Source organism: Plecotus auritus (genome assembly GCF_963455305.1).
Source record: "Plecotus auritus genome assembly, chromosome: 3".
NCBI classification, from domain to species: Eukaryota; Metazoa; Chordata; class Mammalia; order Chiroptera; family Vespertilionidae; genus Plecotus; species Plecotus auritus.
The window spans coordinates 200,187,055-200,331,233 of record NC_137772.1 but is presented as its reverse complement, the minus strand read 5'-3'; the positions used below and the strand labels follow the sequence as shown (position 1 = coordinate 200,331,233).

Here is a 144,179-nt window from a genome sequence, read left to right as displayed (position 1 = left end):
TGAATAAAATGAGAGCTTTTACTTTTTCAGGCAAATTGGTTTTCACTATGGCCACAGAGAAATCAGTTATCATAATGGGCAAGCTTATTTGCCCATTCATTCACTTATTAAATTACTGTATAATAATACTCATTTCTACTTCCTGGCCCAGGAACACAATTTGACCTTTCATTATGAATTGCTAAATAAAATTGAAAATTCATGTATTCATTGTCCTATTTGAAAAGAATGGTTGTCAAAGTTAATTTTGGGGAAATTGATTGTAGTTAGTCTTGTTAAATGAGCTTTCAAGAGTGGATTCATAGGTTTGTTGGTATCACAAAGTCTCATAAAGATAACTGACGGCCTACAATGGAAACTGAAGTTTCTTTTCTATGAAAATTATAGGATGTTGATGAGTGTCTGAGGCTGGCCTTACTGCCACTCACACATAGGATTTTGTACATTGAAATGAATTCCATCAAGTCAGCTAGAAATAACCACATGCATTCTAAATTATTGCTAAAAGAAACCCTCACAAATTAAGTCTGAGATAGGGTTATATTAAATATTTATTTTTGCTCTGATGGTAAAAAGTCTTTTTATTAATAATCATGCTTTTAGAAATGAGACATGTGCAATATTTTCCACATTGTTTAGATTGCTTAAAACTTATACTATCCTTAAGACTCTATGGAGTCCTGTGAGATTCCTAAAGAAAGGTATTGGAAACTTTTGAGCTTCAGGGGAGGATGCAAAACAAATTCACTAAAATTAGATATACTATAATGTATTGTAATTCTAATAAACACTGAAAGAAAAATTGATTTAAATGATTAAAGCAGTCGATTTAGGTGATATTGGCACTGAAAGAAGGGAGGAACACTTGACCTGATTGCCTTCATCTATAAGACATTTCTGTGTATGTTAACCTCCTTTTTTGTAAGAAGGCTGTGTATGTCACTGGAACTTTCTGAACTGAAAATAAAAAGATGAATGAGTAAATGCAGTGCTAAATATCACTGCTAACCACCAGTGTTAGTCTAGTGTGTATCCGCTAGCTCAAAGATTAGGTTATGGAATGATTCCTAATCAGCATTCTAACTCAATGACTGGGACCTGAAGGAATGTCACATGTCCTTTCTGGTCTCAGTTTCCTTCCTTATAAACTAAGGTTGTTGAACTAGATATTCTGTGTTTCTTTCTGGTATTTAATCTTACATGTTGAATTTCACAGATTAAACTTTTATCTTTCTGGTACAACTGTGATCATTTGAATTTATATAGGTCTTCGTGACAATTGGCATCAGAAATTTCAATAACATTTGAAAAATACCAAGTGGGATTTTCTGTCAGGTGTAGTTAATTATATATATAAAGGTAACTAGCCAGCTCCTGGTTGTAGTTGGTGATTTTTGCAGTGGAACTTACAGAGAAAGGAAATAAAATATCTTAAACCCCAGCAGTGATGTCCAGCCCTTAACTAGAAGTGAAGTGCTTCATCATTTTAAAGTATAAAATGCCTCTCAGTGCTGCCCTTATCCAGTGCCCTTCTGCTATTTATCCATTTTGGCATGTTAACTTTTTTACTTGACTAATGAGTAAATTGAGATTGAAATAGGAATGGAAAGGGACTTGTGTTTAAGTCATTGTGAATAAAAATGGCTGGTAGGTTGTACTGCTTTTTACTATTTTGAGAAAGTAGTGTTTATCTTCTCCACACTGTTTAGCAATAAAACAACTTTCCATCAAATACAGATATACATGTGTAACCCTAAAATAAGGTGGTTTGGAACATGAGAAGAGTCTGTGGTTGGTGTGTAGCCTTCTGTTATTGGCCAAGCCCAAATGCGGCGATGTCTAGATCACTCAGGAAAACTACTCTGAAGAGGTACAATCCTAATGAAATAAGAGTGCTCTTCCTTTCTTCCATACACTTACAATCTTCAATATTTGTAACAGTCTACTATAATGAGTAGGAATCTCACATTCTCTTACTTTATGAAAAAGTATAGTTTACAATGTATAACTAGATGAAAGGAGTATTTAGCATAATTTGGGGACAAAAATCTTTTATCATAGGTTTTTAAAAGAAGATGGAGTACAGCAAATTTCCAAAGTATCCTGAAGGTATTCTGCTGTCATCATAGTATGCTAGAGTTACGGTTTTTGTTAACCGGTGTAGACATACATATTTATATCATTTCATGAATAACTATAGTAAGTCTTCACTTAGTGTTGTTGATAGGTTCTGTGACTTTAAGTGAAATGATGTATAATGAAACCAATTTTTCCATAGGCTAATTGATACAAGCAAGAGTTAAGCTCTGCTGGCATCTCATCAACGTTAAAATGAAATGATGTTATTCGAGGACCTGCTGCATTTATGTTTGACAATGACAAAATTCTATGCCAAAGCAGCTTTGCCTATATGTACCTATTATTTGCTCCCAACTTGTACAATATGATAGATGGCTTGCCATTCTCATTCTGCATGTTTTTTGTTTTTTGTTTTACATAATCCTTCTTAAAACATTTGCCCTCCTTTTATCTGCATCGCTCTCACACCCATCCTGCTGTGTGGGTCTGGTTCTCTATCAATAATGACCTCTATCCAAACACAACATTAAATCAATATCAATTAACTGTTAAAATTTGTCTTTCTCTGAGGGCAGACATTTGTCTCCTTTATCTTTGTACTGTGGAGAGCATTGTGGCCAACAGAACATATAGGAAGAGGTCTAGACTTGTGGTCCTAAACTTTTTCTTAGGGTCTTGCCTCAAAAAATCAGCTTCTTGGAAGCTATGGAATTATTGAAATAGCACTGAGCTGAGCATTTCTATTATTATTTTGTAGAAAATTGACAGCAATTTGCCCAACCTCTGTGGCATTTTCTCTCTTTCTCCCAACTTCTTCCCCCACGAGGATTTACTGGTTTATAAGGTCCATAAAGGCAAAGGCAGAGTCTTCTTCATCTGTGTGGACTTTGCAGTGCTCTGGACACAGCAGATAAATATTTTCTTGAGTAAATGCTCACCAATCATGTCTGATTGAGAGTCCTATTACTATCTCAAGTACAGTGTTTTGCTAGCCATCAACTAGATTATGAGGATGCCTTTTTTGTGGTTATAAGAGGTGAATATCTTATCTAATAAAGAGGGAATATGCTAATTGACCATCACTCCATCACAAAGATGGCTGCACCCACAGCTGAAGCCAAGTTCCCAAAAGGAGCCTTAACGAGCAATTAGCAGGAACCTGAAGCTACGCCCTCCCCTTGACAAGGGTGGGACTGGCCAGGTCTGGATCTAGCCGTAGGGCTTGACGGGGACCTCAGGCCATGCCCTCTGCCCTGGCATCAGGCTGGGGGACCTCAGGCCACGCCCCCCACCTGGCGCCAGGCCAGGGGACTGGAGGCCATGCCCCCCGCCAGGCGGGCCTTGACGGGGGACCTCAAGGTGCGCTTCCTGACCTGGTGCTGGGCTAAAGGACCTCAGGCTGCTCCCCCCGCCCCAGTGCCAGGTCGGGGGACCTCAGGCCACGCCCCCCCACCCCAGCACCAGGCCAGGGGACCTGAGGCTGTGCCCCCCTGCCTGGCGGGGCTTGACAGGGGACCTCAGGCTGTGCTCCCCACCCAGCGGGGCTTGACAGGGGACCTCAAGGTGCACTCCTAGTGCTGGGTCGGGGGAACTCAGGCCGCACCCCCGCCTAGTGGGGCTTGATGGGGGACCTGAGACGCACCCCCCCTGCTGGTGGGGCTTGACGGGGGACCTGAGGCTGTGCCCTCCTCCTGGTGCCGGGCCGGGGGTCCTGAGGCTGGGCCCCCCACCTGGCGAGGCTTGATGGGAAACCTCAGGCCATGCCCCCCATCCTGGCGCCGGGTCAGGGGACCTGAGGCTATGTCCCCTGCCCGGCAGGGCTTGACAAGGGTGGGACTGGCCAGGTCTGGATCTAGCCCAATGGGGGCGGGGACTGGCCAAATGGGTCTCACATGATTTTGAGGTGCATGTGGGTCGGCGAGGCTCTGGTGCGCCCCAGACTCTGATAAAAGGAAGGTTTTCATACACATTTTACTAATTTTCTTTCATTTCTGACACTTCTATTATAGAGAAAGGGCAAATAGCAATATTAAATTATTTCCTCTAATTAATCCCCTTTTGATGTGCTCGAATTTCGTGCACCGGGCCACTCGTGTTATTATAAACATCAGCACAAATGTGTCCCTTAGAGAAGATTTATTTGTTTACAGAAAAAAGAAAACCTTATTCAGGTTTAGAAACTGGAACTCCTGGGCATGGTGGCAAGCAGGAGGATGAGCAACAGTTGAGATAGTGGGCTCTGCAAAAGAAGGGATAAGAGTGAGGCGAGGGGAGTCAGGAGCCGAGAGGGCTGCGGGCTGTGAGGGATAAAGGCAGAGGGAAACCATAAAGACTTCTTAGGTACAGAAAATCCTTTCTATGACTGGAATCTTTTGCCTTGCTTCAGTATAGAACCCTTTTTTCATCACCTTCAAATCTCTAGTTGAGACCGACTGCATTCATGAATAATTTGGGTGAGTGTTTTGTATTTTGTTTTACTTTGATCTTTAGAATTTGAAAAAGATTGCTTCACATTGAGACTAAAAGATCAAGGACAAGAGAGATCAGGTATCAGGAGACAGATGTGGTCACAGGAACAATGCACAAGAATCTCGGGAAGAGCAATAGACTTCCACAGGCCATGGGAATTCTGAAATATCTTACCTGACTGCAATGGCAGGCAGGGTCTCAGTTAATCAATAGATAATCATAGCATTTACTAAGTACCACTTTAAAAATACGGTTCAGTATAGTTTCTTATTTTCTTGGCATATTTGAGCTTCTCAAGGATGGAATTATATGTTATACCTATTTTGTTTCTCCTTCTCCCATCTCTAAAACACCAACAAATGGCTTACAGAATAAAGTTTATAGTTGGTCAGTTTGAATGAAGAAAATGAACACATTAATGAATTGAGGCCATTTCCTCACCATCTAGAGCCAGTAAATGATCAGACACACACCAGTTTCAAAGTACTTTTATTAAAATTGTGAGCAGAGGAGAAATCTTCTAAATGTGTTGCCAATAATACAGATTCCAAGAAACAATGAGCTCAGTACCTCTCAGATTTTACTATGCTTCAGAATTAGCTGAAGGGGTTATGCAAACATATTTGGGGGGTTCTGTACAGAGTTTCTGATTCAGTAGATCTGGGGTGGGGCCCAAGACCTTTGCATTTCCAACAAGTTCCCAGGAGACACTGATGCTGCCAGCATAGAAACCACACTTTGTGAACCACTGATCAAGGTGATACATTAAAACACAGTGTTCTTCACAAGAAACACAGCAGGAACATTTTGTTCTTAAAATGCCTAAAATATCCTTCACTGCCCTGTAGCATAACAAAGCAGAAGGTACTCATATCATGCTTCCTTAACTCTGCCACCCACCTGGTGTGACCTTAAATTAACCATGAAATCTATTTGTACTTAGGCTTCTTCTTACAGGGGTGCATGGTAACATTCGTATTCTGCAGGCTCTTTCCATTTTCCTAGAATGAAAACCCTTTTACTACAGAATTGAAAGTACTCTTACGAAGAACCTTAACTAAGCTCTAGTGATTCAGCAGTATTCACCCGCAGAAGCTTTTGTTATAAGAGTTTCTCGTTAGCCAGACCCTGGAAAAGTAACAATCATAAAAACAAGCACACCAGAAATTGACCTTGATCAATCTTTTATGCTTTGTCTAGTACAAAGATATTGAATGTGCCTGATTCAGATTGGGGTCTAGCCTCTCCATTATCACACACAGGCTGCATAGGAAAATGGAGCAGTTACCCTCTCTGTCTGTACTCAAGGGGCACCTTAGCTCTCGGGGCGTGTGCTCATTAGTTTGGTTGGAATAGTCTTCCAAAAGGAAGGAAATAACTTTTCTCTTCCCCAAGGTCTCGAAGCAGAAGCATTTCAAACTCATTTTTTTTTTCTTTCCTGTGGTAAGACAAATTTTGTGTTTTAAATTCAGCCATATGAGATAAAAATATTATTTAAATTGTATTTCTTTCTCAAAAAAGATTCAAATTCTCTAGAATCAGAATGCCTTTTGAGGGTTCTGTCTATGCAGAGGTTGGTTTGTGAATTTAAACAGTCACCTAATTTGAAGGCAGAAGCAAAGCCTAAACATTAATTCTGAGCTTCTCCGTATGGTGATATGCATGCAATTTAGTTAATTGTGAGCATTTCAAGTTTATTTTCTCATTAGTCTTGATGTTTGTTCATGTTTTGACATTCATTGATGCTGTCTAGACAAAAATGATTCTACTTCTTTATTGTTTAGTGTGGGATAGAGCTTTGAAAGGGGATGAGCTCCGAGTTTGGTGCCCAGTGTCTGTGAACTACTGCATGCATTGCCAAAGGAACTGGTGCAGCATCAGGGAGTCACATCTGGTGTTGGACAGCTCTAATTTTGAATTTTCTGCTCAGCATCCCTGTAAGTTCTATGCATTGGACGGACATTTGGATTCTGGAAGGCAGGGGAAAATGATGCAGACAGCAACAGACTTCAAAATTTTAATAAAAGTCATGGTACTCTTAGAACAATGATAGACTTTTAAACACAAATTCCCTTTCCTTGATTCCATGACAGAAGTGTATTCATGAGTAGGAAGAGCACAGGTTCCATATTGGTTTATGCTAACTTTCTTGGCAAACATTAATAACACTGTCTTTTGCTCTGAAATGTTTCTGCTTGGGTAGTATACATAGTCACTTTATTTATTAGCAAGTGCCCACCATATTAAAAAAACTTTTTTGTATATATATTAAAGAAGTTGTAAACATTCTCTGATTTCTTGTATGCTTACAATTTCTAAAATGTCTGGGACAGCAACAGGTATTTACTTCAGCAAACAATTAGCCTCTGATTCAAAGAGGGTCCCCATAGACATATCCTATATAATAAAGAGCTAATATGCTAATGGTCGTCACGCCATAACGACTGATCCGCAGGAGGCTGCGTGCACGGCAGGTGGGCACAGGTGGGTGGGGCTGCGTGCTCAGCAAGGCACATACAGGTGGGTGGGGGCTTGATGCTGCGTCCTTCTGGACAAAGCCACAGCTCCTGCTTGAGGCTCAGGCAAGCCTCAGATGGCGGCGGCTGCTGCCCAGGGCCAGCACAACACTCAGGCAGCCGCGGATGGCGGCTGTCACTGCCCAGGGCCAGCCCAAGGCTCAGGCAACGATGGCCGGGCTGAGGCTCAGGCAAGCCACAGTGGCTGCAAGGGCCAAGGCTCAGGCAGCCATGTGGCTGGCAGTGGCAGCAGCAGAGGTGTGATGGGGGGCGTCACCTTCCCCTGATTGCCGGGTTGCCTCCTACAGAGGGAGGCCAGAGGCAGCAGCAGCGAGGCGGTGATAGGGGTGGTGCCTTCCCCTGATCGGCTGCGAGGAGTGGGCCTAAGCTGTCAGTAGGACATCCCCTAAGGGCTCCTGGACTGTGAGAGGGGACAGGCCTGGCTGAGGGACCCCCCCCACCCAGTGCACAAATTTTCATGCACCAGGCCTCTAGTTGAAGGTATAATGGCCATGAAATGCGAGATATGGCATCTAGGTGACACCAGTCCCATCAGTGATAATTGGAAATTTATGATCCATTGTTTATATATCTGGAAAAAATGACTTGACATCATACTTACTACATTTTAAATTATTAATAGAACTGTTGTGTTAAATTATTCAGGAAAAATGAAGGAATTGTAATGGGTGATGTTTACAGATAAAACAGTTTTTTATGTAAGAATGATCAGAAAGTTTAGCAGTGAAAGGGGTCTTCCCTCTGCTGTTCATTACTTATTAATGTTTATTGTTATCTAATTATGTTCATTATCTATTTAAGTCATAGATATTACATTATAGTATTAATAAACATCCTAAGTTTTTCATAATAATTATATTCTGACCAGCATTTTCTGGTTTCAGGTAAATAAAATATTGAGCAACAACTTTATTCTTAGTACTGTTGAAAGCCCTGGAGTATATAAAGAAATAACTTAAAGTCCAGTAAAGAAACACAAGACAATTATATAAATGCAAATTCACAATAAATAGGATGTCTGATTATGGTACAGAGTGGATGACATAAAATTTTAAAGACTTTAAGAGGTGGCAACTAGAATGTGCCTGCTATCTGGGCCTTCAGAGGATGTACACTGTGCTCCGTGCTGATGTGCCAAATGTCAACCCTTTGGAAGTGCTCATGCCAAGTGCCGAACAAACTGTAGCCAAGTTGGCAGCGCCATTAAACAAATGGCCAATAAAAAAACACCTCCTTTTAACTTATGAGTCTGTAATTCAAATGCAGGGGTCATTTCGCTCTGCATGGAATGAAGATGCTTTCTGGAAATTCTGGGCACAGGAACAGAGAGGGAAAAAGAGATTGAGGTCACTAATGCTCTGAGAACATGAGAAGAAATTGTGATTGATATGACTAACATTAAATAACATCATTTTGAAAAATCCAAATAGCTACCAATTTTATAATTGTCTTTCTGAAGGCTAAATATTTAATTAGAGAATGAATAAGTACATTTTGGGAGTGTTTAAAGCCCCTTTTCCCAGCAGGAAGATAGTTAAACATTGAAGAGCAAGGAACTATTGGAATCTTTGCCCTCTGTGTGCCAGGCAGGATGAAAGTAGGTAAACTTGACCAGGCAGAGAACTTGGCATCACAAGAACGGCAGCCTCTAGTTTCCTTGCCCTCTCTTCCTAAAAGCAGTAATTTTCTTTTTCCATTTATCCAGGCCAGAGGAGCAAGTACCACTTTTCGTGTGTGCAATTGTCATAAAAAGCTACTAAAATAATGTTTTCTTGAAGATTTCAGGATATACTCACTGAGAAAGGGATTTATATTTATAGAATTTTAAGCAAGAAGGGGAAGTAGAAAATTTTCATTTTCTCATTGAAGGAAGCAACTTTTCTCGTTGTAAAATTCAACACAGGAAAATTTGAGGTTGTATTTAATGTGTTTAGAATAGCCATAATATAGAAGTCTCTTATGAAAAGCTTTTTCTTTTTTTTCTTTTTTTTTTTTTGTCTGAACTCCTAAGAAAAGGTGAGGATGTAACACTGAAAGAAATGGAATGCCAGGAAAATTAGGTAGACTAAAGCTCACACAGATGAGAGCAGGGTCAGAACTCAGACGGGGCCCTCAGTGCAACCTAGCATACTTTCCTCTACATAAGTACCTGCCATAGTTCAGTCATAGACCCATTCCCAGTAGAAATATTTGCATGGAAACTAGATAAAGCTGGTTTCCAGTTATCTGATATGCTAACGTTATCTTGCATAACACTCAAAGGAACATTTTGTGAATACACCTGAATTATTGGAGATGATTCTTCCCCATCTGTTAAAATCCTATTAATCTATAAAGAACCAGTTCTGTATTCTCTGAAAACAGAATTCATCTACATTAAGACAAACAAACATAAACCTGGTACACAAAACCTGCCCAGACCAATTAAATCTATCTCTGGAAGATGTCGATGAGTTTGGTATAGGGCATGCATATTAGTTTTTTTTAGGGCTGGGGCTTTAATAATGTAAGTTTATTTTTGCACAGTTCTGGAGTCTAGAAGTCTGAGATTAAGGTGTTTTCAGGCTTGATTTCTCCTGTGGTTTCTCTCCTTGGCTTGCAGATGGCAGCCTTCTTGTTGTATTCTCACATGGTCATCCTTCTGTCTGTGTTGTCTGTCTCCTAATCCCCTCTTCTTATAAGGACACCAGTCATATTGGATTTGGGACCTCCTCCACCACCAACAAGCTCAGTTTACCTTAATTCCCCCTTTAAAGGTCTTACCTCCAAATAGAGTCACATTCTGAGGTATTGGGGTGAATATTTCAACACGTGAATTTGAGGGGAATACAATTTAGCTCCTAACAGCATGCATGGGTTAGAGGTCCTATTTCAGAGGATCTCTGGGCTGTTTAAAGGCACTGCACACCTGGGAATCTTTGGAACAAACTTCATGTAGTTCATAATTGTGCTAATAACAGGATGAGTCTTTTTTTATGGTGAGTGATTATTTTTTAATTTTGATTTTATTTTCCCCCAATTATAGTTGAAATTCAATATTATATTAGCTTCAGGTGTACAGCATAGTGATTAGACATTTATATAACTTATGAAGTGATCCCCCCCATAAGTCTAGTACTCACCTGACACCATACATAGATATTACAATATTATTGACTGTATTCCCTGTGCTGTACAAATGGCCAATAAAAATCGTCCCTGTGACGATTCTGTAACTGCCAATTTGTACTCCTCAAGCCCTTCACCTTTTTCACCCAGCACCCCCTCCCCCAACCACCCTCTCCTATGGCAACTATCAGCCTGTTCTCTGTATCTATGAGTCTGTTTCATGTGTGTGTTTTTTTGTTTTGTTGTTGTTTATTTATTTTGTTCTTTAGATTTCACATATAAGTGAGGTCATATTGTGTTTGTCTTTCTCTCTCTGACTTATTTCACTTAGCATAATACCCTCTAGGTCCATCCATGTTGTAACAGGCTGAGTCTTAAAGGCAGTCTCTATTAGAAGTCAAGAGCCCAGAGCCAGGAAGCAGTATGGGATGCTGGGAACATATAGGACTTGTCAATAGCAAAGGCAGCTCTTTTGACTGATAGTTACATGAACTTAGGCAAATAATTTAACCGTCTCAAGTCTTACCTTTTTTAATCTGAAAACTAGGGATAATATCTACCTCATAGGTTATTCTTATAGACTAACTATAACAATATGTGAATTGACTAACATAGTGAAAGACAAATTGCAAATATTAGTAAAAATATTAGTAACTATTAGTAAAAATAGGATTCTAGTCCTCCCTCTGCCGTTCATTAACTGCATACCTGTTTTTATTTTCTATGGCTGCTCAAACAAATTACCAGAAAGGTAGTGATGTAAAACAACACTAATTTATTGGTTCTGGAGATCAGGAGTTTGACATGGCTCTCGTTTGGTTAAAATCGGGGTGTCGGTGGGCTGTGTTCCTTTCTGGAGGCTCTAAGGGAGCATATATGTCTTGTCCTTTCCAGCCGCTAGAGGCTGCATCATGCGTTTCTTGGTTTATGGTTCCTTCCCTCCATCCTCAAAGCCAGGACTGGTGGGTCTAGCCAGCATCTCTCTACTCTGCTCGGATTGTTGTCACATGTCTTTCTCTGACTTGCCAGGGAAGAGTCTCTTCTTTTAAGGACCTATGTGATTAGATTGTACCCACCTGGACAATCCAGGATAACTTCCCCACCTCAAGGTCCTCTACTTAATTCCATCTGCCCGGTTCCTTTTGCCAAGTAAAGGGATTTTAAAAAGTATTATTATAAGTCATGTATTCATTTTAAAATATTAAGAAATGTAAGTAAAGCATGATTATTTTGAAATTAGGTTTTAGTTCTGAACCTATTCATTTGCTATACAGCAAATAGTAATAAGCCAGGGAGAAAGTGAGGAAAAGAAAGAGAGAGAGTGAACAAGACACTGAAAGAAAGAATAATTTGAACAGGGAAATGGAGATGTAAGACAAACTACTTATTTCAGATTTCTGACAGGTTGAACTCTACAATATGAGTTCGTTGTATTCATCCTCAACTACTCAGAGTTAGAATTTAAGGTTATATTTCAGGCAAGACAAGACCACAGGTCAATTTGCTAACCTCAGATTTAAAAATTCTTAACAACTGGGTTATTTTGGGTCCCATGGAAAACAAATAACTGGCTTTACTAACTGGACATTTTGAAGCTGGTGGTTTTGGCTCCATAGTTACAACTAGAATCGAGGATCAAAACCAAGCTTGATTATAACCGAGTGGATGCAGATGTGTCAAATAAAAAATGACATTTTTATCTTGGACAAAGATCACAGATTATATGCTCCCAAATTTAAAATTTTGGCTTTGTCATTGGGCTATAATTCTATTTCTGATACATTGTCCCCCCCGCTCCACTCCCTTTTCTGGAAACCATGGCAATTTTTCTTCAGAGATTGAATTTGTCCAGGTAGCTGAAGTCAGATTTCTCTTATTTATGGCTTAGTTGCTGGTTTGATTTTTTAAAAGTCCCTAGCTGCATCCTCAGAAACTCATTAATATAGAAGGTAGAAGTTGTAGTAGCTAAAAATCAAGAGAACTGCAATTCTTACGCTTTCAATTTAATATAATTACTGCAAATGATATCAAGGTTTTAGAAGACCATGTCTTCTGGGCTATTGAAACCAAAACCAAAAGAAGGCATGACACCTACAATCAAATGAAGGATGATCTGGTTCATGAGACTGACAAAAACATAAATCACCACAATGCAAGTTAACAAGTGATCTGGGGAGAGATTAAAGGGGAATTTATATGCACATATGCATAACCCATGGATAAAGACAATAGAGTGGTGAAAGCCTGGGGGGGTGTGTGAGGGGTGGAGAAGGCCAATGGGAAAAACAAATAGACAAAGAAAGGGGACATCTGTAATACTTTCAACAATAAAGATAAATTTAAAAAATATATTTGAATAAAATAAAGTGATCATTATAAACCAAGTAACCTGTGAAAACAAGGAAGGATAAAAAGAAGTCAGCAAAAATTTCATTGAAAAGGTGATATTTAAGCTGAATCTTTAAGACTAGGTAGTATTTATTTTTAATATTGGTTATAGTGTATTTTTCTTACCTTAAAAGTTACACATGTGCAGGTTATTTGCCAGACCTAAACTAGTCCTCCATAATCCAATGCTAGCATTTTGTCTTTTTTCTTTTTATGCACAGTTGTTACATATTTTATATATCTCATGGTTGAGATTTATTTGTATAATTTATATTACATTTATAATTTTTTAAAAAGGTCCTATGCACTTTCCCATCTTTTTAAAAAACTTTGTCAATAATATTGCAATGTGTTTGCCTATCCTCTAATTTTAAACAAATCCCTTATAATTGGATATGTAAGTGGCTTCCTTTTTTTCCTTTTTAAAAATTTGCTTGCTTTTTTATTTTTAGGATGATACTTAACAGTACAATTAATATCTTTAATATTTTCTTTGTTTTATTTTTCTTAAATTTCCTTAAAGTAGTTTTGTAGAATTGGACTTTTAAGTGTAAACACTTGAAGGTGTAAAGAAATAGAGAAATAGTGTTCCAAGCACAGGTAGCAACATAGTCACAGGCAGGCTGTTTCCCCAGTTGTAAAAATAACGGTGGAAAATAAGCACCTAGAAAGAAGACTGTGGATGTAGAGATGATTTTCCACATAGATCCTATGTAACATCTACTTTAATTCCCTGGATCCACCTGTGCCTGAAGCCCTGATCCCCGACCTTCCCACTCATGCTTAAGCCAGATTGCATAGTTTCTGTCAGCTATGAATGAAGATATACTGACTGACACAGGTCATGTAGTTCTTATGTGATACAGGAATGCGTTTGTTAAAGAAGAGGCAATGGAAGACTTACAGGGGTCCTCAAACTACCGCCCGTGGGCCACATGCGGCCCGCCGCGGACATTTATCCGGCCCGCCGGGTGCCGCTGCCTGTCCTGCTTGGCAGCTGACTTGTCCCGGGCCCACAGTGCGCATAGGAATTTGTTCATAGTTTTTTTTTTTTAATTATAGTCCAGCCCTCCAATGGTCTGAGGGACAGTGAACTGGCCCCCTGTTTAAAAAGTTTGAGGACCCCTACAAGGGAGAAGGTAAAATGCACCCTACTCCCCCTTGAGCCAGAGCTCCTGAGAATCCCCAGGATGGAAGAACTTGCTCTGGACAAGTTCAGGGACCTTGAGTAACAAAAACAAGGCTAGATGGTCAACTACACTGATGAGTATTAAGTTCACAAACATCGAGCAAATTAAACATTTGAGTAAACAAAATGTTATTGATTTTTAAAGTAAGCTTTAGTGAGTGTGATGAAGGGGCTCCAGGGAAGTGGGAGCAGCGGGAGAACCTGCAGGATTTTAAAGAGAACAGGGAGGAAGCCAGGCTCCAAGGCCACAGTATGAAGAGCAGTCATTGCGAGAGAAAAGATGGCGTGGATGACAATTTCATGGAGGGTGAAGAGGAAAATGGGCTGACCTTAAATGAGAAGAATCTCTTCCCAGAGTACAATTGTGACTGGTGGGAGTAAAAGACGTCTGAGGAGGAAGTGAATTGGAGATATGAGAAGAGAAGCCTGGTTTTCAGACTGCATCTAAAAAGTCAGCATGACCGGCTGGCTGAGCTGGATCAGCTCTTCCAGTGCAGGAAAAAGTCAGCCAAGTTTCCGACTTCTGTGACTGAGGAGCCAATGAGCCCATGCCATGCAGGAGAAAGGGGAGAACAGGGCTGGCCAGGGAGTTCTGACAGAGGAAGAGGGAAAGGATCTTGACAGCTTGGCTGCGATGGATTTGGAACCACAGAGAACCACTGAGGAGCTCAGTGGTAACTGAAGGGGCTGATAGTGGTTGGAGTGAAGGGCACTGTTAAAAAGCATCCCTCAGACCACATCACCGACAGACACCATTTATTTACCCAAAGGCAGAAAGAAAAATGAATTTACTGGTCATTAAATGTGTGACACCAGTGGAAATGTCTTAATTTTTGGAAGAATGCTATCGAAAATAAGAGTAACAGGATTTGTGGCATATTCTTTCCAGAAAAAATGGACATCATGCTTGTGACAATGACTGCGCTATTATCATCCTCGAAAAAAGGTGTTTGTCTCAGTTTAAAATAATAAAAGTTCCAACTGAGGGGAAAAGATAAAAGTAAGTTTTAGTATAGCAAATATCTCTTAATCAATTTCTATATACTATTCTTTGCTTGCTGGAAATATTTAGGCTTATCTCTCCTCTACACTTCCAATAAAGTGGTTGTAAATTTGTTTTGCTTTATTGCATACTGAGGAGTATTAAGTCTAAGCCTCCTTCCAAATGATCAACACTTTCTACATTTTAGGATTTTGAGCCATTGATGCCTACCTAGATCCATGATCCCTTTAATGATGAAGAATAATCAGATGCTTGAGATGGAAAAAACTTCAGATAATGTTGTAATCATTTCCCCATGGCTTTCCCAGCACTCGGGTTAAACAATTTTCTCTCATTCCTTTGAGAACTTTAGGCTATAGCCCAAATCACCATTCTCTCTATACAGGATTCAGTCTCCACACCTCCTCACAAGCTCTTTTTTCTCTCCACAGCACAAATTATCCTGGGTCTTACATCACTGAAGAGGTTTGGCAGTTTATCCACAGGCTATTTGGGATGCTGCCTTAAGACATCAAAAATTAACATATCTAACTCCTTTCCCCACATCTTAGATGCACTTCTGCTCAAATTAAGCAAGGGTGGTCCATTAAAGGAGCCTGATAAATTGATGCCAAGGCTTTTTCAAGACAGTGTCTTATCTATAATAATAAAAGCGCAATATGTTAATTAGACCTGATGTCCTTCCAGACATCCTTCCGGATGACCTTCAGGACAAAGCCAGGGCTATGAGGGAAGCCTGGGTCCCGGGTGCCAGAGGGAAGCCAGTGCCGGCAGCTGGGGGAAGGAAGGCCTACTGTTGCATGAATTTCATGCATCGGGCCTCTAGTCTGTATATAAAACAACAAGATGTTGGCCTGAGTTCTTTATACCATTTTAGTTAAACAAGTATTATTATAAAGTTGGAGGTGAAACACTTCATTAGAAGTCCAGTTTCTTCCCTTCTCCAGAAGCTATACGAATGAGCCAGGGGCTTCAGTCAAAGTTCTTATTAAACTCTTAGAACATCAGAGAACCCAGGCTCCTGCACAGTCATGTGAAGATCTGGCAGATCCATGTGTACGGTAGCAGAAACTAACAATTTAGAGATACTTCCCAGCCTACAAAAGATTCGTAGATTATTCAGAAAATGTATACTTGAGATATCTGATATAGTTTTCTTGTTCTGTCCTTTTGACCCAAGAAAAGAGGTTGTCATGCTTTGATATATTCAATCATCACTTAGGGAGCTTGTTAAAATGCAGATTTCTGGGCTCTATTCCCATATATTCTGGTTTCATAAGTCTGGAGCAGGTCCAGAATTTAAATTTTAAACAAGTATCCCAGATGACTCCATTAAGTGTTCCATGGGCCATATTTTGAGAAACATTTCCATAGGGAATAGAGTGCTCAGCTGTGTCAGGATAGCCTGGGGATTCCTATAGTCCCCAAAGCTGTGGAGAGATTTTGACCAAGATGTCCCAAGAGAAAGGGCTATTTATTATGGGTTCAGATCCGCCCCCCCTCCGCATGATTTGCCCTTGACTCTTTAGAAAGGACATGATTTGCAATATGGAAGTAACATCTGGGGGTTGACAGTCCAGAGTGTAGCTAGCTTTAGGCTCAGCAGAATTCAGGTACAGCAGTATAGTTTATGGGCTGGTGCCCAGTATTTACAGTTGGTGAGAAGAGTTTCAATCTGCTTTAATTGCTCATGATGTTTGATGGTCATGATCAGATCATTTATCAGCATCCTACATTTGTCCAGTATAATTTCTGTTCCCTTCTCTGAGTGGTGACTTTAATGGATTTTTTTTCTAGCCAAGATGGTGGCTGGAGACAGGATGTTGACTCACTGTTAATTTCAGGTGGGAAGGCAACCACAGCTGCATATCTCTTGCTTGTTTGTTTCTGTCATTGTCCCGGAGAAGCTTGGATGGATAGTGCTTTGCCTCCTTTGTGCACACCTATCTTTTTTTAAAAAAATCTTTATTGTTCAGAGTATTACAGTTGTTCCTATTTTTTTCCCCCATAGCTCCCCTCCACCCAGTTCCCCACCCCCACCCCACCCCATGCCTTTACCCCCCATCTCCCACTGTCCTCATCCATAGGTGTATGATTTTTGGTCCAGTCTCTTCCCGCACCCCCCACACCCCTTTCCCCCCAAGGATTGTCAGTCCACTCCCTTTCTATGCCCCTGATTCTATTATATTCACCAGATTATTCTGTTTATCAGATTTTTTATTCACTTGATTTTTAGATTCACTTGTTGATAGATATGTATTTGTTGTTCATAATTTTTATCTTTACCCTTTTCTTCTTCTTCCTCTTCTTTAAGAATACCTTTCAGCATTTCATATAATCCTGGTTTGGCGGTAATGAACTCCTTTAGCTTTTTCTTATCTGGGAAGCTCTTTATCTGACCTTCAATTCTGAATGATAGCTTTGCTGGGTAGAGTAATCTTGGTTGTAGGTTCTTGCTATTCATCACTTTGAATATTTCTTGCCACTCCCATCTGGCCTGCATAGTTTCTGTTGAGAAATCAGCTGACAGTCTTATGGGTGCTCCCTTGTAGGTAACGAACTGTTTTTCTCCTGCTGCTTTTAATATTCTCTCTTTGCCTTTTGCTCTTGGCATTTTAATTATGATGTGTCTTGGTGTGGTCCTCTTTGGATTCCTTTTGTTTGGGGTTCTGTGTGCTTCCTGGACTTGTAAGTCTATTTCTTTCACTAGGTGGGGGATGTTTTCGGTCATTATTTCTTCAAATAGGTTTTCAGTATCTTGCACTCTCTCTTCTTCTGGCACCCCCATAATTCTGATGTTGGTACACTTGAAGTTGTCCCAGAGGCTCCTTACACTATCTTCATATTTTTGGATTCTTTTTTCTTTTTGCTTTTCTGGTTGGGTGTTTTTTTGCTTCTTTGTATTTCAAATCTTTGACTTGATCCTTGCGATCCTCTAGTCTGCTGTTGGAACTTTGTATATTAGTTTTTATTTCAGTCAGTGTATGTTTAATTTCTAGTTGGTCCTTTTTCATATCCTCAAGGGTCTCACTAAATTTATCGGCCTTTTCTAGAAAATTCTTGAAAAACCTTATAACCATGGCTTTGAACTCTATATCCAGTTGTTTCCTTTCCTCCATTTCTTTCATTTGTGACCTGTTTCTTTGTGTCTGCATTTTGGCTGCTTCCCTGAGTTGATAGAGTGGCTTTGTGTGCTAGGTGTCCTATAGGGCCCAGTGGCTCAGCCTCCCCAGTTACCTGAGGTGGACACTCTTGGTGCACCCCTTTGTGGGTTGTGTGTACAGTCTTGTTATAGTTAAGCCTTGATTGTTGTTGGCATGACTGGGAGGAATTGACCTCCAGGCCAGTTGGCTGTGAGGATCAGCTGTGTCTACGATGGGAGAACTTCTGTGCTGAAGACACCCTTATGAGGCAAGACTTGCTTCAATGGGGCTTTGGTGCTCACTGAGTCTGCCCCTTGAGTGTGTCCCTTATGGTTTTGAGGAGTTGTAATCTGGATGATCCTACTCTGACCCCTGGTATACTGGCTCTTGGATCTCCAAGGAAGTGCTTATTTAGCCTCTGCCTGAAGCCACCCAGCAGGAGCTACAGAGAGATCTGCAGATTCCTCTTCTTTGTTTGGGTTTTGGAGGTGCCCAGATGAGGCCCAGCTGTGAAGCAATGCAAGCTTCTGTGGGGCCTTGGGCCTTCTTTTGGATGTTCTGGGTCTCTCTGACTCAGTTGCTGTTTGTTAGGTAAGTTTAGAATTCAAGGGACCAGGCCATTAATATGCAAAAGCCTATGCTCACAGCTTGGCTGGGGTGGAGTCTCAGGGCAGAGCAAACAGCAATGGCTTCCAGACAGCCCTGCCCTAAGAGGCCCCTGGGTCTCAATGTCCCGCGGTAATCGCTGCAAGCACCTCTGAGAGAAAGTTGCCCTCAAGTTTCGCCCGCTTCCAGACAGTCCAGTTTCTCCCCATATGAGTCTGGGTCCCCAGAATCTCGCCCGGAACTGGAGTTCAGAGCAGTCGGGAGCTTGTGTCTCCCTCTGGCTTGAAAAAGCCAGCCGTGTACTCAGTTGCCAGCCCTCTCCACGTGCTTGCCTCCATACCTCTACCTTCCGCACCTCCTCTGAGTCTCAGTGTGCTTTTCTCTTTCCTTTTACTTGTAGAATTTCCATTCAGACAGTCATCCTGTGGCTCTGGATGATGTCTGTTTTGTCTTTTAGTTGTAGTTTTGAAGTTGTTGTGTGAGGCGGCAAGTTCAGGTGTTTACCTATGCCGCCATCTTGGTTTCTCCCTGTGCTCACCTATCTTTTGATTGTATTGTATTCCTTTATTCCCAGAAAGTATTCATTTGGTGTTCTAGTTTACTTGTGCATAATATTTACTATTAACTAGGAATTAGAATAATAATTAGAGTAATTTTTTTTTACAATAAGTCAATATGGATGTGAAATGTATCAATTTTCCATAGAAAAATAGCTTGGAAAAGGTTGTGTAGATCATTAAATCTGTTTGCCTATTTCTATTTTTCCCTCCAAGTCCAATAGCTGGTGAGAAAAACTGGCAAAGTGAATTTTAAAATTCAGGTTGTAATTTATCTTGCTTAGGGACAAAAACTGAGCAGATAAATGGAATCTGGATGCCCCTTCTCCTGAGAGAATGGAGAAGGACTAGCACATCACTAATTTGGCTGTGGTAGCTGAGTTTATTATATGTTTACATTGCTGATTTAAGTACTTCATACAGAGAAAATGTAGCAACAGACAAGTGTTGCTCTTTAGCTTGGCACTAAAAGTGGGCAGGTGGCATCACTTTATGTAGTAGGTGCAGTCTGGAAAATGTATTTGCAAAATGAATTTTTATTAAAAAAAACTAAAGGCCTGGTGCACAAAATTTGTGTACGGGGGTGTGTGTCCCTCAGCCCAGCCTGCACCCTCTTCAATCTGGGACCCCTTGAGGGATGTCCGACTGCCCATGGGATCAGGCCTAAATGGGCAGTCGGATCTCCCTCTCACAACCCAGGACTGCTGGCTCGCAACTGCTTGCCTGCCTGCCAGCCTGATCACCCCTAACCACTCCCCTGCCAGCCTAATCGATACCTAACTGCTCCCCTGCTGGCCCAATTGCCCCTAACAGCCTCCCCTGCTGGCCTGGTCATCCTTGTCTGCCCTCCCCTGCAGGCCTGGTCCCTGCAACTGTCCTCCCTCTCAGACCTGGTCACCCCTAACTGCCCTCCCCTGATGGCCTGGTTGCCCCCAATTGCCCTCCCCTGCCAGCCTGGTTGCCCCCAACTGCCCTCCTCTGCCAGCCTGGTCACTTCTAACTGCCCTCCCCTGCAGGGCTGTTCCCCCGCAACTGCCCTCCCCTGCAGGCCTGGTTTCCCCCAACTGCCCTCCCCTGCAGGGCTGGTCCCCCCCAACTGCCCTTCCTTGCAGGCCTGGTCCCTGCAACTGTCCTCCCTTTCAGACCTGGTCCCTCCCAACTGCCCTCCCCTGCTGGCCATCTTGTGGTGGCCATCTTTGACCACATGGAGGTGACCATCTTGTGTATTGGAGTGATGGTCAATTTGCATATTACCTCTTTATTATATAAGATAACACACTAAATTTTCTGGAGGTGACAATTTAAAATAAATGTTCAATTATAGATTATTTTCAATATTATTTTGTTTTGGTTTCAGGTGTACAGCTCAGTGGTTAGACAATCATATACTTTGCATAGTGTTCCCCTCAATATTTACAGTGCGATCTGGCACCATACATAATTATCACAATATGATGATATCACAATATGATGAACTATACTCCTTATGCTTTACTTTACATCCCGTACTTATTTTGTAACTACCAATTTGTACTTCTCAATGCCTTCACCTCTTTAACCCAGTTCTGCAACTTCTCTCCCCTTTGGCAACCACCAGTTCACTCTGTCTGTGAGTCTGTTTCAATTTTATTTGTTCATTTATTTTGTTCTCTAGATCTCACATATAAGTGAAATCATATGGTATTTGTCTTTCTCTGACTGACTTATTTCATTTAGCATAGTACCCTCTAGGTCTATCCATATTGTTGCCAATGGCAAGATTTTATTCTTTTTTATGGCTAAGTAATATTCCATTGTATATATGTACCACAGCCTTTTTATTCACTTGTCTACTTATGGGAACTAGGTTGCTTTCATATCTTGGCAATTGTAAATAATGCTGTAATAAATGTAGGGGTTTATACGTTCTTTCAAATTAGTGTTTTGGGTTTCTTCGGATAAATAGGAGGTAGACAAATTTTAACAGGAATTCTATAATGATTGTTTTTAAAGGTAAAGCTAGCAATTCATTTTATAAATTCAATCCTAATGTTTAAATTTTAAAGCAGGGTAATATATCGGGGACCAGGAAAATATAACAGCCTGTATTCCAATCCCATCACTATTTCATTACTTGCCTACAAATTGAGAGGATTGTATTAGGTGATTTCTATGAGCACATTCACATCTAAAATTCAGGATTCTAATTTCAATGTTTTAGTGACTAGATTTGTTCAAAATAAAGGAGGATTTAGACTCAGATGTTAAAAGATTCTAAAGCTGCCTTTTAATAAAGAAATCACTAGTTGTCTGTGGTTATTGAGCTCTTGAAATATGTTTGCTCTGAATTGAGATGCACTGTAAATTGAAAATACTCATTAAATTTCAAAGATTTAGCAAAAAAAAGAAATACCTCATGAATTAATTATTTTTATATTGACTACATATTGCAATGATAATATCTTAGATATATTGGGCTAAATAAAACATATTGAAATGAACTCCATGTATTTTGTTTTTACTATAAATGTAAACTTTTTTAATTTCAATAATTTAAATTTGGGCAATCAATAGTCTAATAAATTTAAAATAGAACATTTTAACTTCCACATATGGCTCACATGATGTTTTTATTGGGCAGCTCTACTGTAAAAAGATAGCATGTCCTACAAAGGAACCCTCCTGAAAAGGAGAACTCTCCATCACTGGTGTTATTCAAGGCAAGCCCTGATGATGTAGAAGGAATTCTTCACAGATAAGATGAGCACATTATTTTCTAAAATATAGTTCACTGAACACTGGTCTTGCAAGGTGCATCACCAGGGCCCAGTGAGTTTTTAGGCAACACTGTGCTACTAAACCCTTCTTACTGACGCACAACCTTAATTGCATAATGAAACTTAAGGAAGTCAGTAATGAAACCTGCTTTTCTTGCATTAATCCACTGTTTCCTAAATTAATTTAAACAGAATCCTTTTTATTTCTTAAACTAGAGGCCCAATGCATGAAATTCCTGCAAAAGTAGGCCTTTGCAGCCCCGGTGGCTGCCTTGATCCCTTGCAACTGTGGTGGCTGCCTCAATACCATGGCTGCAGCCCTGGCTTCATCTGGAAGGTCATCCGGAAGGACGTCCAGACAGCTGTTCGGTCGATTTGCATATTACGCTTTTATTATTATAGATGGTAACTAGTAGCACTCTATGGACTCAAAAAAGTTACTCTGGGAAATGCTGGAGGATTAGATAATCACCAGCTCCCTTTTGTCTGTTGTATATTTATGGGAAGTTTATAGGAACTCATCTCCTGTAAACTGTACTTTTGTTGATGCATGTTTCTTTTGTAAAAAATCCTTTCTCCAGTCTACATAAAATATTTTATTTCACTTTCTAAGCTACTTGAAACATCACTAGTTACACCTGTGTGTGTTAGCAATCATCCTCTTTTAAAAATTCCTAATTTTCCCCACTCCCTAAAGAAGGTATAGAGTCAAGGGTTTAAGGAACAAGGGGAGGGGGCACCAGCATGTGTGGAGAGACACAGAAGGAGAGGTGAGAGGATGCTGAAAATAAATTTATTTTTTTAAATTTTATGTTTAATGTATTCCTCATGAAGAAAAGTGCTATGTTATGGGTTACACAGGTTTCTCTGAACCTGCTGGAGAAACAAAATATGATTTATAACTTTGTTTTCCAGTGAAATTTCATTCAGCACTCCCAAAAGCCAATTTACAAGAAACGTTAGGGACATAAATTATAGTTGGACACTACCAATATATAGATAGACTCAGAAGCTCAGGAAATAGAAGTAATCAATATCTTTATTTGTTTCAATGTACTACCTTCCTTTTTGCAATAAGCCCTTTGTTTCCCCAAGGAGTGAGAAGATGAAGAGGATGACAAAGTAAAAATTTTTTATGACAATGTTTATAGAATCTTATGAATCATAAAGGAACATCAAGAAGGCATTATCAACTACTTCACTCGGTTACTGAACAGTGAGGTTTTTATTCTTAAAGATATTCTCTCATAGAACAAACCAAATTTTCTCTCATAAAACATGTAAGGAGTACATTGACACACACACACACACACACACACACACACACACACACACACACTCAAAAAGCCCAAACACTTGTTTATAGTTCCTAAGGAAAAAATAAGATGGTTTGGATACAAGGGAACAGAATGACAATTTCACTTGCAATGGGTCTGCATTGACTGGAGGTACTTGAGCCAGGGAGCCTGAAATGGTTATAGGAGCATGGAGAATTTAAGTGGCACTAAAATATTATTATTTTATTAAAAATAGAAATGATGCAAATTAAAAACCTACTCAGAGATGTTGGACATTTGTTTTAAATAGATTTCAGGATGGCTTTCTTGCACTTGCCCTTCTGCTGAATTCCCAAATGACAGATGTTTCTTTTTCTAATCAGCATTTTTTGAGGTATAATTTACATACAATAAATAAACCAATTTTAATTTTACAAATGGATGAGTTTTAAAAAATGCATGTAGTCATATCACTACTATAACCATCATGATATAGGATATTTTCATTATCCTAGAAGGTTCCCTTGAGCCATCTGTGGTCTATTCTCATTTGTTATCTTCAGACTCTGGTGACCACTAATCTTTTACTATTGTTTTCCTTTTCTAGAATTTTGTGTGGATGGAAGATTATCACATACAGCATCTTGAGTCTGGCTTACTTTAATTAGCATAATGCTTTGAGAATTATCCAATAGTTTGCCCTTTTCTTGTTTAGCAGCATTACATGATGAAAATACACCATAATTTGTTTATTTATTCACCTCTTGATGGAGACTTGAGTTGTTGCCATTTTTTTTTTTTACAATTATGAATAAAGCTACTATAAATGTTAGTAGACAGGTCTTTATGTGAACGTAGATTTTCATTTATTTGTCTTGGGACATACTTAGGAACAAGATTGCTGAGTGTATGTTAAATATATGTTTAACTTCATAATTATCTCCCAGACTGTTTTACAAAATGACTGTACCATTTTGCATTCCCACTGGCAATGTATGAGAGTTCCAGAATGTAGACATCCTCACTGACCTCTATTGTCAGTCTTTTTGAGTTGTAGCCATTATATTGGTTGTGTACTGGTAATACATTGTGGTTTTAACTTGCATTTCTCTTTAATGCAAGCATCTTTTCATGTAATTATTTGTAAATTATATATCATTTCTGGTGAATTATCTACTCAAAACTTTAACCCAATACTTTAACCACATTATTTATCTTGTTGTTGAGTTCTAAGAGTTCTTTATGCATTCTGTATGTACATTCTTGGTGAGATCTGTATTTTCCACATAGTTTTCTCCCAGTCTGGCTTGCTGTTGTGTTTTCTTGGTTTTTTAAAATGACAAATTTTTAACTTTGCTTTTATTTGCAAATATATTTTATTGATTTTTTTTTACAGAGAGGAAGGGAGAGGGATAGAGAGTTAGAAACATGGATGAGAGAGAAACATTGATCAGCTGCCTCCTGCATACCTCCCACTGGGGATGTGCCCACAACCAGGGTACATGCCCTTGACTGGAATCGAACCTGGGACCTTTCAGTCTGCAGGCCGGTGCTCTATCCAGGGAGCCAAACCGGTTAGGGCTGTGCTTATAGTTTTTTAAGAGATCCTTGCCTAACTCAAGGTCACAAAGATTTTCTCCTGTTGTCTAGTTTGGAAGTTTTATAGTTTTGGCTCTGATGTGTAGGTCAATGATCCATTTAGAATTAATTTTGGTATATGTTGTAAATTAGGGGTTGCTATTTATTTTGCAGATGGATATGAAGTTGTTCCAGCATTATTTGTTGAAAATAATATTCTTTTCCCATTGAATTTCCTTGGTGCTTTTGTCAAAAATCAATCAACCATATAAATGTGGTTCTGCCTCTGGTCTTTCTATTCTCTTTCATGGATCTAAATGTCTACTCTTACACTAGTAACATGCTATCTTTTTAGTGTAACTTTATAATAAGCACTTAAAATCAGTAGTTTAATATAAAAATAGAGCCCTATATATGGGAATACAGAATTTGCTAAATGTAGCATTTTAAACCTATGGGGAAAAAGATTTGTGCCATTTTCCCCTCAGAATCTCCCAATTCATCTTGACCCTGATTAAATTTGACCCAGTGAACTGGCTACTTTTTCATTACAGTACTCTCAAGGTGGGCATAGGCTGTTTTAATAAGAAAGCTTGGTTGGTTTTATACTTAGAATCCAAAATGTTGTTTTTATTTACAAACTTGTAAGTATTACACTTCACTGAAAAGGAAGATGCTGAATTATGGTCTTGTTCCCTCAGCACTGTGAGGCATAATATTTATGAATAAAGCCTTTTGAATCTTAAAAGAAAAGGAAAGCAACTCCAAACAGCAAACATTGGGAGTGGTAATGTGGTGATAACAACCCATCATTATTATTCAAGAACACACAGGTTTCCATCATTAAAATACTATTTAAAAAACCACAACTGTTTATAACCTTCATTTGTGGAAAAGCCTGCGGCATGAGAGGAATAAGTAATTTATATTTGTGCAATCTCATGTTCTTGTGTAATTACCAGTTGGCACTGAAGCCAGCGGTTCTATGCCTTTTTAACAGGTCTGGATTTGTATGCATGTGTTGAGGGGAGCGGCTGGTGTTGGTGGCTATAAATTTCACCTCCTTAGTGTTTGGCCTAAGATGGCACCGGGAAACTTCATTATGTCTCCTTAGGAGCTTGCTCTTAATAGGAACTGGCTGAGCTTCATCCCCAAGTAGAGGTAGGAGAGAATGAAATAGGCTGTAATTCTAGAAGATGGCAACATTAAAAAGAGCAATTTTACTCTGCTTTCATTTTTCCTGCCCTGTCTAAATGGATATTACTGAGAACTAATCACAGCTAAGTCAGCTACTAGGTCCATTAATATATAGTTATGTAAACTTCCAGTTTTGTGAATTTTTGCCTTTTTTTTACTTCCAAAGCCCTTATTTTTTTCTTTCTTTTAATTCCTTCTCTCTGTTATCCTTCCCCCTTTATCCTGAAATATGATATATGTAGCTCTCACCAACTGCTTTCAATTACACTTACCATCACCTTTCATATCTCCATATTTTAGTTTCATGCTATTCCTTTTGCCTAGAATATTTTCACACCCCCTCCAGAATAACTTGTATATATTCTTTAAGGTTGAGCTCAGACACATCAAATGAATTAACTTGTGTCAAGCTACATGTCCAACTTATATATCAATATTTGTTTCATGAATGAAAGCATAACTGAAGCAAGTCTTTATCAATTTTTCTTCGTTCCATGTCTTCAACTTTATAGCTCAAGAACAAGAGTCATATATCAGTCTATTAATATTTTACAAATGTCAGCATGGGCTCCAGGGTCTGACGTTGCCTCTCTGGATCAAATCCTGCCTCTGCCCTCTAAATATGCAAACTTGTGGTTCAATAACTTCTTCTCTGCAATTGTAACCATAGTACCGTCTCTAGCATAAGATTATTGTGAGGATTTGATGAAATATGCACCTGAGCATTAAAAAAAATCATATCTATCATTGTGAACTGAAGCTTATTTTTTATATCACATTCATTGATTCATCAGCTCTACGATTTGAAAGTCCCCTCAAGTGTCTATTAAAATTTACAAACATTTCATGTTATCACAAGAAAGACTGTCCTAATGTGAGAGAATGTGAAAATTATGCTTTTTATTATATTCACACAAAATAGTTACACCAAGTTGTCCAAATGCATTTGGTGAATTAAAGCCTCCAATTCTTACACATTTTTATACATATATCTATGCATTTATAAATACACACATATGTAAAAGATACATATTTTCTTCTAAAATAAAGTGCCCAAGTCTTGATATATGGGGGCAAAATAAGGAAAAAAGAATCATAAGGTTTTATCAGTTATAGACTGTGCACTTTCACAATATAAGAACCTGTTTTATACACATTTATTTGGGTATAGTGAACTTTAATCAGCTGTTCTTTTCTGAATTCTCCTAAGTGAATTAATTTATCCAAAATACAGGGTGGGGCAAAAGTAGGTTTATAGTTGTGAGTACACAAAACACAGATTTTTCTTGTATTATTATTTATTAATTATTTTCCACATGAACAGCTATAAACCTACTTTTGTCCCAACCTGAATTAGAAGAAGTCGTGTAACCAACGTAATGAATCAGAGGCCAATTTTTCTTACTGTGTCTGGCACAGAGCTTGGCTCCCCAACGCAAAGGTAGTTCAGCTTCATTCTTAATTTTTCTGCTTTTAGACTGTTGTCTTTCTGCTAAGGTGATAAGCAGAGAGAGAAATGAATCAGACATCTCTAATTCTAAACCCTCTGTTAGCATTCAGTAAAGTTAAGGTTTGGTGAAAAGATTCCTAGTGTCTTTACTTCACCCCAGGCTTGGTGAGAAAGGGCGTAGCAGGATCTGAATGGATGGGTCCTACCACCTCTGTTATAATGAACTCTTGTTGGAGTTACAGAAGAATTAGGGTGTGATGATCAATAAATGGATCATTGAGAGAACCAATTGAAATGGAATTCTCTATTATACAATGGAAAACCTTGTGAGAACATGTTTGAATTTAAGAACAAAATAAGGGTTCAAGAAAAACAAGATAATATAACATAATTCAGAAAATCCTTCTTTCAAATAGGAACCAGGACACCATTCCATGCTCCAATATTTCAGCTACACTTCCTGCGTTTTTACTGTATTTCCTATTATCTTGAACTTCTAAGGTGATCATTTGTAGACTTTGACGAGAAAAGGAATTTAAAAATGCCTTTGAAAAGATTTCAGCCTACTGAAGCAAAGTGATGATGCCTAAAAATAGCTAAACACGAACCCAGCCATTTCAGAATCTCTGGTGATTACATGTTCAAATTGCAAGGAAGTGTACCTTATTCAAGCAGGGAAGGGAGTAATTGTCAGCACTGAAATTGCATAAAACACTCTATAACTTCTCAACATACAGGAGGCTGGGAACAAGGGGAAGCTCAGATAGTTCCCAGATTTAGAGTAAGGACTGGAGTATTTTATTTGGGGGGATAAAAAAGAGAAAAGGACAAGAAAGTATTTCCAATGACCCAACCCACCTCCGTAGGGCCTTCACAAGAACGGAGCTGCTTAGCTACTGATTTTGGTGAGCATCTTGTTAATGGCTTGCTTGACATGCGTGGTGGAGCTGCGTCTCCTTGTCTTGCCCTGCACCATCCTCCGGCGACGCACCTCTCGACACAGCTCGTAGAATATCTCCGTGATGTTCCCTTCTCCAGTGCAGGCAGAACACTCATAGAAAGCACATGCCAATTCCGTGGCCAGCTTCTCTCCTTCTTCAGTACTGACCTGCCTGGAGTGGTCCAAGTCAGCTTTGTTTCCAACCAAGATGAGAGTCACATTCTTGGGCTTTTTGATCTCATCCAGAATGTTCTTCAGGGGCAGCATTTCCTCAAAACTTCCTCGGTCAGTGATGTCATAGACCAGCACAAAGCCTTCCCCCCATCGCATGTGTCCTTCCCTCTGAATGGTGTCTTCCTGATGGCAAGAAAAACACAGCAGTCAGGAGACCTGGAAGTAATCCCAGTGTAGAGATGCTGCTGCTGTTAACAGTGATCCCTTAATTACTATTCTTTCTAGTCAGCGTCATTAAAAGTTCTTGACAAGCTTACCTTCTCAAATTGGTTGGGAATAGAAGCATTACTTATGCATAGCAAGGTATTTTAGGAAACTAGAACTTTTCTAGCTGCTTAGACCTTAACTTTCTGCTTCTAATTTTTCTTGCTACATCATTAAGTCTTTAATCACAAGAACTATAAAGAAAGTACCATCTTAGTTAAGCACACTGCCTCTGAGACTTTGCATCACAATTAAGGAATTAGCAAACAGGTAACAAAGTAGACCTTACCCCACCCCTTAGAGATCAGAATTAGAGGAGCAGCTTAGTGAAATAGTTTTGATTTTTTGTTTTTTGTTTATTTGTTTTATCTCTTCATCCTTCAGATTATGGACAATTAGCCACCAAGGGCAGAAAAACAGAATAATCGTATAGAAGAGTCAAAGTCAGAGTCTGGGGCTTTTGGCTTTTTTTCTCTCCTATTTCAATTCTCCCAAAAATGATGTAGTCCCAATAATGATAGAAACTCATTTGAAGTGATTTTCAAAGGGTGTGATCACTCCTTCCTAGGAAGGCAGCATGTGTGATTTGCAAACGCATTGCCTTCATGGGCTCAATGACTTCTGCAAGCATGTACTTCCCTGCTGCCTCTTTCTAGAATCAATTCTGGGTGGAAGGTGAGAACATGTGTAGGAAACAGATGGTGATGAGAAATTAAAAGTATATAGTTACTTGCAAGAACATTTCTTGGATTAAATACTTTAATGCCAGTCTTCTTGGGGTCATAGGTCACTGATAAGCACCATGAAATCCTTCAGCTTCCTAATTCTCATTCCTAGTGATCATTCCTATCTTTGGGAACTAAACCTATCTGTGAACCCGTTGGTAATCTCAGAACTGAATGACCGCAAAGCAAATTTATATTAAATAAATTGTTATTGTTTAATGATATGGCTCATATTTTCAATAGGATGTGGTGAGGTCTAGAAAGAATATTGAAGGAGAGATTCCTAAGATAAAAAATTCTGAAAAGAGATTCTGAGGTCAGATAAATTTAGAACATAATATATACTAAAGTCCTTAATGATTTACTTTACACATAAGCATAATAAATGCTCTGAGAACTTCTGTAAAGAAAGATTCCTGTTTAACTTTATCAGATCATTTCAAAACACTTTTAACCATGAAAATCTATTAATATCTTGCAATTCGCCCCTCGAAATATGGGTGAGCAATGTGAATGTTATGTTGTTTTCCAAACCCCTTGAAGTACTGAGTAATTTACATAAGGATGCATACACAGGCTGTTGCAAATACATTGATATAGAAATACTTAGATAATTAAATTAAAATGGCTTTATGAATCATTGGTTAATTATAGGAAAGTATCTTTTGTTCATATGCACATCTCATTTGAACCAAAAAATATTTTAGCTGAACTGTTTATTCACCTGACCAGCAGTATCTAGTATCTCCATGGTGACAACTTCATCATCGATGGTTGCTTGGTGTCGGTAGGTTGATTCTGAGGGAATGAGCAAAAAAAAAAAAAAAAAAAAAAAGACAATAAAAAAGTAAATAAGATCATGGTTTGATTTGATTCTTAAAATTACAAATTTGTCACAGGAGTATGCCTGTTTTATGGTGTAAGTGAATGTGCACAGCAGGAAGGAAAGAGTGTGCAAGAATGTGTCGTCTTTATACCCGCAGAGTTCTAGGAAGTAACAGGTAACAGTCTTTCAGGATATACACATGAGAGTCTCTTTGCCTCTTGCTCATTTTAATCTCCTATGAGGTCAGCTTCCTGATGCTCTCTGCCTTCTACAATGAGGCCTCCACATCCTAAAATGAGAAAGTTATTCCTACAGAATGCATTCTACCTTGATACTAAAAATCCAGTTTTTGGAAATCACTGTTTGTTACTGTTCCAGACAAGATGACATATAAGCAGGAGCTGCTAATTTCTTTCTAGATCTCAACCCTAGAGATGTAATAGGCCGTAGAAGAAGGTAATGGTTATCCATGTAAAAATGATCATGTAAAACTATGAAAAACACTTGTGGCAGTAGAAGGCGAATGGGCCCTGATGTTTGGGGAATTGGTGAGAAAAGTAGAGGAGGGCTAGGCAATATGGAGGGGAGATGGAACAAAGCAGAGTTCTCTTGCTCTTGTTGCCTCTTCAGGGTAGAAAAACAACGGCAGCTCAGCACCAGGCAGGGGTGGGGAATGTCCAGCCTGCGGGCCGTGTAAGGCCTGAAAAATCATTTGCACTGGCCCTGCCAAGGCATTAGAGGTAAGTTAATTAAATGTTTGACCACATATAGCAGGCTAATTTTTAAGTTGATAATTTTGTATGGCCCACAAATGATGTTATAAATATCCAAATGGCCCTTGGCAGAAAAAGGTTCCCCACCCCTGATAGAATGGTCCCCTAGGTCTATTGGGGTGAGAAGTTAGCAGGTGCAAGAGTTTTGGGTGGCTCTGAATGTGCCCCTTAGCACATGAAATGGAAACCAGAGGTTAACATAAATACCAACTAGTGCTGTTCTATATGAAAATCCAAGAAGATATGAGAAAAGAAGCAAGAGAGAAAACAGTAGGAATAAAGTTAGATAAAGATAGCAAAAACCAAAGCACGGTGCTTGAAAAAATTAAAAAAAAAAAAAAGAGGTAGGCGGGGAGGTAAAAATCTGGCAATGCTATCTAGTAAATTAAGGGAGAAGGTGCAATCATACGAAATTTAACACAAAAAGAGGAAATAGCTACATAGTTTGATGAAATAAAATAAAGTAATATTAGGAACTGTATAACAACTGATTTCAAACCCTAATAAATTCTGGGAGAAGACAATGTATAGATTGGAACAATAAGAAATAGAACACTTAGCTAGATTATAGCCAGCAACTACACTTAAATGCTAATTGTAGATTTCTCCTAATCATAAAAAGCAATTGCATACAATTGGCTTTACAGGAGATTTCCATTAAACATTAAACACGTTGTTCTAGAAAATATAAAAAGGTCAGCTACCCAATTCCTTTTATGGGGCATTATGTTGATTCTCATAAGAAGTATTACAAGAGAAATAAGAGAAAAAAAGAAATTGTAGGCTCATTGATTAAGAAATTCTAAATCAAATATTATTCAATTGAATCCAACAGTTGTAATAAGAAAAGTACGTCATGATCAGGTAGAGTTTACTTCAAGACTGCAAAGACTGTTTAAAATCTATCGATGCAATTTAACACATTAAGGGACTCAAGGGGGAAAAATCACATGATTACCTCTATAGGTAGATCTATAGAAAGATAAAATTTACATAAATTTAAAATGTATGCACATACAAAAATACATTTTTCAAAACTATGTATATATATTGGCTAGCACATACTGCTTACCATTTGACCAACAAGTGTTCTAAATGCTTTACTCATATTAACTCATTTAATTCTCACAAATATCTCATGAAGTATGTGTTACCCTTAGCTCCATTTTACATGAGGAAATTGAGGCACAACAGCACTAAATAACTTGTGACAGGTCACACAGTGGCAAGTGGTAAGTGGATTGGAACCCAGGAAGCTGGCTTTGGAAATTTCAGCTTTTAACCACTATACTAAGTTTCAACCATGTTGGATTATATACCTGTGGGAAAGAGGAGGGCAATGGTGTCAGAATACGGGATGTGGGAAAAGTTAAATAAAGGCTTCGCATATATCTGACATGGTACCAGGACCAGAAGGGAATGACTAACTTAAGTATTAATTTAATTAGCTCAATTATTTGCATCTAACCTACTCAAATCACTAACCAATCAGCAAACCAAATAAACCTAGAAGTTTCTTTCCCATCAGGGTAGCCGGTAAGCCAGTGCTTTTAGTTTTTCCCATTTACCTCATGTTCCTGACTCACTTCTTCATCTCATCAACTATTTTATAGTTCTTTTCTGACCACAGTTTTATGTTACTTTGCTGTAAATCTACTCAAAATACAAACTGCAAGAAGGAGACTTAACCCAGTAGCATAACTGCCACCAGCCCTGGACAATGATTACTGTCCCGGGCACGGCACATTGCTGACGTCGTTTCTGAGAATTAAAATTTAAAAATGAGATTATACTCAATATTTTTTTAAAAATATATTTTATTGATTTTTTACAGAGAGGAAGGGAGAGGGATAGAGAGCCAGAAACATCGATGAGAGAGAAACACCGATCAGCTGCCTCCTGCACACCTCCCAATGGGGATGTGCCCGCAACCAAGGTACATGCCCCCGACCGGAATCGAACCCGGGACCCTTCAGTCCGCAAGCCGACGCTCCATCCACTGAGCCAAACCGGTTTCGGCTATACTCAATATATTTTAATAAATATTGTTCTCATTCTCCTGGAATATGCAATCCATATGTGGTAAGTCTGATTCTCAATTGTAGACCATTCCACCCCCTTACTCTTTTTTTAAAATATATTTTTATTGATTTTTTACAGAGAGAAAGGGAGAGCTATAGACAGTTAGAAACATCGATCAGCTGGCTCCTGCACACCTCCTACTGGGGATGTGCCCGCAACCAAGGTACATGCCCTTGACCGGAATCGAACCTGGGACCTTTCAGTCCGCAGGCGACGCTCTATCCACTGAGCCAAACCGGTTAGGGCCACCCCCTTACTCTTTTAAGTTAAATGGGAGATTATTGTTTTGCGTGATTTAATGCTCTAAAATACCATTTCCAGCGACTCATCTCTAAGTGTTCTCTCATTCATTTCCTTCTTCACCCCCAGCTTGGGGCGGAGGGGCCCAGAGAGCAGCGCAGGCGCTGGAGCCACGCTGTGTCTCCTCCGAGGTTCTGGGTGACCTCGGTGCTGCCTTCCCTCTTTGAGGGGCTGGCATCAGCCCACCCCGGGAGCCTGGAAAACAGAGCCTGGGCTCTCTTCCATCCCTTTGCCCCAAAAGTCTGACAGTCAGGGACATTTTTCTCTGCTGCCTCCATGATAAGTAGGATATGAATTTCAACCACAGAAGACCGCAGTAGGGGGAAATAGAACATAATGGAAATTGTATGAAGTTGCGTGACTCTTTGGCTGTTAGTGAACGAAAAAATGCAGGAAATGAGGGAATGTCTGCCACCGACGTAGCCGCGGGTGGCAGCAGTCATTTCATCTAAGCCGAGTGCTGGTTTCATGCCATTGTGAGCATTTTTTTCGTTGAGTTTCTTCTCTCTTTCAGCACCCCTGACTAAAAGTAAAACAGTGCAAGTGTTGCCCAGAGAGGCCAAAGGCTGTGCCGTGTGCTAGTTTTTCTAAAGATAATTCTAAAAAAAAATGTATTAGGTACTTTTTGAAACTAATCTCTGCTACTTATTTTATTAAAATATTTTTATTGATTTTAGAGAGGAGAGTTAGAAGCATCAATGAGAGAGAAACATTGATCAGCTGCCTCCTGCACGCCCCCTCCTGGGGATTGAGCCCATAACCCAGGCATGTGCCCTGACAGGAATCCAACCGGACCTCCTGCTTCATGGATCAACGCTCACACAGAGACACACCAGCTGGGCTCCACTATTCATTTCAGAATATGAAAGAAAATGTGTATGTGTTTGAAGGGTAGAAACACTTTTCATTTTTCTCATACTGACAGAAAATGACATTTTGAGTCTTTTTTATGAAGTGTAGGGGGATGATTATTTAAGAGATATTTCTAAAGGAACCAAAATGTTGTATACTTATAAAACCAATATTAGTACAAATATGTAATTAGGCATCTTAAAAATTATGTCTGGATTGCACTGTCTATGAGAGATACATGGCTTAAAGCATACATTCAGTAAATAGTATATTTTTATAAATAGAAGTATATCTTATATACTCTAAGAGAAATTGATGCTCAAAGAGGTACTGTATGGTTGATCCTTTCACTAATTTAGCTTTTGTAGTAAATTTTAACATATTAATATGGACAGTTGGCCAAAACAGTAACAACAGCAGTTAGTAACATAGATTTGTGCTGGAGTGGAAATTGTACTGACTTGAGTTCTATTGCTGGTCTAACCACAAACTAGTCACATAATTGTGGATACATTTACTTGGTTGGACTCTTATTCTTATTTGTCAAATGCTGATCTCAAAGTTCCTTTCTGTGTCAATGTTAAAGAACTATTGGATAGTTCTTTGAGTTGGTTAAGTACTTCTGCTTTAATCTTCGGTGGAGAGACTTGTTCTAGGTGTGTCCCTCTCTTTGTATGAGCCTTTCTAAGCAGAAATGCAGGCAGGCAGAACCAACCACAAAATAATATCATCACTGAGTTCAGTATGTCTCCCAATTCCTACCTTCATTCTTGTGTGAGTCTTTACTAACCAGATAGACACCATGATCCATTCAAACACAGAGCAGGGTGCCTCGATGGGGCAGAAGTAGTGATCAATACTCAAAGGCAATCTCTCTAAATGCCCCCAACACACCACATTACACACAGACAATTGCACACTATCTAAACTTTTATCTGTGTTCTCTGACATGTTCAGTATTTTCTGAGGGTGATCTGACTCTCAGAGAGATTCAGTTCTCTCCTGGGATCTAATCAGAACATGGATCCTATTGTTTTGCAACCAGAACATTGCATGCTACCACCATCAAGAAGTGTTCCTGATTAGGTGGTCTAAGTTCCAAATCTCACAGGCTGCAGTGGTGATTATCAAATGCTATGCTTGACCAGCTCTGGCCTCTGACAAAGATTTCACTGACCCACAGAGAAATGAGAAATATTTAGGAGAATTTATAATTGTTCAATGTAAATAAATGATTGAACATTTTTCTTAGATTATTATATCCTTCAAAACTCCTGAATGCTAAAAATATTTCTTCTTTTATGGAATGCAAGTGTCTATTGAGGGAACAAGTTTAGTTCTTCCTTACCCTCTGCACCTTGCTTGCATCCCTAATTGTAATTCCTACAATATTCCCTCTCCATTAAAAAACAAACAGGGGGGAGGGGAAGGGAAAGATTAACCAAAGAACTTATATGCATACATGTATAACTCATGGACATAGACAATAAGGTGGTGAAGGCCTGGGGCAGGGTGGGAACCAGGTGGTGGGGGAAAGGGAGAAAAAGAAGGGGGGACATCTGTAGTACTCTCAACAATAAAAATATTAAAAAAACACACAAACAAACAAACACCAAAACAAAAACATTGTGTCCTGACATCTAAAAAGTTGAGAATCACTTGCTGTTATAGAATTATTTCAGAGTAGTAAATATCCCATTTTTTATTGGTATGTTAATGGTGTTTATGCCCTGCAGCTCCTCATGGAGCAATAATTCTGTTACAGATTGAAAAAAACTGCTCCATATTTTTAAGGAAGGCACTGAATTCAGAATTCAAGACTATTTTTTTTTGCAAATATCCCACTTTGCTCTTTAAATTTTTATTATTCAATTATAGCTGATATTCAATTTTATTTTATATTAATTTCAGGTGTACAGCATAGTGGTTAGACAATTATTTAATTTACAAAGTGATCCCCCTGATAATTCAAGTACCCACTTTTGCTTTTTAATGTAGCCTTCTCTATTGGTGGTGGATTTGAAAAACTCTATGAGAGTATGAAGTTTAGTTCCGGAAATGCCGACGGCTCTTGGATCAAATGGATTGGGAACTCCTCTAGGCTAGAACATTCGTGACTTCTCACACGTGCGCACACACAGACACACACCACTTTCCAGCATGAGTCAATGAAAGCCTCACCTGGGAGTGAGTCATACAACAGATATTCCTGAAGTCTGATCAACGCTCTTGTTGCTTAGCAGCTGCAACCCTTTCAGAGCAGTACAGTACAAGGTCACTTGAAACAGTTTCATTATTCTAGTGAGGAAGCCTGCACTACAGATAACTGATGCAGGCAGAATTTTATCTACAATGATTGTTTCTCAGAATTAATAAAACAAAAACAAAAGGAAAGTTAGTTCACCGGTATTAACAATACTAATTACTGGAACATATTCAGAGAGAGAGTTCAAAATTTTTATGAGATCATTTTTATAAGCTTCATCTTTTGTTGAGATGTACTGGTAAAACTAAATGAAATTAGTATTTTTCTACTGAACTTCCATAAATCATTAAGAGTCTCAGGAACTTTGTAAAGCTTATATAAGTAATAAAAATATAAGAAGAGAGTAATTACTTACTTAGGTGGAACTAACAACAGAAATGAATGATTTTTTAAAAAACCAAATGCATTTTTAAATCCAACTATATCATTTTAAAATTAGGTTGTGGCTATATTAAAACATATTAAAATTATTGATGTTGAAAAACAATTTACCTAAAAGGAAAAACAGAGAAGTAAAGATCTCTTAGATTAAAAAATTGACTATCATAAAGATGTGACTCTTCTCAAAGTAATTTATAGTTTTAATGCCCTTCCAATAAAAATTATGTCATATTATGACAGAGTTTTAAAAATTGACCTGGAAGAATAAACTGGAAATAGCAGCCAAGATACTATTGTAAAATAGTAAAGAAGGAAGACTTTCTCTACTTGGGTATTGTCTTGTAAAGAGCACACAATGATCAAGAGTGTGGTACTGGTGTAGGATGTGAAAAGCAAATTTAGAACTAGTTCCTGGTGTAAATGAACCATTTTACCTGTAAATGATCCAGTATACCTGGGTTCAACCAACTGTGCATCAAAAATACTTGAAAAAGAAAAGGTTATGTGTTGTTAAAATGTACTATGTAGTTAGGTCTTTAACGGTTGGGTCTGTACTGAACATGTACCGATATTTTTCTTGTCATTATTCCCTAAACAATTATACAGGGTAACAACTGTATTAGTATTTTAAGTAATCTAAAGATAAAGTATATGGGAGGATGTGTGTAGCTTATATGCTAATCCTATGTAACTTTACATAAGAGATTCCAAAGACAACTGACTGTATAAAAAGCAGCGTTAGAAGTAGAGGGGAAAGGAGGAGTATTTAATAAATAATAGGGTAATAATTGATAAACTATTTGGAAAAATTGTTAGGCTTTCACCTTATACTTCTCACTAAAGTAAGTTCCAGATAGATCAAAACGTTAAAATGAAATAAACAGTAAAATCATTCTATCCCCTTACCTGTTCAATTTTCCTTCAGAGTACTTATCACAAGTGACACATTTAGTTGGCTATTGACTCTTCTTTCTTTACTAGTCAATGAGCTCAAAAGAGCCAAAGCTTTCTCTTTCTGCCTATTGACTTATCCTCAGCATCTAGAATAATCTGACACATAGGAGCATTTAACAAACATTTGTGAATGGATGAGTCAAGCAATGAAAGGAGGCCCAAAGGGAGAAAAAGTTCCCTTTTAAACTGAACATAGGTGACAGCTACAACAACAGCGATAACGAAACCAGCCCCAGAACAAAAACACCCAGGAAACATCTCTGCCCATTTCACCGTCTGAGCCAGGCCAGCTCCGCCTGGGACACGGCCTGGGAGTGAAATAGTGCATGCCTTTCCCTCTTCCTCTGGGCTTCAATGTTGGTGCCCTTTAGGAAACCAACTAGGGCATGACAAACAAAAGCTCAAAGACTTCATTCAGAGTAAAATCCGAAGCTTAACTTAGAGCCCCTGGATTTGTAGCATTATTTATAAGATAACTAAATATCTCTCTCTATAAAACCCTAATATGCAGGTAGAACAGCGGAACAACCGAACAACTGGTCACTATGACGTGCGCTGACCACCAGGGGGCGCGTGCAGAACGTGGCGGGCGTCAGCAGCCGGCAGCAGAGCACGGAACATGGCCGGCGTTGGCCAGGGTGGGATGGTGGAGCAGTTGAGCAGGGGCACCAGACCAAGGTGGGGTGCCAGTCACTGTCATCGGGGCACGCCTCTGGTGGTTAATGAAAATTCTTTGCTCCCATGCGCCGCAGTCCCACCTGGCACTTGCACCTGCTGCTGACGCCAGCCCTGATCGCTTCGTGCTGTCAGCGGGTGCTAGCAGTGGCTGCTGCCCTGATTGCCCCTAAGGGCTTCTCCACCTCCCCCTGCTCCTAAGGGGTGATTGGGGCAGCAGCTGCTGCTGGCTCCCACTGACAGCGCCAGCCCCGCTCGCACTGGCTGCTGATGCCGGCCCCAATCATTCCGAGCCGTCAGGGGGTGCAAGTGGGGTCAGTGCCGTCAGTGTGTGGGAGCAGCGGCAGCAGGAGCGTAGCTGCTGGCAGACAGGGGACCAGGGGCCACAGCAGGAGGAGCTGCGCAGGGACGCGGAGGATGGGCGAAGACCCGCCCCTGTGCCCACTGCAGCCTTGCGGCCCACAGTTCCTTTCAAGGTGCACGAATTCATGCACTGGGCTTTGAATGATGAAAAATACATGTGATAAATACTTAATGCATCGACATTATTGCCACTTTCAAGATACATATATCAATTTTTGCATCTTTTTTTGTATTTTTAAAATAGGCTCAAAGCAGTTTCATTGGGGATAAGAGAGGAAGGGACACAATTTATTTATACGTTTTCCCATTATTGTTACACTCTCCTTAACATGCCATTCTATCTCACATCAAAGTAGCCATGCCCACTGTATCCTCTGTATGCCATTGGAATGATGCTACATTTCCTAATGGAAGAGCATCATTTGTACCTACTTCCTTCTTGTCCCTGATTTGACCTGATTTTTTCCTCTGGGCATTAAAATCCTGCAGGGTTCTAAGCACAGACAGCATGCAACACGCATTTAGCTTCTTAGAGGAAGTCTCCGCATGATTCAATAAAGCACTTCCAAGACATCTGCAAGGTGCTTTAAAATGTCACAACACAAAATGTCATTCTCTCTTTAGGGTCATAAACTTTGATTGGAGGAAAGAAAACTTGACCTACCAAGGGTGGGATCATATTCCCAGATGAACCGCTTGGTCAGGAATCGCACTACCAGAGCTGTGGGAAAAAAGAGCAACATTTCAAACAAATTTGTTAATTTTCTTACAGTTTTTATCCTTATAAGGAAAGAGAAATAGCCCATCAAATTATATGTGTATTATATTTCCTTGGAATATAAGCCCAATACATTTATTTATGTTTGTTCAAGTTTTTTTTCAATTTTATACTGTGGCTTAAAAATTGGTGTACCGTTTTACTGGGTTTATTATGCATTAATCAACAATTTAGATTTGTTCTTTTAGCCACAGGATTAAAAACAAACAAATAAAAAATCATAATGTGAAAATACTCACATGTAAAATTTTTAGCCAAACAATGAATTCAGACATGAGCATCACGATACAGGTATCTAAGCTTTGACTATTGATAATGATTGATACAGGTGTGTTTTAAATGTGATATAATTGTTCCTGCAATGAGAAGACCACTAGCTGGTTATTTGTATTATAAAAATATTCCAAATTAAGTATTTTATTAGTGACTCATTAAAGTTCATCAAAAGCAATGCTGCTGAAATACTAGAGTCAGGGCAAGGATCTGGCACTGTACTAGGCACTTCACTTGCATGATCTCCTCAACCCTCACTTCATCCCTAGGAGGCAGGTACTGGGATTGGTCCCATTTTTCAGATAAGAAAACTGAGAGCCTGAGAGTTAACTAGTTTAATTGAGCTAACTTAGCTAGTTAGTGGCTGAGTCAGTTTTTCACCCGAGGAGTCTCTTTCCAAGCCTGTAATTTGTTCATTATGCTAAAGGGAATTTCAGGCCTAGCCCTAGGCCATCTGGATAATATTTAACAGAAGATGGATCAGAGAAAGAGAATTGCTGAGATATGTGGACTCTATTGTCCTTAAAAGTGCATGAGAAACATGCTGAATTTTTTTTATACTTGCATTTTAGTTGAACACAGTGGTTTTTAAGAAATTTTTTAGAGGGGAGTGTCATAGACCCTGCAAAATGCAATAAAAGCTTTGGACCCTTTCTTTGGAAAAATATATACACAATTTGGTACATAATGTCAGCAGCTCATGAACCCTCTGAAGATGGTGTGTCTTCCTGAGATCCTATTGACCCCAACTAAAGAATCAATGTCTGTCATATTTTATACTTTAAAATACATTTATTATTTGGGTATTTTTATTTTTATAGAAATGCCCTGTATATAGTAGTCTAAAGATACTCCATAAAGAAATATGACTAGTTCGTTGAAAGTTACTGTCAATCTTTTCTTTATCTACTAGAGGCCCAGTGCACGGAATTTGTGCACTCAGGGGGGTCCCTCAGCCTGGCCTGTGCCCTTTCGCAGTTCGGGAGCCCTCAGGGGATGTCTGACTGCTGGCTTAGGCCCGCTCCCCACAGAAGCGGGAGAGGCTCCCACCACTGTCGCTGCATTCGCCAGCCGTGAGCCTGGCTTCTGCCTGAGAGGCGCTCCCCCTGTGGAAGTGCACTGACCACCAGGGGACAGCTCCTGCATTGAGTGTCTGCCCCCTGGTGGTCAGTGTGCATAATAGCGACTGGTCATTCCTCTGTCAGGCCAAAACCGGCTCTCTGACATCTCCTGAGGGGTCCCAGATTGCGAGAGGGTGCAGGCCAGGCCGAGGGACATCACTGGTGCACGATCAGGGCAAGGGAGGGACGTGGGAGGTTGGCCAGCCAGGGAGCGGCCATGGGAGGACTCCAATACGTGTCTGGCCTGTCTAGCTCAGTCCCAATTGGCCAGACCTCAGCAGCAAGCTAACCTACAGGTTGGAGCATCTGCACCCTGGTGGTCAGTGCATGTGATAGCGACTGGTCGACCAGTCGACTGTCTGCCCCGGGTGGTCAGTGCACATCATAGCGAGCAGTTGAGCGGCCTTAGCATATCATTAGCATGTTACGCTTTGATTGATTGAATGGCCGACTGAACACTTAGCATATTAGGCTTTTATTATATAGGACTGCTTACGTTAGAATCAACAGAGAGATCTATACCCACTATCACAGTGTTTTATATGAGAGATCACAGGGCCCATTGCAACGAGAACCTCATAAAACAGACCACAAGCATATGTGGCTTGGCTGGAGACTAAAAGTAACAATTTGTTCCTAATTACTGAGTGTAAGGCTGGGTATGAGCCAACATTTTTTGCAGAGCCTGAAGTAGCAGGCCACTGACCCTGCAGTATTTCCCACAGGGAGTGCACTGTGGTTTTATCTTCAGTTTTCAGTCTGTCGCTCCTCACTCTCTTGGGACTAACGCAGTCTTTTTATTGGCATGTAAGAAGTCGTAAGCACCAGACAGATATTTTTCTGTTTTTTTTTTTTTTTTTTCAACTAGTGAAGAAGAGTTTATTCACATGTTGTTGTTTTTTTAAAGGATGGTGTTGAATATCAAAGAGATATGTCCTTTAGAGACTGTTGGATACATTTAAAAGAGTAAAATAAATGTCCTTATTTTAAAATGTCAATATTTACGAGACATCAGAATCTTTACACTCTTTGTAGTTATTTAAATTCACGGGGAAAAATTGGATATAAAGTAAAAAATGGGCGAGAGGTCACGTAGTTTTCCAAAATGGTTTTAGGGACATGCAAGCAAAAAAAAAAAAGACTGATTAACTAGTTCTATTGCTGATTTTTTTAAAAAATTGAATTTTTTGGGATGACATTGGTTCACAAAATCATACAGGTTTCAACTGTACAATAAAACCTCATCTGCATTCTGCATTGTGTGCCCATTGCCCCAAGCACAGTCTCCATCCCCATTTTCCTCCCCTTTGCCCACCTCCACCAAGCCCCTGCCCCCCTTGCCCTCTGGATATCACCACACTATTATCTGTGTCTATGTGTTATCCTATATAATAAAAGGCTAATATCAAATTGTCCCCTTGGGAATTGGACTGACCAGGAGTTCGACCACCCGCAATGCTGTGCACTGACCTCCAGGGGTCAGCACAGAACAAAGAAAGACACCAGCCGGCAGCCGGGGGAAGGAAGGCCCCAATCGACCCTGATCGCTGGTCAGGCCTAGGGACCCTACCCATGCAGGAATATCATGCACCAGGCCTCTAGTGTGTGTGTGTGTGTGTATGTGTATGTAGCTCAGTGGTAGAGTGCTTGCTTCCCATGTATCAAGCCCTGGGTTCATCCCCAGCATCTCCATGAGGGTCCTTTTTAAATCAGCAGCAGCAATAAACATAACTGCCTGCATAAGCCAAAGAGTTTCATCTTTTGTTAGAATACGTAGTTTTAACTCTAAAGGTTGCAACCTATAAAAATGCATTTATCTGGCATCTTTAAGCAATGCACTATTAAAATTAACAAGATTTTTTACATAACATTGGAAGTACCCCAGTTGCAAGACCATTAAAACTAATCATTTGTCAAAGAAATGTTTCTAAAATGTATTAGACACTCCATCATCTCTCAGAACTGAGAATACTGAACATAATTGAATCATTTTTAAATGTCTGGAACCTTGATTAGTGCCCTGTGCAACTATGTGGCAATACTTTTAGAAGCTGTAGAGTGGTTGAGGCAAAGTGACTCCAGAATACTAGGGTTTTGAGTATTTTTAGTTTTTGAATACATCCGAATATATATTTTTAATATACACATAAATAAAATTTTTTTCCTTCCTCAAATACCATGGCTTTCTGCCAGTCACTGAGACTATGTGAAATAACCTATCTATTCATCTGCTTCGCTACTTTTATTATTCCAGAGACTGATAAGCCATATTAACAAGCTTGTTAAAATTTTGTCTAATATTGGAGTAAATTAGCTCTGGGGTTTCATTCTAGGGAACTTGTTCTGTTGAACTGGATTCTGGTACACCTTTGGGAAACGATGTTTGCTGTTGATAAGTGGTTCCTGCTGACTTCGGATTATTGGCTCCGTTTAGACAGCCCCCTTCCAGCAGGGCAGTGTTGCTGGGCTCAACCAACAAAATCAATAGAAACATTTTTTATATTCTTTTTAAAGAGACACACATCATTATCTGATGGTTGCTTTAACAACAGAATCATACATTTGTTTAAAAATCCAATCTATTTCTAGTGCATTAAAAAACACAGAAAGCACTTTGAAAAAACTGACGTCATATGTTTCTTTTTTTTCTTTTTTTTTAAAATATATTTTATTGATTTTTTACAGAGAGGAAGGGAGAGAGATAGAGAGATAGAAACATCGATGAGAGAGAAACTTCGATCAGCTGCTTCCTGCACACCCCCCAATGGGGATGTGCCCACAACCAAGGTACATGCCCTTGACTGGAATCAAACCTGGGACCATTCAGTCCGCAGGCTGACGCTCTATCCACTGAGCCAAACCTGTCAGGCATATGTTTCTTATTTGATGATGTGCATTTGTCTCTCACACAGATTATTCATGGGAAAGACAAACACGTTTTCTATTGTTAGTTTTTTAATAACATATTAATTTAAATTATTTGTCTAAAGAATGAAGACAATTTTACCTCTGTGGACATGATATCTGTTAAAGCCTCCATTGTTATTGAAATTGTGATTGAGGTGTGTGGGTGACATTTCACAATTTACTGATGTAATTATAAAACAGTATTTTTTAGCTCCCGATTTTATTATAATTTTACTATGGCATACAATTTTTAAAAAAAATCCTCACTCAAGGATATGTTTTCCATTGCTTTATTTTAAGAGAGAGTGGAAGGGAGGGGAGAGAGAGAGAGAAATATATCAATTGGTTGCCTCCCCCATAATCCCCAGTTGGGCTGGGATTGAACCTACACCCAGGTACGTGTGCCCTTGATTAGGAATCGAACCTGTGACCCTTCAGTGCATAGGACAATGCTCTAACCTCTCAGCTGCACCAGCCAGGGCTATGGCACACAATTTTCATTTGTGATATATTCTACCACTTCTCACCCCCTCTACCACTACCACTCTCATCACATGGTTTTACATGTTAACAATAATACTGTTGCTTCCTCAGTGGTATCCCTACTTCATATACACCCCAGAACCCCCTTAAACTACTTTCTACACAGCAGTCAATGATTCCATTAAAACTTATACCAGCTCATGTCACATATTTTCTCCAAATTCTCCCTGAACTCATCTCATTGGATTAATATTTATTGAGTACCTACTCTGTTCTGTAATCCAACAAACAAGTCAGATTAAGATCCCTGACTTTACAGAGCTTATATTCTAAGAGGAGGATACATGAAAAGTAAAAGTGATAAATTACATAGTAGATTAGAGGTGATACATGCTGTGGGATAAAAATACAGAGCAGGGGAAGGGGCATTCAGCACTGAGAGATGAAGATGTGAGTTGTTATTTAAGATAGGGTGACCAGGCGATCCATAAAAGAGATGAGGGAAGATATCTTGGAAAACAGTGTTCCAGGAAGAGGGACCAGTCAGTGCTAAGGCCTGAAGGCAGAACAGTAAGGACCATTAAGCAGGATGAGCAATGGCCAGTGTAGTAGGATAGGAGGTCATTTCCTGCCACTCTCCCAGTCAGGTCTGCCATAAACACACTACCATTACTACTACCACTACCAACAATAATGATACTAATAATCTATATATAAAAAAACAGTGACCGGTTGCTATGATGCCCACTGAGGCCAGCAAACCACCAGATCCAGAGATGGGGCCAGCGGCCAACCTCCCGTGGCCCCTCCCCCCGGCCAGCCCCACCCCTGATTGGCCTCTCCCACCCTGATCGAGGGTGGAGTGGCTGGCTAACCCCCCCTCTCCCCCCCCACGGCTCTTCTCCCAGGCTGGCCCCATCCCCCAATAGCCTGCCCTACCCCAATAGGGAGTGGGGCTGGCCAACCTCCTACAGCCCCTCCCCCTGGCCAGCCCCACCCCCGATGGGCCCCCACAACCCCACAGTTCCTCCCCTGGCCCAGCCCCACCCCAGATCAGCTTCCCACCCTGATCAGGGGCAGGGCTGGCCCAGCAACTGCCTGCAGCCCCTCCCCGCCAGCCGGCCCCACCCCATGAGCCCCTACTACCCCAATCTGCCTGAGGCCTCTCCCCCCAGCAAGCTCCGCCCCCAATTGGCTTCCCACTCCATTCAGGGGCGGGGCCCGCTGGCCAATCACCTGTGGCCCCTTTCCCCCAGCCAGCCGGGCCCTGATTGGGCCCCAATCGAGGTGGGCCAGCCATCTCCATCTCCCGACAGGCCTGGCCGGACCCCACCCATGCATGAATTCGTGCACTGGACCTCTAGTAGTAATAATAATAAAAACAACTGGAATTATTATTTAGTATTATTATTTTACTTGATTCCTTCTTTATAATGTATACTCCATGAAGGTATTTTATTCGTTACTGTTTTTGACTGTATAGAAGAGTATCTGTCTGGCACACAGTAGACTAAAAAATACTTGCTAAATATTTGATGAAAAAGTATATCAATCTAAATCACAGTTTACTTTCCTTAACATTAAATAATAACCAGATATTGAGAGAATCTGCAGAAAAATTAACACAATAGAACTCAGAGCAGTACCATGCCATCATTTTATAACTTTGTCTTAAAACATTACAAAAATATATCATCTGAAATGCCTTGGCTGTTTTATGATCCTTCTATAAATTATACTTCTATAGTTTATTAAAATAGTTACTATAAACTTGATCTAATTTACTTTTGAATGCCCTGTCCTCTCCATCCCCACTATTTTGAGCAAGGTTTTCTTATGAAATAAAAATGGTATTGATAACCTCTACTCCCCTGGAAGTCTGATATAAGGTCTTGTCTTTCTAGAAGTTTTAAGGTTTGACATGTTTGATGGGTTACAGTTAAGTCTCTGCATTCTGAAATATCTGACTTTCTTACCATTGCCTTGAAAACCCATACCTTTTCACTAAATAAGCCAAACATGTCTAATCTAAACAGGTGGAAGAACATACCATGTTCATGGATTGGTAAAATCAACATCATTAAAATGTCCATACTACCCAAAGCAATCTATAGATTCAATGCACTCCCCATTAAAATACCAATGGCATATTTCACAGACCTAGAAAGAACTCTCCAAAAATTCATCTGGAATAAAAAAAGACCCCGAATAGCCACAGCAATCCTGAGAAAGAAGAATAAAGTAGGAGGGATCTCAATACCAGATTTCAAGCTGTATTACAAAGCCACTGTTCTCAAAACAGCCTGGTACTGGCACAAGAATAGACATATAGACCAATGGAATAGAATAGAAAATCCAGATATCGACCCAAACCACTATACGCAATTAATATTTGACAAAGGAGGCATGAACATACAATGGAGTCAAGACAGTCTCTTCAATAAATGGTGTTGGGAAAATTGGACAGATACATGCAAAAAAATGAAACTAGATCATCAACTTACACCATACACAAAAATAAACTCAAAATGGATACAAGATTTAACACATAACACGGGAAACCATAAAAATACTAGAGGAATCCACAGGCAGCAAAATCTCAGACATATGTCAAAAGAACTTCTTCACTGATACTGCCCCTAGGGCAATGGAAGCCAAAGAGAAAATAAACAAATGGGACTACATCAAAATAAAAAGCTTTTGCACAGCAAAAGAAACCATCAACAAAACAACAAGAAACCCCACAGTATGGGAGAACATATTTGCAAATGTTATCACTGATAAAGGTTTAATCTCCAACATCTATAGGCAGCTTATACAACTTAATAAAAGGAAGATAAATGATCCAATAAAAAAATGGGCAACGGACCTAAATAGAATCTTTTTGAAAGAAGACAGAAGGAAGGCCAAGAGACACATGAAAACATGCTCAAAGTCACTAATTATCCGAGAGATGCAAATCAAAACGACAATGCGATACCATCTCACACCTGTCAGAATGGCTATCATCAACAAATCAACAAACGACAAGTGTTGGTGAGGATGCGGAGAAAAAGGAACCCTCGTGCACTGCTAGTGGGAATGCAGACTGGTGAAGGCACTGTGGAGAACAGTATGGAGTTTCCTCAAAAAACTGAAAATGGAACTCCCATTTGACCCAGTAATCCCACTCCTAGGAATATATCCTAAGAAACCAGAAACACCAATCAGAAAGGATATATGCACCCCTATGTTCATAGCAGCACAATTTACAATAGCTAAGATTTGGAAACAGCCTAGGTGCCCATCAGCAGATGACTGGATCAGAAAACTATGGTACATCTACACAATGGAATACTATGATGCCATAAAAAAGAAGGAATTCTTACCATTTGCAGCAACCTGGATGGAATTGGAGAACATTATGCTAAGTGAAATAAGCCAGTCAATGAAAGAAAAATACCACATGATCTCACTCATTTGTGGATAATAAAAAACATTATAAACTGATGAACAAAAAGATAGATACAGAGGCAGTAAAGCATCAAACAGACTGTCAAATTACAGCGGGAAGGTTAGGGAGAGGTGGGGGAAGTAAGAGATCAACCGAAGGACTTATATGCATGCATATAAGAATAACCAACGGATGCAAAACATTGGGGGGGGGGTGAGGGCATGTATGGGAGTGGGGTGGCGGGGGCAATGGTAAGATATGTACACATATAATACCTTAATAAAAAACAATTTAAAAAAACAAATAAACATGTCTAATCTAGAGAAGACCATTTTCCTCATTTTACCTAATTTATAACCTACTTGGATCATTCTTCCTCATATGTGGTTTATTTTTGGTGTTACTGGCATTGAATTTCATTGGTATCAAAAAGAGCCAGTTTCTAAAAAACGGAAAATTCACTAAGTAGAATTTAATCCATGAACCCACCACACCTCTTGTCTTGATTCCCAGAGGGGAACCACTACTCCTGACCTCTCCTATCAGCCCTAAATTTAACTCTAACCCTTCAGTGGACAGAAGGCTTCAGAGAAGTACAAATAATCATACTTACAAATACAGGGTGGGGCAAAATTAGGTTTACAGTTGTTCATGGAAAGTAACACAATACTTAACAAATAATGATATAAGAATAAACTATGTTTTGCATGCTCACAACTGTAAACCTACTTTAGCCCCACCTTGTATAAAGAGAATTCTACCCTAGATTTTTGGTGATAGTTTATTGGTTAAATTAATTTTGTGTAATTAAGTATTCATTTCTTAATCATATTAGCTGTTGGATTAAAGTATATATATTCTTAGGAAATACCATTTGGTAGTTTTAGTTAGGTTTTAAATACATATAAAAACACTAATGCACTTCTGGAATGCTAACTATCAAAAGGGGAGTTTGTATTGAATGCTGACTACAAGCTTATTTATTTCTCATAAACACTCTCAAAGTAAGAATTAATATTCCTATGTTATCCATTAAAAACTGAACTTAAAAGTAAATAAATTTGTCTATTTTACAGAGCAGTTAAAGACAGACTGAGATTGAACCCAGGTTTGTTTACTTTACTTACCATTATATTTTAATATTTTAATATTTCTCAATGGCCGGAATTATTTTCTATATGAACATTGATCTTACAGAGGCAAGTTTTCAAAAGTGCATTTTTGTTCATGACTAGATTTCTTCATCCTTAATTGGGGGACTATCCATGACCAGAAACCATGGCAACACAGAAAGAGAATACGAATTTCAAGGAGCAGGAAGGAAACATTTATATAAGTAAGATTTTTGCTTTTCTCTTGAAAAGGTCTTCAAAGATGCAGCAAAGGAGGAAAACAAGAATCTAATGATGCAGACATTATATGATACAGATAAGTAGTATGTGATAAGCAACTGTTTCCTTATTCATCTCCTCAGTCGTTAACAAGTTCATTCTTTCAACAACAAAAAACAGGATGCCAGGAACCATTTTAGGCAACCAGGAAGAGAGCAAAGAAAATAAGATACAGTTCCTATGCTTGAACAGTTGAGAGTCTGCATCTTTGCATGTTCTGGGAAAAATTAAAAGATACCTGGGTAATTTAGAATATTATCCTATTCAAGACCTGTTATGATGCCTACCTAAAAGAAGGACGGCCAGACTGAGGTGAGTCTAACTAACTTTAGTGCCTTAGAGGGGGGAAAACATGTGTTTTCTGGAAGAGAAAATGTAACAGACAAAATCAGAGTAGTATGTAGTATAAAGTACTTCTGTTGCATCTTAGAGACAACAAACCAGAGGGTTTACCTAAAATCTAAGAGGAAGGTCAGTTTCACCTTCTTCCCTCCTTTACCTGGACTGCTGTCATTCTCCTCTCAAATCAAGCCTCCAGATCCAATTTCCTTCTTCCCTGACCCCTGGGTCCAACACTCCTGTTCCTTCATACCTTATTCCTGGGTCTTTCTTCAAACATCAACTACCAAGTTCATATTCCTTTTAGCAGTCCTCTTTTTCTATGACTAGCCTCTTTCAAGAAACATTGGCCATTGTGCCTCAAATCAAAGAGTGAAGTACGGAGACCTTGTCACTGAGACCTGGTCTAGGCCATGTGGGGGCCAGGACAGCTTTTTGAAATTTTGGCTTAACAGCTGTTGATGATTGAGACCAAGAATGTGTCAGTTTGGAATTTCAGGATCCCTAGGAGAAGCCCTTTTTGAATTGAGGGGCTGGACTAAAAGGGGATGGAAATAGGCTGGACTGGAAATGAGATGTCAAAGAACCCAGCAAATTATGTGACTTGAAGTATCAGGTCTTAAGGAGAGGGGCTCAGAGCAAAGATGTGTGTACAGAAATCAGATTTCAGGCAGATAAACTGATATCTAAATTTAATAATTTTCAAATGCTTATCCATTTGGCTTTCTCATTAAACCTTTCTCTCCTCCCACATTTGTGAGTTTCACACACATTCATTTAATCAATAACTATTTATTCAACACTGTGCTAGGCACCAGAAAAAAGCAAGACAGAGAATTCTCTAAATAAGATATTAGAAATGACTTCATTTTACAGCTACATTGTGAGCTGAGTCTTCATGCGTGACAGCTCACTAATTTAGGAAGAGCATTCCAAGCTAAGAGCATTATGTTCCAAGGCCTAGACATGGGAGAGCCTGGATCAGTGAAGAATCACATGTTGTTCAGGGCAGGTTGAGTGATGTGTAGGTGGAGCCACATGGGGGAGAGTTTGTGAGGTTCTTCAGAGCCCAGGCTGTGAAGGAGCTTATCTGTCACACTGAAGAGTTTGGGTTTTACCCTGAGGTCTATGGGCACAGAGAGTTCTGTTTAGGGAGGTGGCTCAATTTGGTCCGGTCACCTATAAAAATTATTCATTGATTGGATATACAGAGAGTAAGGAAGATAGAATCAGGGGTCCTCAAACTTTTTAAATAGAGGGCCAGTTCACTGTCCCTCAGACCGTTGGAGGGCCGGACTATAGTTTTTAAAAAAAACTATGAACAAATTCCTATGCACACTGCGGGCCTGGGACGTGTCGGCTGCTAAGCAGGACAGGCAGTGGCATCTGGCGGGCCGGATAAATGTCCTCGGCGGGCCGCATGTGGCCCACGGGCCGTAGTTTGAGGATGCCTGGTTAGCCCATATGGAATAAAGTTCGGGGTGTTATCATTATTCTCTGAGGTAGAATATAATGAGGAAATGAGTTAAAGTCAAGTAAGTTTGGGCGTGAACCTGTTGAATGAGACATTAAATGAAAACATCCAGGTAGAGAAATATCATCTGCCCATCCATCCATCCATTTACCCATGTATCCTCTATCCTTCCCTTTTTACATTCATTGCCAGAGTGACACTTTCAAGTGATTGGTAAATGCATTGGGCATGTATAAGATGTTCCATGTGGATAGTTTAAAGTAAGGAAAGTGGTTTGCACAGAATTCTAGTTTCAGGCTCATCTCATGGTGTCCCCTTTGCTTCCCATGTCCTTCCCACCTCAACTCCTCAAAATTTCTAACTGAAGTAAAAAAAAAAATAATTCAACAGATCAGCCAGGGGACAAACATTTGTTCATCTACCTGTAGTTTCTGAAGTAGCTCCATCCCCCACCCCCTACTTCATCTCACCCTTGCTCTATTCCTGTGCTGGTCAAAATAAATTGGCATTAAAAATCCTTAAGCCCTATAAAACACAGACAGTGATCAACTTAATGTAAATGTAAAATTAATGTAATATAAAAGTGGATGCTTTATAATGCCAGAAGTTAAAATGAGAAGTAAATCAATTCCAGATGGAGGTTTAAGGATTGCCTTTAAATTACTGTGTTTGTTTAAGCCAGAAAATTTTGACCTACCCTGCATCTGACAAAAATACCACTCTGAGAAAGAGTTACAGAATAAATGTCACTGTTCCTTGCAAAGAATTTCCTAAAGGGAAATGGTGTAACCTCCAATAATCATTAGGAAGCACTTTTGACTCTGAAAACAGCCTGAGAGTCTAGCTTCAGGGCATTCCAAGTTCTGAAAATTGACTTTTTTGCTATGGAATGGTAAGGTAAAGGTTAATTTTTATATATACATAGTGTTTGTGTTGTTTTCTTTCTTTTTTTCTGTAAAAGTTAATTTGACAGTGATAACTGGTGGGGATGACTAATGAGAATGGGAAAACTGCCAGGACCATGACTTGCAATTTCCAACATGTTTGATAGGAAGCAGAAGTATGGGAATGCTTATAAAGAATGTAAAATAAAAAAAAAAAACACTTTATTTTAAATAAAAAAACTTGTGTGATTGAATGAAAATAAATTCTTCCTGGATTTAAATTTGAAACAGGAGGAATTAAATTTGGAATATGGTAATCAACTGGTTTGGTTTTGTCTTTTCATGTATATCTTAAAGGTTAATAAATCAGAAGCTATGGATTTTGTGCTCAATAATTCAAACCAGTTTTATATAAGTTGAAAATTATTATTTGTTTTAATTACGAGTGGTGCTTAAGAAACACATCACTAAATTTCCAAAATGAGAGTTTTAAATTTAATAATTTATAATTTGTTGTCATTTTAATTATAAATAATATTTCACACCAAGGCATATTTAAATAAAATTATTTGTATTACATTAACTATCTTCTAAAATTTTAAGAGATTTGGATATAAAATTTGGACTTTTAATTTTTACTTTGTTCTGGAAGAAGAAACAAATGTTAATATCTTAATTTTTTCTATGCTTATATTACCAGAGCACATAAGAAACTGGAGATTGGGAATATTTGGACTTTGTTGAGGCATAAAAGTGATCCAAAGGAACTAAGTATCCCAGAGAAGCAGAGAAATATCGTGTATAACCCCACTGGATGCCTTATTTGATAAAGAATCAAGGATTTTACAAGTTACTCTGCTTATACATACTCTCTGCTCCACACTCATTTTGTTTCCTGCCTATATGGGCACATGTAGATTTACAGACTGTGCCAGTGACTCTAGCCTACGGGTGTGGGGACTGACCACTAGCAATAGGGTATCTTCATCTGCAGCCGCATCACTACTCCTACCGCTATCTTAAAACAAACAAACAAAAAAACTGTTAAAAAAACATGGAGACTTAAAATGTCATATTGTATATGGAAAACTTGAGCTTGGTAAAATAAGGGAGTGAGAGGAATTGGGGGAGACTGGGCTGAAAAATTCCCACATTATGAAGAGCTTATAAACCAAGCTATGAAATTTATAATTATGCTTAAAATGACAAGAAGGCATTATAGTATTATAAACACAAGGATGAGATGATCATCACTTTGTTTAATAAAGGTTATGCTGTTTCAGTATCAAGATGAACTGGGCAGATGCAGGTAAGGCTGGAGACAGGAAGGGCTATTAAAGAGCTATTCAAAAACTACAAAAGAAGAAACAACAAAGACAGAATGGTTCTTCTTTCACTCCTATCCATTATTATATGTGGGTGTCAAGTTGTGATTGGAATTATGCAGCATGAGGTCAGTTCAGTCTGATGTCTTTCACTTAGCAATGTGCATTTAAGGTGCCTGTGTCATGGCCTGGCTTGAGAGCTTATTTCTATTTACTGCTGAATATTCCTGTGTATGGATATATGGTTTGTTTATCCAGTTACCCATTGAAGAACATCTCGATTGCTCCCCATTTTTGGCAATTATGTGTTGGCTGTAAACATTCGCGTGGAGGTATTTATGTAGACATAAGTTATCAGACTGCTTGGGTAAATATTTAGAAGCACAATTGCTGGATTATGGTAAGATTATGTTTAGCTTTATAAGAAACTGCCAAACTGTTTCCCAAAGTGGTTATACCATTATGCACTCCCACCAGAAAGGCGTAAGTTTGTTGTTTCAAATCCTTCTAGCATTCCATATTGTCAGTTTTGTTTTTATTTTGGGGGGATTTTTGCCATTTTAATGGGTTGTGTTGTTATCTTATTGATTCCTTGTAATTCTCTAATGGCAAGTGATGTTGGGAATATTTCATATAGTTATTTGCTATCCATATATTCTTTGGTGAGGTGTCTGTTCAGATTTTTTGCTTTATATAAAAACTAGAGGCCCGGTGCATGAAATTTGTGCATGGAGGGGCTGTCCCTCAGCCTGGCCTGCACCCTCTCCAATCCTTGGGGGATGTCAAACTACTGGTTTAGGCCCAATCCCTGCACCTCTGCCTGCCTGCCTGATCACCCTTAACTGCCCTCCCCTGCTGGCCTGATTGCCCTTAACTGCCTCTGCCTCGGCCCCTGCCACTGTGGCTTTTTCTGGAAGGAGGACCAGACCAGATGACTGGAAGATGTCTGGTCAACACCTGGTCTAATTAGTATAATACCCTTTTATTAGTATAGATATGCTATTGTTTAGAGCAGTTTTAGATTCGCAGCAAAACGAAGCAAAAAATAGAGTTCTGCCCCTGGCTGGTTTGGCTCAGTGGATAGAGTGTTGGCCTGTGGACTGAAGGGTCCCAGGTTTGATTCCAGTCAAGGGCATATGCCTGGGTTGCAGGCTTGATCCTCAGTAGGAAGCATGCAGGAGGCAACTGATCAATGATATACTCTGTCATCATTGATGTTTCTATCTCTCTCTCTCTCCCCTCCTCTCTGAAATAACAAAAAATTTATATTAAAAAAATAGAGTTCCCTATATCCCCTACCCCATACATGTACAGCCTCCCACACTATCGACATCTTACAACAAAGTGGTACATTTGTGACAATTGATGAATCTACAATGAGACATCAATATCACCCAGTTGACAGTTTACATTAGGGTTCACTCTTGGGGTTGTACATTCTATGGGTTTTGCAAATATATAATCCTATATAATAAAGAGGTAATATGCAAATTGACCATCACTCCAACACACAATATGGCTGCCCCCATGTAGTCAAAGATGGCTACCCCCATGTGGACACAAGATGGCCAGCAGGGGAGGGTAGTTGGGGGGAACCAGGCCTGCAGGGGAGGGCAGTTAGGGGTGACTGGGCCAGCAGGGGAGGGCAGTTGGGGGCGACCAGGCCAGCAGGGGAGGGCAGTTAGGGGTGACTGGGCCTGCAGGGGAGGGCAGTTGGGGGTGACCAGGCCAGCAGGGGAGAGCAGTTAGGGGCAATCAGGCTGGCAGGGGAGCAGTTAGGCGTCAATCAGGCTGGCAGGGGAGTGGTTAGGGGGTGATCAGGCTGGCAGGCAGAAGCGTTTAGGGGCAATCAGGCAGAGGCAGGCGAGTGGTTGGGAGCCAGCAGTCCTGGATTGTGAGAGGGATGTCCCAGATTGGAGAGGGTGCAGGCTGGGCTGAGGGACACCCGCCCCCCATGCACGAATTTTGTGCACCGGGCCTCTAGTGACATATAATCACCATTATAATATCATACAGTGTAGTTTCACTGCCTTTAAACCGTGCCTATTCATCCCTCCCTTCCTCATAACTACTGGCAATCAATGACATTTTTATTGTCTCCATAGTTTTGCCTTTTTCTAAAATGTCATATATTAGGAATCACATAGTGTATAGTCTTCCCAGATGGCATTATTTACTTAGTAATACACATTTAAGGTTCCTTCATGTCCTTTCATGGCTTGACTGGTCATTTCTTTTTAGTACTTAATAATATCACATGGTCTGGATAGTCCACTGTTTATTTATCCATTCACCTACTGAAGAACAACTTGGTTGATTCTAAGTTTTGGCAAATATGAATAAAGCTGCTATAAATATCCAGGTGCAGGTTTTTGTGTGAACATATGTATTCAACTCCTTTGGGTAAATACCAAGGAGCACAATTGCTGGATTGTATGGTCAGAGTATGTTTAGTTTTGAAAGAAAATGTCAGTTTTCCAAAGTGGCTTATAATTTTACATTCCCACCAACAATAAATGAGAGTTCCTGTTGCTCCACATCCTTGCTAGTATTTGGCGTCAGTGTTTTGATTTTGGCGATTCTCATAGGTGTGTTGTGGTGTCTCATTGTTTCCATTTTCAATTCTATAATGACATATGACATGGAGCATATTTTGACATAGTTAATTGGCATCTGTCTCTATTCTTTGGTAAGGTGTTTGTCTGTTCAGATCTTTTGCCCATTTTAAAAATCAGATTGTTTTCTTATTTTTGAGTTTTAAGAGCTCTTTGTATATTCTTAATAATAGTATTTTATTAAAATGTCTTTTTTTTTTTTTTGCAAATATTTTCTCCTAGTCTGTGGCTTGTCTTCTTATTCTCTTGACAGTGTTTTTCACAAAGAAAATTTTAATTTTAAAGAGGTTCAGTTTATGTCTTTCATGGATCATGCCTTTGGTATTGTACTAAGACATCATTGCCCTACCCAAGGTGTCACCTAGATCTTCTCCCATGTTGTTTTAGTTTTACATTTTACAGTTAGATCTGTTATCTATTTTGAGATATTTTTTTGTGTGTGTGTGTGTGAATAATATAAGCTCTGCATTGTGATTCTTTTTTTTTTTTTTTTTGCGTGTGGTTGTTCAGTTGTTTCAGCAACATTTGTTGAAAAGACTTTGCTCCTTTGTCAAAGATAGTTGACATTTTTTGTGTGTGTGTGTGTGTATCTATTTCTGGGCTCTCTATTCTGTTTTATTGACCCATTTGTCCATTCTTTCACTGACTTGATTACTGTAGCTTATAGTAAATCTTGAAGTCAGGTAGTGTTAGTCCTACAACTTTCTTCCTCTCTTTCAATATTGTGTTAGCCATTCTGGATCTTTTGTTCCTCCATATAAGCTTTAGAATCAGTGTGTCAGTATCCACAAAATAACTTGCTGGGATTTTGACTGGGATTGCATTGAATCTTCATATTAACTTGGGAAGAACTGCCATATTGACAATTTTGAGACTTCCTATTCATAAAAATGGAATTTATGTAGTTCTCTTTGATTTATTTGGTCAGATTTTTATAGATTTTCTCATATACAACTGATACATATTTTGTTAGAGCTGTACCTAAGTATTTCATTTTGAAGTACTAATAAAAATGACACTGTTTTAGTTTAATTGTTCACTGCTGATATATAGGAAAGTGATTGACTCTTGTATACTAACGTTGTATCTGACAACCTTGTTATAGTCACTTATTAGATCCAGGAATTCTTTTTGGTCTATTCTTTCAGATTTTCTATATTGATGATGTCACTGAACAAAGTCAATTTTACTTCTTTCTTTCCAACTTGTACACACTTTATTTTATTTGTCTTACTGCTCTAGCTAAAAATATCCAGGACAATATTGAAGAGGAGTGGTGAAAGGGTCATCCTTGCCTTATTCCTGATCTTAGCAGGATAACTTCTAGTTCTCACAATTAAGGATAATGTTAATTGTAGATTTTTATAGATGTTATTTTTCAAGCTGAGGAAGTACCACTCTATTCCCAGTTTACCCAAGAGTTTTTATCATGAATGACTGTGAGATGGCTGTTAGATTTTGTCTAATGCGGTTTTTTTGCATCTATTGGTGTAATCATGTGATTTTTCTTCTTCTGCCTGTTCAGATGATATATACATTAACTGATTTTTAAACGTTGAACTAGTCTTGCATATCTGCTATAAATACACTTGGTTGGGGAATAATTATTTTTATAGGTTGTTGGATATGGTTTGCTAAAATTTATTTTAACCTGTGTCTTTATATTTAAAGTTATTGTGTGTGTGTTTTTTTTTTGAAGACAACATATAGTTGGCTTGTGTTGTGTGTGTTTTTATCTACTCTGACAATCTCATTTATTTGGTGTATGGAGATCATTCACATTTAAAATGATTATTGATATAGATGAGTTGATAATTACCATGTTTCTAATTGCTTTCTATTTGTTGTAATTATTGTTTCTTATTTCTCCTTTCTTCTTTTTCAGGCTTCTCTGGATTTAATTGAGAACTGTATATAATTCTATTTTCACTCTTCTCTTAGCATATCAATATACTTTTTTGAGAAAATTTTAGTGGTTATTCTATAGTTTACAATATACATATACAATTAAATATACTTTAAAACAATACTGTACTGCTTCACAGATAGTGCAAGTTATTTTATAACACGATAGTTCCAATTCTACTTCCTATCTCATAGCATTCGTCATTCATTTCACTTATCTAGATGCTGTAATTACCCAATACATCATTACTATTATTACTTTGAGCTACAGTTATCTATTAGATCAGTTAAGAAACAAAAAATTTAGTTTACTTTCATTTATTCCTTTTCTTGTTTTAATGTAAATCTAAATTTCTGACCTATACCATTTTTCTTCTCTATGAAGAATTCCTTTTAACCTTTCTTGCAGGACAGCTCTGCTAATGATGAATTCTGTTAGTTTCTATTTGTCTAAAAAAATATTTCTCCTTTACTTTTAAAGAATAATTTCACTGGCTATAAAATTTTAGGTTGGTGTTATATTTCTCTATGAACACTTTAAATAATTCTTATACTTGCTCCTCAGTAGGTTAAATAATCCCACCCCAGTCCCAGCTTTTTCTAAGATATTGTCTTTATCTTTGTTTTTTTCCACGAGTTTGAATGTGATACGCTTTTTGGTGTTCTCTGAGCTTTTTGGATTTATGGCTTTGGTGTCTATCATTAATTTTGCAATAGTCTCAGTCATTAGTTCAGATATTTCTTCTGCTCCACTACCTTTCTTTTCCTTGTGGTATTCCAATTATTCCATTTTACACCGTTTGAAATTATCCTACAGTTATTTGATATTCTACGTCCTCCTCCCCCCATTATTTTGTCCCTTCTCATTTCAGTTTAGAAAGTTTCTATTGACATATGTTGATGCTTACTAATTCTTTCCTCAGCTGTGTCTGGCCTATTGATTTATAGAGAAAAAGCATTCTTCATTTCTGTTACAATACTTTTGATTTATAGGAAATCCTATTAATTTTTTTTGAAGTTCCCATTTCTCTGCTTTCATTATCCATATATTCTTACATGTTGTCTACTTTTTAAATTAGAGACCCATTCATAGTTCCATCAGCTTTTGTCCATGTAAGCTGATCTTGGCTATGATTTTCTGTATTTGCCTGTCTCTCTCAAGTGGTTTGTCCAGCAACTTCCAATTTTTAATGGTCCAAGAAAAGTAATGATTTTGTTTAGCATTTTTCTTATTGTAAGTAGGTTCCAGAGCTCCTTTACCATGTTGTTATTGATGCATCTTCAATATTTTTTCCCTTTTCTTTCAGCTCTGACATGCATTATATGTATTTTAGTATATTTTAAGTGTGTAACAATACTAAGACAAATTGCACTGATCTTCAGTGGCACCATAAGGCTTGAAATAGAATTCACTGATAAGTTTTTAACATTTCAAAATTAGTTTTATTTACTTTATTTCTAATTTTTTCAAGTTACTCATATTCACCTAACTTTACAGATTTTATAAGAATGTGTAGTATATGTACATATAGATATCTATTCTATCTAATAAAAGAGTAATATGCAAATTGACTGTAACTCCGCTACACCCATAGCCATGCCCACAAGCCACAGCCACCAGCCAATCAGGAGCGAATATGCAAATAAACCCAACCAAGATGGCTGCAGCCACAGAGAGAGCAGGAGGGAGGCTTGGGTTTCCCCAGCAATGGAGGAAGCCAAGCTTTCCACCTGGCCTTGCTGGCCAAGGCCTCCACTCAATGCTACAAAGTTTCAATGATAGAAGATAAATAAATCCCAACAAAAATGGTGGCAGCCACGGAGCTGGAGAGAGCAGAAGGCTAGGGTTGCCCCCGTTGATGGAGGAAGCCAAGCTTCTGCAGCCCTGGCCTGCCTTGGCCTCCACAAAGTTTCAATTATAGAAGATAAATAAATTCCAACAGAAATGGCTGCCACCACAAAGCGAGCAGAAGGCTTGGCTCCGCTCCAGGCTACAAAGTTTCAATTGTAGAAGATAAATAAATCCCAGATCCCAGGTCCTCTGCTTGGGTCACCGGGGGGTGTGGCTGGCCTGCAAACCACCACAGGCTCCTCATCCAGGCCACCCCATGACCGAAGGGAACCCCCACCCTGATCTGGGACACCCTTCAGGGCAAACCAGCTGGCCCCCACCCATGCACCAGGCCTCTATCCTATCTAATCCTATCTAATAAAAAAATAATATGCAAATTGACCGTCACTCCAACACACAAGATGGCTGCCCCCATGTGGTCAAAGATGGCTGCCCCCATGTGGACACAACATGGCCACCACAAGATGGCCAGCAGGGGAGGGCAGTTGGGAGGGACCAGGCCTGCAAGGGAGGGTAGTTGGGGGTGATCAAGCCTGCAGGGGATGGCAGTTAGGGGTGACCAGGCCGGCAGAGGAGGAAAGTTGGGGGTGACCAGGCCTGCAGGGGAGGGCAGTTAGGGGTGACCAGGCCTGCAGGGGAGGGCAGTTAGGGGAAAACAGGCTGGCAAGGGAGTGGTTAGGGGGTGACCAGGCTGGCAGGCAGAAGTGGTTAGGGGCAATCAGGAAGGCAGGCAGGTGAGCAGTTGGGAGCCAGCAGTCCTGGATTGTGAGAGGGATGTCCGACTGCCCGTTTAGGCCAGATCCTACCGGGCAGTCGGACATCCCTTGAGGGGTCCCAGATTGGAGAGGGTGCAGGCTGGGTTGAGGGACACCCCTTTCCCCTCCCCCATGCACGAGTTTCGTGCACCGGGCCTCTAGTATATATATATAAAAGCCTAAGTGACCAGCTGACTGGCTGGTAGCTATGATGCGCACTGACTACCAGGGGGCAGATGCTCAACGCAGGAGTGGAAACCACAGGCCCAGAAACATGGAACAGACTAATGAATCTCAGAGGGAATGGGGGAGAAGGAAGGGTGGAAAGAGATTATCCAAAGATCTTATATGCAAAATAGAGGCCCAGTGCACGAATTCATGTACTGGTGGGATCCCTCGGCCTGGCCTGGAGGGATCGGGCCAAAACTGGCCCAGTGCACAGATTCATGCACCAGTGGGGTCCCTCAGCTTGGCCTGTGACGATCGGGCCGAAACTGGCTCTCTAACATTCTCCAAGGGGTCCCGGATTGCGAGAGGGCACAGGCAAGGCCGAGGGACCCCATTGTGCACCAGGCCTCTAGTATAGATATAAAATCACAAACTCTTGCTTAATAATAATAATAATGTGTTAATGTTTTATAATTATTAACAATAATTATATTAATAATAATGTGTTAATGTTTTCATAAACGTATATCTTTTCTTTAGCCTTAATAATCCCAGAGTCATTACTTTATTCAAATTAAAAGGTTGCATTTCAGATTAACTTTGTTGATTTTCTTTTCTTTTTACAAAAAATGACACAAGCATATTCTCTTGCTGGCAATTTATTTAAGAGTAAATTGTCAGCCCAAACCAAAATCTAACAGCTAGAAATTATGGACAGAGAGCAATGTTTCCACGCAGTTCACTGGGGTAGTTTATAGGAAGATTTCTTTATACTTCATCTTTTTTATTCATTTTGTTGTGAAATAAATTAACTTTAAAAATTCACCAAATCATTGTCATGTTCATTTATTTATTACTGGTCATATACATGCTCCTTATATGGATGTATGGTTGATAAGGCTCATGTGGTGTGACTGGAATGTCAATTATAAGTTATTGATAGTGATTTATCAATTAGCCGCTTTTTCTGTTTTGCTTTTCTAGCATTTTTTTCTGGATAATAATAACATTTTGGGTCAGAAGGGGAGAGAAGAAAGAAAGGGTGGGAGAGAAGAATTAAATGTAATACCAGTCTCTTTCATTAAATCACCTAAAAACATCACTGATATATCTTTACACACACTTTCCGAAGCCATATTGTCATTGGTATGTTCTGCTTTTGAAGTAATTGGCACAGATTTTGATGCATATGTTGGCAAAATCACACAACTTAACCAGCTCTCTTCTAGCTGTCCAAACTCATTCATTCTTCACAGTGTGGGATATAAAAACAATCTGCACCATAGCAGGGAGTACATTTGGATAAAGAAAGAATAGAGTGTCCTCACAGAACCCTTATTTCAAATCCAAGGGATTTGGTTCAATGATCTTCTTTGTTACATGCTCTTCTGGGGAGGTGGGAGGAGGTGGTGGGGTATTTAAAGTGGTAGGTCATGTTGGTAACTATTACCAAATGCATTTAATATATATCAGGCTTGTATTTTAGCCCACTAAGAATGAATTCAACAGTAATTAATAATTCCTTCCATAGAACAACTGGAGAAAAGATAAAGTAAGATATATATTTTTTCTATGAGTTTTAGACAAATGTTCACAGGTTTAACCCATTTCATTCATTCATGAAACAAGTCTTTACTAACCACTATTATGTGCATGGCATTGAGCTGGTTGCAGAGTAACAGTACTAGCCCTGAGACTTTATTTTGTTCTTGTTCATTCACTCAATATTCATTGAGAAACTAGAATGCACCAGACTCCTTTAGGATGTAGAGAGGTAACCAAGTAGATCAAAGCTTTGTCCCTGAAGCTTTATGGTCTTTAGAAAGACAAAGATTAAATCCAAAAACAAGTCAATAGTGTGATATCTACACTAATAAAAGAGAAACATGCAAATTAACCATCACTCCGCTACGCCAAGCCACACCCACCAGCCAATCAGGAACGAGTATGCAAATTAACCCAACCAAGATGGCGGCCAGTCACAGAGCTGGAGCCAGCAGGAGGCTTGGGTTGTCCCCAGCGATGGAGGAAGCCAAGCTTTCCGCCCACCCTGGCCGACCCTGGCCTCCACTCAAGGCTACAAAGTTTCAATTATAGAAGATAAATAAATCCCAGATACCAGGGCCTCCACTTGGATCACAGGGGGGCATGGCCAGCCTGCAAACCACCACAGGCCCCTCACCCAGGCCGCCCCACACCTCAGGGTAACCCCCACCCTGATCTGGGACACCCTTCAGGGCAAACCAGCTGGCCCCCACCTGTGCACCAGGCCTCTATTCTATCTAATCTTATCTAATAAAAGAGTAATATGCAAATTGACCATCACTCCAACACACAAGATGGCTGCCCCCATGTGGTTAAAGATGGCTGCCCCCATGTGGACACAAGATGGCCACCACAAGATTGCCAGCAGGGGAGGGCAGTTGGGAGGGACCAGGCCTGCAAGGGAGGGCAGTTGGGGGCGATCAAGCCTGCAGGGGACGGCAGTTAGGGGTGACCAGGCCGGCAAAGGAGGAAAATAGGGGGCGACCAGGCCTGCAGGGAAGGGTAATTGGGGGAGACCCAGGCCTGCAGGGGAGAGCAGTTGGGGGGAACCAGGCCTGCAGGGGAGGGCAGTTAGGGGTGACCAGGCCTGCAGGGGAGGGCAGTTAGGGGCAATCAGGCTGGCAGGGGAGCAGTTAGGCATCAATCAGGCTGGCAGAGGAGTGGTTAGGGGGTGATCAGGCTGGCAGGCAGAAGCGGTTAGGGGCAATCAGGAAGGCAGGCAGGCGAGCAGTTGGGAGCCAGCAGTCCTGGATTGTCGGACATCCCTCGAGGGGTCCCAGATTGGAGAGGGTGCAGGCTGGGCTGAGGGACACACCCCGCTGTGCACAAATATCATGCACTGGGCCTCTAGTAGGGTAATAAGTGCTATGGTGAAAAGTAAAGCAGAGAAATGGAAAAGGAGTGGAGGGGTTAGAATGGTGTATGTTTTAAGAAGGGTAAGCAAGGAAAACTTCACTAATAAGTTGTCAACTTGGCAGAGACTTAAAGTGGGTAATGGAGTGGGCCATCTAAGTATCTGGGGAGAGAATGTTCCAAGCAGAACAAAGAGCAAATGCAAAGGCCCTGAGGCAGACATACACCTGGCAAGTTTAAGTAAAAGGAGGCCGCCATTGTGGCTGGAGTAGAGTGAACAAAGGAAAGAGTGGAAGAAGTGAAGCAGATGAGTGTAAGGATGTCAATTGGAGGCAGAGAAACATCAGATCATCATGAGGAAAGTGATGTAATCTTATTGCTGTGTGGATAATAGACTATTGGGGTTAGGGCAAGGGAAGTAGTAAGGAGAGCAATGAGGAGCTTACTGTGATAACTGAGATCATGGCAGCTTGGACCAGTGGAGGTGATGGGAAATAGATTTGCTTCTGGATTGGCTGTGGAGTGTAAGAGAAAAAGAGGAAATTGGAAGGATGAAGTGCCGTTTCCTGGGATGAGAAAAGGCTGTGGGTAGAGAAGATTTTAGAGGAAAAGTTAGGAGTCAGTTTTGAACAAGTACAGTTTCTGACATCATTTGGACATTCCATGGAGATGTTAAGAGGCAGTGGGATGTAAGAGCCTGGAGTCGAGGGCAGAGATCCAGGCTAGAGATGTAAATTTGCAAATATCTCAGTATAAAGTTGGTATTTAAAGACACAAGACGGATGAGGTCACCTGGAGACAGTATGGATGTAGGAGCAGTCTGAACACTGGGGCACCGCTAACTTTTAACAGTTGGGTTGATGAGGGGGAAATCAGAAAAGGTGACAGAAAATATAGTAGGAGGAAAGCTAAGAGAGTTTAGAATCCCAGAAACTATAAAAAGAAAGTTTTTCATGAACAAAGGGTTGACCAACGGTTTTGAATACTGCAAATAAGTAAGAGGAGGACTTACAATCGGATTTAACTATGTGAAATAATTGGCAGTGGGCTGGTGTGGATAACAGCTTAATTGGAGTGGGCTCAAGAGAATATAGAGAAGAGGAAAGAAGAAGTAAATGTAGGCTTTTAAGCCATTATCCAATGGGTCTAAATAACCTAACAGTTCTTGACAATGTACCCATCTTAAACATTTATTAGCTATAATTTTGTTTGATGGCACCATGGTGAATCACACAAATTTGGTGAGATGTATATTCAGCTACTATTTAGTAGTGCAGCAAATTTAGTTTTAATGTGCAATGCTATAGAACCAAGACCAGAACGGAATGAAAGTAGGGATAATGTGGTGAAGCAGTCACTTAAAAGTGTTTTTCTTAAGCAGGAAATCTCTTGGATCTTTCCCCCATTTTCTTTTCCCATTTAAACTAGACCTTGACCTCTGCTCCCCCAAGGGAAGGGAAGCCAGAGCACAAACACAAAGGGAAACCAGGTATTTATCCCTGGACTTTAGCATTCCAGAGGCTAAGATCTTGGCTTTTAAGATTAGATTATAGTCAGAACCCCCTTTTTACTCTCGGCTCTTAAACAACCCCATCCTCAGATGCCTGAAATAAACACTTTTTCTGGCCTAGGAAAGGAGAAGACATCAGAGAGAAAAGCAAGTGATAGAAATTTTGTTGTGGGCCTATGTCCCTTCCCTAGGTTGAGCCAGTAATGTGCGGTTAGAGAAGAAGAAAGGGGCACAGATATCCCTAGGTAGGTTTAGGGCATTTAGAACAGGGGAGGACATCTCCTCCATAGCTTATCTTGGCCCCAAGAGCCCTCATCAAATACCTCATGACTAAGGAAGGACAGGAAGGGCAGCTCATGAGGTGACCAGGCAGATAAATCTCAAACAGGACACAGAGCTACTGTCCAGATGCTTGGCACACCCAAATGCTGGCCACAGTTATGCCACCAAGAGCCAGTGGGCCCGGGCATGTCCTATATTCTAACGGGATTTCAACAGCAGATGTGCTCAGGTTCATCAGTGGATGGTACACAGGGGGAAGACCACCTGCATACCCACGCTGGCAGACACCTGGAGGGACACATGGAGAAGAACTTCCAGTGCTTGATGTAAGCCCTCCTATGTTTTATCTCACAACAGGGAGTAAAGAGGTGGCAGTTAAACCCTACAGTGGCTGAATCGACCATTATTCCACTAAAAAACAACAACACAGAAATTACAGGCTACACTCACATAAAAATGGACTATTTTAAGTTTCATGTCAGAACACAAAATAAGACTTAGCATTAATATTAGGTGTTTTAGAGAAGTTTACCAACCACATGAGACCACAATTGCATAGAAAACGTGCTTACAAGTTCTTTGGGAGAAGCTGTGATGCAGGAACATATAACACTGTAATTGGAATGGTAAGAACTGGATTTGAATCCTAGCCCTGTTACTTTCCCTAGAATCTCAAGCAAGGTAATGATGCTCCCTGAGCTCTAGTGCCCTTACTTGTAAAAGGAGGACAAGTAAATGTACCTCACAAGACTATTGTGATGATCAAATTTCATGTATATGTGTTTTGTAAACTCTAATTGTTCCAAACTAAAGGGTAAAGAAACGGGTACCAGGTGCTGCAATGTACCAGGCTCCTTATACTATGGTAAAATTCTATGCATTTTATATTATATTTTTACTAGAGGCCCGGTGCATGGGATTTGTGCACTGGTGGGGGGCGTGGCCTGAAGGGATCAGCTTGCTGTGGGAGCAGCTGCTCATCCCGGTCAGCCGAACAGTGCTCCCCCTGTAGGAGCGCACTGACCACCAGAGGGCAGCTCCTGTGTTGAGCATCTGCCCCCTGGTGGTCAGTGCACGTCATAGCAACTGGTCGACCAGTTGTTCTGGTCATTTCGCCATTCAGTTGCTGAGCTTTTATTATAAAGGATATTTCATATACAGGGTGGGGCAAAAATAGGCTTACAGTTGTTAATATGGAAAATAATACAATACTTAATAATACAAGAATAAATTCTGTGTTTTGTGTACTCACAACTGCAAACCTACTTTTGCCCACCGCTGTATAATATATTACATTTCATTACATTACATTATATGACATCATATTACATTCTAGGCTTTTCTGGGATAGCCTTATTGTACTGCTTTTGTCTTGGCATACTTTTTGATAATGCCCCTTTCACTCTCAGAAGTATTTTGGTTTGGATGATAAATTACATGGTCACCCTATATTTACTTTCCATACAATCTCCTTGAAGGGTAAAGAAGGTATTTTTATCTTTTCCATGGGTGAGACATCTGAAGCTTAAGTGGCTTTAGTAATATATCTATGCTCGCACAGCTGTTCTCGCTGCATTACTAAAAATCAAGCCTAGGTCCGTCAGCTTGAGAGGTCTGTTCTGGCTGCTGTCCAATCGTACCAGGTATCATATTACCCTGCTGATGATGCGTGTGTAGATTGGAGCACTTCCTCTGGAGCGCAGAGCATGGGCCCATGTGGACTGACAGCAGCAAGTCAAGAGCAGAGTGCAGGCTGAGCCTTGAATTCCTGAGCCGACAGCCTCCCAAATCCTGTTTACCTCCAGCAATCTGGCCTTCGCCTTGGCTTGGCCAGCAGTACAAAAGCATGCAGATTAGCTGTAAGCAAAGCAGCTCAGAAACACTACAGGAACAACGCATTTCTTCAGTTTGCTTTTTATTTGGGTTTTATTCAAAAATTCTTAAAAGAAAAATCAACATCTCCCTCAAATCTGCCTTTTCCTTGGCATTCCAAAGCTTTTAATTGTGTCCAGCTTATAAATCTAATTTAGTGAACTCTCAAAAAAAAGAAAAGAGGCCATGTTTGCTTCCGTTAAGCCTGGAGTAAAGGTTTATGCCAGAACTCATTTTAACAGACTGAATTCACTATTCCCTGGTAAACATTGGATAAGAGTTGTAATTATACTGGTGACCAAAAAGACTCTCTGGCTCTGGTTTATAAAATTATGTGATCTTAATATTATAAATCAAAAAGATTAAAATCTTGGCCTGAAAATGAATATTATTCCTATTGTAAAATTTGCTTTAGAAAAAAAAAAAAAAGAAAAAAGCAGCATTTTGCAACATTGTTTGACTAAAACTGGGTCTTTACAAGTCAAATGAGATGGATATGTGAGGGAACGGTCTTTCGTTAATTCAAGCTGATATAATCTGAACAAAGATGGAAGAAAGGAAGAATCATTTGATAACTGTAATTATGCAGATAATATTCATTACCAGGATAGTGAGGGCATAAATTATCATCCTCTTATACTGATAAAAGATGAGGAAATGGCAACTTTGTTTTGAAATAAACGTGCATGTAGACCCTGTATGGAAATTGTGCCCACTGACCCAGACACTGCTATCAAAATGGCATGAACATTCAACATCAAACAAAATATTACCCCAGGATGGTGAACTAGAGACAATATTTTAATTCATTATAAGGTAGACTGTGAGCAATGCATATATTAAGATGCTGAAGGAGAAAAGAGACATTGAATTGTTTTCTATTTGGGAAAATGTATGTTTATAAAATTGGAACGAATCCTTCCACAATTTCTACAGGATGAAAAATGCATTTCAGGGACAAAAAGCATATCTAGAATCTGGATGGATAATAGAAATGACACATATCCAACATGATATGCAAGACTCCCTCAGAGGATCATGGAGCAGCGTCTGGATCTGGGATGCGCTTCAGAGAGAGTGGTCAGGAAGATCCCAGGAATCGCTGCAAAAGTTGCAAGCAGACTTGCAGCCCAGGGTGTGAGTGCAACACATTCTTAGATGATGTGAATCGAGAGGGGGAAAAAAAAAGCCAGAGGGAGATGTTTCCAGAAGATAAGGTTACAGGTACGTTCAAAGCAAATTACAAGTGAACTGAGGGTAGTAAAATGAAAGGACACCCAGAAGTCCAGGCAGAATGGCCATCATGGGGATTCTGGGGATCCCAAAGGACCCCTGGAAATGCTAACCGCAGTAAAACAAGAAGGGGTAAAGAAAGAATGCAGAGCTGAAAAAAAACAATGACCTAAAGAACAGCAGAGGAAGGAGAGGCCAGCAATGGTCTGCTCTGGTGAGCCTCCTGCTTCTGAAAGAATGTGGAGTTGAGTGCTGCAAGAATCAAATTTAAAGACACTGAAACAGATTTCCATCCATGTTGGCACAAGACACTTGGTCAGGAATAATCTTAGTGTATTCATTACCAGGGAAGAGCATTATGTGTGATGACTTGGTACATCAGCCCCTGATGCCCAGGGCAGAGGCACTGAGGGGACAGGAAGTGAATTAGAGAGGGTCACTTTCATTCAATGACTTATTCCATAGGCATTCAGAGATTTTAAAAAATACTCATATGTTCTAACTGCAATATTAATGTGTCTATTTAGCACTGAAATTTTGGTCTTTACATGAGCATCCGCCTTTTGGACAACGATCCCATTAAATTCACTAACGGTTAATGTTGTGTCTAACAGTGACTCAGAAAAAGAGGGCTGTGTTTATTTGTTCTTTCTTAAAATCAAGAACATTTTCACCTGTTTTTCTATAACTTCATCTCTGGCTTCCCTTCTATAAGCTGAATTCTGACACTTAATTCTAAGCACTTAAGAAAATATTAAAATGTATCATTAGACTTAAAGCAAAAAAACATGTATCCATATCCACTGTGTAAAAGGGAAACGCCATGCTAGGCACTGATGGCCAGGGAGGGGGATGAACTCTAGAAGCACAGACAGAACTCTGTCTTTGCAGTGCACATGGGGAGAGAGATAACAACAGTACACAGCAGAGCGTGACCTGTGTTACACATTGAAGTGACAGAGGCCACTGTTTAGGAGAGTACAGGACATTTAATTCTAACGGAGGGAACTCCATTTTTAGTAATTAATCAAAAAATATCTACTGGACAAACGCAGAAAAAATATGGACCCAATGATTCCCGTGTCAGTATTTAGCCTACACTGGATTGTGCCAGCATGTCAATTACTCTGATACTAGATTTGGAGTAATAGAAAAATATTTAAAATAAAGTGTGTGTGTATAGTATAAAAATGACCTTTAGGACCAGTCTACAGACTCTTACTATCCTCCTTTTGTGCCTGTAGCTGACATTACTAATTGATGATGGCATACTTTCCTCTGTGCTCACAGCAAGGCCTTAGAATCCTTCCTGCCTTCTTCTTCTGCTTCTTCTTTTTTTTTTTTTTAATGTTTTTAATGATTTCAGAGAGGAAGGGAAAGGTAGAGAGAGAAACAAAAATGATGAGAAAGAACCACTGATCGATTGCTTTCTGCATGCCCCCTGCTGGGGATCGAGCCCACAACCCGGGCATGTGCCTTGACCAGGAATTGAACCAGTGACCTTCTGGTTCATAGGTCGAGGCTCAACCACTGAGCCACACTGGCCGGACAGAATCCTCCTTTCTTGACATATGGCTGCGGAGAGATGCTACCAGCTGACTGAGGTGACCAAGATGCCTGCCTTGTACTATCCAGGACACAGGCACTCCTCCTCATGCCATGCTCCTTGGATCTGTGGGCACCCTTGGTCTGCTAAGACAAAGAAGGTGGAGCAGGTGGAGAACTGAGGTTTCTCACTTCTGCTTCTGGTTAACATTTTCCATTTCAGAATAAGACTTCTGTGGGCAATGAATTTGCTACTGAGAATGGGAAAACTATTAAGACTTTCTAAAGTGGGCCCTTTCTGCCTTTCTGTAATCTCCTGAATTGATAAAGACAACCTATCAATTATAATTATAAAATAATGACTATATAATACACTTCCAAGCACACAAAAAGCAAACTATTCTGTTCATGAACAACTTTGCCATAAATACCACACCCTGGCTCACTCTTGATTTTAATCCTTTTAAATTTCATGATATTTCATTCATATTATAGTATTTAACTATGTTAGAAATGATGAATTATTTTGATTGTGTAAGTAAATTTAAACTCAAGTGGTTAGCAATATACTTCTCTTATGCAGGTGAAAAGTTAACCCGCTACAGAGTGTAATAATATAACCATTTTGGAAAATTATATGGCAATATCTACTACAGCTAAAAATATGCTTACCCTGTGACCCAGCAATTCACTCTTATATTTATTCAGAAAATGAATAAATGAGCATACATATGTTCACCAAAAGTCATGTACAAACATATTCATAGCAGCAATATTCATAAGAACCCCAAACTGGAAATTTCACAAATGCCCAAGAGCAGAATGGCTACACTGTGATATGCCAATCAATAAAATACTTTACAGTAACACAAATAGACAACTCAGATCAATCTTCCAAATGTAAAATTCAGTGAAAGTACTCAGACACAAAAAGAGGTTGTCTGTATACTTCCAGGTATGTATAGTTCAAACACAGGCAAACCAGTCTATGTGTTGGAAGTTAATCTGCAGGGCTGATTTCTCAGATGCTTTTTGTTTGTGAAAATTTGCACAGCTTTAAACTTACGATTTGTGTATTTTTCTATATGTCTGATGCTTCAATGAAATTTAAATAAAGAAACCACAAACTAATAGTCAACCCAATGCACTGAGCAGTAGGTGGTGAACTTCAGGCTTTATAGACAGTCAGATCTGGGCTAGGATTTAGGCACTAAGGGCTAATTTGCCATGTGACTTACACAAGGTATTGAGGATCACTGTTTCATTGTCCTTATTTGAAACAGGGATAAGAATATCTAACTCACAGGATTGTTATGACAGTTAAATGGCATAATAAATATCAAGAACTTAGTATAATGTCTAACATGTCATCATAATGTATTAATAATAACAGCTAACATTTATACAACGTGTCCCATGTACCCCGTTCTGTTCTAGGGACTTAATTTTTCTTCTTAAAACCCTGTAGGTGGGGCTTTTATTTGACAAAAGAGGAAACTGTAGCATAGACTTTAAATTATGCATCCAAGATAACACTGCTATTAGGGGAGGAAAGCCAGAATTAAAATCCAATCAGGCTACATATTTAACCGCTGTATTGCCTTGTGTAATAAGGACCTAATAAATGGTAGGTATTACTATTACAAGCACAAACGCTGGCAGAGATGTAGGAGGTTATAGGGAAGAATTGAGTGTGGGCTAAATTGCTGTTCTGCAGGAGGCAAATGGTAACTCTAGGGGTAGGCTTTGAAATTCTGTGCTGAATGGCTGCTCCTATTATTATGCAATCACCATACCTAATTGGGACAGGAATGGAAGTACATAAATGCAGTATTATCATTGCACTTTATAAGTAGAGACAACAGCTGCATGGAAGGTAAGTGACAAGCTCAGCCTCGGTCCAATTAGAGCCCGCGCCGGTAGAATATACTCCAGGAAAACAGTCTACCTTGTTAGGCTGCATCCAAAATCAGTCTTGGCTTTGGTGGAACTATGGGTGATTATTTTCTCTCAGTATTTCCAACATTTTCTATAATGAACATGCTTTATTTCACAGTGGAAAAATGACTTGAAAAAGAAAAATTAAGTGAAAACAAAAATCAATCTCTGTACAGCAATAAGAACCACATGTCTTTTAAATGGAAAACATGCTTATTTCTCCTTTGTTTCTTAGAAGTAGCTTGCCAGACACAGTCCACAGCTTTGAATCATTTACATAAACAAACCCAAGCCAAGTGTTTGCACGCAACAGTTAAATTGCACCCACATTGGCAACCGAATGACTTCAAAGGGCAATGGTAAAAACTGATATTCACTTCAGTTGAACTTACTTTAGATATTTCTGACAAACCCTCCACCACTGATTTCTGTAGACTTTAGCATCCTAAGTAACTTTGAAGGAAAACCTTATTAATCCTGAAATGGGGAAAAAAGTACTAAGTGGTAGCAAAAGGTACAAATCCTTAATTGTGACCATCCACTAGAGGGCGCTACCAGTACTATGTACAAAACTTTTTCAGGAAAAGTTCAACATCCCTTTTACCTTTACCTCCCCCTCCCACTAAGCAGAGAAGGCTAATGTGATGAGGTCACTATAATTCCACTTCCATAGTTTTTCCTGCATAAATCAGGTCAGTTTCTCCTCCTTATGAAGGGATCAATGTGTTATATTTACTGTTAACACTGCCTCAAATTCCCGTAACCATTTGATTGTAAAAGTGTTATTTTACAATGTTGCATGTTTCCCATATGCTAAGAACTGACCTTGTCACCATGAGGGTATACATGAATGACAAGACCACCTTCTTGCCTGAAGGCTGGAGATAAATAAGTAGCTCTGAAATAATGATGAAGCATATGAAATAACCCAGGAACTATAAGACATAGCAGGTTGATACTATTTTGTTTTTCACTTCTAAATACTATTGTTCAGAGTGACAATATCGGCCACAGTCATTGTGGAAAGCCATCTGAGGAAGGCACAGAAGGACAGCAGAAGCCAGCATGAGCAAAGTCACAGAAGTAGAAATATCATTACTATGGAGAAGGAATGCTTTTCATTTAATACTAGAGGCCCAGTACACGAATTTGTGCACATTGAAATGGAATTAATTAGAAGAAATATTTTAATATCACTATTCGCTCTTTCTCTATAATAGAAGTGTCAACCAAATTCACGATCGACAATGACAGATGGAAGCACATGCATGCGATTGGCGCCAGTGCGAGCTTTATATATATAGATAAACTTGCTTAGTTAGACCTGCTTTCTGATTTAGCTAAACGTTTTCCAGCCAAGTGAAGTACCCCAACTTCTGTTTCAGATAATTGTCAGCAACACAGCAGTAAATATCAACATAAAGCAGATTATTATTGTGGATCATGCAGGGAGGACAAAGGGTAGAATATTTAACTGCAGCAGTGTTTGACTATATTCTGTGCAGTGAGAAAACCTGAAGTCATTTTCAAGGTTCACCATTTCTTACTTCTTTTCAGTTGGGTCAAGTTTCCAAATTTTCTAAATCTGGCTAATGAAAAGAAAATAGGATTCTACCGAGTCTCCTATCTACCTACTCCAGGACTGCTGTGAGGATCAAATGAGATGAGGCATGGGAAAGTGCTTCACAGACATTTGGTTAAAGTGTAAAATGTTTGCACCTGGCTATAAAGCAAGTCGTGTTCCTGGGCTGAAGAACCTCCAAGGAGGCTAGTTACTAGGGAGAGGAAGCCGGGCATTGCTACGTGACATCATTGCCTGGCGCCCACAGCCACTGTTTCCAGGCTGGGCTGGGCTCTGGGCCGCATTTTGCGCCATGGGGTCTCGGCAGCATCGGTTGCAATTTGGTGGACTGTTGCTCTGGGGTGGTGGTGGGGCTTGTGTCCCACTTGGGGGAAGCCGAGTGTTGCATTGTTGGCACCAGGTCCATGGTGCCGTTTCTTTGTAAATGGCCAGTGCATGTCATGGCAGCTCCTACGCTGAGTGTCTGCCCCCCTGGTGGTCAGTGCACATCATAGTGACCGGTCAGATGGTTGGAGGGACACTTAACATATTAGCCTTTTATATATATATATAGAGAGAGATTTCTAGTTGTCCTACACTGGTTTGGAAAACTTCTAACTGCACCAATTCACCTGCTTTCGAGATCAAGTAATATTCTGTCCCACATATTGGAATAGGTGGGTTTTTATATTTTCTGAAGCTGTTACCCAGGGTTTTTCCCTCTAACAGAGTAGACTGAAGCAAGCCACCTCTTGGAGGCTGAGGCCCTCACCTTGTCCCACCTGATCCTGGACATCGTAAGGGTTGTTTCTAAGAACAGGGAATGCATGGCACCACCCATCTGTGCCCTGAGACTTTGAGTCTCGTAGCAGTGCCCAGGAGTGATGTGGAACAGCGGTGACTTGAAGGGAGGAACCCAGTCCAGCTGGAAGGCCTCCTTGTGGTTTTCCATGTACTAGGAATAGAAATTTGCTATGAACAAATATATATTTTAAAGTTAATTTTCACATAGTATTTGAAATTTAATAGAATTTTTTTTTATTGAAACCAGACCAACTGCACATGTTCTTAGGTATTAAAGCCTAATACAATTACATTATTATTTGACAAAATAGAGATTCTTTTGTCATAATAACTTTTCTTAAAAAATGGCACTGCTTTTTACTTATATTGAATTCTCTACTTTTTAATGTTATGCTTCTGAGGAAAATGGTATTTTCTTGTTAAATTAATGTGTGCAGACAAGCATTTACTCTCCACACATCACTATGACCTCCTCGTAAGTCATCACTCCTAATATTTATGGTCTAAGAATGAGCTAGTTTGGGTGAGTCACATATTTACACTTAGCCCAAAGATTAAGATAAAAATTAACACCACAATTTCTCTTAAGTAATGGAAAAAATGTGACTTGTTATACTTTTTTTCCCCTTGGGTCAGTGTTTTTCCAGCCATTCCACAAAGCCCTCTTGTCACCCAAGGTTTTTTGAGGTTTTCTTGAAAGAAAGGATGAGGGGAGTTGTGACGGGTGTTTAATTTTATATTTGATAACAATCGTCTGCTACTCTAAGAGAACACAACTAACCACTGTGAAGGTTACTGTTCTGGACAGTGAACAATATGAACCAGTGGTATAGACTTTGAATGTCTGGAACGAATGAAATTGAATTGAATTTACCAAATAACAGGCCCCAGACAAACACGCTGTTTATAAAAGAGATCCTTGACCCCAACCTAGAGATATTTGCTTATCCAACATAAAAGACGAAAAGTCTGGTGTTTATAAATGAAGGAGAAACAATGAAAATTGGGAAAATGCCAACAAGGTCTATGAGAAAAGAATAAAGAGCCATGGTCCCTGGAAAATATGGGACTACTTGTAAAGCCTTCATAATTCACAGAAAAGGAATATTCACAGTACATTACTTATGCCATCCTATCATCTAAATAAGACATCTACAAGAAATACATTCACTAAAGGCATGTTATATGATTTGTATACATTTCACTAATACAAATGATCCTCTCTGGTGATTTTTCAAGATAGATATTATTATTATGGATTAAATTGGTATTAATAGTGGAATCTGAACCCTCAGTAACTATGAATGTCGCCTTATTTGGAAATGGGGTCTTTGCAGATGAGGTCATTAGGTGGGCCCTAATCCAATATGACTGTGTCCTTATAAAAAGGGGAAATTTGGACACAGAGCAAAAAGAAAGACATGTACAGAGGGAAAATGATGCAAATACACAGGGGAAACACATCACCCAGCCAAGAAGTGCCTGGGGCCACCAGAGGCTGGGAGAAAGGCCTGGAACAGACTCTGCCTCTCAGCTCCCAGAAGGAACAGACTGTGCTGCAGATGCTCTGACTTCAGACTTCTAGTCCCCAGAACTGTCAGGAAATAAATTTCTGTTGTTTATGGCATTTTGTTATGGCAGCCGCAGGAAACAAAGACAGATCTATATTCCTAATCCCAGTCTTCTGGCCTCCCATTTAGCCACGGAAGCTCCCTGGCAATCAATGCACCACAGAAGTTGTGTCCAGACTGCTCTTCGAGTCCACCACCTGATCTGGTTCTGGACCATCTCACACAGCCATCCACACAGAGCAAGTTCCTTTTAAAATTTGCCAGACCAAAGCAATTAGGAGGGCAAATCTGTTCTAAACACTCACACATTGCATTGATGAAGCCAAACAAGTTCTATTTTGGTTATTGCTCCTCATGAAAGAAGCCATGACCCTGATCATCAGAAAAGAATCAAGGGTTGATTTTATTTCATTTCCTTCCAGGAAAATTTGGCCTAAGAGTCATCTGATTAATGAGGATTTTGCAGAATGTGAAAAACACTGGAATTACAAGAAGTGACCATGGACTTCCACTGAGAGCCAAAGAACATAGCTAGTCTTATGTGCTTCCATCATCTGGCAGCTCATTGGTCCTCTGCCCAGCAGGGCAATCAGTGTCAAACTTGCCTGTCACACTCAGCAACCATGTTCATAAACATGACCTCTATGTTTTACCTGGGTAAAAGGAAGACTTAAACGCACTCATGCAAACAGAATTGTCACAATTTAAGTATTTCCAATATATTAAACTTCAGAATGGACCTGTCCCGATATTTGATGAAGGAGCTTTAGAGAAGCTAGTTTACATGAGATTATAGTATCATAGGTTTTCATCTTTTTTGCAATGTAGGTTACACATGCTGAGGCCTTTAGGCACTGATGCCATACCGTGGTGATCCTCGCTCCACAGAGAGACTTGGAAAAGAAACCAAAAAGTATATATAAAAAATGATCAGTTAGGATAACAAACTCAGGTAAGAGATATTCACACTGAAAAAAAAAAATAAAAAAAAAGACTAAACAAGAAAACCTAGATGAAGCAATGAAATGCAAGCAATGAAAAATAGAGGAGAAAAAAGTAGGCATGGTATCTATAATAATAAAAGGGTAATATGCTAATTAGACTGGACATCTTCCAGACATCATTATGGACATCATTACGGACGTCCTTCCTGACTAAGCCAGAGCCGGAGGGAAGCCAGCCTGGGTCCCAGGTGCCTGCGGGTGGCTGGAAGGAAGCAGCCCAGGTCCTGGGTGCCAGAAGGAAGACGGTACCAGCAACTAGGGGAAGGAAGGCCTACTCTTACGTGAATTTTCGTACATCAGGCCTCTAGTTAGAATATATAAGGTAATCTAATACCACTAAGTTTTTTTTTCATCTTTCATTTTTCAGAAAGGATCTATGATGCATTGTAACTATCAGAAAAATATGCACACACCTGGTGCCACCTGTATAGGTGTGACTAGAATCTGCCTGCTGGAAAAGAAAGGATTAAAAAAAAAGTAGAGAAAATGACACATAAAAGGACAACTTAAGTTTCCGGCAAAGCAAACATATAGCTAAGTTGATCAACCCTGCAGCATAGTCGTCCTGGGCTGTGTTTTCACAAGAAAATGAGGGTGGAGAGAATCACAAAAGTCTTGGCGCCAATCCACCCCTGTGGCCTGCTAACACAGGCCCAACTCCCCAGAGCACTGGGGTCGCCCTGGAGTTGCTGCCAGAAGAGATGCTTTCATTAAAATTGAGGAGGGAGGAAAATAGGCAGGAGGGTTGGGCAGTTATTCTGGGACCTGGAAGAGGTTGGGGATGGGCGGGGGAGGGTAGCTCCCTCTTCTGATTGAGAGGCGCAGGGTTAGACATGCTTGAAGTATCTAACAATTATCTTGTTCTAGCACTTAGAGCCTTCTCCATTCCTGGGGTCACTGCAATACTCCACGGGACACCGAAAGCAGCCAGTTGTTAAGCCAGGGTATTCCCCACTATGGTTATGCCGGGTTTATGCTACAGAGCAGAATTCTTTTTCTTTTTTAAATATTTTTATTGATTTCAGAGAGGAAAAGAGAGGGAGAGAGAGAGAGAAACATCAATCATCAAGAGAATCATTGGCAGCCTCCTGCACACCCCACATTAGGGATCGATCCCAAAACCCAGGCATATGCCCTTACCTGGAATCGAACTATGACCTCAAGGTTCATAGGTCAATGCTCAATCACAGAGCCGCACCGGCCCAGCCAGAGCAAAATTCTTAACCATTTTTGTGCCCTGGCCATTTTGGTATAACTTATAAACTAATTCTCAGAATTATATATATATATATATATATATATATATATATATATATATATAAGCCTAAGTGACTATTATGACCAAACAACCGGAACAACCAGAACAACCAAAACAACCAGTTTCAGGGGGCAGACACTCTATGCAGGAGCTGCCCCCTGATCGTCAGTGTGCTCCAACAGCCAACCTTACCTAGCCAGCCAACTTCCCGCAGTTCCTCCCCACAGCTGGCAGGCCCTGACTGCCTGATCAGGGCCAGGCCCTGGGCTGGGATGGGGAAATGGGTGGTGGGTGGCAGTGGACGTGGCCCCTTTCCCAGGGGGCTGAGGGCTGGCTCCCTCTTTGGAGCCAGTGGCCAACCTCCCACACCCTGTCCCTCCCCATGGCTGGCAGGCCCCAATCAGCCCGGCCCTGATAAGCCCTGATTGGTAGCCAGACCTAGGGACCCCACCTGTGCACAAATTTCAAGCACTGGGCCTCTAGTATCTTAATATATATATATAACATAAAAGTCATATGATCACCAAAAAAACAACTCAGTTAAAATAGCACTATTAAAATATTTAAAAATATTAGATACTATTAGAAAAATGTTAAAAAACAAATTTGTGGTAAAGCAATTGCATTATTATCTGTTAACATATTAAATAAGTTTAATATGTTACAAGTTTAATAATGACCTAATAACTATCATAAACTTTAATTATGAGTATTAACAACATTTTGAAATATGAGCAACAACTGGTATGATTGAAAAATCTATGACTTCTATTGGTGAGGCAATTCAAGGTGTGACTTTCAATACTGTGATCTGTATCTACATTCACCATGGAAAGCAGAGCTCAATTTCACTTAAACAGCATTTAAAGGTTAGTAAAAATGAAGGTAAGATGTTTTCCCATCCAATTTCTAGCCCCATGAAATTGATTTATAGACTCCTTGGTGGGCCTGGAGCTGAGGTTAAGAACTCTGATACAGAAGTTTACCCATCAAATATCACATTAGTTTTTAGCAATTGTACAATGATTACCAACTTCTGAAAAGTTAATCTCTATCTCTTTGATGATTTAGAAGTCACTTTCAAATCCTATCTAATAAAAGAGTAATATGCAAATTGACCATCACTCCAACACACAAGATGGCTGCCCCCATGTGGTCAAAGATGGTTGCCCCCATGTGGACACAAGATGGCCACCACAAGATGGCCAGCAGGGGAGGGCAGCTGGGAGGGACCAGGCCTGCAAGGGAGGGCTGTTGTGGGCGATCAGGCCAGGAGGGGAGGACAGTTGGGAGGGACCAGGCCTGAAAGGGAGGGCAGTTGGGGGTGATCAAGCCTGCAGGGGAGGGCAGTTAGGAGTGACCAGGCTGGCAGAGGAGGGAAGTTGGGGGCGACCAGGCCTGCAGGGAAGGGCAGTTGTGGGGGACCCAGGCCTGCAGGGGAGGGCAGTTAGGGGCAATCAGGCTGGCAGGGGAGCAGTTAGGCATCAATCAAACTGGCAGGGGAGTGGTTAGGGGGTGATCAGGCTGGCAGGCAGAAGTGGTTAGGGCAGGGGTGGGCAAACTTTTTGACTCGAGGGCCACAATGGGTTCTTAAACTGGACCGGAGGGCCGGAACAAAAGCGTGGATGGAGTGTTTGTGTGAACTAATATAAATTCAAAGTAAAGGAGCGGAGGGGAGAGCAAGAGAACCCTCCACTCTTTCGGCTCCGCAGGCCAGATAGAACAGCCAAACGGGTCGGATCTGGCCCACAGGCCGTAGTTTGCCCACGGCTGGGTTAGGGGCAATCAGGAAAGCAGGCAGGTGAGCAGTTGGGAGCCAGCAGTCCTGGATTGTGAGAGGGATGTCCGACTGCCCGTTTAGGCCCGATCCCGGTAGGATCGGGCCTAATCGGGCAGTTGGACATCCCTCTAGGGGTCCCAGATTGGAGAGGGTGCAGGCTGGGCTGAGGGACACACACGAATTTCGTGAACTGGGCCTCTAGTCTTACAATAAGCCAAGAGGTAACATTATGAGTATCAAATAATTGTCCTGTAGATTAGAGAAATGCTTGTTAACAAAACTGCTGGGTTCAGAAAACCTGCAATAACTGTTGAAATTTTCTTTCTAAATCAGGATTTGCAACAAATTATACAAGAGTCTGGAATGGCATTACCATTGCACTGTGAGTCCTCAGGAGAATGAAGTAGAGTGGGGCTGATCAATATCCTACATAATAAAAGCCTAGGTGGCATCATACATGACATTGCCACAAGATGGCTGCCCTCACATCATCACAAGATGGCCATCACAAGATAGCCATCATAAGATGGCCACCACAAGATGGCCAGCAGGGGAGGGCAGTTGGGGGCGAGATCAGGCCGGCAGGGGAGGGCAGTTGAGGGTGAACAGGCCAGCAGGGGAGGGCAGTTGGGGGCAATCAGGCTGGTAGGGGTGCAGTTAGGCATCAATCAGGCAGGCAGGCAAGCGGTTAGGAGCCAGCAGTCCTGGATTGTGAGAGGGATGTCCGACTGCTGGTTTATGGGATCAGGCCTAAACTGGCAGTCGGACATCCCCCAAGGGGTCCCAGATTGGAGAGGGTGCAGGCTGGGCTGAGTGACTCCCCCTCCCCCGTGCATGAATTTCGTGCACCAGGCCTCTAGTCTATAATAATAAAAGTATAATATGCTAATTAGACAAGACGTCCTTCTGGACGACCTTCCCGATGAAGCCAGGGCTGCAAAGGTCGAGGCAAGCTGCCTCGGCTGCGAGGGAAGCCCGGGTCCCCGGGTGCCTGTCAGCGGCCAGAGGGAAGCCTGGGTTCCAGGTGCCAGAGGGAAGCCAGTGCCTGCAGCTAGGGGAAGGAAGGCCTACTCTTGCACGAATTTTGTGAATGTGGCTTCTAGTAGTTAATAAAACAGGAGAGTCGAAGCTTTGTGGAACTCTGATGTTGGGCAGAATTTTATTCAAATCTCAACCCTGCCACTCACATTTGGCAAGCCATCTTACTACTTCTCTAAACTTTAGTTAGCCGAGCTGTCAGATGGGGATAAAAGTAGTGCTCATCTCAGAAATATTAAGGGACTAAAAGAGATAATGTGTATGATAAAATGCTAAACCAGTGCCTGTTATTAAATGAGAAAAGGAGGACAGATCTGTCAGTCATCTCTCAGGCTGTCTGCACTTTCAGCTCCTCTTCATCAACCTGCTATACACTCTCCCTGTTAGTGGATAGGCTAGTTTTCATCCTAAACTCTAGATCTGTTTTTTTTCTAGAAGGTAGGAGCATGGAGGAGAGCCCATAGGTTGCATATAAAGCAGATGCTCAGGCATACCAGAATAGCTTAAAACTATTCAGTCAGCAGATAACAGTCTAGGTCTGGTATCAGCTCTAAAATATTTTGTAATTTTGGGAAATATTTTACAATCCAGCCACCCCCGGTTTTGTTTTGCCAAAATGTCATGAGGGACTGTGCAGGAAGCTTGAGAACTATAAAGTAATTTGTCATATGAATTCCCACCAGTTGGTGCTGACTTGGAGGATGTCATTTATAGGCCATTCTTGGGAAACAACCATGTTCCTGTTTCATGAAAATATGGTACTAAAACTGATCAACTGCTTCCTGTCCTTGAATGGTATGGCTAAATTTATCATTTTTACTCTTCTTAGTTCCTAACTTATACTTAAGAATGCATAAACAAACAAACAACAACAACAAACACAAGAAAAGCAATCCCCCCAGCCCCGCCTCAAATGAAAACAACTCCCAAACACACAAAGACAACTGATGACAAGGAAATGAGAGCTCTTACTGCTTATTTCAGGACGCAGGCTTTGATTTCTTACCCCAGTGAATTGCAAATGACTGGGGAAATTTTGCTTTCTAATGCTTGTTGGTCATTTTTGGGGAAAGTATTGTTAAACACAGAAAAAGCTATGGAAATAGAATAACTTTCATATATTCTTTATTCAGATCCACCCATTATTTATATTTTGTCCTCTTTGTCTCATCATTTTTTTCTCTATATATGGATATATTTTTAACACTTTTATGTACTATTAGAGAATAAGTTGGAGTTACACATCTCTAAATATTTCAATATGTATTCTTAGTAATAAAGACATTTGATGATATAATAACAGTATAATTATCAATATCAGAAAACTTAACATTGATACAATATTATCTAATCCATGGTTCATATTTAAACATCTTCAATTGTCCCATGCCTTTTTTTCAACCTTACTGAGGATATGTTTGTTGATTTGAGAGCGAGAGACTGATATGAAAGAGAAAAAATGATTAGCTCTCAGACTTGCCCTGATTGGGCATCAAACCTACAACTTAAGTATGTGCCCTGACGGGGAATTGAACCCACAATCTTTTGGTGTATGGGACAATGCTCCAACCAACTGAGCCACAGCCAGGGCAGTCCCATATCTTTTATAGTTATTTTTTCCCCCTGGTCTGAGATCTAGGAGCCAACATTGTACCAGTATTTAGTTGTCATATCTTTTTTAAATTGAAAGATTTCCTCAGTTTTTAAAATAAAATGTTTCAAGCCTATGACATTTTTGAAGACTACAAGGCATCTTGAAGAGTATACAGTTTTTGAAGAGGAACAGACTAAAATGTCACTCAGTGAGATTTGTTTAATATTTTCTCATGATTGGATTCAGTTTCTGCATTTGGGGACAGATTGCCACGGAAATGATACTGTGTCCTTCTCAGTAAATCATACTAGAAGGCACAGGTTGGTGGTTTGTTCCAACATCGATGAAGTTCACTTCATTCACTTGAATAAGGTGGCATTTTTTTTTCAGGTTTCTCCACTGCGAAGTTGCTATTTTTCCATTTGTAGTTAATAAGTAATTTTTTAGGACATACTCTGAAGCTATGTAAACATCCTGATTCTCATTCAGCATCCACTCATTAACCAATTAGTACTATGATGGTTCCCCCAAGTGATAATTCCCTACATCTGTCAATCTTTCCGCATTTAACAGTGGGTATTGTTCTGCAACTTATTGTTGATCTAGACATGGACTCATATATTATTACTAGAGGCCTGGTGCACAAAATTCATGCATGGGGGAGTGTGTCCCTCAGCCCAGCCTGCACCCTCTCCAATCTGGGACCCCTCGAGGTATGTCAGACTGCCCATTTAGGACATCCAGCACTCAGACATCCCTCTCACAATCCGGTAGGATTGGGTCTAAACAGGCAGTCAGACATCCCTCTCACAATCCAGGACTGCTGGCTCCCAACCGCTCGCCTGCCTGCCTTCCTGAATGCCCCTAACTGCTTCTGCCTGACAGCCTGATCACCCCCTAACCACTCCCCTGCCAGCCTGATTGCCCCTAACTGCCCTTCCCTGAAGGCCTGGTCACCCCCAACTGCCCTCCCCTGAAGGCCTGGTCCCCCCTAACTGCCCTTCCCTGCAGGCCCAGTCGCCCCCAACTTCCCTCCTCTGCCAACCTGGTCACTCTTAACTGCCCTCCCCTGCAGGCTTGATAGCCCCAACTTCCCTCCCTTGCAGGCCTGATCCCTCCCAACTGCCCTCCCCTGCGGGCCTGATCACCCACAACTGCCCTCCCTTGCAGGCCTGGTCCCTCCCAACTACCCTCCCCTGCTGGCCATCTTGTGTCCACATGGGGGCAGCCATCTTTGACCACATGGGGGCAGCCATCTTGTGTGTTGGAGTGATGGTCAATTTGGATATTACTCTTTTATTAGATAGGATAGACGCCTGGTGCACGAGTGGGGGCCAGCTGGTTTGCCCTGAAGGGTGTCCCAGATCAGGGTGGGGGTTCCCTTGGGGCGTGGGGCAGCATGGGCGAGGGGCCTGTGGTGGTTTGCAGGCTGACCATGCCCCCTGGCGACCCAAGTAGAGGCCTTTGTATCTGAGATTTATATATCTTCTATAATTGAAGCTTTGTAGCCTTGAGCGGAGGCCAGGGCCGGCCAGGGCAGGCGGGAAGCTTGGCTTCCTCCATTGCCAGGGCAACCCAAGCCTCTTGATTGCTCCAGCTCTGTGGCTGCAGCCATCTTGGTTGGGTTAATTTGCATACTCACTCCTGATTGGCTGGTGGGCGTGGCTTGTGGCAGAGTGATGGTTAATTTGCATGTTTCTCTTTTATTAGTGTAGATTGTAGCAAATGAATTGTAATTCATTACTATCAACATTAATTTTGTCTCAGAGCTGTCCAGTGAGAGCCCTTTCAGGCTGGCTTCTGGGTCCTTTGGACAGGCCCCCAAAATTTCTTGAACACAACCATGACAATATTTCATTCCTTTTTACTTTTACAGGAAGGAGAATAATGGTTGAATTAACTATATATGTATTTGGTTTTTCAGGACTTTTAGTTTTCTTTATGTTAGTTATTAATTGCAGACATTTCTTTATACCCTATCTAATAAAAGAGTAATATGCAAATTGACTGTCACTCCAACACACAAGATGGCCACCCCCATGTGGTCAAAGATAGCTGCCCCCATGTGGACACAAGATGGCCACCACAGATGGCTGGCAGGGGAGGGCAATTGGGGGGGACCAGGCCTGCAGGAGAGGGCAATTGTGGACGATCAGGCCAGCAGGGAAGGGCAATTAGGGGTGACCAGACCAGCAGAGGAGGGCAGTTGGGATTGACCAGGCCTGCAGGGGAGGACAGTTGGGTGGGGACCCAGGCCTTCAGGGGAGGACAGTTCGGGGTGACCAGGCCTGAAGGGGAGGGCACTTAGGGGTGACCAGGCTGGCAAGGGAGGGCAGTTAGGGGTGACCAGGACTGCAAGGGAGGACAGTTGGGGGTGACCAGGCCTGCAGGGGAGGACAGTTAGGGGTGACCAGGCCTGCAGGGAAGGGCAGTTGGGGGCGACCAGGCTGGCAGGGGAGGGCAGTTAGGGACGACCAGGCTGGCAAGGGAGAGCAATAAGGGGTTACCAGGTCTTCAGAGGAGGGCAGTTGGGGGCAACCAGGCCTGCAGGGGAGGCATTTAGGGGTGACCAGGCTGGCAGGGGAGGGCAGTTAGGGGCAATCGGGCCAGCAGGGGAGCAGTTAGGCGTCGATCAGGCTAGCAGGGGAGTGGTTAGGGGGTTATCAGGCTGGCAGGCAGAAGCAGTTAGGGGCAATCAGGCAGACAGGCAGGCGAGCGGTTGGGAGCCAGCAGTCCTGGGTTGTGAGAGGGATGTTTTACTACTGGTGGGATTGGGCCTACACAGGCAGTAGGACATCCCTCAAGGGGTCCCAGATTGGAGAGGGTGCAGGCTGGGCTGAGGGACACCCCCCACCCCTGTGCATGAATTTCATGCACCGGCCCTCTGGTGTATTGATAAAAGAATAAATCAGACCCAAAACAAAACAACAAAGTCTAACCACATTTATCTTCCTGAGAATGGAAAAGGAGAGACTTAGTGAATGCTTGCCTAAGGCAATGGAGGAAAATTCTGATATTCCATTTTTCATATAAGGAGGAAGAGAGCAGTAGAAATCACCTTACATTTCGGAAAATGGACAGGGAGAAAAATGGCCATAGTTACTTAGCATCTATGACAATTTTTTTTGTAAAACTTAAGTATGTTTCATTATCATGGCTGATATACTTTCTAGGTAGTTAAGCCGTTTTAATTTGTGGAATTCTATATATAGCGTAGCATATTTATGTTGTTTTTGCTTTAAATCTTTTTCTTGTTGGTCAGCATAGTAACCCTGGGTGGCCCTGGCTAAAATGAACTTCATGAGCTAAAATGAACCACACAGGGCCTAAAGCAGATGAAAGAGATCTGTACCACTGAAATGTGTTTTGTTTTTTTTTAAGCCCACATATTTGGAATTTTTTAAGGGTTCCATCTATAAATGAAGCATAAATGAAACACACAGTAGAAGATATGTAGAACATGGAGTGTGACCTTAGGTATGCTATTAAATGTTTTCACTGCAATTTCACCACCTCTAAAAAGGTTTGGCAATACTTACCTTACCTACGCTACAGGGTAATATAATAATTAAATGAAATACTGCACAGTAAAATACTCTGCATATAACCAAGAATCACACTTTGCCCAAAGACATGGCATAAGTGTTGGGAATTAAGAATCCATTTTATCCCATCACATGGATAGTAGTATAACAGAGATAGGAATTTAAGAACTGAGTTAGAAAAATATATCTTAGAATACTCCACATGCACTAAAGCTTTTGGGGGTAATGTTTTTTACAAGCCAAGGCATAGTCGAACATTCAGGTCTACCTGGTATAAATAAACTATCACACAACAAAACTTCCAGGTGAGGAAAACTTCAGAATTGGTGAAAGTGTGTTCATTGGAGCCTGTTCATCTTCCTTTAAGCACTCTCCTTCCTCAGGATAAGCCTTTTGCACAGTACACAGACCTGCTCTCCATACGCTCTGAACCTCCTTTCTACCTTCTTCTCATTTACATTTTCCCTGTTCAGGAGCTACTCAGATTTGTTTCATTCAGTGTCAATGGCCTAATTACTTCTACTAGAAGTACATGCATTTTAGGAAGAGATTTTAGAGATTCCTTCATTCCTTCGTTCATTCACTCAAAAGGTATTTATGAAGCACCTATTCTGCATCAAGCCCTGTGTTAGGAGTTTGGACTCTGGCCATGCATAAGAGACACACAGTCTCTATGTGCATGTAGTTAGAGTCTGATGACACAAACAAATAATTAAACAATCAGTAATGTTAATAACAATTATAACAAATCACATTGTTGAAAACTCACAAATTGCCAGGCACTGTTCTAAATATTTCATATTAAATTCTCCTCAAAACATGATGTAAATATATACTCTCATCATTCCCACTTCACAATTTTAAAAATTAAGTCTTGGGAAGCTTAAGTAACTTGTACATAGTTGCTACATGGCAGAGGCAGAATTTAAACCCAGTATGGCTCTGGTATCAGTACTCTCTGGTAAGGAAAGTAGAGGGAGGGCACTATAGAAACATATTCTAACCACATTCAGGGTAGAAATGACCAGCTTTCCTCAGTCTAAGCTGAGATGTGAAAAATTAGAAACTGCCTTGCACCTGAAATCTATATAATCTTATTAACCAACTAGAGGCCCAATGCATGAAATTTGTGCAAGGGGCTTGGCCCTTGCACCCCAGGCTTTGTCCAGAAGGTTGTCTGGAAGGTCGCTTGGCTGTCCAGTCTAATTAGCATATTATGCTTTTATTACTATAGATGTCACCCTAATCCTAATATATAAAAACCCAGGGTCTGTAATGTCCAAAATGACCAAAGGCTTGACCAACTGGAAGTCAGTCCTGCAGTCAGTGCTGGGTTGCTGTGGTGACCCAACACTGACTGCTGAGGAGGCTGTGGATCAGGCCCAGAGAGAGGCCCAAAGTGAGAGGCAGGGTCTGATCCGCAGCCTCCGTGGCAGCTATTGATCAGCCATTGCCTCTCTCTTTCTCTCTGGGCTTTGCCAGCAGCCACGCCTCTGTTTCTCTCTGGGCCTCTGTGGGGGCTGCTGATCAGTCCCGCCTCTCTGATCAGGCCCAGAGATAGGCCTGGAGATGCTGACTGGCATAGAAACTGACCAATCAGAACCAAATCTGGGTGAACTGTGAGGAGCCAATGGCTTCCTAGGTGGCAAAGCTTTTGACGGGCTTCCTAGGTGGCAAAGCTTTTGACGCTGACTGACTGGCATAGAAATTGACCAATCAGAACCAAGTCTGGGTGAACTGTGAAGAGCCAATGGCTGCCTAGGAGACAGAGCTTTTGATGCTGACTGGCATAGAAACTGACCAATCAGAACCAAATTGGCTTGCAGGGGAGGGCAGTTGGGGGCGAGATCAGGCTGACGGGGGGGGGGGGGAGTTAGGGGAGATCAGGCAGGCAGGAAGAGAGGTTAGGGGTAATCAGGCAGGCAGGCAGAGGCAGTTAGGAGCTATCAGGCAGGCAGACAGGTGAGCAGTTAGGAGCCAGTGGTCCCAGATTGCGAGAGGGATGTCCAACTGCTGGTTTAGGCCCGATCCCAAAGGCAGTCGGACATACCCCCAGCATATCTAAACTGGCAGTCAGACATCCCCCAAGGGATGCCTGATTGGAGAGGGTGCAGGCTGGGCTGAGGGAACTCCCCCTCCATGCATGAATTTTGTACACCAGGCCACTAGTACATTTAATAATAAGAAAAACATTGATTCTCTTAGGAAGTTTCTAGGGTTCTTACACAGGACAATGGAAGGGGAATGAGAAGAGAAATGTGTGAAGACAGAAACCAAATCTAATTGTTTAAATGGCTGCCTACTTTGGTTATGCTCACAGTGGACCCATACAGAGCCCTCCCAGGGCACTACCACCAGGAGAAAGCATGGGGTGAATAAGTTAGAATAAAGAAAAAAATCAGAAGATCAAGTTTTTCAAATCACCAAATTCATCCTCCAGCTAAGAGAGGTGGAGAGCTTGGGTATATGAATATTAAGTACACAAATGAAAATCCAGAACCAAATACCCCATGAGTCTTTTCTCTCATTCTTAGAACCAACTTCCAGCACACTACTTTTAGAACAAAGGAATAATTAGGCATCCAATTAGTACTAGAGTGGAAAAGAGAGCAGAGAAAGGTTTTTCTTTCTATGCTCATGAGGATCTCTTTTGTTATCAAGTAGAGAAAATATAGCATGAAGAATGAAAATAATCACAACCAAATTTACTGTACATTTATAACTTTCTATTTCTCTCTATAAATATAAGTATATACTTCTGGGCTCTTAGAGATTATCTAGCCCAACTCCCTTGATTTGCAAATGTGAAAATGGACCCAGAAAGAAAAGTCTTATTTGTGGTCACGCAAGTCATTACAGTGAGGAGTGGAACCCAGGCCTCCTTAGAATGTAGTGCCAGACTTTGGAATCCTATAATATACATTTGTATTGTGAACAGTTTAAATTGCTACCAGTTACATAACTGTATAGAGAGTTACTCACATTAAGCCAAAATTTTTGCTAAGAATTTTGACAAACTTTGCTGAAGCAATACAAGCTCTTGAGCCCCTAGCTGTGTTAATGAGGATCCTTAGCTTCATGGTAACATGACATTTCTGCCTTTTGTTGAAACATGACAGATGTAGGTGGGGATCATTAGTACTTTCCTTTGCTGTGAGCCAACAGTGCTAGTAGCACCACGCAGACCTAAGCAAACCCTACTCCTGCTAGGTGGCCTGATATTCAAAAATGAGAAAGGAATGACATGCTAGGAAAAATGGATGACTCAGTCTGGAGGGAAGAAGAAGGGATGATAATTAACATTTATAATTTCATTTTGTGACTCACAGAGCCATTTTTCCTAGATTGTATCTCAAATAGCACCAGTGACTTTTAAGATGAATACACGAATTTAAGAAAGAAGGGATGATGACCCAAAAGAACTGAAGTTCAACATGGATGTGAAGAACTGGGCTAGAAGAAGGAAATGTTTCAGGCAGGTGAGAGGACATAAATCTGGGAAAGGGGAAAGGAAGTCCTTTGATGGTCAGATGGTCTCAGATGCAATTCTAGATCTGCTCCGTGGACATGTATCCTAGGGTCTAGCCAGGAAATGGAAACCACTTTAGGTCTTTGAAACAGAGGGCATTTAATAGAGGAAAACTGTTTTCCAAAATGATGGAAGTAGTGAGAAGCCAGTTAGAAGATGGGGAAGCCACGGCAGAAAGCTATAAGCACAACTAGAGTTGAAGGAACAACGGGAGGTGGCCGGTAATCAGAGCGTAGCATATGGAGATTCCAGAAGGAGTGGAAGGCAGTGCAGACTTCCTTGTGGGAGAGGAGAATCACAGAAGGAAAGTCTTTTTTGAGGTAATTAGAACTCTAGAGGGGGGCAGTTATTACAGGAGAAACCACAGGAAACAAAGAGAGAAATGCTGCGGTTTTTCCCTCCTTCCTGTCCTTTCATCTTCTGCCTCACATTGGCCAAACATACTGGGAGACAGGACCAGGGAGCCTAGGAAATATAGTGCCTTTTGAAACAGAGAAGAGCAAGACAAGGGCTACAATAAATCACAAATTACTCTGGTTGACCATCATACATCACAGTTAATACTGTCCGACACCAGCAAATCCTGCTCCATTGATCTCCGAGCCAATCCTGATAGAAGCAAGTTTTACATTAGCACTTCTAGTACCAGGGGGTCTGGATTTGTCCATCCCCCTCTCTAGTGATTCTGAAGTAAGCTCCAAACTCATTGTCTATTTGCTAAACTTTGGATTCTCCCTAGACAACCAAAGTATTCAGGCCAACATAAAGTTAACCTCCAGCTCACCACAAAAGCCTACTCTAGACCTGAATTTTTCTGAGACCCAAAAGCCCAAGTAGCTCTTTTTAATTCTTTCTTCCAAGGGACATGAGCAAAACCTGAACCCTCAACTTGGCATCAGTGTGTTGACCCCAAATGGGTTAATCACCAGGCACCTTGGTATAGCCATCTATGAAATATCCATCACCACCATTGAGTGTCCCTACTCAACGGATTGGACTGCCTTGATATGGTCAACAGGAAATTCCCATGAGGCACCATGTCTTCATCCTTAGACTATCAGCCTTGGGGGGCAATAGAACCACTGGTTTGAGCCCTGCACTTGGATTACCCCGAGTCCACTAAACAATCACATTGAGTTTTCTTTCTCTATCTTTCCCTCGGTAATTTTCCAACCATGAAAGATGTTAATTAGCACAAAATAGTGAAAGGTGCATGAGAATAAGTTAGAAATAAAACCAAATTTCCTTTGCAAACTTAATCTTTTGTCCTCGGAGAGAATCCAAAAAAAGGGTGTTACTGAAATTTTCTAGTGAAGGGCTCTCTTCATTAAGCCAGGGCGCCACTCTGAAAATTTAAATGGAAGAGCAAGTTGAAAATAATCCTCTTGGCACTGAGGACTGAGCTCTCTCTTCAGGGCTTCAAACTTCTCCTCTAGAGTATTCCAAGCCAAATGAAGAGGGGCACGAAGTGTGACCAAAACCCAAATGGATTCCGGGGACACAGTTTGGCTACTTTCCTTCTGCCTATCCCCCTGCTGAGTCCTGGTGGCATTAGCCATCGCAGGGTGGCAGCCACTCCAGGACTGCAAATTATGGACTTCTGTCTCTGCATGTAAACTGTCACAGTGCAACTAAGGGGACTAGATTGGAAGCCCACATACCAGCCACTTCTTCTAGCCAACAATCTTTTAACTTCTGCCAAGGCTTTTTTCGCTAAAATAAAGTTGCGTGGGCTCCAAAAATAACATCTGTTGCTCAGAGTAACATTCTCAAACAACATAATAAACTATACTTACTGAAAATATACAGTCTGTGCTTCCCTACAGGACATCACAGAATGGACAACGTGGGATTCTGGGCTTCCCCCTCTCATGCACTGCCAGCCCCTGGGCCAATAATTTGACTCACAGGTGGTGGTAAGAATGACCATCCACTTGCAGCAAGTAGTGACTGGGGTGGCTTTAAATAACAGCCCATCCCAGATGAACTGGGGAGGCTTTCAGGAGCAGAATGCTTTTTTTTTTTTTTAAACTGGGGTCATGGTGCCCTGGGGTTGCTACCAGGGAGATCCAAGAAAGTTAAAAAATAATAACAATAACTGTAAGACTCCCAGCATAGTACATTTTTTAGGATTCCCTGAAAGTGAACTCTGCTCAGGGATTACCTATCCCCTTATGCAATCCCCTCACCCCCTACCTAGGATGACTCTGTAATTTGCTCATCTTAGAACCTTATCCTCTCCACCCTCCACCTCAATCTTTTAGAGACAGAAGAAATACAAAGGCAAGGAGGTGCTTGGATAACAGTCTGCTCCATGACTATAGTTAGCTCCCCTGATCACCTCCTGAGTGTAGGTCACTAGTTACAAGAGCAGTGGGAGAGGATGTGTAGGTAGTATGTAATCATTATCACTACTAGAGAGAATTCCAAACACTCATTTCAGCATGCAGAGTAAAGGACTCGGCTCCATGAGCAGCCATCATTTCTAACTTGGACAAGAATTCCAAAGACATTTCTATGGTTCTCAACCTCTGAAAAGTATTGCCTCGCGGTCTGCCTGGGCAAGGGTGTGTGGTTGAGGCAATGAAAGAAAGTGGCTGCCAAGGGCAGGGGAGCAAGGAAACATAGCTAGTGATCCCAGGGATTCTTACAGTCCGGAAAATATTGAAAAGGAATATCCATTACTATGGGCTTGCAAGGAGAATTTTTAGAAATACAACATCATATTCAACCATTTCATCCAATTTGATCCCTTGATTCTATGGAGATTTGATGCAAAGAGGATGGAAGAATGTGAATTTCAGTCTCAACTCTCCCATTTAACTTTGGAATTCTGGAAAAATCACTGAGCCTCTCCAAGCCTCAGTTTCCTTACCATGGTGACAATGATGATGATACCCACATTCCCTAATATACAGGTTACTTGAACATTACATTAAGTTATGAAATTATAACAGATATAGTACTTTGCAAGTATTATTATTAATATTAATGTTGTTATTATTCAGAATGTTGTAATTAACCACTAAACTGCCTGACAAAGGGTTGCACTAGATGGCTTTTAAGAACCCTTGTGACCCTAAGGTTCTATTATCCTACATGCTCACGTGTTTCTCATCATCTAAGGGCAAAACACCAGTGACAATATAGTATAACTTATTACAAGTAAGACAAGTCTTAAGGAGACAATGCACAAGCAAGCCTTGGATATCCCCTCTGCCAAATGCAGAGGAGAATTTTCTTACCAAGTGTAGGGCATGTGTAAAGACTCCAAGCGGTAACCTGACTTGGCTTTTCCAACTGGGCCCACCTGGAGGTCCAAGCCACAGCAGAATTTCTCAGAGAATAGACCCACTCTGGAGGGTATGTGACTGTCTGCTGGGTTGCCATAGGACAAGTCCACCCTCTAGACTGGCCCTTCTTGTTTGTTCCAGTGAAATCAGAGGAGATTTAGGATCTGCATTCGAAGGACCTCATTCACTCCAACAATGCCTGGCTCTTCTAGGGCAGTGGTCTAAAAAATTCAGAATCACTCCGAAGGCTTGTAACAGAGAGATTGCTGAACCCCAACTTCAGAATTTCTGATTAGATAGGGTTGGAGTGGGGCCTGAGAATTTGCATTGCCATCATGATGCTGAGGCTGGTGCTGGTGGTCTGAGGACCACATGTTGAGAATCATTGTTGTGGAGGAGACCTTACATACCCTGGTATCTAAAATAAGCCTGTAAATATGCCTCTAAAACAAGCAGTCTCATGAGTTGGTTCTGATGGAAGCTGGATTAGAAAAAGGTGCTTTCACAAGTTGGATCATGTGCATAAGCTTTAAAAATAATGTAGTTATGTAAATTACATTTAAAGAAATATTCTTTATGTGAGATTTCTCTTTTACACATGTTTATAAAGACACAAAATCATTTGGTATCTGTTTTGTTTGTTCAATCTCCCGCACCCCTCTGGGATATAAAAGTAAATAAAATTATAATTGGTTCTTTGCCCAAATCAAGGCAAAAAGCTTTCAGGTTGGCAACAGGAATTTACAATTTGTCCTTTGAAAGTTGAAAAATAATTAGAAATTATGCCCTGGGAGAAGGTAAGGTCAATTTTAGACCTCGGTTTTCCCCTTCATTATACTTGCAATTCTGGTTTATGATTGCTTCTCATCTAATTAACCAATTAAGCTCTGAGTCTTTTTGTCGTCACTCTCAGAGCTCTAAGGCTCCACTTCAATAAGAAAACATGTGCCATTCCCCACTTTCCTAAGAAGATTACATTACATGAGATTTATGTGTTGTTTTCATGTTTAATATTAATGATGCGGCTGCATCCTCTGTAGCTTCAATCATCCACCATAAACCAGAAGTGAAGGGTCAGCATGGTCCATCCAGCCTCGGCCCTCACTCACTCGGATAGGCTTGTCAGCAATGGAGCAACCCAGCAGTGAGAGTGCCCTGCCCTAAGTCTGAAGATTAGGCTTCTATCAAGCTTTAAAGTTCATTGATTCTAGAACCTCCAAAAATCCTTGGACTTCCCAGTCTTTTTCAATTGTAAAACGGGGACAATAATCTGTGCCTGGACTCCTTCCGAGGGTGGTTTGGATGATCAAAATAAGAATTCGGTATGAGTGAGAGCACTTTGGAAACTGTTAAGCTTTAAGAACAGCAAGGTCTCCTTCTTCCTGGGGTCACGTTGTGGGTACAGTGTATTCTGGGTGATGGATTGCTAGTTGGCCCTGGTCTGTGCTCAAAAGCTGCACTCCTGCCCCCAGGGAGCAAGCAGTAGCTCATATGCGTGCTGCCGGTTCCCACTTGGAGACCGAGGAGAGATGATGATGGCTCCACACCCATTTGCCACCACAATAATGCTAACATTTCTCTGCTGTGGTATAGGTAATAAAGGCAGTTCCAAATACGCGATCTCTCTTAACCTTTAAAACCCTGCACTCTTAATATTATCCCTCCCTCGCCCTCCCAATTTGTAAATGAGAAAACAAAGATACAGCTTTTACTGTCTTTCCAAGTACATAGTAAGGGGCAGAACCCAGCCCTCTCCATGATCTTTCCATCCTTAAGATGCTTCTCTTCTAGGAAACCAAATTTAAGTGAACAGACAGGTAGGTGGGTGGGTGGGTAAATAGATGAATGGATGAATGGACAGCCAGACAAATAAAAAGGTGTGTTCAGCTGATACACCAAAGCTGTCTTTTTCACAAGAGAATATTATTTTAACAACTTTTGGGAATAAAAGGTTTGAATTGATTTAAAAATCAAAGAAATTCCAAGGCAGGAAAGTAAAACAAGAGAATAGGAGTTCCCTTGGTTTGCCAGTGAAATGAGCCATAAACCTAAATAAACCTACAAGGTTTGAAGTGGTTAGGTTTAAATGGTTTCAGCTCATGACAGGTTCTATAAGAGGCAACCTATAAAGACAGATCTGTAGTATTCCTTCTATAAGAGGCAACCTATAAAGACAGATCTGTAGTATTCCTTCTATAAGAGGCAACCTATAAAGACAGATCTGTAGTATTCCTTCTAGCTCTAAAGAGCTCCCTCTCAAATGTGTCTAGTATTTTTATGCATTCCTAGCCAGACATTCATGTTACACCAATTTCTGGCTCCTACTAAACTTCCCCTTTTAATGATTAACCCACATTTCTATAGAGAGCAGGAGATGAGACCATTAATAGAAGCCAGACACTACATAAACAATGAAACAAGCAGGGCATACATCAACACATCATCAACTTAAAAGTGTGTGTGTGTGTGTGTGTGTGTGTGTGTGTGTGTGTGTGTGTGTAACATACAATGCAGGAATTCTGGGGAGACCAGATGTTAAGACCCAGCTTATAAAGTATTTTGTGTTTTTAATTGTTGTTAACCCCACCACATTTAAATGAAGTTTACTATCCTCTCTTAGACTTTATTTTCTGCTTGCACAGATGCAGGGTCATCCAGAGGTGAGAGACTGGCAATCTCTCATGTCTTTCCTAGGCATGCATACAGCTTTGTACATGAGTACAGCCTTCTAGGTCCCCAGGAATGTTTGAGCTTTTCAAAACATCCAATGGGCATCATATTTCCCTTATCTTCCTTTTAAATTTCTGACCAGGTTCTTGTTTATCAGAGATATTAAACAATTACGACTAATATATATAATAGGGCTTTTTTTCCATCAGATGTTTTGAGTCAGATCAAATACAACTGCACCATTAATGGGCTTTTCCAGAGGCTGCGAGATTAAGTCAAATAATGACAATGTTCTGAAGATAGAACTTTTTGGGGAGGTTCAAATCTGATCTGCCTGTCACTCCAGGACTGAAGGGCTACCATCTTTCATAGCTACCCTGGTTGTGAGGCTGCTGGTTTTCCAGGCTACTGCAGAGCTCTGAAAAGAGTGATAATAGTAGATCAAGTTAAAGTGCCAGAAATCCTATAGTTCTTAATGAGGTTCATCAGTTTTCCCCGAATAAATGCTTTTCAGGTTGTTACAAGACTTTGATTAATTTCCAGAGGTCTAAAAAGTTTTGATAATTTTCCAGTGTTTTCATTGCTTTTATGGAGGGGTAAATTTACAGAGGTCCTTATTCTGCCATTCCAGAGATCTCCTATCATTATTTATTCTTAAAGGGAAATGGATTTTGGCTGAAACTTCTCACAAGTGATCCTTCACTTTTATTTTCATCTATTTCATTTAGGTGGTTGCATATTTCAGTTCAAAATTCATGAATTATGACATGGCAAAAACCTAAGTTTTCCTAGTTTATATCACATAACTCCTCATATTAGATTAAATATTCCATTTCCAGTGACCCTCCTTTCTATTTCCCCTATTTTGGTTGTGCCTTTCTTACCATTGATGCTCAGAACAGAACACAGACCTTCACAGAACATAGGAAGAACTTTTCATCTCCCCTGTTATAGGTATTATGTTTATACTAGAGGCCCGGTGCACAGACTCATGCACCAGTGGGGTCCCTCAGTCTGGCCCATGCTCTCTCACAATCTAGGAGCCCTCAGGGAATGTCAGATAGATGGTTTCGAACCAATCCCCACAGACCTGATCCAGACAGGAGGGAGCCCGATCCTGTGTGTTGAGCATCTGTCCCTTGGTGGTCTGTGCATGTCATAGTGACCAGTTAACTGGTCTTTTGGTAGTTCAGTCACTTAGGCTTATATATATTAGTATGTAGATTGCTGTGGTTTATCAGCATACACACCTACTTGAGTATGTGAACCTACACAGATTCTTATCAGCTTGAAGTAGGACACTGGATAATTAAAATTGTAAAACAGATGTAGAATAGGTTAGTTTTTTGCTATTGGAGATAAGGTACTTTGGAACACTGGAATTTGAAAATGACTAGAAGGCTAGTCTCCTGAAACACATCTTTACAACTGCTTTCTATGCCTATAAATACTTTAAAAAACAATAAAAAGAAAAAGTCCATCCATCTTTCATGATTATAAGGACTTAATTTAAAATACCAGAGTACACAAAATTTTAGTGTTTTATTTTGTTTTTCCTTAAAGATATTTTAACATTTTTTAAGGTAAGATATCTTAACATTTTTAAAAGATTTCTTCTCCCATTGGATAATGCATTACATTACAGTACCTTCTAACATTTGATATTTCAATAAAAGAACTCTCATTAACTAATCACACACATATACACACCTTAAAAATCAAAATATAAAAAGGGTAAACAAATTTGACTACTAAACCTTCCTGATATTTTATTAAAATGTTATCATCATATATGAAAGCCATTGATTTTATTGAAAATTTCCTCACCCAGTTTTTCTATATCTAAATGACATACAGGTATTCATAATCTTGTGTTTACTTCCCAATAAATCTAAGAACAAATTTTAACATGATGAATTCTAATTTCTTAAAAACTTTATAACTCATAAAAAATTCTCCCTGTGCCCTAACCGGTTTGGCTCAGTGGATAGAGCGTCAGACTGCGGACTGAAGGGTCCCAGGTTCGATTCCAGTCAGGGGCATGTACCTTGGTTGCAGGCACATCCTCGGTGGGGAGTGTGCAGGAGGCAGCTGATCGATGTTTCTCTCTCATCGATGTTTCTAACTCTCTATCCCTCTCCCTTCCTCTCTGTAAGAAAATTAATAAAATATATTTGAAAAAAATTCTCCCTGTAAATTTAGCTGACTAATTTATGAGTTTCATTGAAATTCATACCATTGCTTAATGGAACACTTCAAAGTATTATTCTTTCTAATAAATTCAATGGTTCCATGTTTGAACATGAAAAGCAGTAAAAATAATCACAGTATATTTTAACATTGAAGACACCTAAGCTGTCTTCAAATTTATCAACCTTCTATTTTATAAAGACAAAAGACAAAAAATATTTGAAACATAGATCCAGTGAAGGATGTGAGGAATGAAGAAGCGAGAGACAAAATGAGAAATGAAAATTGTGATCCCTCTGATTCCATCTTTTTCTTTTCAACTTGCATCACCCATTAAATTATTTTTGCTACTTATAATCATGATATTACACTTAATATTTGTGGCTTTAACCAGAAGCACAGAGCACATGGAACAAAGGCAGTTGGAAGCCTACATTTAGATATTTAAATGCTATAATCTCCAGATCTCTCCTTTTTGGCTTTTTTCCCAAGTAGGTTGAAACTTCCGAGTAAGGCTGAAGGAATACATTTCACATTTTTATTGCTAAAGTGGGGTAGAAAAGGGGAAGATAATTGCTACAATAGAGGGATACTTTATAATTCTCTCATTTTATCTATGTATTAAGAATATGATTCTATAATGAAAAAACTTCAAGAGTAGCTCTAAGCGCTCTAAAAATGGCTAATGATATTGTTTTTATTCCTTTCAACCATTCTTCTGACTGAAACATGCTACCTTCCTATGTCACTTAAAAGTGACATCACTGTATTTTCTGCAATGTTTACTATTATGTATTTCTCTGGGTCTCTAGTAAAAATATAAATACTGGGACCTTGGCATTAATGAATGGACTTCATCCATTCTCCACAAAATTCAAGTATCAGAATGATTAATACCTAAGAACATATCTGCATTGTTTTTCTCATTAATTTTATAGATCACTGTTTTAAATGGGGAGAGATTATGCTTTGAATTAATGGTGTCCTAGATATGCATTCCAGGTTCATCTCTTATTATGTGACCTTATGCAAGTTATTACCATATTTGAGCCTCAATATCTTTATCTATAAAAAATGCATAATGAAATCTGTTGTGAGGACCCAATCATAAACATGAATTACATGATTGCATTAAAAGGAAAGTTTGACTCCTATAAAACTCCAAGACATTCATCTAGGACTCATACACAGCAACATTCTTTAAGCATCTCAATTTACATGGAGATTCATAAAGGGACCATCTGATTCCCTCGAGAGGTTTCCCCTAGTGGAATATCACTCTTTTCTGGAGTTATACCTGTGTTAAAAATCAGCTATAACTCTTTTATCTCAGTTACAAGAAGTGAGTGCCTACCGTAAACGTTTTTTAATTTATTGCTAAGAGTTTGCATCAGAGTTATAACTTACTACTTTCTGTATCTGACATGTTGCCTAAAACACATTTTGCCAGGCCCCAGTTAAACAAATATTTTGGACATCAGAAATCTATATATATAAAAGCCTAAGAGACTGTTACAACCCAACGACCAGACAACTGGCCAGTAGCTATGATGCGCACTGACCACCAGGGGGCAGATGCTCAATACAGGAAGCTCACAGCCAACCTCCCACGGTCCCTCCCCTCTGCTGGCCAGCCCCGATTGGCCCTGATTGCCAACCAGGCTGAGGGACCCCACCCGTGCACAAATTTGTACACTGGGCCTCTAGTGTAGAAATAAAAGAAAAAAAGGGAAGGGAAGTGGGAGAGCAAGAGAGAATGTGTGTTTATGTGGGGGTGGGGAGGAGTGGGTAGTAGGAATGAGTGTGTCTGTGTGTTGAGTCAGGAGTGAAAGTGTCTATACTTCTTAGCTACCCTGGGCCCAAGTTAAACCTCTCTGTTGTCCTGTAATTAATACAATTGCCTCTAAAGACAGCAGTGATTTTCTCCATACATAATAGGGCCATAACTTTTTGAAAATTCTCGAAGGTAGTTTGGAACAAAAGCATCTCAATAGCCAATGCACATCCAAAGAACTCATATGCATATATGCATAACCCATGGGCACAGACAATAGTGGGGTGAAGGCCTGGGGAGGGGATGGGAATAGGGAGAAGGGGGGGGTCAATGGGGAATAAAAAAGAGGACATCTGCCCTAACCGATTTGGCTCAGTGGATAGAGCATTGGCCTGCAGACTGAAGGGTCCCAGGTTCGATTCCGGTCAAGGGCATGTACCTTGGTTCCGGCACATACCCAGTAGGGGGTGTGTAGGAAGCAGCTGAATCGATGTATCTCTCTCATTGATGTTTCTAATTCTCTATCCCTCTCCCTCTCCACTCCTCTCTGTAAAAAATCAATAATATATATATATATTTAAAAAGGGACATCTGTCATACATTCAACAATGAAGATAAATTAAAAAAAAACTATTGTGGAAATAAAAGCCAATGCCTCCTCTACCCCCCAGCACATGCCCTCACCGCCCCCCCTCAGCTGTAATAATTGCAATAATAAAAGTATGAACCAGGAAAAAAAATAATTAAAAAAAGCCAATGCAGTTTGACAACAGCCTGAAACCCAGGGCTCTGCACCACCTTCATCCATCTAAACTGAACTTCACAGCTGCAGGAGGATCTCAGCTGTCAGTCACTGTTCCAAGTCTAGCATGAGAGTTCCCTACCTGCTCCAGAGCAGCCCCCGCCCCACAGAGCTGCAATTAAATGTACAGATTTTCCGAATTTCCACCACCATCTCTGAAGTACCTGGCTTATTCCTCTGAATGTATTATCTTCCATATTTAGGCTGCATCTTTCTCCAAAAAATTGTTGGGAAACATTTGCTTGCTGCTATGTAACATCCAAAAATATCGAGGCATTAAGAGACGTGTGAGAAAATGCCTGTGGGTTTTCTTATTCCAGTTGCCATCCCTGAAAGCCACAACAGAGTGAGTCACTGCTTTTCATGGAGAAAATTACCAATCGAAGGAGGGAGCAAAATGAGGCACTGAGGGATCTGGCGTGGGCAGCTGCAGTGATGGTCATGCCTTATCAAGGCTTGTTCCCCGGCTGCAGGGGCTTCAAAAGATCCCATCTGACCTTGCAGAAGTGCATGGAACAGCACTTCACAAGCCTGGACACACATCAGCGTCAGAGGCCGGTCCAGAGTTGTAATGAAAAGCAGGTGGGTTGAGTTTAGTTGTTTTGAGAAGAAAGAGGAAGAAGAGATATGAAATTCACACATAGGAACTTATTTTGGGAGGTTTCCAGTGGAGGAAACAAAAAGAAAAAAAAAAAGATAGGATAACATTATTCCTTAGCTAGGAATTTACCTTTTTTTTTTTCTAAACTGGAAAGTCAAGAAATATAATGTAAGACTGTCTTTTCAAACAGACTAATATTATTCTACAAGCAATTGAGATGTTGGGATTTTACTGCAAAGGGTTGACATAGGAAGTGAACAAGGGTTGAGACAAAAAATAAAAAACCAAAGATGTGGTCCTATTTCCCGTGTGAAATGGACCCACGAGGCACATCCACTGTGGGTACTGGGAGTCCCTACTGGGCCATTCAGTCTGCCAGAAGCCTTCTTTGAAACCGGTCCTTGGGATAAGAGGTGAGAGAGCTGGGGCCCTTATGCCTGAGCCACTGGCCAGGCTCTGGCATAAGGGGGTCTGCCTCTCTGCACAGGCCCGACAGCCACGCTTCCTGCAAGCAGTAGCTCTGAAGACTGTGGCCAAGAATGTTCAAATGCAAAACCCCAGGCCCTTATGGCAAATCCCATTAATCATCCGCAGCACCCTCCCCCTGGAGGCACAGCCTTTGAGACTGCAATCACACTCGTGAAGTCAGCAGGGGTGATGTGCAGTCCTATCTGCTAGGAACTAGGCGGTTCTGAGCCCCCACCTATCCTATGCACTACTGATAAAGAAATCTCCGAGGTGGGTCTGCCTGCCTCACTCATCAGATAGAAAGCTCACTGCTACTCCACGGGGATCTATCTTCCCCTTTTGATGTGGTGAGAGATGAGAGGAGGGGCTCCCAGCCCTGTGAGAGGAAAGCAGAATTTTCCAGTATTCTTTGTCCAAACTGGGGAATAAGACCACACAGCCAGATTGCTTCTGGTTGTCAGGCAGACTGTGAGATATAAAGATATTTCATATGTTCTCAGCCTCCATTCTTCCAACATGTACTAATGATTAATAGTGACAATTTTATTGCATCCAGGCGTTCATTTTTTCCACTGATTTCTTTTTCCTTGGGAAACATCCTTTAGCCAGAAAGAAAGTGAACGCAAACATCAATGGCTTTAAAAAATCTGGTTTGGGTTCACCTTTGCATCTGAGACTCTGGTTTATTTGGAAGACTTTATAGCGGTCTTTATTTGGACCTGATAGCAGTTCAAATAAAGCCCTCAATCCTCCCAGGACTGCAGAGGCCCTAAGTGAGTCCCAAAATGACTGAGTCATGTGGATTTAACCCAGCAAGCTAGTCTTCTTCATCCTGAAAAATCTTAATCCAAACAATATGTGAAATATGAAATTCCACATTCAATTCAAAGGCTGGCATGGGGTTTGTTTCCTTGTTTATGTTCACAGATACCCCATTCATCACGGCAGCTAATAGCTGGACCTTGTAGACTTAGAGAGTGAGCAGTGAGTTATTGCCAGGAGGCAGTGCAGGGTGTGGGCAGCCAGGATTGCTAAGTTTCAAATCCTGGCTGTGTCATTTATTTAACCTCTTCTCCTCAATTTTCTCATCCGCAAGGGGGGGGTGATGTTAACTATTTCATAAGGTTGTTAAGAAATTAATTAGTATATGTAAAATGTTTAGAACAAGTCCTGGAACAACAGAAGAGCTCAATAAATGTTAGATTTTATTATTATGTCTGGGAGAGCCTACTCTCCATCCCACATAGGAAGAGGGAAAATGACTAAAGCCTGCTGAGGTTGCCCCTCTAAGTTTATGTCAATGTGGAGAGAGTGGAAAATGGAGAAACTCTGATAAATGATGTCTCACATACAGGCAGGTGGAAAATGCTCTGTGAGATCATTACAAAGGTGTGGCCTGCTATTCACGGAGTAAATCTCTGGAAGAATGTCATTATTCCTTACCACTGGCAGGAGCCATCTGGAAATTCAGTCATTTTCTCTTTCATACTTTGCGGAATTAAATTATAGTTCATGAGACAATTTTATCTCAGAAGAAGAAAGCTTGAAAAGGGTCTGCTGGCTTCTTGCTAAAAGAATTATCCATCCACACCAGTTAATCCCATCCCCAAGTCTTAAACATAACAGGACCAAAGGACAACTTGGCTAATAAGTTTCAGAGGTTAAAAATAAACAAATATTGACTCATAGATACAAGATCCCATCATTGGTACATGTCTTCTTTCTTCTCTCCTCATCTAAAGCCATTAAATATTCTAGGAAAGATGAGCCAGTTTCTAAATTGCAAAACATGTGAATTCTACATATACATGTTAATTCCAGAATGATATAAAAACAAGTGATATAAGCTGTTCATCTTTATATTCTGATTTACCAACAATGTTCTTTCACTTCCTGATGACCTCGAAATATTTCACAGACATTATCTCATGAAGAAGGTATTAATGGGAGATTCCTGTTCAAACATTATTAAAAAGGGGGCTGGAAGATACGTGGGATGGAAGACCTAAATTGCAATGAGTGTAAAACTAATAACTTTATATGTAATAATATATTATGTAATAATAATGTATTAACTCATTATTTATCATCTTTAATGGTTTAGAAAATATCATGTCAGTCATGATATGATGTCTATTTTAGCATAAACCTGTGAGCAGGAAGGAGAATATATCATTGTGACCAAGAGAGCACTAGAGTATTAAAAGTGAGTAATCAACCTAGTTTAGAATTGTAAAAAGTAAATGGCAAATAAAAAGAATTTCGTTTATAAATTTAAATGTGTAATGGTATGCTCATTCAATACCATTTTTGCAACTTAAAAACTTGTGTGTTCTTCCTGAAATATATATTGATAAAGAAAAGCCTTTCATTTTGGCAGCCAAAAAATATAGGCATCTATCTCAACTTGTAGTGAAAGAAAACCAGTGAAGGCATGAAATATGGTATTTGATCTAAACTTCTAGTTCAGGTATATAATTTCTAACTCAGGAAGAATATTTCTCTGATGTTAACTAAAGTTTTATGCCTACAGCATGTTTATTTTAACAATCTATCATTCTGGATGTCAAAGAATTAGAAAGATATTAGAATATTTTCTTCTCTTTAAATAACTGCCCTCATATATTATTTTAGAAATATTTTTTCATTGCAGTTTATCTTAAATCTATAAAAAGCACAGCTCTTACACAGGCCTATGAATAGTGTGGAAGGCAATGGCTCATCCTGACTAACCCTAAACTCACACATTTCAGGTTTGCCTGCCATGAATCCAGCTTGGAATAATGACCAACTTTATCAGAATTATGTATCTCTTCATCTTCTATGAAGAGTATAATGAGGAGCCTGTAACCAAACACTTAGTATCTCTGATTTCCTATCAAATTTCTGTAGGAGGCCACGTAACTTTTCTAAAAGTAAAATGCGTGATGTTAATTCATGGAAACCCACTCTACACCGCTGTTACTCCCCAGCGTCTGCAACCAACAGACACACATGTCAAACCCAGTGATTCTCATGATTTGGAGGCAACGGTGAGCACAAACTGGGGATGGGAAGAACTGGGGAATCACTCAATGCCTTTTAGTCTGTTTCCTCATCCATCATCAGTCATCTCCAACAGGGTGCTGGAAGCAAATGTACATGTAGGTCTCTCTTGATCTTAATCTCACTTTTAAAATGTCTATCTTTTGTATTTTTAAATAAATAATACAGCAATGACAGGTAGTTAATCCAAATGGGCCTCATCCAAACAAAAGAGAGAATTGTTCCTTTGAATACAGGACTTGCTTTGGGGGAAGAAGGCCTTATTTACCCTCAAGTGGAGGTCATTTGCTTTCCTAAACTTCTGGCTTGCTTCTTAAAAAAGAATGAAATGTGACCTACAAAAAAAGTTTTCTAGATAAGATACAAGGAACCGGAATGTCTGACATTTTTGAATCCAGTAAACTTTCTTCCCCACATGTGCTACATGATCATACGGGCTTAATTTGTCAAGAATGCACTGAGATCCAAATCGGGATCCCAGGCTGTAAACCTGGGAACAGAGTGTGTTTGAATGGATGCATTTAATAGCAAGCAGCAGCAGCAGACCATAACGACAGCGAGTGTGTCCAAAAGCAGTCAGAGGTGAACTGGGAAAAATGCATATTATCAAGTAAACTTTGGGGCGACTATGTGCTTTTCCTGTACTCTTACTTCTGAAGAGGGCCAGCCCTCAGGAGTTCTTTCAGAATATGAACTGAGCTACTTCCAAAGTCTCTCTTAGATGGCATGGTTTCACATATCACAAGAAAGAGTGGGGACAGGCATAAAGAAAGACATTCTGTTTTAGATGTAACTTTACTTCCCCTGAACCTAGAATACTACCCTGATGGAAAGTGACCGAGAAGCAGCTCCAGGAATTTGTCTGAGATTATGCACTACACAAGTAGCCTCCATGTGATTTCCCAAACATTGACTCTACTCCTAAGCAGACAAGATCTGACGGGAAGGAGGACAGGGGTGGAAAAACTAGGTTAACAATAATAATGATAAATAATACAATACTTAATAAATAATGATCCTATTTAATAAAAGACTAATATGCAAATCGACTGAACAGCTGAAATAATGGTTGCCATGATGCACAATGACCACCAGGGGGCAGACGCTCAACGCAGGAGCTGCCCCTGGTGGGTCAGTGTGCTCCCGCAGGGGGAGCGCCGCTCAGCCAGAAGCCTGGAGCTGGGCTCATGGCTGGCGAGCGCAGCAGTGATGGCAGGAGCCTCTCCCACCTCCGTGGCAGTTGGACATCCCCTGAGGGCTCCTGGACTGCAAGAGGGCACAGGCCAGTCTGAGGGACCCCCCAGAGTGCATGAATTTTGTGCACCGGGACTCTAGTATAAGAATAAACTGTGTTTCACGTACTCATTCTGTAAGCCTACATTTGCTCATCCCCATATGCCCACCCTTTTTCTGATGGTTATCTATAATAATAAAAGTGTAATATGCTAATTAGACTGGACAGTCAAACGACCTTCTGGACGTCCTTCCGGATGACCTTCCAGACGAAGCTGGGGCTGCAAGGGCCAAGCCCCTTGCGTGAATTTCATGCATCAGGCCTCTAGTTTTTAAATAATAAGCATTCCTCCCAAACTGGTAGATCTTATGTTGATTGCCTTAATTGCCAGAATACACTTAAGCTGAACCCAAATTCTGCAATGTTTCAACAACTAGAATACAGAGCACAAAATACTTAGTTTCTTCGCTCCTGAGATATAGTCTACATTACTAGACAGTATGGTGGGCATGGCATGAAATTCTTTCACCTACAGCTTGATATTCTAAGACCTTCATTTTCTCTCCATATTAAAAAAAATGCCTCTTTCATCTTTTTCATTGGAAGGAGAAAAGTCTGATTATTTTTCCCTGTGTATAATCTGGTCCTGGAGGGCTCACCAGAAGCTGACCTAGCATAACAGAAATTCATACTTGTTCAAGAAACTAAGTTATAAAGTACTGTTTCTGAATAAGTTGCTAAAATTCCAGAAATGGAGTTAAATAAAGAAGGATTTAACCTTGGTGGCTTGATTTTGGGTTTAAAGGACAGAGACATACTATAATAATCTCTGTTGATCTTTTTTTTCTAATGAAAACTAAGGTTTGTTGCACAATTTACAGGAACTTTCAAATACATGTGCAATTTTATACTTACAACTTTACATGGTAGAAGGTTGTTATTCCCATTTTACTGGAAATAAAACTGAGTCTCAAAGTTAAGTAACAAGCTAGTCTAAGGCCATGGAACGACACAATTACAGAGCACACTAATCCTAAATGAGCTTGGAAGCAGACTTTTCCCTAGTCAAGTCTCTAAATGAAAACATCCCCCAGCCAGCACCTTGACTGAGACCCTTAGTGAAGAACTTACCTAAGATGATCCTGGGTTCCTGGCCCATGAAAATGGTGAGATAATAAATGGTTGTTGTATTACATTGCTAAATGTGTGATAATTTGTTATGCAGCAATAGAAAACTAATACAAATATCATCTATCTTTATAATATACTAGAGGCCTGTTGCACGAAGATTCATGCAATAGGCTTTCCTTCCCCTGACTGCTGGCACTGATTTTCCTCTGGCACCTGGGACCCAGGCCTTCGCTCTGGCCACAGCAGAGAAGCCAAGCCTCTTCAGTCTTCAGTTGTCTTCAGTCTTCGCTCCGTGCTTGCATATGCAAATTAACCTTCCATCTTTGTTGGGTTAATTTGCATACTCACTCCTGATTGGCTGATGGGTGTTGAGGAGGTACGGTCAATTTGCATGTTTCTCTTTTATTAGTGTAGAGGTGTCTTAAGCACACAAGGTACAAGGTACTACATTAAACATCTGTGAACAGTAAATAGTTAAAATGGCTTCTTCTATGGTGCTGAACTCCTGAACAATGAGAAGTCAACGGTATTCATTATGCCAATCTATAAGGAACATCCTGTCCATCCCCTGAAGGAACGCTGATGAAAGACAAGCCTTAAAAAGTTTCTCTGTATAGCATGCAAATGTTCCAGAAGCAATCAGCAGCCTATTGGCACTACACGTTTCAACATGAATCCATAGGCTCTGGAGTCTGGTTGGAAATCAGCATTCTTTGACTTCCAAAATGGTAAGGCAAGTCAGAGTTTAAAATTATATACTTCTCATGTCCTCTCTTCCTTCACCTCCTGACCTCAAATGTGCAATAAACATCCTCTCGCTTCTAGGAATGAAGGTTATCTTGGTCCTCATGGATTCTTCCCTTTACCATTTGTGCTGTGCAGTTCTACACTGACACCAACAATTAAATTCAGAATGACAGTTTTGGGGAATGCCTACTAGCTTTTACATGCTGAACAGGCCATCTACCTAGGAGAATCATCTGTTTGCTTGGATGACAAACTACCTGAATGGCCAATTGACAGAAACAGAAGCCGCACCACTCTCTTTCCCTCCCTCAAACAGCACGTTCTACCACAATAGTTTTAGACTTGTCTTACCACTCTAAGAACATAATATATTAGTTCGAAAGCAAACAAAAAATGAACATACAAAAATACCCAGTAATAACAAAGACTCATTCCCTAAAGCTACAAATTAGTTGCTGCTATCTGTTTCGAAGACTTATAGGGCTGATGGATTCAGGATTTGGAAAACACGGCTATTTGCTCTCATTCTCAGCTATGATGAGGGAGTCAGGTGCTTGGCAAAAGGTTGAGTTATGCAATTAGAGAACAGATTTTTGAGCCTCTATTGTGGGCAAGGAACTAAGTTAGGATCTATAGTGGGCAATGGCTCTCAACCTTGGCTCTCCCTGAAATCACTAAGGGAACTTTTAAAAATGCTGAAGCCTGGTCTAGGATATTACTTAGATTTTTAAAAAGCCTCCAGGTAATTCTAGTGTGCACCCCCAGGTTGCATAATGGAAAAAACCTGGGAAAGATAGCTCCTCAGGAAGCTTGCAATTCAATTCAGTTGAATGGATTAAATTTGAACCCTCAACAATAACTACACCACTTTTCCTTGAGAGGCTAACCTAATGGCATTTGACCACTCTCTCTTCATCTTCCAAGCCTCTTTTCTCTGACTCCCAGCTCATTTCCACCACTAGTTCTCAGTGTCTTCCTCTCCTTTCTGACTCCCAACAGTGTTCTGGGCAACTCCAACCTTTCTGTGAAAGAGATATTGAAAGAACTCATTTGTTCATTCATTCAAAAATATTTATTAAATACCTACTCTGTTTCTAGACATTGTGCTAAGCACTGGGACACATACCAAAGGGATTTAGTCCCTGGCCTTAATAGCTAAAATCTAACGAGAAAATAGATGGGACTTCAAACTATTGGCATGCTTTGTGCCTTTCCACAGTAGGTACAGAGTGCAGAGAACATTACCAAAGGAGTACCGAGTCTGATTAGGTGAGTCGAAGAATGCCGTAGGTAGAAACTGAGCTAAGCCTTGAAACTGTCAAAGGGGATAGCTTCTGTGGTTAGAATAAAAAACATGTACAAAACCATGGATGCATGACAGAGAATTGTGCGTAATGGGCCATGGACTGTGGATTTGCGGGAGCAGAGGAAGTGTGGAACAGAAATGAGGTGTGGAGCCATCATCATGCCAAACACCTAAATGATTTGTTGGATTCTTAGGAGTGCCCACATTGTCTGTATGCTTTATAAGTGTTTTCTTGTCTAAACTTCATGGCAAACACATGGGCTAGGTATACTTATTCCCATTCATAAATGAGAGAACGGAGGCTCAGAGAGGTCAAGAGTATTGCTCCAGATTTGTAGGCAGTGGTACTTGTTCTTACCTAGATCTGACCCCAGAGCTCAAGGATTTCTTATTCCACTATACTGACCCCTTTAAAGAAAAAATGAGATATCCAGGCAGGTGCCAAACTTGTAACGGTGCAATAACCGGGCCTCCAGTGGGAACTTTTAGCCACTTCTCATTAATTTTTTCTTTGGAGTTACTAAATTAATGCTCTCTCCCCATATCAACCCCTCACATATTGGTCTTGGGTATAGCTTAGAGCTTTAAAAGCTTCCCCATCTAATTCTAATGTGCACCCAAAGGCTGAGAATCAATTGACAGGGGATGCAAAAATGGGTAGGGAAGTTCCTTATGAAGCTTGGGATTCAATTCACTGATCATCTGCTCCTAGAACTCCTCACTGCCCTAGACCTGGGATGACACTACTGTCCAGTAGGAGAAGATGCCTCATTTAGTGGCAGGAGGTATAATTTTTTTTCTCTTAGCAATAACAGGATATCTTAAGGGAAAATGCTGAAGTCTTGGCTCTCTGGGGAAAAATAATGATTTTTAAATATCCTCCTGCCTTCTTAGTTAGCGGTAATTATAAAATTACTAGCATGGTAACAACATCAAGAAGTGAATTTTTAAATTTTTTTCCTGTTCAGCTTCTATAGCAATTCATATTGCCTGGGTGCTTGCTGGACTAAGCCAAAGATTAACTTTTACGGGGGGAGCGGGACTTTAAAAGCAATGCACATTTTATTCTAAAATTTTAAATCTTCTTCTGAGTAGGAAGAGGTTAGAATGGATATAAAAATAGTTGCAATTCCTCTGATATATTACTTAGAAAATCTGGCTTTGAGGCAAAAAGATGAGAAAGTAGGAGAGAGGAATGGGGAGGAGGAAACAGCTTGATTCAGAAGGAGAAGAAGAAGAAATAAAAAAGAGGAAGGATTTGAAGGCTACTTCTTCACAGCCATATGGGATAAGTGACAAAGAACAGGCCCTGCTATTAGTGAAAATAAGCTGCCAAAGCACAGGCCATGCAGAGAATAACAGCGCATTTAATTATACAGTGACAGTTGCAGCGCTGGGGATTTCCCAGAGATTAATGGAGCATCTGGGAAGAGTCGATGGCCCCGGGGACAGCCAAAATGATCCCAGTCAATGAATAATACCCAGGAAAAGCCTCTAGCTCACTTCACTATGAAGCAGAAAATGGAGGAGGACTTGAGTGTTTGGTTTGGTTTCTTATTTTTCTTCCTATTTAAAAAAAAAATGACACACAGATAGATTGGTTTCAATTAAGATTCCTATAATGATAGACTGTTTAGCTTTCAAGAGATAGAACCAGCATTCAAGTCAACATGTAGGTTAAATGCAATGATGAAATCCAAGTAAACGACACTACTCTTTTTGGAGAGCAAAGCTTACAATGTACCTGAGAATAATCGCAGTATTTAGCACAACCAAATGCTAATATATTAATACAAAATTTAAATATGATTTGACTGGCCGCCATAAAGTTCTTTAGATCTGGGGTCTTAGCACTATTATTAATTTGTTCATACTTCAGTGACAGGCCATAACACTGTTAGCTCTTACGTTTAAGTACAAATGTGAGTTAAGGCCATACATATGTACTGCTTCTCAGTCATTTGGTTATTTTTTTTAAATATATATTTTTATTTATTTTAGAGAAGAAGGAAGAGGGAGAGAGAGATAGAAACATCAATGATGAGAGAGAACCATTGATCAGTTGCCTCCTGCATGCCTCGCACTGGGGATTAAGTCCACAACCCAGGCATATGCCCTGACCGGGAATTGAACCGTGACCTCCTGGTTTATAGATAGATGTTCAACCACTAAGTCAAACCGTCCAGGTATCATTTGGTTATTTTTAATAGCCAAATTAAATATGTACTCTGGGAGCTTTTTTTGAATTATACTAGGAGAATTACATTGAAGTAAGATTTGATTATCATTTTATACAAATACGTATAGTTTTCCTCTGCATTATCAGGAAATAAACAAATAAGATTTAAAAAATACCCCCAAACTGAGAAAACTTATTCCCACCGGAGTAAATAAGATGAAGGAAGACCACCAAGCTGCGTTGTAGAGTTCTAGAGCTAGAATGGGTTCTTAAAGAGTCAGCAGTCTTATTTTAAGGATGAGGAATCCATAGAGATGGATGACCTACTTGTTCAAGTTCACAAGGCTAAATAGTGGCAAAGTCAAGACCATAACTTCTGGCCCCTACTCCCACCCAATTCAATGTTCATGTATACCCCCCAGTGTTTTCTTTTCCTTACATGGCCAGCTTTAATGCCTCCTCGGTGAAGAGATGTTTATCATTCATGCTTTAATAGAATATGCTTTGATAAATGATAAGAAAGCATACTCTGCTCAGAGATCAAGCCTGGGTAAGCACTGTTACTTAGAGAAGGTCACAGTGTCTCTGCAGATATATTAAAAAAGTTACACAAACACATGTACAAAGATTCCTAGCCCATTAGCATTCTTCTTTGATCATCGTGCATCAAGAAATGCCCAGAAAGGAGGCAGTATAAAGTGCATCAATGGAAAAGGCATGGTCTTTGGATCTGTTCTTGCCCCAACACTAACACCTACCCTGAGCATGTCATTTGTCTTCTCTGAGCTTTGGCTTTACCCACAAATGGAGATATATCTTACATATTTAATGTAAAGATAAAAATGAAATAATATTTAAATTGTATTTAGCACATTCTGGGTGCATGTATGTGTGTTTCTATTAATATCATATTAAAATTATATTTAGCATACAATGGGTGTTCAATAATTTTAAAACTTTATTTGCTATTCCTTAAAAGGGATTTTCCAAAATTATCTTGCCTTTGTCCCAGATGCCTCACACTTCATTTATTTTTCATTGTTGAGAAGTATCGAGAGATAACTATCACCTATGCAATACCTTTTTATTCTGAGCTAATTTTAGACTGAAAAAAAGATTATAAAAGTACAGATAGCTCCAGATACCCTTCACTTACATTCACGCAATGTAACTATAGTGCAATGATCAAAACTAATACATAAATGAATTTCGGTACAATACACAATACTATTAACTGAACAACTGCTTCTATTTGGATCTTCCCAGTCTTCCCAACAATGTCCTTTTATTTTCTCTTCCAGGATACAACCCAGGGCCCCATGTTGCATTTGCTTGTCATGCCTCCTAGTCTCCTCAGTCTTTCCTTGTCTTTCTCAACCTTGACACCTCTAAAGAGCATTGGCCAGCTATTCTGTAGAACGTCCTGTAACGTGGGTTTGTCCAATGTTAATGCATGATGACATTGAGGTTATGCATTATTGGAAAGAATGTCACAGAGGTTACGTGCCCTTCATGTCACCATGTCAATATGCTTTATTCCTAGCAATGTTAACCCTTGGACTTGGTTAAGGTGGTATCTGACAGGTGTCTTCACTGTAAAGTTATTATTTTTCCCTTTGTGATTAATAAGTGTTTATTTTAAGGGGAGCTATTTTGACATGCAAAGATCCTGTCTCTGCTAAACTTTTACCCACTCACCCCACCAATGGTTGCTTCGAGCAATTATTACTGTGGTGTCCTAATGCTCTATTTCCCTCATTCCTTCTATAGTTGCTAATTGGAATTGTTTTATAAGGAATACTTTTCATTTCTTCCTTTATTCAGTATGACTCAAGGATATCCTTTTTATCCTTTGTGTTATAATCAATACAATTATTGGATTTATGTTACTTTTTTTTTGTTCCATTGTTCCAACTCAGGCCATTGGCAGCCCTTTCAGGTGATAGCCATGCCGCCATCCTGTCTTATTTGTCAGAACTTCCTCACTTTCTGGCACCTCAATGTGTTTCATGCTCACCCCAGCCCTGGAACCAACCATTTTTCCAAGGAATTCTGGTTCATTTTATTGGAGAATTATACCTGCCTCTCTGAACACTGTGAGAGTCTTAACGCCACACCCATTCCCATGCCCCCCACACTGGTATCCTCTCTTGTTTCCCTCAAAGAAAAATAAACTTAAATGACAGTTTTAGAAACCTACATGTGTCCATGACATAATAATGGACACAGGGCAACACCATATAGCAGAAAGAATGCTGAATTTAGAGCTGGGAGACAATTGATCAGCTGGCGTTCTGACTTTGAGTCTAGTTTGGATAGAAAAGGTATTGTAAGTAAGAGAAATTATAAATAGCATTGCAAGTGAGAGAATATGCCTCAGAACACTTGGCTATTATTTCCCCTGCATGCATTTTCATGTTCCCAAGTATCAGTGGCAGGCATTATGATTCAGGTTATTATGCTATATAAAGGAGACTTGCTTCCTTTTTATTCTCTACTTTCCCACCCCTCCCCCACAAGGATTTGAATCTGAGATTTCACTTTGCCAGGAGGAAAAAAAGCAAGGACCTTTATAAGAACAATCAACACAATGACTCACAAACTCTGCGAGGATTTAAGATGATGTCCCTGTCTTGAGAACCTTCAGGGGATTATGCGAAATCATATGGGAGGGCTGAGAAAGAGTGTGTGCAGCTGTGGACGGCGACACTTGCTGGACACCCATTCACAGGGTCCAGGCTGGACTTGAGATAACAGACAGTGACTTCAAGCAGCAGCTCATTCCAGGCGTGAGTTAGGGAGCAAAGACAAAGACATTTCAGCACGATCATCAATGATGGTTTGGAAGTCTCCAGAAACTGATCTCCAGCTGCACTCTTTTTCTGTTCTCTCATGCCCTGTCTGCTGCTCCCATTTCTCAAATATACATGTTTTCCCCTCGGCACCTATGCTTTTGGTAATAGGTTTTATTAGACTGAGTGTTTTTAATTTTAAAAAAGAGAAGAAGAGGCCTGCGCTCCTGCAAAAGGTTGGTGCTCAGTGAAATCTGTAGTAGGAATGGTTTGCTCTTTTACTAGCATTCCATTATCTCAGATTCACATACTATATACACAGTCTTGGTGTTGTTTAAAAGCCTGGAGCCCATCTCCTCCAGGAATGCTTAACATGATGTCCCGGGTACAGTTGCCAAGAAAGACGTTCTATTTTGCTTTATTGGTTGAAAGCAATTCTGTTAACACCAGCAGATCTCTTGCTGTGTTCATTTCCACCCGTTGGTCGCTGTAGGATAATTGACCACTGAGAACTTGATGAAATCCACAGAGAAAATCTTACTGGTAGTGCTAGGTTCGCCTGGTGTGATTTCCAACAGCCATCTCAATAGCCACTATCTCTGCAAGACCAACTTCCAGGTTGCCAGATGGCATGTGGTCACTTATGTCAAGGATTCGCCCCTTGACAACCATTAGAAGCTGAGAGCTGTTTTGTTTTGCAAACTTCTACATGCACTGTCTTCCAGCATACACTTTGTGGGAAAGTTAATGGACTACCCAGAAAGCTTATCAAATGAACGCTTGCACAGTGACTTGAGCAAAGCTCTTCTGAACATGCATTTTCATGTAAGGTCCAGTACGGCCGAGGGTGAGCTCAGGGTGGCAGAAATGGAATGAGGCGCAAACTCTGTAGGACCCCCTCACCTTCCCTTCCTGCTGCACATACAAGTGGCACTGCTGTAATGCCAAGGGCGCTTAATTAGGAAATGAAGAGTTGGATCAACAGACAGAGGTCATTGTTAATCTTTCAGTCTTTTCTGCCCACTCGTTTGCTTCCTGCGAAGTAGGTGGCCTTTACCCTGTTCCACCAATGAATGATTGTGTATTCTGGTTCTGTAACCACCCATGGAAAGTCTTCACTTACCTTGTTAATGCACAGCAAGCTTGGCTGTTTTATTGTCTCCCCCCCTCCCCTGCCCCCCGTTGGTTTAGTTAATTACCTAAATCCATTAGCATGTATTTGCCTCAAATTGAACTGAGGTCAAAAGAAAATCAGTTCAGGAACGTGGGAGGAAAACAGTGTGTCTGCCATATGGCACCAAACTGAGGCAAGCAGATACCTAGAAGTTGCATCACTAATGACAAATACACTGGTAATAGCTCATCCTCCTCCCCAGTCGGCTCACAGCTTCAGTTCCCATCCTACGTTCCTGTCCCTGAATCATGGTTTAAAGTGGATGTATGAAAAATGTAAGGTGAAGAGCCACTCAGTCAGATGGTATTGGTTTGCGTATCTTGAGATACTTTACAAGCTAATGGAGAAGCATGTGGAAGGGTCATAGCCATCCACCCTAATGCTCAGTGGGCTGAATGCAGGCTCCATCCAAAGCGACATTCCCAAAGCTGAGTGTGTGATTTTGGATTACCTGAGGAACACGTTCTAATAACTTACCTCCTCCCTTCAGGACATTTAAAACATGAGAAAGGGTCCGGCCAATGTGGTTCAGTTGTTGAGTATTGACCTATGAACCAGGAAGTCACGCCAGCTCGATCCTCAGTGGGGGGTGTGCAGGAGGCAGCGGATCAGTGATTCTCTCTCATCATTGATGTTTCTCTCTCTCTCTCTCTCTCTCTCTCTCTCTCTCTCTCTCTCTGAAATCAACAAAAATATATTTTAAAATATGAGAAAAATATGAGAAAGGGACAGTTATTCCTTCACAAGTTTACATGAGTGAGTCCTTTCTAGTCAACAATTTATCGAGCAGGATTCATTATGAGTCAAATAAGAACGCAGCCTAGCAGTAGAGATATGTGAAAATGAGCATGTCTTCCATCCCAGCGAAATGGTGTGGAAGTAGAGATTTTATTTATTTACAAGAAAAAAAGAACCTTTCGTTCTCCCCAGGCACAGCTTTTCTGATGGAAGAGATGAACCTTGGTCCTTGGACAGAGATAATGAACGTCATCAGCTCATTACGAGGCTGGTATAAACACGCTTAGAAAACAGCACCTTGTCGTAATCATTCTTTTTCCCTGAGGAAGTATTTTTCAAACAGATGTAACCCCAAGTATGGCTTCATACTATCAACTGTGTTCAAGTTTAAAGTTTCGGTGTAAAGGTCAAGCAGGACTCCTCTGCTTCCAGGGCCATGAACCTTGCACCAAAAATATGCTACAACTCAACACAAGTAAACACATGGATAAAGGGAAAGCTTTTGAGGACTGGTGAGCATTTAGTTTACACTGAAAACAAAACCCAGTTGTTAAAGACCTTCAGAGATGGTGATTCCCCAATGACTGTCATTAATTCTTTCAGAGAAAGGCATTTTATACATAATTATACCGGAAAGGAAAGGCTATTCTTAAGCATTCATAGTACAGTTTATATTTTACAAGTACCGTTTAATCCTTCTTAATTGTTGCCACTGAAACCAAACATCTTAGGTGATAATGAGAAAAAAAGCCCCCAAAAAAACAAGAACGGCCAAGAATGAGGGAGAAAGGTTCTGGCCTAAAAATAACCAAACCTCATTCTTGGCATCTCAAGGGACCACAGGCCTCTTCAATCACAGATCAAGGGCTTCAATCTCATGTGCAGCCACAATTGCTAACATTGACTGAGCATTTACTAGTTACGAGGCACTGTTCTAAGTATGTTCATGGATTATCCCACTTAATACTTACAATGACAACTGAGGCATGCTCTTATTCTCCAAATATTTATTGAGCACCTACAATGTGTCAAACACTAGTCTGGATGATGAGACTATTGCACTGATCAAAACACAGAGAAATGCCTGTGTTGTGAAATTTACATTCTAGTGCAGCCAGAAGCAGTACAGCCAGAATTTGGATCCAAGAAGTCTGGCTACTGGGATGTAAAAGTATACCTATGAGCAGGCGTCATGAAACTCTGCCTCTTTTAGAGACCAGTGAAAATCTCATAGATCACAAATACTTATTCTGTGATTTATATTACAGGGGTGCTGAGGTTGAGCTCTTCTTGGCTGGAATAGTGCCAACAGGGCCTTGAACTGAAAAGAGCTACTAGCATTGCAGTTAGCACAGTTGGGGTCAAGTTCAGGCTCTGCCATTGATCACACATACGCTTGGGCAAGTTGTTGAGCCTCTCTGAGCCTCAATTTCCTCATCTGTAAGAGAAAAATTATAATAAGACCTAATTTATTGTGTTTTGTTGAGCTATTTAAATGAGATATTATAAATAAAATACTTTGTAAAGTGCCTGGTGTTATATAAAGTAAACTATTTTTATTATTTGCTATTCATGGGCCCTCAAACCTAGACAATAGGATATCAAAAGCTAATTTACATTTTCTTAGGAATGAGAGTCCTGAACTGCAAACATTTTGACTATACAGGTTGAAGCAGACAGAACAGAGGCCTACAGCCACCTGTCTTCAGTATGTGGTGCATGGGGTTAGGCAGTGCAGAGGGGAAGAAGGGCAGACTGCCCTGCATTCCCTAGGGCCACCGTTTAGCCTGCCTTAGACACCCTGCTGCCTTTACCAAGGAACCTGAGTCTTACATCCTGTGTCATCACCTTTACTTCCTTTAGGTCTCTGCTCCACGAATGTCCAGGTTACTGAGGGCCCATAAAAAGCAAAGATGCAAAGATCACAAACTGCTTTGTCCATGAGGACTTTAACCGCTCCTTACTTGATGTCTCAGTTCTTTTTCCTTCACAAAGTCTGGCTCTATTTTCTTTGCTGTCTGTTTTCCTATCCTCCCTTTTAGTGAGGATGTGCCTATTGGTAAATCCACATGGTTTAAACTACTGTTAGTAACCTCCTCTCCGATGTGTACGGTTCTCAAAGGCACTGCCTTCTTTACCGAGAGGGATGCAGATTCAAGTCCACTCAGGCCACACTCTAGCGATGGCTCAATGTGATCAACCAGACATGGAAATTGCCTAGCTATGACCCTTCCAGATGTTAGTCATCCCCGTGCACTTAGCCTTCCCCAAGTCTGATTTGGAGTTTTCACAGGCTATTCTGAAAGTCATAAACGGGGGCAAATATATGCACAGACTCAGAGACCTTGTTCTGTGAAGAGCCTATTCATTCTCAGCATTATCTTATTTTATTAAATCAAAGCTTCTGGGAGCTACCCTCAATTTTTATGCATAAGAATCCAAATTATCACAAACTTAGCGCCCCAAAACAACACAAATTTATCACCATACACTTCTGTAGGTTAGAAGTCTGATGCAGGTCAGCGGGGCCTCTCTGCAGGCTCTGGGAGAGAATCCATTTCCCTGCCACCTCCATCTTCCAGGGTCCACTCACAATTCCTGGCTAATGTTCCCTTCCTCCATCCTCAAAGCCAGCACATTATATCTTGGCACCCATTTCATTTTAGTCAAATCTCCTCCTGACCTCAGTCTCTGATCTCACCTGGAAAGGTTTCTTCAATGTTAGGAAGTCATGTGATTAGGTTGGACTCATCTGGACAATCAAGGATAATCTTTCCATCTCAAGGTTCATAAATAACTTCAGTCACATCTGCAAAGTTTTGTGTGTGTTTTTTTGTTGTTGTTGTTGTTGTTTTGTTTTTTTGCTATGTAAGGTAACATATTCACAGGTTCTGGAAACTAGGACATAAACATCCTTGGAATAATTTGTTCTGCTCACCACATTCCTCTCTCTGGCCTCCGAAGGGAATTGCACATGCAAATACACGCACGCCATCCTAAGGTCCTCAATATTCTCAACCCATTACTGCATCTACTCCAAGTCCCAAATCTCATCTAAACCTCATTAGCTCAAAAGTCCCAAATCTCATTAACTACCTCATATAAATCAGGTATGGGTGAGGCTCTGGGTGGCAACATAAGGTAGCCTTTTTCCAATGCAAGTGTTTTGAAATAATTCAATGTTGTTATTTGCATAGTTTACATGTTTTATCAAATGTTTCCTTATGCTAAGGGCATTATGAGAAATGTTTTATTGAAAAGACCATGTGTGCTTTGTTTTTTCTTTTCTGCATGTCCAAGTATATCTACTATGTGCAATTTCAATCTTCTCATTCTGACTGCAACCCTTTACTCCTAGGGTAGAACTTAGTCACATGTTTTTCTTATATTCCTATATTCTAGACCACTATTTGGAATAACGAGCTAAACATGAGACTCAAAGAGACTGACTATTAAGCCCCTTAGTATCTCAAAATTTTCCTTTGTTTAGAATGCAGAAAATAGTACCATTCATAGTTGGTTTAATTTTTTCTGGAATAACACTCCTAGACAATACACAAATGCACACACAAACACACACTTTCATTAAATAACAGTGGAGATGTAAAAATTATCTAAATTAATCTAATGACTAGTCCAGCATCTTTAAAATGTGGAGCTTGAGGAATTCAGTTTATTTCTACCTTTATCTTTATAGAAATAGTGTTCTAAGATGAAAATGAACTTGATATTTCTTGGAAATTTATTTTTATTTACTTTTGTTCCTCAATAAAATGAAACCCTTTCACTGTAATAAAATTACTCTACAATAAGTTTTGGGTCATTCAAACCAGAACATGTTAGAAACAAAACTTACTAATAGTGTGAATGATGTTGGAGCATGGGACAAGTATGCAGGACTTACAATAAACTTGACTGAGCAGACAGACAGAGGTATTTGATAGACAATAATGAATATTCTGTAGAAGATCAAGTAAGATAAAAGTATTTACTTACTAACTATGGCAATGCTACATTTCATAAATAAAAGATAACTTAAAAACCCTTGTTTTATAATACATTATATAAAACACTTACAAAATTATTTAACCAAAAAACTCATGTTTTCTCACGATGGTTGGTTTGAGGAATTTTTTAATTGGTACTGAACAAAACCTTCTTTTTACTGAATCTTAAAAAAATAATCTGAGAAATTCATATTGAGAGTTTCCATTTTGACATCAAGTCTATGCCAACTACTCATCCAAAATAGCACCACCATAATATAATTTTGAATAATGAATTATGGATTCAAAATCAATCATCAACTATGATGATGGTAGTCCCTGGCATTTACAAGAAGCATCATAGTCTTCAACAATATTTATTGACCTAGAAGTCTCCAACAATAATTAATCATGTATTATTCATGGCAGACAAAAGATCTTTAGTTATCTGATGGGATCCTATCCTACCCAATCTGCCCTTATAAAATGTTTCAAACCTTTTGGCATTTTGCCTTGTGTAGAAGCCTGATTCTTTGGTTCACAAGAACATCTTGTGTTTCAATGAAGGACAAAAACAACAGCCTCCTATTGTGACAAATAATGAAGACAATCTCTGAATCTAATATTTTTAATACATATCATCAGTTAAATTTTTTGACTTCACTATGTATTTTCCTTAATGTTGACATACTTGGACTTCCACATTTTTTAAAGCTTCTGAGTTTTGCTTTTGGGACACTTCCAGGTCAAATTATTAATGTATCCTCTCTTTCCACGGAGGATGTTTAACAAACTTGACATTTTTCATATATCACATGTTAAGTTCTTTGATCTTTCTTTAGAATTTCCACCCTTCTCCCTTACCATCTCCTTCACATACTGTTGGGCCTCAAAAGCCAACTAAAAGGTTTTGCCATGAAATCATAGGCATAATTTGGAATAGAAATATTATTATAAACTGAGTTGAATAAAAATGTAACATAAGGCTGTAAGATCTCTTAGTTTAATCACCATTTCCTCTGTTCTGATTCCTCATTTTCTCTAGTAATGGTTCAAGTGAAGTAGAGTACTTTTCATAGATACTCATTAATCTAAATGACTGTTCATAAGTAACAAGGAGGAAAAGACTAGAGGAGGAGAGGGGAAGAAAACATCTGTTGAGAATCTATAATTGTGCATGGCATTTAGTTAGAAATTTGGGGAGTATTGTAGATAAAAACACAGGCACCAGAGGCAAACTGTCTGGGTTTGAATCCTAGCTCTGCCAGAATCCTGTCACTACCTGTATGGCCCTGGGCAAGTTACTTACTTACTCCTCTGGACTTCAAGCTCCTCATCTGTAAAGGAAGGATAATAATAGGGCAAAATTTATAGAATAGTTGTGATGATTATAGATGATTATATGAGTTCATATGTGTCAAGTCCTATAACAGTGGTTGGCTTACAGTCAATGATATAAGCATTAGCTAATTATTTTGATTGCTGGTTTTATTATATATCATTTGGTTTTAGTGCACAACAACCCTACTATTAGATGGTTATTATCAGCCCTAGCCCCTCAGTTAGAGCGTCCTCCCCATATACCAAGGTTGTGGGTTTGGTCTCCCCTTTGGGCACATACAAGAATCAACCAATGAATGCATCAATAAGTGGAACAACAAATCGATGTGTTTTTTTTTCTCTCTCTCCCTTCCTCTCTTTCTCTAAAAATCAATTTAAAAGAACATGGTTATTATCATCTGCATTTTACTGAAGAGGAAACTGGAGTGCACCAAAGTTAAGTAAGCTCACCATGCACACAGTTAATAAATGGTGAGTCAGACTGGACTCCAAATCCACTGAAGGGAAATGAGGACTGATGTGTTAGTTCTGGGAAGCTTTAAAAGAGCCTTTCATCCCTTGTTAACCATCACTTAGTTCCTACCCTTTCCTTTATCACTTTGTTGTCCCCTTCTAATTACAACATTAACAACATTTTGCAAAATAAAAAAAAGAGGGAAAGTTGTTCCACATCTCACCATAACAATCTCACTGAATTTATAGTATTTTATTCTTATTGCCTCCTTCAATGTCTCTTCAAGTATTTCCTACTGATTTTTCTTCCTCTCACAGATTCCTATAGCATCTATGACCTGAACTAAAGTGTTAGAAGATTGTCTTATGTGTGATCTAAAGTGCTAAATTGCACACACCTCAACATATAAATTTCGGATAATAAGTACTAGTAGGTTATCAGAGTTCAGCTTTTGAAAATTCATGATGAGCTCCATCCTTTCTTGAAGGTTCTCCCCAATTGTCTTTTCAAATTGACTCTGAGCCTGATTTGAGTCAAAGCTCAATCCATTCTAAGATGTGTAACTTACTTGTATTCATGCCATATAATTGACATTGCATCCATATCAATTTCCTGGTGCTGATAACGTATTGTGATTATGTAACAAAGATGTTATCGTTGAGGGAAGCTAGGTGAAGGGTACAAAAGAACTCTCTGTACTGTTCTTGCAACTCTGACAATTTTCTAAAAATATTTCAAGATAAAAAATTGGAAAAACCAAGCATTGTGCTGGAACAAAAACTATCACTGGGTAATTTCTAATTGTGAGTCATACATGACCAACAAAAACACTATACAGTCCCTGAAACAGGGTCAGTCATATAGGTCTCTGAGCTTTTTCCACAAATATTAACATTGCATTGGACATTTGGCGGGACGATGGAGAGGGTGGGAGAGTTGGGAATATAGGAGAAAGTCTGTAAATATTTGTAAATTAATAAGTGGAAGACACGAAATAATGGGTTAAATTTGGGGACTCTAGGATTTAAATGTACAGTTACTGTGCTCCTGATTTCACCTCTTTTGGAATACTGCTAGAAAAACAGATTCAAGATATAAAATATTTGAATGGAAATATAGTCCCAGGCATTGGAACAGAAAACCATTACTCATACTACCATGTGTGGTTGAGTCTTCCTTTAAAACTTCTAACTCAACATGTGTTGCCAAATGACTACGAAGCTGGCTCAGTTGTTAGGTTCCGTTGTAATTTATGAGGTTCTTAGTACAAAAAGAAGTCAAATTCTTTTCAGACAGATAAATATGCACAATATTTTACTCTTACTCTTTTGTTCTTGGCCTCACCTCTTAAACTGCTGCCCAATGGTAGAAAACAAAAGAAAACTTTTGAAAATACTTGTTAAAAGAACAGGAAATGCATCATCAAGAAAAAGATGTTATCTTTCTACCCCAAACAGTGGAAACTTATGAACTCTTCTTAATGCTGCAGTTCTTTCTACAAAACCATTGCATAAGTTTTATAAATGCCACTGTCAATGAGCAATTTAAAATCACTTTTTCCAAATGTTGCAGAAAGAACAACTACCTTACTTTCATTTGGCTCTGCATTAGCCTTAACTTGACTGGATGGAGCATGGTGTTAATAAACTAAAGGTTATGGGTTCAATTCCTATGTGGTCTACTTTAGCTTCTCTGAGCAGAAACTTTGGTACATGGTCTTACCTTATATGTTAAACCCCAGACACTTAATACTGCAGTTTAGTCCAATTCATGCCCACTACTGCTGAACAGCTCAAAGTATGATCTTAAACCCCAACCTCAGCATGTCACAGTCCTTGAGGCTTACACTTTTTTAAAAAAAAAACAAAACTTACCATACTAAGATGAGAAAGAAAAATTCTAGTCTTAAGGAACCACAGAAAAGCCTCACATTTGCTCTGCCTCTCAGAGTATTTTTTGGTTCAATTAGTTTGTCGCTTCCCATTAGAATATTAGCCTCATAGCGGCAGAGATCTTGCCTGTTTTGTTGACTGCTATACCACTAGTACCCATGACAGTGCCTGGTACGCCATGCTTATTACATGCAGCTCACAAAACGCTATATGCTTTTGCAATGCTGACAACACCCATTTCAAGTAGAAATGGAGTACTTAGCAAACCTAACAATGGTTCCCAAAATGTGGTCACCAGACTAGCAGCATAAGCATCACCTGGGAACTTGTTAGAAATACAAGTTCTCTGATCCTTTTACAGGCCTACTGAATCAGAACCTCTGGGAATGGGGTCCAAAAGCACATATTTTTAATAAGCCTTCTGTGTGAGTCCGAGGCAAGCTAAAGTTTGATATCTACCAATTTAACCCAGTGAAGAAAACCCGTTCCCACACTCAGCTCTGATTCGCAGCAGCAGTCCCAAATGACATAAATCCAGCCATTCTAGTACAAAAGTATGCATGCATATCTTGGAATGAGTGAAAGATAACTTTATGTATAGATATTTGAACCAATAAAAGTTAATTACTCTTATGCACTTTACGTAGCAATGTACCTTGAGTCCTAAGATAAGAATGTGAGATAGAAATAGCAAATCTCTCTATATAAAAGCCTAATATGCTAAGTGTCTGACTGAGTGGTTGACCAACCGGTCGCTATGATGTGCACTGACCACCAGGGGGTAGATGCTCCGACTGGTAGGTTAGCTTGCTGATGGGGTCCACCGATCAGGACTGGGTGAGATGGGGCTGGACACGCCCTGGAGTCCTCCCATGGTCCTTCCTGTGGCCCCTCCCTAGTCACTAGCCCCGCTCGGCCCTGATTGGGACTGGGCATGATGGCCCTGATCGGCCCTGATCACTGGCCAGGCAGAGGGATCCCACCTGTGCATCAATTTCATGCACTGGTCCTCTAGTGTTAAATAAAATATTAAACAAGGCAATATAAATGTAAGGCTTCCTCCCAGATCACCCTTTTTATGGCACATCTAAACAGAATTTATTTAATGAATAGGGAAGTAATGTGATATGATGTTAATGCCCCCACACCAAGAGCCAAAGACCTTTGTTTTTCTTTACTAGCTTTATTATCCAAAAGCCTCACTGGGATTCATCATCATTCCAATGAGCTAAATAATACCAAAGTGGAAAATTCTATGATTCAATAAGAGGATCAAGGGCCTATAATGTTCCAAAACTAACATATTTCTAGATGACAGAAAGTGGGAAAGAATGATACTTATGTTGGACCCAAAAGGCTCCTGACAGGCAAGAGGATAGATTAAATCTAACAAAACAGTAGTTAAAAGGATGAAAGTAAACTTCTACACCTGGGTTAAAATACACATACTCAGATATAGGTTTGAGAAAATGTGATTCAGCAACAGCATACAAATATTTTTTTTAAGACTCATTTGCAGTAAACTCCCCAGAATTTAACATTGCCTCCACTGTCACCCTGAAAGCAAGAGTGGCTTTAGGATGTCTTCACAGAAGCAAAGTATCTACTAGCAAAACCACAGCCGTGCTCTGATCTGGTCTGGGACATCCCACATCTGAAATATCTGCATTCATTTACAGGCTCCACACTTTATGGATGCGGGTAGAGGGCGGGGACGGGGGGCAGCAAGGATGGTGCTGTGAGTAGAAACCATGATCTCTGTAGGGCAAATCTGGTGACTACGATTAACCAGACTCTGGAAGAGAAACCTCAAGCATGGGCTGAGGCATGCTGGCTATCTCCAAATACGTTCAGGGCTGCCACAGGGAAGAGAGATTAAAAGTGCTCTAGGTAACTCTAGGGGCTTAAACGTAAAGTCAATGAGTAGAAACTAATGAACAGCCTTTGGTTCCAAGGAAGGTAAAGTAGCAAATAGAAAGAGTTGTGACAGTTTTCCATGCCAATTTGGCTGGACCATAGTACCCAGTTATTTAATCAGACATTAATGTAGGGGTTAGTGTGAAGGTGTTTTGTAGATGTGGTTAACATCTACAATCGGTTGACATTAAGTAAAGGAGATTAACCTTAATAATGTGGGTGGGACTCATGCAATTACTGGAAGCCTTTAGTGCAAACCGTGAGGTTTCCCAGAGTGAAAGAAATTCTGCCTTAAAATTGCAACATAATTCCTACCTGAGTTTCCAGCCTGCCAGCCTCTCAACAGAGTTCAGTCTTGCCAGCCCTAATAGACAGACAGACAGACAGACAGACAGAAAAATAGAGAAATAGATGGATGGATCGATGGACGGATGGATAGATGATAGATAGATAGATAGATAGATAGATAGATAGATAGATAGATGATAGATAGATAGATAGATAGATAGATAGATAGATAGATAGGATGTGTCCTATTGGTTCTGTTACTCTGGAGGACTGACTGATACAGTTATCTAAGGATGGGATGTTGAGTTCTTGTCCCTGAAGATATTCAAGTGAAGGTGAGGAAACCACTTTGATTATAATAAGGAGTCCATTTAAAATATATGCCTCTTAATAAAGTTATAAAACATGTATAGACTGCATAGTCTAATTCAATTTATTTGTTTTACTGGGGATCCATTCTGCGTTGATTCCTGTCTGAGGCTCTGGGGCTATAATGATGCGCAGAAACAGGTACTGCTCTGCCTTTTGGGAACATACATGAGTCCTGTACTATGGGTGAGCTATTCTAGAACACAAAGTTGGTGCTCAACCAATACTCACTGAATGCATAATTGAATAAATAAATAAAAACATTTCCGTTTATAGGGAAATACACAGGTACGTATATTTATATATTATGTGAGAAACATTTCTATCGAAAATATTTAAATGTTTTAAAGCTTTAATTTTTAAATAAGGATAAGATTTGATTATCCAACAATTCTATAACAAGCCATGCTTCCTTCTCTAATAAGGCAGACGTCTAAACCATTTTCCTAAATAGTTTAGACTCTTAACTACTGATCCTAAAAAAAGACCCTGACTCAATATGTACTTATTTTACGTATCTGAAAGGTCAAATTACAAAGCATAGAAACTACACCCCCTGGTTTAGTCTGTAATGTTATGTACACAGTGGAGGAACCGACAGCCAACTGCTGGGCTGAGCATGTTCCCCTGGCCTCCAAGGATGGACGGCCAGAGAACGCCCCACACTATTTTCCCAACAGAAATGTTAAGGAACACAGCAGGGGAATACATGAATTTCAATAATGAGGACATCATAGTGTGAAGACCACATTTGTACTACAAAAATTTGTAATTTTTCAAAGTACCTTCAAAGCCCATTCTGCCTGCATTGGTGTAAATCAATCAATCAATCAATCAACCAATCAGCAAATGAATGTTTCATTTGATAGGTGAATGAAAAAAGATATGATTGAGATGAAACTACAGTTTTGACCCTAATTTTTTCAGTCAGGACAGCGGGTACTTTTTAAACTTTTAATTGTTACATCATATTGACAGGACATATGTAACATATTCTATTTTTATAACAACAAGAAACTTATTCTCAAATAGAACATGATTCATCAGTTTCCTCACACTTGATCCAAAGCCCTAAGACATGGAATACACATTACAGGGTAACTTTTCTATATAGACAGGATGCTGAGAATCTCAGCTGTATTGACGGAAAACACACTCAGAACGCCCAAGAAGCTCTGCCATGCCTTGGTTTATTTATTGATCACTGGGAATTATTTTATAAAAACAAAACTCATCAGTTTCATAAGGCTTGTATTATAAAATTCTAATGATCATCTCATTTCCTAATGTAAAGTGTTTGAAAGGATGTGGAAGAGAATGGAGTGATACAAAATGAAAACATTTAGTCACAAAGTTGCAAAAACCTTCATAACATAAACAGGGATTCCAGACTTGGCTATGGCACCAGGAAGCTGGGTGATCTAGGTAAGCATCTCTCTCCTCTCATATATATATATGTTTATATATATTTTAGAGTACCTTTCTTTGTAATATAACTACTTTCATTTTTAATGGGATGGAAGAAATCATGGCTGTTTTTCTGAAACCACATCAATTTTCAAAGGCAGCTGTAGCAACAGAGGTGCGTTTGCACTGGAATTTTGGCTTCAAGGCCAGTACCACCTTGAACATTTGGCTCATTTCCCCAAACCCATAAGTTGGAAAAATATCAGGAATAAAAAGGGGAATTACAAGGATGATTTATAATTCTCTTCACTCCCTTCCCTCAAAGGTAGTCCTTGTCAGTTGCCAAGAAAACAAGGCAAGATCAAAATGGAACCGAATGACAACTGATAATTAACTACAGGAAAATATTTCAATGAATAAATTAGTCATCAGTGAAAAATAAAGGACAAGTGAATTTTAAAATATACGCCAATAGAAAAAAGCAGAGATAGGGATACTTCCTTGTGGTTTTGAAAACCACGTCTTCATTTTGCTTTGTTTTCCAGTACCGTTTCCTCCATAAGTATATTTTTTCTTAAGAGAAATGCCTAATCAATGATCATTGCCAACCTACAGAATGTTTAACTATCCACGATTAAACGACTGATTTTGATGATTTAATTTGTCTCTCCTTTTCTTCCTTTAGTTTGCTTTTTTTCCTAAGCCTGCATAAGCACCATTCCTCCCCTTTGCTTTTCCTGGGCATGAGAGAAAGGTCAGTGCAACTTATGCCTTGACAGAGGTCTGACTTTTACATATATCCAAAGGATACACCTGCAATTTGGGGTGGAAGAAACAATGAAAATCAACTCACCTAGGCTGCTTGCCTCTTTTAGCTTTTCTAGCTTTGCAGGTAAAGAAAGGCCTCAGATAACCATATCACCATATTTTATGACAATGGAATGGCTATTTTTCTAGCCCCATCCAAACTTGACTCAATGCCCCCTTCCTCCCTTTGGTCCAATCCTTTAAATAACAATTATTCTTCTTACCACCAACTACACAAGAAACCACTGGGCCTCATTTTTGGTAATCCTTTCATTTCAGCCACCACCTAGGAAAGACTTACACACACATACACACACACACACACACACACACACACACACACACACACACACACTCACACGCGCGCGCGCGTTTTCAGGAGCTGTGGAAATTCTGCAGCCACTTGAAACATAATCTCCCCTTTTCTCACCTAGACAAAAGTTTAAATAAAATTCAGCATTAGGATTAATTATATAATCTTAGAAGAATGACCAAGAACTTGAAGAGCTGATTGGGACCATATGTAGGAGAATACAGGACTATTGTCAATGCTCCCATTGATGATGTGCCAACCTGAGGCTGTTACCTGTACCGTGGTCCTCAAACTGGACCTGAAGCCTAGTGTTACTGAAGCTACAGACCAACCTGCCACATATTCCTGAAGAGTCCATTTTAGTCACTGGTTTTGGGGGGAAATCACTTTTATATTCTAATGAACACAGGTATGTTATGGATTAATATTAAAATTTGCATATACTTTATTAATAAGGCATTCAAACTAGTTACATGAATGCAATGAGATGCTTATGTACCCCAAATACCCTAGATATTTCTCTACTTCTTTTTGAAGTACTTTGAAAACAATGTTAAAGACACATCATACTACACTATTAAGTTGGAGTGAAGGGAACAAACTGGTTTATAGCGACTAAGAGAGAGAAACATTTCTAAAACGCAAAGGTTAGTTCCATAAAGTACATATATATGTTAAATCAGTGCTTGAAAAAGTCACATTTAAAATCAAAATTGTCCCTGTTCCACTTGAAAATGAGAGGAAAATACTTTTCAAAACTTTTTATAATGGAGGGGGGCAGAGAGGGAGAGAGAGAGAGAGAAAAGAGGCAAGAACTAGAAAAAAGAGGAAAAAGTAAATCACTTCTCTTTTTCTCAAGGGAAAAAACTTCACAAGCTTGTTTGTTTGGCACCCGATTTCTCGCTTAGCAATTTGAATCAATGAACTAAAGCCTTCACGGATGACTGCATCAATTGGCTTTTGAATTAGCAAATAGCATTACTCAATCAACTTTGAGACTAGCCTTTTCAAGAAATATATTTAGCTGTGGCACACAATATTTCAATTCTACAATGAGAATGTCAACTGTAAATCTAAATGTAAAATTTCAGTTGTTTTTCTCTCAGCTCCTCCCACACTTACTACAAATTTGAATAATACGAATCCAGGAGGCATTTAAATAAATATGGTGCGCATTCTAGGGTATATGGCAGGTCTTACTGCTTCAGTTACCTGGAGCCTGTCAAAGGATAGGTTGACACACAGGTAAGGAAATCTATGTCCTACGTGTCATGTTTTTAGGGCTTTTCCCTTCGCCAGGGAAGAGAAAATGAAATGGGCTCAGAAATGGTGGCTCTATGCTTTGCAGTATCCCCACAGCGCTCATCATGCTGAGCCAGGAAGCTCCATAAGCCAAGTAAACTCACTAGAAGACAGAGCTTCAAGGTAAAATTAGAAGAAAGACGACTCCCCCAACACAAAAAGACCACATGTGTACAATGTTGCCATATGGGCACACACACAACCCTCACGTGTTTTATCAGTGTTTCTTAGTAATTGAGACATTATTAAATTTTGCCTACAAGGACACTTATTTGGTCAACACACCAACCAAAGAGTTTCGGTTAATGTAAAAGTCAGTTTTAAACACAGAGGTCCTATATATTACCTAGAATTAGAAAGCTGTCACTTTCAAATTTAAGGGTGTTAATTTATTGATGACATTAACATCTTCTGGCTGTTTCCCCAAGATTTCCAAGATATAAGCCATGAGAAATATAGTTCGGATCATCAGTTGTCAAGCTGTAAGTGACATTAACCAGAGTTTCGATTTAAAAGAAAGAGTATGTGTGTATATTTGGGGTGTGGTGACTAGCAATAGAGAATTTTTGTCTTATAAGTTTTCTAAATTTTACTGAAAACCACTTGAATGTAAATATATCTTAGATTCTACATTTCACTAAATAAAAGATAAAATGAGCATAATTTTAAAAATTTAATCTAATTATTGAGCATTTACTATGTGCCAAGGGCTGTTCTAATAAACTTGCATGTAAAAGCTTATTCAATCCTAACAACAACTCTTTGAGATAAGCACTATCATACCTTTTTTAGAGGTGAGGAAATGGAAAAATTAAGTAACTTGCCAAAGTTGCCAAGCTCACACAGCTAAGCAAGTGCAGATTTGGGAATAAAATCTAACAGCTCATGCTTTCGACTCTAGGTTATTCTATTCTCTATTAGCAAATGGACAATATGGTCTTATTCACCCCAAATTCAATTTGGTATTGAGTGTAGGGAAAGTGGGTGGAACCGGTAAGACTTGAGATCTCTGAAATAATTCACACAAACACAAGTCAAATCAGAGATGCTCAGCTTCTTTAGTCCAAGATCTCAAGCTGGCTCCCCCAGGAATAGTTCCCATGCTGGGTGTTTGGAGAGAAACAGCTCATTTGAGCCCATGCAAAGATCATGGCCATTTTTTGGAGGCATAAGAGTAAGTGAGGAGCTACAGTTACGTTTTGGTAGACTTAAAAAAACAAAAGTTACTAATAGGACTGATACAGTCTGTATAATAGGAACAATAGGAAGATGAACACGTGGTACAATGACTAAGCAAAGATATTATATACCCACATTTACAAAGATTTCTAGAATAAATTTAATTGGTATGAAGTACTCTATGGTTGTTATTTACTAAAGTACGGGTAAAGGTTTCAAAATTTTCTCCCATGCTTAAGTTACACCAATAGTACTTTTCAATGTGAGGTGTGGTTACAAGGCCTCAGGAAAATAGTCCAATGTTGAAACAGGAAAACACTGTGCATACATGACAGACAAAAGGCAATTGTTTGAAGGCATGTAGTCTGTCATTGTCATTTTTACCCGAATGAAAATAAATACAAGTGATAGAATGTATATAGTCTTCTTCTATAGCGTCTAAAGAAGGCTCATTAATAAGGAACTATAGGGTTTTAGAGTTAGCAGGGCCTTTGTGAACAAGTTTAAAGTAAGCATTTTACATAACCAAACCAAGGCCATCAGAATTTGCAGTCTGTGTGCAGGTGTTAACCTCAGCCGTAGGAAGATGTACGGAGTGAGAAGACAAGAGGATGGTATGTGGAGCCCTGGGAGCTCTGGTTTTTGAGAAGTGGGCCCCGTGAAGAGCAGCCATGAAGGCAGCTGGTTAGGGGCAAGGGAGAGGGAGCAGATAAGTCGAATGTGATGTCCTGGGAGCCTGGGAAGATAGGAGGAATGGAAAAAATAAGTGATGGTATTGAATGATAACGAGAGGCCACAGAAGACCAGAACTGGGAAATGTTCATTATGTTTGTGGGCTATTGATGGGCAGTGACCTTATCAAAAGCAGTTTCTGCAGCATGATTGCGATGGAAGATTGCCATGCTTTAAGCAATGAATGGGAGTTAAGTACATTACGACAGTCAGGGCAGAGCCTACATTCAATCAACATGGAGAAAAGAAAAAGACGGAGAAATGCACAAAGAAATGATCAAGAGAAACTATCAGAAGAGAATGAGAAAATAATCAAAACTATAAACAATTTGAGGGGAAGACAAAGTAAACTGGGGTCTCTAAGCTCCGGCTGATGGGTTCACCTTGATAGGAGGTACACAGCTTGCTCTGAGGTGAATATACATACAGCTAAGAGGTTCTCCCAACTGACTTTTTATTTTTAACTGTCAAACCATGTGAAATTTATTTTGATAAGTGATATAAGGGTAATAGATCCCCTCCCCTTATTGCCAACGACAAATTTTGAATGAATGAATAATAAACAGTCAGCCCCAGGCCTTGACCTTTCAGTCACCAAGGACTCAGAGGAGCACAGGCCTTCCCACACACTCCCTGACTCCATCCCCCACTCCCTGGCATAGTTTCCTCATTCTCCAGACCCGTCCACTGGCTTCAGAAAGTAGGCTCTCACGCCATCGGGAAACACCGAGGAGATTAATGGGGAGGAGTTACTCTATCTTCCATCTCATGTAGGCTGGCAGTTTCTCAGCCTTGCCAACTATTTTCTTTGCTTGGTTTCTGCCAGAGGCAAGAGCGAGTAACAAGGAAAAGGAAAGAGTGATAGCAGAAAAGATTAAAAGAAAAAAGACAGACAGAATAGGGAAGATTCACTGCTGAAATTAAACCAGAGAGCAGGTTAGGAAAGAGCGGTGGATCACAGAATTAAAAGCTGCACATGTGTGTGTTTTTAAGATTATGTGGATTACCTACTGTATTGGAAGATCCAAATGGGTTTCCCTCTACACACACACTCCTACCAGGTAGCTGTTTGAGTCCTCTCCTAAGAACCAAAAACTCCATAGGCAAAGTCATTTATGGGTCTTTTCTCCGGTAAGAGATCAAAGCAACATTATCCGAAAAGCCATGTGGCCCTGACATTTTAACAGCACCTACTTGGCATCCTTTAATTATAAAATCTGAGGTATATTTTTCAAATTGGATTAGATACGTCTTCACTTCCACCGTTTTCACCCTTAATTTTGAAGGTATGCAAGCCTTTTCTCAGTGGGCAATCAAAAAGCCTTCAGCACTTGGTGAGAATTACTCATCTGAGCCAGAATTTGATCATTAAATTCAACCCAGAGGCCCTGGCAATTGTGGTCTTGCTTGATCACTCTAAGTTCTCACCAGTCCTCCCCAATTTTGGACGATAATGCAATTCTGTTTCTTGTAAAGACATATTTATTCAACTAGCATTTATTAAGCACACAATACATGCTTAGCATTGGGCTGGTTGCTGAGACTAGTAAGATGAATGAGATATAAAATTGGCCCCTTAGGAATTCATATAGAGAAAAAAGAGCAAATATATTTTTAATTTCCGCAATCTGATTTCTTCAGAGGTTTGTTTCATATCCTGCCTCTGAATACCAAGACCGATGATATATCCATTGCCTTGTGTATTATCAACAAAGCTACTTTATCATGAATAAGCAAAAGAGTACATAAAACTTGGCTATGCAAAAGAAAAGTTCTGGATAAAGAAAAAGAGACTTCATCTAAAAGAACACATGAGAATCTGAGAAATGCCAACCACCTTCCTGCCCAATCCCAGGAGGAAATAACACACACACACACACACACACACACATGCACGCACACACACAAAACAATAACAACAACAACCACCACAACAAAACTTACCTGACTTGCCCACGCCTGCTCTTCCAAATACTGCCAATTTGACCTCTGCACTTTTAGCCATGCTGGGTGGTGGTAGACAACTCTCTGTCGTTCAAACTAAAGAGCTGAGAAAATCGTTTTGGTTCCAGCCTTTGGGTTCACCATATCATTGCAAATCTGCAACCCTTAAACAAAAGAGGTTTGCATTAATATTTACTAAGCATCTCCTCGATGCCAGCCATTATTCAACTTTATCAACATTTTCCATTTTGACCTTCACCACAATCCTGTAAGAGGGCTCTAGCAATTTACTGTAAATGATTCAACTATTAAATGACAGATCCAGATCCAGGACTTGAATTTCAATCTGTTTTGGTTCTAAAACATGTATTTTCACTCACAATAGCATTTGCTAAAGTACTTCTTCAAGAATATTTAATTAATATTTTCATTGTTTTTCTGTCAGTAATTGATAACAAATATTCGGAGTATGTGACTACATGCATTTACCATGTGTCTGTAAACATCCAAGATGCAAACATATGTGATGGGGAGAGTCACATTTGGAACTCTTTATTATTTTCCTTTGGGCCAAGTAATATACATTCACAGTAGTCAACCTCAATGTAATACAATTGAATTTGCATTTTAAGGTTTAAATGTTATCTCAGCTCACACTAGATCACATGATCAAGTCATGTGATAGATACTCATGTTCCAGGAATTGATATGTAATATTTAGATTATATTTTAATATTTTTCTGGGCACCATGGCCTGATACACAAAAGATAAATGCCATGTCTGACTTCTGATTCCTTTTCTATGACAACTTCAAGTAAATTAGTTTATGATATTATCCTAACACTTGGGAAATTAATTATATTCCATAAAACATTAGCACATTTTATATAGGTGGGTGCTTTAGGGATGACACCTGGTTTCTTAATAACATAGAAATGCAAAGTTGACAAGAACCTTGGGGCCCAGTTGGCATACCTCAGTGGCTGAGCTTCGACCTATGAATCAGGAGGTCAAGGTTTGATTCCTGGTGAGGGCACATGTCCAGGTTGCAGGCTCGATCCCCAGTGGGGGGCACCCAGGAGGCAGCTGATCTAGGATTCTCTCTCACCATTGGTATTTCTATCTATCTCTCTCCCTCTACTTTCCTCTCTGAAATCAATAAAAATATTAAGACGGAAAAAAGAAAAGAGGCTTGGGGTCAACCAAAGAATCCTCCAGCCATTGCAGGAACCCTTATGAACAGACAACCATGCAACACCCATCCTGTGTCTGAGTTACCGCTCTCAGGTGAGGAGGGGAAGGAGAAGCATCGCCAGCCTTTTCTTTTCGGTCACTCAGAGCCCTTCAGGCAGCCTAGCAGCTATGAGGACCCTTTGTCCCACCTCAGGATCTACTCTCTAGAAAAGCGAGGGCCAGCATCTCCCCTTGTACGTCAGGGGATGTAGGGTCTTGTTTATGCTTTTTTGACTTTCACCTTCCCTCGTCACCATATGCAGCTCTCTCCTCTGACACTTGCCATTTTAATTACTCTAAAAACGTGGCATCCACTGCATCCCCCACCAGAGATGTGACCTGACAAGGTGACCCAGCACAAGGTCACTGAGATTTTCTCTCTTCATTATCTGGGCACCGTGGTTGTACTGCCCCACAGCCACTCCTCTTCCACAGGAGCTGCACACTTCCTCACTCTGAACGTCTGCAGTCAACGTCTTAACCCTAAATACAAGACTTCACTTTTGTCCTGGTTACACTTAATCACATCAGTCTTCATTGCACCCAGTGTTCCAGTCTGTACAGAGAATTTTGAAACACAAATCTCTTATCTAAATGTGTAAGCTGCTCCTGCCAGCGTTTTGCCATCTATACATTTTCACAAACAGCTTCTCCAGTGGAAGGATGAAAAGGTCAACATGGACATTGGCTATAGTTTCCTTCATCCTCAATAATGAAAAAAAAAACTTCTTAGTAATCATTAATAGTACCAAACCCAGAAGCTTTGACATCTGTTATTTGTCCAGTCCCATATTTTGGCCAAAGATCACAGGATTTCCTTATTTTAATTTTATATGCATTCATTAAGAAGAGGCCTCTGTGTTTAGTGCTTCATCACAGAAGTGTCACAGAAGCATAATATATACAGATGCACTAACTATGCAAATTCTATACAAGAACGACAAGCATTTCTTTGAAACATAGACCATGCAAGTGTCTGGAGCTTGTATAAACAACAATTTGTTATTTCATGCAAAATTGTTCATTCGCATACACATAAAAACCTGTGTCTTTACCTATTGTATTGATGCTTCATGAAAGTAGCCATCAAATGTGATTTTAAAAAAAGAAAACCATATTTGTTATGTCAAATATTTCAGTAACCTTTCAGTAACTCCCAAATGGCCTCAGAGGAATAGGAATTTCACATAAGAAAGAGAAATTGTTTGGGCTCATTTTTTTCATTTATAACCTAATAAAGATACATCTGGTTATTCTCAATCTTATGTCATGTTTAGAAAAATGACTAAAAGGAAGACATAAACTGACATACATCCTTCAATATTTTATTTCTCTCATGAAAATGTGAAGTTACATAAATTGCTGTAATAAGTGACCTGTTGCCAAATTTCTGATGTTCAAAACAATTCATAGCCCTAGCTGCTTTGGCTCAGTGGATAGAGTGTCAGCCTGAGGACTGAAGTCATGGGATGTAGGGTCTTGAATGATGAGAGAGAATCATTGATTGGCTGCCTCCTGCACATCCCTCACTGGGGATCAAGCCTGCAACCCAGGCATGTGCCCCTGACCAGAAGTGTCCCAGGTTCGATTCTGGTCAGGGGCACATGCCTGGGTTGCAGGCTTGATCCCCAGTGAGGGATGTGCAGGAGGCAGCCAATCAATGATTCTCTCATCATTGATGTTTCTATCTCTTTCCCTCTCCCTTCCTCTCTGAAATCAATAAAGATATATTAAAAAAAAACAATTCATAAACCAAGACCTTCCATATCATGGATCTAAAAAACAAACTATTAGTTTTAATGTTGTTGTGCAGACATATTCTGGCTGAATCCAGAAGTTGCCATTCACTTTTTATGTAGACAGTGCTTTATTAGGACAAAAACTTCTGAGTTCCTATAAATCCCAAAGCTAAACTTACACGTAGATATTTAAGAGATTAAAGGTATGGTGATTTTTTTTAACAATAAAGACCTAAAAGAAAGCTTAGAAAGAAGAAAAACAGAAGCTAGCCTCCAAATCCTATGTTATTAACGCATTAATTGATTCATTCCACATTTATGCTAAGCATATACAAACAGAGTGGCTTCCTCCCAGGAGCTTAGACCTATGACATGTAGGTCACTAATAACCTCATTTAAAAAATATTTAAAGAAAGGTTTCATTCATAATAAATCATTCCCAAGGCGACTTGTCAAGGCCCATGCTTCCCACTTCCTCTTGGTTAAAAAAGAAAGAAAGAAAGAAAGAAAAGTATCTTTATAAGGTAATCGGCTTTTTTCTAACTAACTTCTGTATTTATCATCAAAATAAAGTTCAGCTGTTTAGGGAAGCAAAGACTGTAGTCCGGGCGTGGGAATGAGATTCTCGCTGGGCTGCCCCCTTCTCGATCTCTGAAATCAAGTTTTCCTCTTCTCATCACCCGAATTCTCCCTCATCTTACGACGCAGCACCCACAGCGACGAGAATAATTGTAGAAGACCCCGGGCTGTGGCGCTGCTCCGAGAGCAACAGGTATCCTGGAATGATAAGCAGGCCCGCTGGGGACCGCAGGTCACTCGCTGGCAGCTTAGAGGGCAAAGGCAGCCCAAGTCAAAAGGGCACTCTCTGTCCCAGCTCGCAGGGCGCTGTCAAACTCTGGGCGCCTGCGTTCACAGCTCCCTCTGGGGAACCCCAGAGCCGCCCTGGGGGCCCAGGGACCAGGAGGACCCACCCAGAAGCCGAGGGTTCAGGGACGCGGAAGGGTCTGCAGGAGGTCGTCCGGAAAGAGCCACCTGGGCACGTGCCTGACACTCACCTGTTCACAATCTCCAGGCCCCGGAGAAGCGCGGTCCCCTGCAAGTTCGGAATCGCCCCCCCACGCTGCGCAGCCCAGGGCGCAGGCTGCGTTTGTGAGTCGCTGGGCTGCGATCACGGTTGGAGCGGCTGAGGCAGCAGCGAGTGCGAGCGGACCGGCGGGAGTCTCCTCGCTCCGACAAGCAGCCTGGGGACTGCGGCAGGACGCGCGAGCTCAGCCCGCTCGCGGCCGGGATGCTGCAGTGCGGCGCTCGGGCGCCCCCTCCTGGCCAGGGGCCTGCTCCCCCGCGTGCTGCCTCCTCCTGGAGAGCGTGGACGATCCGCCTTCTCTGGGCTACACTAGAGTCAGGCTTCCCTTTCCCCTTGCTCAGCTCCCAGCCTCTAGGTTCTCGCCCAAGGACCCCTTTCCTCACTTAACATGTTGGGTGTGAAAGCATCACTACGTGGTATTTTTCCATTCTTGATGTTCTTTTTTTTCTTTTTCAAAATATATTTTTATTGATTTCAGAGAGGAAGGGGTATGGAGAGAGAAATAGAAACATCTATCATGAGGAAGAATCATTGATCCGGCAGCCTCCTGCACGCCCCACACTGGGGATGGAATCCACAATCCCAGGCATGTGCCTTGACCGGGAATCAAACCGTGACCTCCTGGTTCATAGGTCAGTGAGTCACACCAATTGGACCCATTTCTGACTTTAAATGATGCTCACAGCACCCCTTTGGGGTCCGTTTGATTATCCCCAGGATACCCAAGAGGAAACTGAAAGAGAGGATCAATAACTTGTCCAAGGCTAGTGTCTTGTTGGAATTAAGTCCAGGCCGGCCGGATTGGAAGCTGAGAGATGCTAGGTGGGACATATGTACCGAATTCAATTAAAATTTATCATTACATATTTGAGAAAGTCCCAAAAGCTTCACATCCTCCTTACAAGATCAGCACTTACACTATTTGAATCAAAGGCATACTCCATCATGCCCAAATCCTAACAAAGATGATTAATTTTATGCTGTGCTGACCTGCTTTTACCTCTCATCTCATTTGATATTTATACCTCTCCCTGGGGTAAGCACTAGTATCCTAATTACTAGCCTTTCACAGATGAGAAGGTGAGTGTCAGACAGGTTAAGTGCTTCCCCAATGACTATCAAAGGAGCGGGAAATGTCTAGGCTATTTTTTTTTTTATCCTGGGCATGCCTGTCTTTCCTTTGTCCAGTCCCCTTCCCCCAGTGTTTTGCAGAATGCTGCATGGCTCATCTCCATTTGTCTTCCTTCCCTCACTGATACACCCATCAAATGTACCTGGCTGATGTTTCAATTTCTTAGCTTCTGGCTCAGTGGCAGAACAAATTGGTAAATTAAGCCCTGCCTGTGGTTGATTGGGACAATGGCATCGTGGGTAGATAAGAAGAGGAACAGCTTAGGTTGGAATCTAGGCTTGGCCACTTAATAGCTGGTTCCCTGGAGAGTGCAAAAATGCAGCTTCCTGGTGAAGCTGCCCAAATGACATGCCTCTAATGTCTGGCCTTCCCTTCGCTTCTTTCCTGTTACTAATCACTAGCTAATTAAAATGGTGTCAAACTTTTAACTAGTACAAGAACGTCAAATTCTTTCATCCTGATACAAAGATGCGGTTGTCACAGCTGAGAATGGAACAAGAATAACCTAATACAGGCAGAAAAACCTGCATTATGTAAAAAATCTGGAACCAACGAATTGGTTCTCCTAGCCAAGCTGCCACTAAGACTTTTATTGGTTCTCTAACAAGAATAAATTACAAAGTCATGTCAAAAGACTCTTGTGCAATATATGCCAATGTAGGTAATTATTCCTGAGTTTGCAACATAAATCAGTCATTCTCGGATGACCTATTTTTGTTTTTGTCATAAAGGGCCAAGTGAAAGAACTTCCTCAAAGATCCAGACTAGGTAAAACCCCACCAGTTACTTTGTTAAGATTCTGCAAATCAAGTAAGCAGACCTCTTAGGTAAGCTATTTAAAAATGTTTTTAAACATTTAAAAAACTACTTGCGTTGTTGTGCAACATATAGCCTGATGAATGCACAGCCAGAGAGGACCAGATGACTATGTAGAGGTTTTGAAGTATGCTGATCCTGGCTGGGAGAAGAGATGAGGAATGAATACATGAAGAGAAGCCATATATTATAGCATGTATTTATTCTAAGAGCATTCTACAAAAACCTGGGGAAACAGTGGCCTAATATTAACTGATTTTCCACTCCAACCAAGAAACCTTTGGAAGGATTGGATTACATAGACCTGCCAGGACAAGACAAGATAAAAATATGCAGATTTTGAACTGGGAGCGTTTTCAAAAGAGAGGAACAGAGAGGCAGTTTGTATTAAAGCTAAAATACAGAAGCAAGAATCCGGGACCCAGAGACAACCTAATGCAAAAGCTGCTAGAGCTGCCCTAGCCTATTTTGCTCAGTGGGTAGAGCGTCGGCCTGCAGACTGAAGGGTCCTGGGTTCAAATTTGGTCAAGGGCACATGCCCAGGCTGTAGGCTCGATCCCTAGTGTGGGGCGTGCAGGAGGCAGCCAATCACTGATTCTCTCTCATCATTGATGTTTCTATCTCTCTCCCTTCCTCTCTGAAATCAATAAAAATATATATACTTTTAAAAGCTGCTAGAGCTGAGTACATCTGTCTCGCTTGCTCATTTCAGGAATTCCATCCTCTTTTCCACCTCCTCACAGATGCCCAAGTCCACCCTGCTCTCAGCTACAATATATCTTGAGTCTGTGTTTTCTGAGCAGAATGCCTGCAGGGCTCATCTCCATTGGTCTTCCTTCCCTCACTTACACCCCCATCAAATGTACCTGGCTGGTGTCTCAATTTCTTAGCTCCTGGCTCAGCGGCAGAGCAATGTGGTAAATTAATTCCTGCCAGTTGTTAATTGGGACAATGGCATCGTGGATAAGATAAGGAATAGCATAGGTAGTAATCTAGGCTTGACCACTTAGTAGCTGTGTTTCCAGGCAACAGGTTGTTATGTCTGTAAAGTGATGACAATAATGCCTGTTTTATAATATTCTTGTAAGGATTGCATTAGGTAAGTTATGAAATGGATTTCTGGATGGCGATCAAAATTTAATTATTTTTTTGAAGGGGTAGAAGTGGGAGTTAACACTTAAAGTTGCTAATAGTTTTCAATTTCTGGAGACATTAGTGGGGCAGGTTCCTTCCTTTCTAGGAAGAACTACTTGAGAGGCCCATTGGGTTGTTGGAAACCTAGGCATTGTCTTAGGGAAATAATATAAAGGGAGAAGTTCATTTATTTGTTTGTTTATTTTTGATTGTCAATAGCCCAAGTCCTTAGGGAATATAAAGTTTGTCTCCCTATAGATCTCTTTGCATCCATGAATTTAAAATGGAAGTAAAAGGAGCCTTCAGGGAAGAATGGCATTATGAACCAGACCTCTTTCCTTTTGAAATTCAAAGTTACGGACCCTGACTGATGTATTGGATTGACCTCACTGAGGCCATAAGCTGCAAAGGCAAGTAAGGATCATGAGACTCTTAAGAGGAAATATGATAAGGAATGAGAAAGTCTGAACTGACTGCCTGACCTCAAAACCAGCACCTCAGTTGTGAACTAGGGGTGCTGCTTCAGGCACACGATGTGCTAAATTCTGGTAGACTGGGAATGAGGCAAGAGCTGGGAAATCTCAAATAGTGAGATTAGGGTCCTAACCTTGGAGAGCTGGCTGTAGGCTGGCAAAGCAGTGGAATTAGGCAGGGATGGTTAAAGCTGGATTTATAGCATCCAAAATTCCATGGGCATATTTTGAATTTAAACTGGAAGCAATTTCTTGTCACCTAGCTTGTATAGATGGCAGAGAAGTTGGGAATATTTCCCAACCTGGGTTCCTCTTGAAAGAGAATAGAGCAGAAGTCTTTGTTCAACTTGGTGAATTATCCATCTCTCTGATCACTTGTGTCAGGTATATGGTGCATATAATGGAATCTGAGTACCACTCACAAGTTTATAAAGGTAAAGGAAAAGATGGGGGGCCATGAGATCAGGATGTTATCCAAAGAACTCTAGTTACCAACTTAGGACAAGGCCTCACAGGGTAGCATTACCTTTAGACTTTATAATAAACCAGGTCTGGGTCTCAGGTTTCAGTTCTCAGAATCGATCGAGCTCAGCTGACTCAAACTTATATGATATTGAAGTTCATACATCAGGCTGACAAGTTTTAATGATGTACATCAATTTCTTGTGACCAAAAGTTTGGGTTCCCTATTAGGTCACTCTATTTCTTGTGTATCTAGAGAGCAAAATAACATTCTCTAGGATTCTAAATAATGTAAAATTGGCAAAAGGGACCATTTCACCTGGAGTAGATCATGGCAAATTGTACTTAGTTCATTTTCATTCTTAGTTATGTTTTTACATTATCTTCTTAATAAACTGAGAAATATGTACCAGCTGTGCATATGCAATGGGAGGGATTTCTCTGTATATTTAAAATGCAACACATACCCAGAAAAGAGAACCAGCTTCTCTTTTTCTCTTCTTTACTCTCTTCTGTTCTCTTTCCCTGGAGAAGATACAATAAATTTGATATTAAGCTACAATCAAATTCTATACTCAGTTTGGAGTTAAAATACTTTTCAAAATCCCATCTTGATCCAGGTATAGACAATCTCTTGTTTACTTATCACATCCATTATTTACTATTGCAGATTTCACTAGTATAACGTGCAGAAGGTGAATATATTTCCTTCATTCTCAAGCTTTCCATGGGACATCTCAGTGCTGCTTGCATATGTAGGAGCCTTGTTATGGTCACTCAGTGCTATAAAGGTTGGGGTACCAACTTTAGCATCGTTCCCTTTCTGTGGCATATTTAACTAGGCATGCCTTTTATTATGCAGAGACACTGCTAACACAAGATTGACTCATTTAAGAAAATACCCCCACATATTAAATAATCATCCTATATAATAAAGAGGTAATATGCAAATTGACCATCATTCCAACACACAAGATGGCTGCCCCCATGTGGCCAAAGATGGTCACCCCCACGTGGCCACAAGATGGCCACCACAAGATGGCTGGCAGGGGAGGGCAGCTGGGAGGGACAAGGCCTGCAGGGGAGGGCAGTTATGGGTGATCAGGCCAGCAGGGGAGGGCAGTTGGGGGGACCCAGGCCTGAAGGGGAGGGCAGTTGGGGAGAACCAGGCCTGAAGGGGAGGGCAGTTAGGGGTGACCAGGCTGGCAGTGGAGGGCAGTTGGGGGTGACCAGGCCTGCAGGGAAGGTCAGTTTGGGGGGGACCAGGTCTGCAGGGGAGGGCAGTTAGGGGGGACCAGGCCTGCAGGGGAGGGGAATTGGGGGGGACCAGACCTGCAGGGGAGGGCAGTTGGGGGGGGGGCAGGCCTACAGGAGAGGGCAGTTGGAGGCAACCAGGCTTGCAGGGAGGGGATTTGGGGGGGGACCAGGCCTGCAGGGGAGGGCAGTTAGGGGGAATCGGGCCAGCAGGGGAGAGCAGTTAGGCGCGATCAGGCTGGCAAGGGAGGGCAGTTAGGAGTGACTGGGCCAGCAGGGGAGGGTAGTTGGGGGTGACCAGGCTGGCAAGGGAGGGCAGTTAGGGGTGACCAGGCCAGCAGGGGAGGACAGTTTGGGGCAATCAGGCTGGCAGGGGAGGGCAGTTAGGGGCGACCAGGCTGGCAGGGGAGTGGTTAGGCGGTGATCAGGCTGGCAGGCAGAAGCAGTTAGGGGCAACCAGGCAGGCAGGCAAGCAAGCGGTTGGGAGCCAGCAGTCCTGGATTGTGAGAGGGATGTCCCAGATTAGAGAGGGTGCAGGCTGGGCTGAGGGACACCCCCCCCCCAATCGTGCATGAATTTTGTGCACCGGGCCTCTAGTTAAATCTGTAAAGTAATGTGAGAGTTGTGTATGCTGCCGATACAGTGTTTTGAGTGCCCATCCTTCCCCTGCTGTTTTGGAGTCAGGGAGGCCCTGTCCAGAGCCTCAGCCTAGCTTGTTGCCTACAGCTCTCACACAGCTATAATCCTGGATCTCCAGTGTTAAAACAGAAACAACAGGCCAATCATGGAGTCAGTTATACTAAGGTCCACATCACCAAACCAAGACTTAATACCTAGCTTGATTACAGTTTCAGCCTCCCCAAAGAATACAATCTTAAACCAGTCGATCTGAAATTAATTGGTCAGCACTAGTGAGGTCATCTGCCCGATAGACCCCTGCCATCCCCAAAGGAAAGGGGACTTCAGCACAATCAATCTGTTTTTCGCTAATATAACTTTCTCGTCCTGCTATCTCCTGCCTATAAAGGTCTTCCGGTTTGTACAGCTCCATGGAGCTCCTTTCTGTTTGTTAGATGGGATACTGTCCTGTCCATGAACCACTGAATAAAGTACGATCTTTAAAATTTACTCCGTTGAATTTTGTTTCTTTTAGCACCAACTTTCAAGAAGCACTTTTGAAATTTGGCTTTCATTATTAT

The 144,179-nt window shown here is 40.4% G+C and overlaps 1 protein-coding gene across 1 annotated transcript; it reads right to left on the bottom strand.

Annotated features, from left to right (window-relative positions):
- Positions 1–26,772: 26,772 nt before the first annotated feature.
- Positions 26,773–137,889, bottom strand: RERG (RAS like estrogen regulated growth inhibitor). Its single transcript, XM_080659262.1, has 6 exons — positions 137,681–137,889; positions 133,653–133,816; positions 39,577–39,633; positions 30,165–30,238; positions 28,196–28,634; positions 26,773–27,379 (listed from the first exon to the last, which is right to left on the bottom strand). The coding sequence occupies exons 2-5, from the start codon at positions 133,711–133,713 to the stop codon at positions 28,227–28,229; spliced, it is 600 nt and encodes a 199-aa protein (XP_080515388.1). The 5' UTR covers positions 133,714–133,816; positions 137,681–137,889; the 3' UTR covers positions 26,773–27,379; positions 28,196–28,226.
- Between the last annotated feature and the right edge of the window lie 6,290 nt (positions 137,890–144,179).

Coding starts and splice junctions, on each gene's coding strand:
- RERG (XM_080659262.1), bottom strand. CDS start 133,713: ATGGCTAAAAGTGCAGAGGTCAAATTGGCAGTATTTGGAAGAGCAGGC. Junction 30,239..39,576: donor GGAATATGATCCCACCCTTG/GTAGGTCAAGTT, acceptor TCATTCCCTCAG/AATCAACCTACCGACACCAA. Junction 28,635..30,164: donor TACTAGATACTGCTGGTCAG/GTGAATAAACAG, acceptor TCTTGCCATCAG/GAAGACACCATTCAGAGGGA.